The following is a 144,179-nucleotide window of genomic DNA, read 5'->3' as shown; positions in this document are numbered from 1 at the left end:
CAATCGGTTAAGCGTCCAACTTTAGCTCCGGTCACGATCTCACAGTTCATAAGTTTGAGCCCCACATAGGGCTCTGTGCTGACAGCTCAGGGCCTGGAGCCTGCTTCAGATTCTGTGTCTCCCTCTCTCTTTGCCCCTCCCCCACTCACACTCTGTCTCTCTCTCTCAAAAATAAATATACATTAAGAAAAAAAAATTTTTTTAAGTATCATGGCAAGATCACAAGCAAGCCCTGGAAACACAAGTCTTACCTCACTAAGCTTACAGAGAATGACTAGATGTTGGTCTTTCCTCAGTAGTATGTAGGGTAAGGAATGAGATGCTTAATAAGTCTGGCTTTGTAGGCTAGCCGTTGCTGCTGGAAGACAATTCTCACAGGCCTTTTGCATTTCTGTGAATTTTAAAACATTGATCACTTCTGTTCCAGACTATCTTTTTAAGGGTATTTGTACAAACAAAGAAACAAAGACACAATGTCTTGGAAGTGGAGATAGTATCTCTGTATCAAAAAGATCTGTTGGCTGTCCTGTGTAATACAAATAATATCTTCCTCTGGGGCCAAGATCAAACAGGTTTGCTAGCAGACCCTTTGCAATGGTTAATCTTTAAAAATTTTTTTTTTTCAACGTTTATTTATTTTTGGGACAGAGAGAGACAGAGCATGAACGGGCGAGGGGCAGAGAGAGAGGGAGACACAGAATCGGAAACAGGCTCCAGGCTCTGAGCCATCAGCCCAGAGCCCGACGCGGGGCTCGAACTCCCGGACCGCGAGATCGTGACCTGGCTGAAGTCGGACGCTTAACCGACTGCGCCACCCAGGCGCCCCTGCAATGGTTAATCTTACATGTCAAGTTGACTGGCCATGGGTCACTGGATTAAACATTGTTTCTGGGTGTGTCTGTGAGGATGTTTCTGGATGGATTCGCATTTAAATTGGCAGTCTCGGTAGGGTGCCCTCCTTGCTGTGGATGGGCATCATGCAATCCACTGAAAGGCTGAATAGAACATCCTGAGAATAAATACATTTGAAGTTCATTTTCAAATTAAAATGTATAGTGATACGGTTATCTTGATACTACAAGCTTTACAAGATAAAACAAGAACATCCTGCTTGGTTTTCAAGCCCAGCTCTGCCGTACTCAACTGGGTTACTTTTTGACCAATGACTCTTATCTCCAGGTTTTGGCTGCTTCTTCTTAAAAACAAGAGAGTTATGCAGTCAAGGTAATGGCAGCCATTTAAATACAAATATCCAAATACAGGGGCGCCTGGGTGGCGCAGTCGGTTAAGCGTCCGACTTCAGCCAGGTCACGATCTCGCGGTCTGTGAGTTTGAGCCCCGCATCAGGCTCTGGGCTGATGGCTCGGAGCCTGGAGCCTGTTTCCGATTCTGTGTCTCCCTCTCTCTCTGCCCCTCCCCCGTTCATGCTCTGTCTCTCTCTGTCCCAAAAATAAATAAACGTTGAAAAAAAAAATTAAAAAAAAAAAAAAAACAAAAACAAAAAAAAAAAAAAACAAATATCCAAATACATCCTTGGAAAAGTAATACAGAACAACATGAAGAACAACCATAACTTTGGAAAACCCACATCCTCTAAAAACCTAGAAGACAAAAAATGTCCATGTTCAAGTATCATGTTGTTAGAAAAATTAACACTAAATCCCACTGAACAATCAGGCTCTCACCAGATGCCTCCAAGGAGAGCAAGTATAGTACATTAAAAAGGGGTGGGGGGCTCCTGGGTGACTTACGGATCAGGTCTTGAGCTCATGGTTTGTGAGTGCGAGCTCCCCGTCAGGCTCTATGATGACAGCTCGGAGCCTACAGCCCGCTTCAGATTCTGTGTCTCCCTCTCTCTCTGCCCCTCCCCACTCACGTTCTGTCTATCTCTCTAAAATAAATAAACATAAAAAAAATTTTTTAAAAACAGTAGAAAAGAAGGGACCTATCAACAGGTCCAAGATTGATAAAATTATTTCCAGAAAGAGAATGTCCACAAAGTGTGAAAATCCTGAAACAAGGCTGGCAGACCAGAGCACGTACTACAGTGTGACTGTCTTGGAAGGACATCACTTCTAGAGACGCTTTGCACACATTTTTTTATGTTTATTTATTTTTGAAAGAAAGAGAGCATGAGCGAGCAGAGGAGGGGCAGAGAAGTGGGGACAGGATCTGAAGCGGGCTCTGTGCTCACAGCAGCGAGCCTGATGTGGGGCTCGAACCCATGGACCACAAGATCATGACCTGAGCCCAAGTCAGATGCTCAACCAACTGAGCCACCCAGGTGCCCCATTGAGAACTTCCTAGGTGCCGGGCCCCTGGTGTTGTTCCTCACAGTGGGCTCGAGGTGTTCCTGGTTTCGGACTGTGCCATATCCCTGGGAGCAAAATGGAAGAAGTAACACTCCTGGGAAGAAGCTGACCTTGGGATCCACAATATCTCAAGTTTCTCAATGAAATTTCTCAAGTTAAAATAAGAGGGGGTTTTGGCAAAATGCAAGTGGAACCTAGCCAAGTTCCTTTGGTCAAAGATAGAATCCAGGGTGTTTGCCAACTCGAAAGCATCTGGGCTTATCACAGCCTTTTCTTTCTCGAAAAGCCCTCAAGGTCACCTATAGGTGAGAACTTACATTGTCCAGCTAAGCTTGGTGGAAAATCCAGGGCCTCGGTAGCAGAGAGAACTTTCAGTTGTGGCCCATCCCAGGACAAGCAGGCAGGCTGGAGTCTTTCACCAGGGTGACCAATTAGTTGTGTCCTACAGACAGGTGTCGAGTGAAGGGCTGCCCGTTCCAAAGAGAGGATGGCTGCTTGGAAGATAATGACTCTGGAATCAGGACACATTGATTTTTCTCAAGAATGCTTGCTTATCAGGTACTTTTAAAAATATTTACTAAAGTAGAGGCACCTGGGAGGCTCAGTCAATTAAGCATCTGACTCTTGGTTTCAGCTCAGGTCATGATCTCGGGGTTCATGAGTTCGAGCCCCGAGTTGGGTTCTGCACTCATAGTATAGTGCAGAGCCTGCTTGGGATTCTCTCTCTCTCCCTCTCTCTCTGCCCTTCCCTGCTCGCATACTCTGTCTCTCTCTCTCAAAATAAATAAATAAATAAACTTAAAAAAAAAAAGAATACAAAAATCTTTACTAAGGTATAACCCACATATGAAAAATGGGCAAAATGTAAATGGAAGGCTCAGTGAACCACTACAAAGTGAAGACCCATATAATCAACCTATAGAATAACAAGATCATGGCCATCAGATCAGGAGCCCCATTGGCACCTGCCATCACTGCTGTCTTAACTTTAATGCTATAGTTTAATTTTGTGATTCTTGGATTTTACATGGATGGAATCACACACTATTTGTATGTAGCTACTTTGACATAAGTCACATGTTTGTTAAATTGGTCCATGCACACATCATACTACGTACAATGGCAGTTCATTTTCATTGCTATTTATTCTTTCACTGTCTAAAATTACCACAATTTGTTTTTAACAGCTTTATTCAGATATAATTCACATATTACAAAACTGACTTTTTTAAGGCATACTGTTCAGTTTTTTTTAGTACATTCACAGGGCTGCGTACTCATCACCACAATCTAATGTTAGAATAATTAATCTTTGGGGTGCCTCGGTGGCTCAGTCGGTTGAGCATCCAACTCTTGATTTCGGCTCAGGTCATGATCCCAAAATCATGGGATTGAGCTCCTCGTTGGGCTCTGTGCCAATTGTGGAGCCTGCTTAAGATTTTCTCTCTCTCCCTCTGCCTCTCTCCTCCACGTGCTCACTGTGTCTCTCTAAAATAAATAAAAAAAGAATAATTAATCTTGATCCAGTTATCATTAGCCGTCACTTCCTATTCTCTCCATGACGCCCCTACCCTGAGTATATACTTTTTGTCACCATGGATTCAGCTATCCTGGACATTTTGTGTATATGGGATGAGTCTCTTGTGACAAGTTTCTTTAACATAGCATAATGTTTTCAAAGTTCATCCATGTTGTAGAATGTATCAATACTTTTATTTCTTTTCTTTTTTTTCTTTTTCTTTTTTGTCAAATAACTCTAATGTGTGGCTGTACACATTTTGTTTTACTTTTTGTCTATCATGAATAATGCTGCTTTGAACATTTGTATACAAATGTTTGTGTGCCCCTGGACTGGAAGACAATATTTATAACATGTCAATTGTATGAAGGAGCTGATCTACAGATTCAGCATAATATCTATCAAAATGCTAGTTGACTTTTTACAGAAATCAGCAAGGTGATCCTAAAAGTAATGTTCAGATACAAGGGATCCAAATAGCAGAACAATTTTGAAAAGGAACAAGTTTGGAAGGATAGACATATAAAGGGAGTAGACTTGAGAGCCCAGAAATAATTTTAAAAATAACTAATTTTAGCCAGTATCGTGCATCTATAATTGTACATCAGTAGTGGTTTTAATGTCCACTTCCCTAATGACTAAATGTGGGGGATAAACTTAGGAATCCCCCGGGCCTACACCAATGGGTTAACAAGGCATAAAGAAACACAAAGTCATAAAATGCTCACACCTGAGTTTGGGTAACCAGATTGGCACTCCAAGAATAGGGAGGCACAAAGGTGCCAAGAATAGGGAGGTGCAAAGGCACCCCAAAATAGGGAGGGGGTGCTGAACTCCCCAAAATAGAGGCAAAGGCCTGAAATAGAATCGGCACAAAGGGGCCCAATACATAGGAATAACAAGATTAGATATTCAGGGTGAAAGCACCCCAAGTTTAGTACCATAGCAGAAAGCTGCTTTCATAGAAGAATAGGGCCAGATTAGGTAAATTGGTGAATTGGACTTTGGACCGCTGGGCTTGTAGGCAAAGCAGCCCGGAGTGGAGATGGCTAACAAAAGAAAAGGTGTCTTGTTAACTCTGAGGTTATTTCCCCTATCTGTCTCATCCCCTAGGCTAGCAAAGATCAACAGGCACGGCGCCTCCTGTCTGCTGTTAACAATCATCTACCCATCTGGCCGGCGCCTGGATTTTTTTTATATTGACCCAAACCCCAAACAGTGTATATCTTCAAAATCCCCTTCCCCCCCTCACATCCACAAGTTAATGTTCCTAGTTTGTCTCTTTGTACATGCCCATCACGTTTGCAAGCCTTCTGATCTGAATAAATACAGGGCAAGGCTCTTGTCTTTTTCCTCCAGACATTAGCCATCTCTCTGTTTTTAATCCTGTGTCCGCTCTCTTGCTAGGCAAAAGAGAACTTTAGACTTAGAGTCTACGACAACTAAAAAATTTACGTTTTAGATTTTCTTGGCCATTAAGCTATTTTCTTTGTAAAGTGCTAATTCAAGTCTGTTGCCCATTTTCTATTCTTTCTCTGGTTGAGTTTTAAACTTTCCTCACATATTCCGGATATGAATTTTTGGCCAGATACATTGCAAATATGTTTTCCCACTTTGTTGGTTTTATTTTCACTTGATTGATGGTGGTTTTTGAAGCACAGCTGATTCAAATCTTAGTAACGTCCAATTTACCAATTTTTGCCTTTATTGTTAGTGCTTTTGTGTCCTACTTAAGAAACATTTGCCTATTGCCAAATATTGAAGATTTTCACCTATGTTTCCTTCCAAAAACCTATAATACATTTTTAAAAGCTAGAAACCATTCTAAAATCTAGAAATGTTCCCCAAATCTGTTTTCTTCTGGAGTTATTTTATCTTTGACATTTAGATTAATTATCTGTAGAATTAATTTTGCAGAAATGGGGAAAAGATATTTTTCTATTTATGTTTCCAATTGAACCAGTATTATTTATTGAAAATAATTGTGCCAGTGATCAACTTACTGCCTCTCAGCTCCAATTACACATTTCAATGCCTTCTCTGCAGTAGGGCACAGAGCTTCTTAAGCAGTTCTCCGTTATGTGAGCTCCACGCTACCCTTTTTCAGTAGAAAGAACTGGAGGGACACTGAAAGGGGAGGGGCCTCTCCTGCTGGTTTCAGTGGCTGCAGTGTGAGTTTGAGGACATCCAGTGGTGTTTGCCTAAGCCATAAGCCCACTTTCTCGGCAACTTGGCAATACCAGCCCAGCCTGGTGCTCACATTTCCATGGCTCCCTTGGACACAGACACTGCACATTCCGACCTCTCACTTCCACCAGTGCCCCCTTCTGTACATTTATATGCTTGGCCTTCAGCTGTGGCTCACTTGCAATCTAGAGGTTGCGTCCTGCTTGCCCAGCAACTGTCGTCCAGCTCTGGTTGGGGAAAACCAGAGAATTCTGACATCCAGGGGCTCCAACCATGTCTTATCTGAAGAAATCTGAGCCTCGGTCTGAGAATGGAACCCTTCTCCCAAGTTTGTTCCTCCCTGAGTACTCTTGCTCACCCCAGCATCCTCTTATATCTTATGTTATCTGATGTATCATAGCTTAATCAGCTATAAAGAACTAAACTTCCCTTCTTTAAGTTACTGGGTTTCCGTGTCCTGATTGGACACAAACTGATACAATAACCATCATTTCCCCATTGTGCTTTGGGGCAGCTTCCTAGGCATGTGTGGGTCTGGGTCCCGACTCTATTTTGTTTCATGTATCTTCGTCTAACCTTGAGCCAATAACCACAATAATGTCATAACGGTTTCAATACTGAAGTCCCGGAATTTTTTGTTATATTTTTATTCTCATATATTTGCATTGTTATGTCATAGTAAATGGTTTAAATCTTTAAATTTTGATTTTCTATCTTTTGTTACTGGTATGTAAAATACAGTCTTCGACTAACAGTGGTTCAACTTAACATTTTTTTACATGTTCAGTAGAAACAGTAACTCAAATTTTGAATATTGATCTCCTCCTGAGCCAGTGATAATGTGGTACAATACTCTCCTTTGATGCTGAGCAGTGGCGGTGAGCCCCAGCTCCCAGCCAGCCATGCTGTCACGAGGGTAAACAATCCATATACTTACCACCACTCTGTCCCCATACAGCCATTGTATTTTCCACTTTCAGGGTGGTGTTCAATAAATTCCATGAGCTATTCAACACGTTATTATAAAATAGGCTTGTGCTAGGTGATTTTGCACAACTGTAGGCTACTGTAAGTGTTCTGAGCACATTCAAGATGAGCCAGGCTAACATATAATGTTCAGTAGGTTATGTGTATGAAGTACAGTTTCAACTTAATGATGCGTTTATTGGGATGTAGCCCCAACGCAATTTGAGGCAGGTCTGTACAATTGACTTCTGTAGGTTGACTTTACATTTAGAAAGCTTAGTAGATTCACTGACTGACTAATTCTAATAGTTTGTAAGTAGACCCTTTGAACGTTCTATGTATATAATAATGTCATTTGAGAATAATGATTATTTTATTTCTTCCCATTTCTTCTGCCTTTTCATTTTTCATTATAACTTATTCATTAGCTAGGACCTCCAGGACAATCCTGAATAGGAATAATGATAGAGGGCATTTTTTTTCACCCTGGATCTCAGAGAGAACATCTTCAACACTTCACCAATACATACTACAGATATAGTGTGTATCTTTTGGTGCACAAACCAATTTTCATCCCTTTTGGAGTAATACCATCTCTACTGAGAATGCATATAGTAACATCATCATATTATTTGTTTCTCATTTTTTCCTGTTAATGTGATAAGTTGCATTAATTCAATTTTGGGTGTCAAACCATGATTGCATTTCTGGAATAAGACCCAGTTAGTCAGGATGCATTATCTTCTTTATATATCATTGGATTCAATTTGCTACTATTTTAGTAAGGATTTTTCATCTACGTTCATCAAAGAGATGGGCTATAATTCTTTGTCAGAACACCCATGTCAGGGTTTGAGATCAAGATCATGCTGGTCTCATGAAAGTGCTACAATGTTTCCTCTTTTTCTGTTATCTGGAAGCATTTAGGTGCAATTGGTGTTATTTTTTAAATATTTAGGAAATGTCATCAAGAAAGCCATCTGGGCCTGGGATTTTCTTTGTAGGAAAGTTTACAATAACAAATTAGTTTGTGACGAGGATTTTAATTTTATTATTCTTTTCAAAGGACCCACTTGTGGCTTTGTTGATTTTTCTAATACCCATCCATTTGCTGCTTCATTAATACTTGGCTTGTCTTTTTTGTTTCTTTCCTTTCTCTCACTTAAGTTTGATTTCTTTGCTTACAGCTCTTTTGATGGCATCTAATAACACTGGGTTTATGTTTTTGTTTTTGCTCTTTTTTTTTTTTTTTTTTTTTTTTGCCTTTTGGCCTTTCATGTATATATATGCATGTGAAGTCAAAATTCCTCCTGGCACTGTTAACAGCTACTGCCCATATGTTTTGATCTCTTCTTTACCATTCATGCTAAAATATTTTCAAATTTTTGTTTGGAACTTTGGACACATGGACTATTTATAAGCAGAGTCTTTAATTTCCAGGCAGTTGAGAATTTTCTGACTCTCCCATGGCTCTGTTTTCTGGCTTACTACCCTGTGGACAAGAACATACTCTGTCCTGTTGAAAAGAAGTGTATTGAGGCTTTCTTTCTGGCCCACATATAGTCCATTTTAATATGTGCTCTATTGGCATTTGACAAACATGCGAATTCTGTCATGGTTTGGTAAAGAGTTCTTTGTGTATTAACTAGGTCGGGTTTGTGGATTGTCTTATTCAGATCTTTTATATCTCTATTAGTTTTTTTCTCTTTTTTAATGTTCTGATTCTGTTATTTAGAGAGGTGGGTTAGAGTCTTCCACTTGAGTGAATTTGTCCATTGTCGTTTTAGTTCTGTAAGTACCTGTTTTTTATTGCTTTTAGAGAGTTGTTTTCTTTCTTTCTTTTTTTTTTTTTACAGTCAAGTTGACCTTTAAACAACATGGGTTTGAATAGCACCAGTCCACTTATATGTGGATTTTTTTTATGACTACAGTACAGTATTGCAAATGTATTTCTTTTCCTTATGATTTTCTTAATAACATTTTCTTTTCTCTAGCTTACTTTATTGTAAGAATACAGGATATAGTACAGACGATGTGCAAAATAATGATAATCAGCTGTTTATGTTACCTGTAAGGCCTCTGGTCAACAGCAGGCTAATAGTAGCTAAGTTTTGGGGGAGTCAAAATTATATGTGGACTTCTAGCTAACGAGGGATCAGGGCTCCTAACCCCTGCATTGTTCAAGGGTCAAGTATAAATGATTTCCCTTGCTTTTAGTACAACTTTCTACATCTTTGTATTTAAAGTGTATCCCTGTAGGGGCACTTGGGTGACTTCGTTGGTTCAGGCATCTGACTCTTGATTTCAACTCAGGTCATGATCTCACATGTTCATGAGCTCACAGTTCATGAGCTCAAGCCCCACATTGGGCTCTGCCCTGACAGTGCAGAACCTGCTTGGGATTCTCTCTCTCCCTCTCTCTCTGCCCCTCCCCCCACTCGTGCGCGCGGGCGCGCGTGTGCGCGCGCGCACACACACACACTCTCTCTCTCTCTCTCTCAAAATAAATGAATAAACTTAAAAAAATAAAGTGTATCGCTGTAAATAACTTATAGCTGGTAAGAAAAAGTCTGCATTTGTGTCCCCCCATCTAGGCTCTCCTTTGAGATTTGGAGGATGATTTTCTCCACGACACTTGGCACTACAGGAATGTCCTTGCATTTTGTCCTGCTGTGTGGTTTCAGAAGTTGACACACATCTCAAGGGTCCATCTGGGCATCTGTCTGCAACTTGCAAGTCCAGCCCCAACTAAACAAAAAGTTGTTTGTTCTGAGTTCTTTGTCCCACAGAAACAGCCCTCTTCTGGCATCTCCCCATGGATTCTGGGACCCTCACTCACCCCAAATTGAGAAGTGTCCCCAGGGAAAGACTAATCTCAGCAAGCCAGTATCAACTCACTCTTCCCTTGAGGACATTCGGTTCTTACTTACTGTCCCCCAGGGCCTCTCTCCCTCCTGAGTCTTTTCTTGCCCAAGCACTGGTCCATTTCTCTGCTTTTCTAAAGTTTTTCCTTTACTCATTAGCTTCTTGCCTGCGTGCCTTCAGAATTCAGCAAATGTCTCCAGGAAACACCAGCCAGGGGCTTGAGGCCCTCAGCTTTATATTTCATCACTCCAGGGTGCTGCCCAAAGCCAGGTTGGCTTCTCTGGCCCTGGGCAGCAGAGGAGCAAATGCAACCAAATCCCCTGCAGGGAGAGGCAGGGGAGTATCCTAGCTGAGGTTCTGTCTTCCCCCCAACTTCCACTCTCTTCAGCCCTCATTGTTTTCCTAGCTTCCCAGTGCTTTTGCACACAGGATTTAAAAATGCGTTCACCCAGAGGATCCTAGGTGGCTTAGTCAGTTAAGCAACCACCTCTTGATTTCGGCTCAGGTTATGATCTCATGGTTCGTGGGTTCGAGCCCCACACCAGGCTCTTCATTGACAGTGTGGAGCCTGCTTGAGATTTTTTTCTCCCTCTTTCTCTGCCCCTCCCCTGCTCATGTTCTGTCTCTCTCTCTCAAAATAAATGAACTTAAAAAAATGTTTTAAAAATGTGTTCACCTTTTCTAGTTGGTTGTCAGCAGGAACATTAGCCGGCTGAGGCCTACTCCATCCTACCCAGAGGTGGAGGGAGAACTATATTGACTTTTTTTTTTTTACATGTAACGTTCATAAAATTTTAAAAACTTTATTCAGGTAACATTGACACATAATAAACTTCACATATTAAGTTGTGTACAATTTTATAAATAAATAAATATATGTACATGTATGTATATATCTGTGTACATATATATAAATGTATGTATCTGTGTTGTGTGTGTATATCATATATATATATATATATATATATATATATATATATATATTATAAAAATGGAATATCAGAGTTTGTGCTCTTTCTTGTCTGGCTTTTTTCGCTCCAGATTCATTCTTCCATGTTGTTATGTGTATCAACAGTTTATTCTTTTCTGTTGCTGAGTAGTATTTCATTAGTTATGGATAATCCAAGTTTATTGAACCATTCATTTGCTCGTTGACATTGGGTTGTGTCTAGTTTTTTTCTGTTACAAATAATGCCTCTATGAACATTCCTATAAAAATATTTATATAGACATATGCTTTTATTTCTTTGAGGTAAGTACCTAGGAGTAGAATGACTGGCCCATATGGTAGATGAGTCTTTAACTTTTTAGGAAATGCCAAATGACTCCTGAGTGACTCAGTCGGTTAAGCAGCCAACTTTGGCTCAGGTCATGATCTCACTGTCGTGAGTTTGAGCCCCGCGTCGGGCTCTGTGCTGACAGCTCAGAGCCTGGAGCCTGCTTTGGATTCTGTGTCTCCCTCTCTCTCTGCCTTTCCCCCACTCACACTCTCTCTCTCCTTCAAAAATAAATAAACATAAAAAAAAAAAAAGAAATTCCAAATGATTTCCCAAAGCAACTGTACCATTTTACAATCCTATCAGCAGATGAGATTTCCACTTGCTTCAAATCCTTGCCAACACTTACAATGGTCAGTCTTTTCATTTTGAGAAATTCTAACATGTGTGGTTTTAGTTTGCTGACTGATAATGTTGGGTATTTTTTAATGTGTTTATTTTCCATTCATCTGTCTTATTTGGTTGAGGATCTGCTCAAATCTTTTGCCCATTTAGAAATCTAGTTGTTTGTTTTCTTAATATTTAGGCTTGAGAGTTCTTTATGTATTCTGGATACAAGCCCTTTATTAAATATGTGATCTGAAATTATTTTTTTTCCCTCTCTGTCGCTTGTCTTTTTGTTTTCTTAGCTATGTCTTTTGAAAAGTAAGCATTCTTAATTGTAATGAAACCCAGCTGATCATTTCTTTTCTTTTATGGATCCAGCTTTTGGGGTTGTGCTGAAAAAATATTTGTCTCTTCCAAGGTCACAAAGATATTCTTCTATGAGTTCTTCTAGAAATTTGTGTTTTAGATTTTACGTTTAGATTTATGATCATTTTGAGTTAATGATCATTTTGAGTTAATAAAGAGATGTGGATCCAAGTTCTTGTTGTGTTTGTTTTTTGCATGTGCCTCACCAATTATCTCATCACCCTTTGTTGGACAGTAATTTTTTAAAGTTAAACCACTCCTGCTTTTCTAGAATAAACTTAACTTCGTATGGTGTATTTTAAAATAAGTCTTTAAATTTTTAAATTCTGTTTGTTCGTAATTTGTTTTGGATTTTTTAATTCATGTTCATGAGTGAGCTCGGCCTGCAATTTTCCTTTCTCACAATGTTTTTGTTAGATAATCAAGATTATTATAGTCTCGTAAAGGAAACTGGAAGTGATTCTTCTTTTCCTATTCTCTGTAAAAGTATATATATTGACTGGCATTATTATTTAAATATTTGGTAGAATTCACCAATGAAGCCATTGGAACTGCAGTGTTCTTTATGGGATGGTTGAATTTAATGTTTACGCAGTCGTAGGATTATTTCACAAAGGCCCCAATCCCGACCCTAATAGAGCATAATCCCTGATCGGTGCAATTCAGCTAGAAAATGAAAATAAAAATATCACTAGGAAATGTATATGTGTTTAGAAATTAAGAGATATACTTCTGAGTAACCTATGGGCCAAAATGGAGTCATAATGGAAATTTTAATATATTTTCAATTAAATGACAATGAAACAACTATGTATTAAAATTTCTGATTTGACTAAAGCCATCTGTAAAAGGATAATTTATAGCCTTTATAGTAAAACAGAAGAAAGGCTGAAAAACCTATAAATACTCATATCAAAAAGGTAGAAAATTTCAGGTGTGTGGGTGGCTCAGTTGGTTAAGCGTCCGACTCTTGATTTTGGCTCAGGTCATGATCTCACCAGGGTGAGAGGAAGCCCCACATCAGGCTCTGTTCTGGGTGTGGCATCTGCTTAAGATTCTCTCTCTCCCTCTCCCTCTGCCCCTTCCCTGGGCTTGTTCTGTCTCTGTCTCTGTCTCTCTCTCTCTGTCTCTCACTCTCAAAAAAAAAAAAAAAAAAAAAGGTCGAATGCCAATCTTCCACACATTCTTCTGGAATAGAAAGAGTGATAATGTCTAATTTGTTAAGGAAATTTATAAATTACGAATACTGGTCCTTTGACTGTAATGAGGATTATAGCACTGTGTAAATAAATGTCTTTGTTGCTTGCTCTTTGTGTGTGTGTGTATATTTGTACTAATTTTTATCTCTTCTTTTTCAGTTGCATCTTGTTAGGCAGAAGCATGACATTATCATTGTTGTATGGAATTCTAAATATGTGTAGAAGGTCCTGTGTGGGTGCTGAGTTGTCAGATGGAGAAGCTGTGTTAATTATTTACCTATTACCGCTCAGCTCTAAATGCCCCCTTTTAAACTCTGCTCCATCTTGCTGAGGCCGGTTCTCTCATAACTACACATCCCACACCCTTGCCAGTTGGCTTCTTGTTAGGTTTGCTTAGGAAGGCACTAACTGGAACTAGTTAATTAATTAGTTAACTGGGAATGTAGGAGGAAGTGAGAAGGATGCTCCTTCCTAATTTTAACTCCTTTCTTTTAATGTTTGTTTATTTGAGAGAGTGAGAGAGAGACAGAATGTGAACAGAAGAAAGTTAGAGATAGAAAGGGAAACAAGAATCCCAAGTAAGGATATCCCAAGTAGAGCTAGAAAGGGAGACAGAGAAAGCCCTCCATGGGGGGCTCCAACCCACAAACCAAGAGATAATTATCTGAGCTAAAATCAAGAGTCAGGTGACTAAGCCACCAAGGTGCCCCCCTATTTTCCAGCTTCTGTTGGCAGCAGCTGACAGCCTGGCCCTAGTGCTCAGAACCAGCTTCAACTGAGCCCCTCAGAAATGCCAGCAAGAGCCAAGTGCTGCCCCTTTGAGAAACAGAGTGCCAGCCCTCTGCCTCTTTCTTTCTTTTTTTAAAGTATTTATTTATTTATTTATTTAGAGAGAGGGAGTGGGGGAGGAGCAGAGAGACAGGGAGAGAAAACCCCAAGCAGGCTCTATAATGCCAGCACAGAGCCCAGTGTGGGGCTTGAACTCATGAACTGTGAGGTCATGACCTGAGCTGAGATCAAGAGTCAGATGCTCAACCAAATGAGCCACCCAGGTGCCGCAGCCCTCTGCCTCTTTCATCTGCCAGCCTAGGCTTCCTCTATGGAGGTCCCAGCACTGTGTCCCCTTCTCAGAGGTTCAAGAACCAGCCACAGGGCCTCCTCTCCTCAGTGGTACAAGCAGCAGCTGCCTGGACTTATCACCTACCCAGAGTGTGGGGGCCAGCAGTGCAGAGTCAATTCTCTGGGAATTTATGCATTAATCCCAGGGGGGACCTCTCCTCCAGGCACTTACACTCTGGAAAAGCCTTTGTATCCACTTCCTGCATTTACTATCTCTGGGTAACTTGGTGTCCCTTTGGCCTTTTTCAGTCTTCAGCCCCTTTAGAGCCAATTCCCTGCATTAAATCTCTTCTGTTTGAAATACCTTGAGTGATTTCAGTGCTTCTCTGACTGATACGCCTGTTTTCTTTAGCATGAGCAAGGTTGGGGTGTGTTTTGTGATAATGTGTGTCTTGGAATGACACATAGTAGGCCTCGATAAATATGTTTTAATCACATCAATGCAAAGAGTATCATTCTTAGAGATCAGTCAAAAGTGCAGATTTAAATCTAAGCTCTGCCATTTACAAGATGGGTGACTTCTGCCTGTATTTCAGAAACAAAGCTAGTACTATTTTTGTGTCATTTCAAAAGAGATCTCATTTAATCCTTACAACATACCTTAGGGGAAAGCATTATTCTTAGAACCAAGAAAATAGTGGTTCACACAGATGAAGAAGCTTCCCCAGGCTGCATATTTCATAAGCGGTGTGCTGTGACTCCAAAGTGGGGACACCAGACTCCAGAAACCATCCTCTGTTGTATGGAGTCAGCTTTACCTAGCTCCCCACGAACCCTTGTCTCCTCATCTGCACACTGATGACCTATAATTCATCATTTGGGTGAAATTATATGAAATATCACAGATGAAATTATATAAATAAAAAAGTGAATCCACTTTAAAAAAAATTTTTTTTTAATGTTTATTTTTTAGAGACAGAGCACAAGCAGGGTAGGGGCACAGAAAGAGAGAGACACAGAATCAGAAGCAGGCTCCAGGCTCTGAGCTGTCAGCAGAGACCCTGATGTGGGGATTGCACTCACAAGCCATGAGATCATGACCTGGGCTGAAGTTGGACGCTTAACTAACTGAGCCACCCAGGTGCCCCGTTTTTTTTTTCTTTTTAAAATAAATAATCTGTGGCTTCATAGTTTAACCTTAATAGTAAATCCCAAGCAAGCCCTACCCATGGGCCTGGCCTTCCCATACCTTTCCTTGGTGGCCACCATGCATATTCTGTTGAGTTATCCTAATGTACCATCTGACTTGTTGCCCTCTTCTCTCTAACCTGACCCCAGTGGGGCTGTCTTTGGATGCCTAAGGGGACAGATTCTTCTGCCTCTGCAGAGGATGACTTGGTTGGGTCCAGGTTAAGGGCTCCTACTCTAGAGTGTGTTGGATACAAAGCCCCAACAGCATCCAGACCCTTCAGTGGTATTTACAGCCTGCAGTGAGAAGCACTGAGTTCTGTCTTCTAAGATCAAATTCATATCCTAGGATCTCAATGTAAATGTTACAAAGCCCTTCCCTTACCCCTTCGCCTTCCTCTGAACAGCAGCATCCAAAAGCCTGGGGCAAAGAGACTTTGAGCCCCAAACCAGCAACCTCTGTTGGGGGCAAGGCGTGCATGCAGTCCATTCCACGTCTGTTCTGAGAGGTCTCTACCACGTCTGCTTCAACCCATGGGGCTGGTGCAGAAGCCCAAGGATGTGGCCCAGGGGCTCCTGTCTATCAACGGGTTTGTTCACTGATGTCATTGTTATAAAAAGGAAGGGTGCCCATGGAAGACCAGTTCTTTCATGTGGTAAGGCAGTGAGTTCCAGGGGATGTTTCCACCACTTACAGAGACCAATGGGAATAGCACGTGTGAGGTGATGTCCAGTGTGGAAGAATGGCTGGCCAAGGATCTCAAGCACTATTGTCCCAAATCCCAAACTGCTTGGGCACCCACAGCACCAGCCCAGGGACAGATGTCTTCCCAGAGCAGCCCTGGTCGAGGCTTCCTGATTTATTCCTTTCTCTTTGTGACCTACCCTCTCTCTTGAAAAGTCTGTGGATTTTGTCTCTACCCACTTTCACCCTTCTCCTTAACAGGAGCTTGAGGGCCACCTGGTGGAAGGTTTTATTTGCCCTAAGGACAAAGGACAGTGACAACAGGTTGTGAGGAGCCTGGGTGGCTCAGTCAGTTAAATGTCTGTCTCTTGATCTGGGCTCAAGTCATGATCTCATGATTTGTGAGATAGAGCCCCATGTTGGGCTCTGTGCTGACAGTGCAGAGCCTGCTTAGGATTTTCTCTCTCTCTTTCTCTGTCCCTCTCCAGGCTGGCACACACTCTTGCTCTCTCTCTCTCAAAATAAATGAATAAACATTAAAAAAAAAATCAACAGGTTGTGTGTGGGGAAGCAGCCAGATGGCAACTCACAGGTCTAGGCCGGTCTAGGCTTCACTGGGACATAGGACAGATTTACTTACCAATGACTTAACGTTCTCTGCACCAGCCTGTGTGAGACAGGCTGAGTTACTTGCTCACAGGTACTGGGACTGAATGGTGGCTGTTCGCAGGGACCCAGGGACATTAGCTGGTAAGCCTCTGGAGATATATGGCTATCACTGGTGGAGAGGTGGGGGTAAAAAGCCAAGAAAACTGCCAGAGTAAGAAAGCTGCTTGTAGTGTGGGGGTTTAGAGCCAAGTCTTGAGGGAAAGGTGTGGGGTTTCCTGTTCAGATTTCAAGTGGGAAAGTTTCAGCCTCTTTGTATGGATTCTGTGTTCTGCCAGGCCTCTGTCACTATCACAAAGGACCTGAGTCCTTTACCAAAAGGTGCCCAGATGGGACCTAGTATGACTTAGTCACAATGGGCAAGTCCCTTCTCCTAGGTGGACTTAGGTTTCTTCATTTAAAAACTGACCCATCCATGCGGTGCCTGGGTGGCTCAGTTGGTTGATTGGCTGACTTCAGCTCAGGTCATGATCTCACAGTTCTTGAGTTCAAGCCCCACATTGGGTTTGCTGCTGTCAGCTTAGAGCCTGCTTTGGATCCTCTGTCCCCCTTTGTCTCTGCACCTCCCCTGCTTGTGCTCTCTCACTCAAAAATAAATAAACATTTAAAAAATAAATAAAAATAAACATTGGCCCATCCAGGGATCCTCAGTAATGGCCTGTTGTTTTGTTTTTAACACCTGGGACAGAAAAGAAAGTTCAATAAAATCATCTTACTGATGGGACTAGTGGAAGATGGAAGACAAAGTGTTGCCTTCCCCAAGGTCAGCAGGCAGTGGGTGGAACCAGCTCCCCATAGACTCGGAATCCCCAGACCTCCTCAGGGATTTGGTTTCCCCCTTCTGCAATTCCAGAATGTATGCAGATTTCCAATAGAAAATGAAACCTTGTTACACAAAATATTCCTAAGTGGTTGCAGGGTGAGTAAAATGTAAGAAAAATACCCAAGTTGTACTATTTAAAATATATATTGGTTGACCCCAATTATCTCTTCATTTTCCAAAGGAGCACATCCACAATTAGGTAGACACCAAGGTTTCCATGTTAGAAATTTGAACCAGATTTCACTTCCCTTTCAAGACATTTAATATGGAAAAAGGAGGAACTAACCTTCTTCAGGGCCCTGCCAGAGCCAAATGTTATCTATAGCTCTTGGTCTGGGTCACCCTGAGCAGGAAGTCTCTCCCCAGTTTCCTGGTGTGAGCCAGAGCTCTACTAAGACTGGAAGCTAGGAAACTCTAGTTAATATCTGAAATTATAACCTCACACATAATATGTATAAAGTTAACCATTCAGAAGTCTAACATGACTGTAAAGCTTCCAGATTCACAGAAGGGAAACACATACCTACATGCACTGCAAAATAATCCCCACAGAAAAGATAAAAAGGAGGAGAAATTTAAAATCTGAAAATAAGAGAGAACTTAGACCAAATATAAGTGTTATACCAATAAATATGAATGGAATAAACTTAATTATTACAAGAGAAGACTTCTAGACAAGATGGAGTAAATGCACTTCTTCCTATTCTGCCCACTAAGTACAGTTACAAACCCTGGATACAAAACATCAAGCAAGCATGAGAAGACACTGAAAGGTGGAGAAAAGAAAGCAGACTGGCTAGGGACCTCAGGATCCAAGGAACAACAGTAGTGACTTCCTTGGGTTTTCCTTCTACCTAATAAATCCAGGACTGAGTGCTGGAGAAGCTAGCAAATCACAGGCACAGACAGCCCTCCAAAAGCCCCATTCTCTCTAGCCAAGAGACTAGAAAAGAGAGCTTAGCAAGACATTGAGCAATGACAATAACTTCTCTACCCTAACACTATGGGAAAAACTATGCTTTTCCCCTACTTCTATCAGCAAAGATCAGTGGAGAAGTCTAGATTTTCAGCAGCTGTAACAAGGCATACTGCCCCCCTCCCTACACTGGGCTGGTGTCAAAGAAGGCAGAGTGAAATAGGACTTTCACTACACTCTATCAATAATGAGAACTCACCCTGCTCTGCAGTGTCAGTGGAAGCCACATGGGGAAGCAATGAGGTGTCCCTACCAGCCAGGGTGGCATCAGTGTATCAGCCTAAGTCTGGTGGGGAGCCTGAGAAAATAGAGTGAACCAACAAACAAAAACATGCGGTGCCTGGGCATCTCGGTTAAGCAGCTGACTTTGGCTCAGGTCATGATCTCATGGTTCGTGAGTTTGAGCCCCATGTCAGGCTCGTTGCTTGTTGGCGCAGAGCCCACTTCAGAGTCTCTCTCTCTGCCCCTCCCCTGCTCACATTCTCTCTGAAAAATAATATAAACATTAAAAACAAACAAAATAACCCCAAACAAAACCATGAAGGTAGCCTCATGGACCTGTGTAAGTGTAACTGAAGAGCTAATATGTGTGTCATTGGACTCCCAGATGGGAAAGGAAAAAAAAGAGAGGGGCTGGAAAAGTCTTCAAATAAATAATGACTGAAAATTTTCTTCATTCAGTTAGACATAAGCCTATAGATTTAAGAAGCTGAGGAAACACAATATAGGATAAATCCAAAGAAATTCATATCAACATGTGTCATAATCAAACTTTTAAAAACTGAAGACAAAACTTACAGTGTCAAGAGACACATGACATCTATCAATAGGGGACAGACAATTCAAATAAGGACAGATTTCTCATCAGAGACCATAAAAACTGGAAGGAAACATTTTTCAAATGCTGAAAGAAACTAACTATAATTATATAGTTATTTATTCTATAATTCTATACCCAGCAAAAATATCCTTTAGGAATGAAGGGAAAATCAGAACCTCCTTAGCTAAAGGAAGCAAGAAATTATCAGCACCTACCCCAAAAAAGTGTCTAAAGAGAATATTCAAGACAGAAAGGCATGATAAAATAAGGAAACTTAGAATACCAGGAAGGAAGAGAACACAACAGAATGAGTAATAATATGGGTGAATATAACAGATCCCTTCAACTTTTCTTTTTTTTAACCAATTTTTTAAAAGTTTATTTATTTTGAGAAAGAGAGAGAAAGTGTGAGCAGGGGAGGGACAGAGAGAGAGGGAGGGAGAGAGACCTAAGGCATGTACATGAACATTATGTGCATCATGTGCATTTATTATTTTACCTTATTATTTATTTTATTTATTTGACAGAGAGACAGCATGAGTGGAGAAGGGGAAGAGAGAGAGGGAGACAGAATCCCAAGCAGGTTCTGCACTGCCAGCCCAGAGCCCTATGCAGGGTTGGAAGTCAGGAAACTGTGAGATCATGACCTGAGCTGAAACCAAGAGTTAGATGCTTAATCGACTGAGCCACCCAGGCACACCTATATCACGTTATTATTATCCCAAACTGCCAGTGCAGAGCCCAACGCAGGGCTTGATCTCATGAACCAAACCGTGAGATGATCATGACCTAAGCCAAAACCAAGAGTCAGATGCTTAATCGACTGAGCCACCCGAGCCCCTCATTTTCACAACTTTTTAAGAAACTTACACCTGCATAAAAGCATACAAACCATAAGTGTACAGTTTGATGATCTATCACAAACTCAACACACTCATGTAAGCCCTATCCAGGTCAAGATGCAGAAAGTCACTGGTACCTTAAAACCCACTCTGACCCAATCTGGGCACAGTATCTCTCTTCTCCCCAAACGTAATGAGCATCCTTTTTCTTTTTTTAAGTTTATTTATTTATTTTGAGAGAGACAGAGCATTAATGAGGGAGGGGCAGAGAGAGAGGGAAAGAGAGAATCCCAAGCAGGCTCTGCATTGCCAGCACAGAACCCAATGCAGGGCTTGAACTCACAAAACCGCAATATCATGATCTGAGCTGAAACCAAGAGTTGGATGCTTAACCAACAGAGCCACCCAGGCACCCTCTGACTTTTTCCATCATAGATTAGTTTTGTCTGTTTTTGAACTTTATGAAAAGATGGAAATGTAAATTATATATTCATTTTCCATTAGCTTCTTTTGAAAAAGATAGGAAGATGAAGCTACATTGTTGTAAATACCAGTTCACTTCCATTGCTATATTGTATCCCATAATATAAATACAATAAAACCTTGGATTGCCAGTAACTTGTTCTGCAAGTGTTCCACAAGACTACCAAACACATTTAATAAATTTTAACTTGATAAAACGAGCAATGTCTTGCAATATGAATAGTATGGATGCTGAATATCACTTGATCACGGTTGTGCCAATGGTTCTTCTCTCTCTCTTTCTCTTGGTCTCTCTCTGCGAGAATGTGGGTGATGGTCTCCTATGCTCAGATGCTTGGTCTCAGGCCAAGGTGTTTGGCAGAAATCAGTGATTTTTTTCAGAACATTGTAAGGTGCCCACAATGTTTTTTGTCACTGCGAAGCATATTTTTTGTCACTGAGAAGCACCTATAGACAGTCCTTTGCTTTTCCATCCAAAAGTGAGCTTAAGAATGCTTTGCTTCATTCTAGGTCAGGCTGCCTGCAGATATAGACCCTTTCCTCTACCACCTTATTACCAGTTATGTTAAATACAGTATATGACAAGAGTTTATTGATACTGTACTGTAGTCAACATCCGTGCAAGCATATACAATGGCCCCCAGGCAGAACAAGGTTGAGGGGCATCTGGGTGGCTCAGTCAGTTAAGTGTCCAACTTTGGCTTGGGTCATGGTCTCATGGTTCGTGGGTTTGAGCCCTGCGTTGGGCTCTGTGCTGACAGCTCAGAGCCTGGAGCCTGCCTCTGATTCTGTGTCTCCCTCTCTCTCCAACCTTCCCTTGCTCACACTCTGTCTCTCAAAAATAAATAAACACTGAAAAAAATTTTTTTAAAAAGAAAAAGGTTGAAAAGAAAGGCAGTGAGAATAAGGAGATGATTACAGTGGAAGTTAAGAAGTCATCAAGAAGTACGAATGAGGTATGCGACTGGCCAAAATTGCAAGATTTTATAAGAAGTCTACATCTGCATCTTGTTTGCAGAGGAGGAGGAGAAAAGGGGGGAGGAATCCCTCACTTCAAATGAGATTAGGGAGATGTGTAAAATGTGGGAGACAGTGCAAAGTTTTGTAGAAAAGCACCACCGAATAAGGCTGTAGCAGTGGGAGGGATGAATCTGTTTAGCGACAATGCAAAGTCACATTTCTGCGAAATCCTCAAAAGGCTGCAAAAGCAACTGTCATTGGATAGATTCCTTGTTAAAGTTGCACGTAAAGGAAAGACTCCACTGAGCCAATAGCAGTGATTCCATTAGTGACAGTGAAGGTCATAATAACCCTCCTCTCTCTTGTCTCCCTCACACCAGCTGTGAAGGTCTTCAAAAGTAAGTGCAGGTTAATTTGTTTTTCTTTATATTTTCTATTTTCTTTAATATTTTCTATTATATTACTGTATTGTAATAACTTGTTTATGAATATTTTTGGGTTGTAGAATGAAACATCTGAGTTTCCATTATTTTTTATGAGGAAATTCGCTTTGATATACAAGTGCTTTGGATTACAAGCATGTTTACAGAACAAATTATGCTCGTAAACCAAGGTTTTACTGTCTACCACAATTTACTTACCCATTCTACTATTAATGGGTATTTGGAAATGACTTGTTTAGGCTATCACGAACACTGCTGATAAGAACATGCATATGCATTCTTTTGAGGTTCATGTATGTGCTTTTTAGATACGCACCTAGTAATAAAGCTGCTGGATTGTAATATGCACATACATCCAATTTTAGGAAATGACAAACATTTTCAAAGTGGTTGTAATGATACTCCTGCGGCAGTGTGTAAGTTCTTATTGTTCCACGTGATCACTGCTTGGTACTAGCAGCCTTCCTAATGTTAATGAAATTGAGCGCCTTTTCATATATTTACTTAACTGTTATGGTATTCTGTAAAGCATCTGGTTAAGTGCCTTGTTGATTTTTTTTTTTAATTGGGTTGTCAGATTTTATTTGTAGGAGTTCTTTATATGTGTTGGATATGAGTCTTGTCAGTTTTAAGTATTGCAGATATTTTCTCCTGCTCTATGGCTTTCCCTTTCACTCTCTTCATGGTGTCGATTGAGAAATAGAATTTCTTTATTATTATTTACTCTGATTTGTTAATGTTTTCCTTTATGTGTAATGCTTTATTTTTTTAAGTTTTATTTCTATTGAGACAGATAGAAAGAGAGAAAGAGAGCGTGCAAGCAGGGGATGTGTGGAGAGAGGGAGAAAGGTCCCAAGCAGGCTCCACAGTGTCAGCAGAGAAGCCGACTAGGGGCTTGAACTCATGAACCGTGAGATCATGACCTGAGCCAAAGTCAGATGCTTAACTGACTGAGCCACCCAGGTGCACCCCATATTGCTTTTTGTTTTAAGAATCCTTTGCTTATCTTAAGGTCATGAAGATGAATGTCCTCTTATGTTTTCCTTTGGAAGCTTTTTCACATTTAGATCTACAAACACACCTGGAATTTATTTTGTATATGGTGTTAGGTAAGGATCAAGTTTAATTTTTATCAAGATACCCAACTGTACATATATGCATGAGTTTGTTCCTGGTCTTTATACAATTTTATTGTTCTATTTGTCTATCCTCATACCAATCTCACACTGCTTTACTATCTTTTTTGGTAGTATGTCCTGGTACTTAGTAAAATTAGTTCTCTTGCTTTATTATTTTAAAGATTGTCTTAGCCAGTCTTGTTTCTTCATATTTCTGTATAAATTTAAACACACACACACACACACACACACACACACTATGTGTGGGATGTTTTGCATTTCATTTGTAATATAAGTTTTTATTTACTTTTTTCAAGACTCACAATTTTTATTTCTTGAAATATTACATTAGGCAGGATGAAAAATACAATGTTGAATATATTCAGGATGATGGGCATCATTAATGGACATCCCTGTCTCAGTGCTCATCCCTTTGGGGAAAGCTTTCAGTATTTGGCCATTATAGCATCATATGATGCTGGCTTGATGCTTTTTGAAGGTGCTATTAAATCAGATTAAGGAAGTTCCTTCTTACTTTTCTGTGAAGTTTTTTTTTCAAATAAATAGTTGTTGAATTTTATCTAAAGCTTTTGAAGATATGGCTTTTTCCTTTACTCTTTTAAAATGGTAACATTGATTTTCAAATAATAAATCAACCACAACTTCCTGAAATAAACCCAACTTGTCTGTCATGCATTCTCTTCTTTACATATTGTTGAATTCAGTTTGTGTTGAGGAATTTTGTACTTATGCTCACAAATGATTTAGCTAATAGTTGTTGGGTTTTTGCCTCCTAATATTCTTTTCAGATTTTAGTATTGAGATTATGCAGGCCTTATGAGACAAGTATGGATGTGTTCCTTTGGTCTCTACAGAAGTTTGTATAATACCTGTGTTAATTACTCCTTAAATATTGGAAGAATCCACTGGATGAACCATCTGGGCCTAAAGATTTTGTGTGTGTAGGGGGTAGAGGAGTGGATTTCAAAATTTTGGATTGAATTTTGTTTCATTTAGAGGGCTATTTAAATATCTACTTCTTTTTGTGCCCATGTTAACAAGTTGCATTTTTCTAGGAACTTACACATTTTGTTCACACCTTCAAATTTACTGACATAAAGTTGCTCGTAACATTCTCTTATCTGTTGAATGTCTACTTGCTCTACAGTCACAGTGAAAATGTGGTCAGGAAAGTTCCTTTCGGATCAGTCCCCTTTCTTAGCACTTCAACATTGCCTTGCACCACAGGCCCCAGATGCCATGACCCAGGTTAGACCCCAGCCCACACTGGTCTGTCCGCACTGTCTGCAGCCAAGCGGGTCACCCCCGTCAGGCCTATTTCCTCTTGTCTGGAGTCTGATACGCCAAAGGCAGCAGCCTTAGTGTCCTAACTTGGTTCTACCCTTCTCCCTGTTCCCTCTGATTTCCGGCAGGGCATTTCTAGAGACAAATCTTTTTTTTTCCACTTGGTGAGAGCGATAGTGATCTCTCAGAAGCCAAGCAATGTGTGTGCTGAATCTACTCCGGATTCTGTCTTTGCTTTATTGTAAGTCTTCACCATTATGATAACATTGGTGGCACAGTGGACTGTGTTTTTATAAAGTCATCTGGCATAGTGTGAGCCCTTGGTTCTGGTAGGAAGAGAGGTGACCTTTAAAATGACCACAAAAGCCATAGAGGATGTTACAAAAATGCATATCTACCTTTCCAGAGGTAGTTCAGTGCTTCCGGTTGTATGAGAGAGAGCTGAAGTTGGCCTATCAAGTTTACCTTTCACATTTAAATAAGAAAAAAAAAAAAAAAGAACTGGAGGCTACAGCAGCCAATAAACATGTTTTTACCTTAAGTGAGAAGATAATTTGGTACAGAGACAAGACCAAAATAAATTAAGGAAAAAAACAGTCTGTTAACTGGAAACATAAAACATAGTGTCTCAATGGGATTTTTCTTCCACCAATAATAATAATATAATATAATAATAATAATTTAACAGCTATGTCCTAAAGGGAGTGGAGGCATTCTAGATTTATAATATAACATTGTACATATGATGCCTATGTCATTGTACTCATAAAAGCAAATAACAGGCAGAGAAAACTTGACATAGGGTTTTCTGTTGTTCTAATGACTCCTCAGGAAGAGATCTTGATGGGGAAAGAATTAGCAAGGGTTTTGAGTTTTGTCTTTGTTTATCCTGAAGATTTTAAAAACATCTTTTTATTAAAGAATAAAAACTGGGGACCCCTTGCTGGGCCGTGCCTTTCCACTCAGCAGCAGCAGCCTGCATCAGGGGGGCCTGTGTGGATGTCTTGCCAGCCCTCACAGCCCTAACTCCCACTTGGTTTTATAATAGGGGCCCCAAGCAAATGGGACAAAAGTGCACAATGTGGCCCCCAAAGTATGAGAGATTGGTGTGTTTGTGTGTGGAGGGGTATTTGTGTGTTCCGTTCAAGCTCTTCCTCTGCAAGGCTCAGCCTCTCCTCAGCCAGCTGAACCCTAAGTCTCAGGTCTGCCCTGCACTCTGGGCTCAGATGTGCCCCCTGAGGGGGCCGCCAGCAGGCTACTGACCCACCAGCCTGTATTGGTATCTGTATCTGTATTCCCTGAGTGGTCTGCAGCCCCAAGAGCTTCCATTGACTCTAACACTTGTCCTTGGACATTTCTCAGGGGGTATTTTGCAGCCTTTTGTTTTGTTCTGTCTTACTGTTGAGCAGTCTGATTGGGTTGCATAGCAGAGATGAAAGAGTGTGGCATCCTCTTTCTGTTTCTAAGATTTCACTTGGGTCAACAGCTCGCACGCATGTCATGCCCCAAAGGCTCAGGTTTTCCGGGAAATAATGGCTAGGTGAGCAGCCTGCCCTGGGTCTGACTCTCTGGGACAGGCCCCCAGAGGGATCCTACTGCTGTCTGGGCAGCTCTGCCAGCCTGAAGGAGGGGCTCAGGGCAGGGGCAGGGCCAGGGGCAGGAAAGCTTCCTTCTCAGGAAGCGAGTGAGAGGCCAGCAAAAGACAATAAGGAATTGGGGCCCAGGCTGCCTCCACTGGCCAGGGGACCTGGGGGTAGGGAATTTGGGGGAATTTGAGAATCATCCCTGGGTAGCTATTACCAAATATAATGGAAACAACCTTCTGGATATTTGCACTTCTGGGTATCTCCAGACACATTTAAAATAAAATTTTTAAGATTGTGCCTTTTGTTCAGGCCCATTCAGTGCCAAGTGTAGCCAGGTTTCTGTCTCCCAAACAGAGTTGGCATCATAGTGAAAACAGGGTCAGGTAACAGTCACATTGCAGTTGGCAGTTATACACTTTCCTTCTGTTGTTATCTCATTTGATCCTTACTCCAACTCCATGAGGTAGGCCAGGCAAATATTACTATTCCCACTGGACACCAAGGCTTGGAAGGTTTAAAAAAACCACCCACATCAGAAAGTGGCCAGTGAGCCCTGGAAGCCTGGTCACCTCCTTTGGTCCTTCTGCCACTGTTGTATTGCGTCCTCTACATCACTTTGGGAGGCAATGAGCTGTTCTCTGTGGCTGAACACACCTGAAAAAGTGGGTTCCCTTAGAACCTCTCAAGTAATCCTGAGAGTGAGCAAGGTGGCAAGGTGCAAAGTCCTACTGGCATGACGTGAGTGCATGGAAAACCACCAGTCTCACATATATGAATGAACACAACTGAACTGAAAAGGGCCTCTGGAGAAATCCTTGAAATCTTTGACCAGTCTGAGTCCTAACTGCAGTAAAATCCATAGGGATGCTATATTTAACATTTTAACACAAATTAACAACATTTTTTTAAATACATCTCAGGGGGAGAGGAAGGTAGTGGTTGAAAAGAGAAAAGGGCAGAATCTGGGGTCCCTGTGGCTCCTGTAGGCCACAGCTGTGGAGGGGGAAGCAACTCTGGCTTCCAGCAGCCCTTAGAGGACACTGTGACCCGGTAGCTGCATGGACTTCAACCTAACGGCCATGTTGACCGTTGAGAATGAGATGCCTGTTGGCCCCGAGGCCATTCTTCAAACAGTCTCTCTCTTTGCCTTTGGTGGCTTCTTCCTCCTCCTCCTCCTCCTCCTCTTCCTCGTCCTCTCCATACCCATCCTCATCATCACTCCGCACATCGTGGGTGTCCTAGAGAAAGAAAGGAATGGGATGTGAGTGACAACCTTCCAGAAAGAGGCTTGAGTGATTAAGAAAACCCAAATCCCAAACCCAGAAAGAAAATGCAAATTTCAAAAACCAAACATTCACCAAGGTAGAACATATCATGGGTCACACAATAAATCTCAACAAACTTAAAGAATTGAAATTATGCAAAGTATACTTCAGATTATAATGGAATTAATCTAGAAATCAATACAAAAAATAGGAAAATCTCAAACCAGTTGGAAATTAAACAACACACACTTGACAATGGATCAAAGAGTAAGTCACAATGGATATTAGAAAACATTTTTATTAAAATGAAACTACAGCATATCAAAATTTGTCAAAGGTAGCTAAATAGTGCTTATAAGGAAATTTATAGCATTAAATGTTTATATTAAAAAGAAGACAAGTCTCAAATAATGTGAGCTTCCACCTTAAGAAATTAGAAAAAAGAAGTGCAAAATAAGCCCAAAGCAAGCAAAAGGGAGGAAATAATAAAGAAATCAATGAAACCAAAAACAGAAAAAACAATAGAGAAAAAGCAGTAAGCCAAAAGCTGGTTCTTTGAAAAGATCCATAAAATTGATAAATCACTAGCAAAGGAAAAGAGAGAGAAGGCACAACTTGTCAGAAAATAAAAAGAGGATTCAACTATGGATACTACAAATATTATAAAAATAACAGAATACAATGAGCAATATTATGCATATATATTTGACAACTTGGATGAAATGGACTAATTTCTCAAAAACGACAAACTACCAAAATTCACCCAATATGGCATAGCTAACCTAAAAAAGTCCTATAACTATAGAATAAATTAAATTAGTTATAGATCTTCTGGAAACGAATATCATCAGGCCCAGAAGTTTTCACTGGAAAATTCTATGAAACATATAAAGAAGAAATAACACCAAAGTTCCACAATATCTTCCATTAAAAAGAAGAAGGAATACTTCCCAATTTATTTTGAGGCTAGAACTACCCACATACCAAGGCCAGAAAAAAGACAGCATGAGAAAAAACTACAGACCGATATCTCTAATGAATATACACATAAAAAACCTCAACACGATAGTCCAAATCAAAACCAGCAATGTATAAAAATAATAATACATCAAAATGAAGTGGGGTTAGTCCCAGTAATGCAAGGCTGTTTCAATATTTAGAAATCAATGAATGTAATTCAACCTATTAATAATCTAAAGAAGGAAAAAATATATAATTATATCAGTTGATGAAGAAAAATCATATGACAAAATTCTACATCCACTCATGATCAAAAAAAATTCAGCAAAGAAGAAATAGAAGCTAACATCATACTTAATGATGAATGACCGAACGCTTTCCTCCTAAGATTAGGAACAAAGCAAGAATATCTACTTTCACCACTCCTATACAACATTGTATTGGCAGTCCTAGTCAATGTAATAAGGTAAGAAAAAGAAACAGAAGTCAAACAGATTGGAAAGAAAGAAGTAAAAGCGTCACTATTTGAAGATGACATGATTATCTATGTAGAAAATCCCAGAGAATCTACTGAAAACTCCTAAAATTCATAAGTGAGTTTAGCACAAAGTTGCAGGACACAAGGTTAACACACAAAACCGCACACACACACACACACACACACACACACACAATCTTGATTTCTATATGTTTTTTAATGTTTATTTTATTGCTTGAGAGAGAGAGAGAGAGAGAGAGAGCATGAGCAGGGGAGAGGCAGAGAGGGAGGGAGACCCAGAATCCGAAGCAGGCTCCAGGCTCTATGCTGTCAGTACAGAGCCTGACGTGGGGCTCAAACTCACAACTGCGAGATCATAACCTGAGCCGAAGTTGGAAGCTTAACTGACTGAGCCACCAAGGTGCCCTGCATTTCTAAACAATAATGTAGTAGCCTGAAAAATGTCCTCAAAGATATTAAGTACTAATCCCTAAAAACCTGTGACTGTTACCCGATATGGTAAAGTTTTTGCAGATATGATTAAGTTAAGAATCTTGAGAAGACTGTCCTGGATAATCTAGGAATGCCCTAAGGCCATCCGAAGTGTATAAGAGAGGCAAAGGGAGATTCAACACAGAGAATAGGCAATGTTAAGATGGAGTTAGAGACTGGAGTAATGTGGTTGCAAGAAAGGAATACTGGCAGCCACCAGAAGTTGGAAAAGACCAAGAACAGATTCTCCTACAGCCTCTGGAGGGAACACAGCCCTGCCACACCTTGATTTCAGCTCAAAACTGATTATAGACTTCTGGCCTCCAGAACTGTGAAAGAATAAATTTGCTGTTTTAAGCCATCAAGTTTGCTGTTTTAAGCCATCAAGTTTTGTTACAGCAGCCACAGGAAACTAACATGACTAGCAATGTCTGACTAAAAACTGAAATTTAAATATCTGTAACATTACAAAAGTTTCCAAAAAATAAAATGCTTAGGTATAAATCTAACAAAACACATATAGGATCTGTATGTAAAATCTATAAAACTCTGATGAAAGAAATCAAAGATCTAAATAATTGGAGAGATATACTATGTTCATGGATTGGCAGATTAAACATAGTAAAAATGTTAATTACCCCCAAGTTGATCTACAGATTCCACACAATACCAATTAAAATCTCAGCAAGATTTCTTGTACATATAGACAAGCCGATTCTAAAATTTATATGGAAAAGCAAAGAAACTAGAAGAGCTAAAGCAATTCTGATAAAATTGGAGGACTCAAACTACCCAAATTTGAAACTTACTATAAAGTTATAGTAATCAAAGCTGGGTGGTATTAGCAAAGGGATAAGCACATAGATCAGTGGAACAGAATAGAGAATCTAAAAATAGGCACACATAAATATGGCCAATTGAGTTTTGACAAAGGTGCAAAAGGAATTCAATGGAGAAAGAATAGTGTTTCCAACAGTGTTGGAACAATTAGAAATCCATAGGCAAAAAACTAAACTTTAACCTAAGTGTCATATCTTACACAAAAGCCAACCCAAAATGGATCATAGATCTAAATGTAGAATGTAAGACTATAAAACTTTTAGAAGAAACCCGTGACCTTAGGTTGGGTGAGGGGTTCCAAGATGTGGAACAACAACAACAACAACAACAAACTCTATTGGAAAAAACCAATAATCTGGACTTCATCAAAATGAAGTCCACTATAAAAAACACTATTTAGAGAATAAAAAGACAAGGTGCAAACTAGGAAATAATATTTGCCAACCTCATAGCTGACTTGTATGTATAATAAAGAACTCTCAAAACTCAACAATAAGAAAAAAGCAAACCAACTGAAAAGTGGGCAAAATATGCAAAGAGAAGCATTTCCTTAAAGAGGATACAGGATGTCAAAAAGCATTTGAAAGGATGTTCAACATCATTAACTGTTAGCCAAATGCAAATTAAAACCAGGATGAGATACAACTATAAACCCATTAGAATACCTAAAATTAAAATTACTGACAATACCAAGTGCTGACAAGGACGCAGAGTGACTGGAAGGAACTCTTACACATTGCTGACGGAAATACAAAACGGTACAGGCACTTTGGAAAATAGTTTGACAGTTACTTATAAAGTTAAACAAACATTTACTATATATGGCAGCAATCCTATTTCCGAGTATCCACCCTGGAGAAATGAACATTATGTTCACATAAAAACAAATGTTTATAATATCTCTATTCATAACTGCGAAAATTGGAAGCAACTCAAATGTTCTTCAATCAGTAAATGGATAAATGGTGGTGCATCTGTACAATGCAATACTACTTACCAATGAAAAAGAAACAAGTGTTGACATTTACAAGAAATTGGGGGAATCTCAGAGGCATTATGCTAAGTGAAAATAAATTAGTTTTAAAAGGATACCTACCATATGATATACTAATGTTATTAACATTCTCTTCTTTTTAAAAAATGATACATTTTTCTTAAAGTTTATTTATTTTGAGAGAGAGAGAGCAAGGGAAGGGGAGAGAGAGAGAGAGAGAGAGAGAGAGAGAGAGAGAATCCTAAGCAGGCTCCTCACTGACAGTGCGAGTGCACACTGACACTGACACCGGGCTCGAACTCACTAACAGCGAGATCACATTTACATGCTCTTCTTGAAAAGACCACCTATCTGGATGGAGAAGGGATGCCAGGGGCACCATTACGGTGATGGCTACACAAATCTATACCTGTGTATAGATTCATCAAACTTTATACAGATGGGAAAAAGTCAATTTTCCCAATGGTGTTTAAAAATTAATCATATTTCTTTTCAGATAGCAAAAACTATGGTTTTCCCAATATGCATTTGCTAAGTAAAGTATTACTCATGTAGGCCTTTTGGTTGTCAAGATGCTCTTATTGTCGGGAATTAGGATGGGTTCTATTTTCTTTATGCAGGGACTCTTTCAAGGGCAGTTCTTAATGAAGGGGTATAGGCTCCCCCACCTCTCTCAGGTATTCTCAGAGAAATTCTGGGAGGAAGACTCTCAGAAGAATGACATTGCTACAGATCAGGCTTCATTCCAAAACAGAAAAGATGGTATGGATTATTAGAACAATACTGAGAACTCAGGCTCTGGGCAAGGCCAATGTTGGCCATGACCCCGCACCCCTCTAAACCAGTTCACAAACATCTCTATTAAACTTAGACTAGAAAAGAAAACAAACAAACAAACAAACAAACATGGGAGCATCTGGGTGGCTCAGTTGGTTGAGCATCCAACTTCAGCTCAGGTCGTGATCTCCTGGCTCATGAGTTCGAACCCTTCATCAGGCTCTCTGCTATCAGCACAGAGCCTACTTCAGATCCTCTATCCCCCTATTTCTCTGCCCCTTCCATGCCCCCGCCCCCCCCCCCCACCAAAGCGAATAGAAATTTAAAAAAAAGAAAAAAAACATGGAAGATGAAGGCTGGTTCCTGACACCCCATTTTTTGAGATGCCATCTATAGCCATATGAGTCACTTTCTCCTTTTGTGACCTCCATACTAAACCTGACCACCTCTGGGTATATGTAACCGAATACCTCCTCTGTGTACAATCTTCCTGCAAACACGGTTTTTGAAAAAACCCAACGTACCCATATTCTGCTGCCTTAATCACAGAAATGTCACGTCATGGGCTTTTCTCAGTATGATAGGTTCTTTTCCACAACAACACAGAAAGGGTCTTAAAGTAAAAAGGCTCACTGTAAACATGGAGGCATAAACTTGGTGTCTCATCTGTTATGCAATGGAGAAAGGCAACCTTTTTATGATATGCTGGGAGCAGGGATCAGAAGTGCTGTTCCCCTCTGCAGATGGGGTCCTTCAGGGAAGGATCATGCCTGGCTGATGATTGCTTTCATGGACCACGCCCCTTGAGTCTCCTTCTTCAAAAGATTTTTGTAGGGAACAAGGGGAAATTTGAGTCAGAATAAAGAAATAAATTTCTCTCCAGAAAAGCAGACTATTATCTACTGTCCCATTTCTCCAGGACTTAAGGAGCTGCTTCAGCTGAGATATGAACTGGTCCTAGAAGATGCTTCCCATTGCCCCAAGCCACATCTCCAGCCCTCTTACCTCTAGGAAGGGGTCCTGGATCAGTGGAGCCTTCTGGAAATTAATGGCGTCTAATGGTCACAAAGGTTGGGGAGCATCACTGATTTTCAGTAAGCAGTGGCTAGAGATACCATATATCCTACAATGTGCCTGACATCCTAGCATCCTGCCAGACCTCTGTGTAAGTGAAACTGTGTTTCTGTGTTTAATCATCCAAGCCTAGAACCTAATTCCATTTTACATTCAAGCATGGTAATTCTTGTGTGGTTTTAATATACTCTCAATTCTCCAGGAACATAACTATGTACACAATTCAAAGGAAGGCTATACTTTGTTTTGTTCAGGGCTTCATAATTTCAGAAAACCATGTCACAGATGACACAACACTACCGGGGGGAAGTTGAGTCCCAGCACAACATGCCTGCATCAGTCTGTGTTTACAGCTGCCCCATTCATGGTGAGTCTCCACATGAGCAAGCACGGCATCTGTTGACCCCAGGATCCTCTTGAGTGTAGTTTTGCACGTAGGTTACACATGAAATGAATGTTTTATCAGAAATGCCTCTTATTATATCTTTTTCTATTACAGTTGTGGCATTATATTAATTTTGAAATTATGATTATAGGTGAGTTATATTACCTGGGATTTTTTTTTTTAATTTTGAGAGAGAGAGAGAGAGAGAGAGAGAGAGAGAGATTGAGAATCTTAACCAGGCTCCACGCTCAGCATGGGGCCCAATGCGGGGCTCAATCCTATGACACTGGGACCATGACCTGAGCTGAAATCAAGAGTTGGACGCTCAACCGACTCAGCCACCCAGGCGCCCCCTTAACCTGGGAATTTAATTTCAGGCTAGCGAATGGGATACGGGTCCAGTAGGATTGAGAACCATGGCCCTAGATGATGCATCAAGCTCAGAAAGGATTTTTGGATAGTGAGAGTTTATCAGATGGATGTACAAGTGGTTGCATGTTATGCAAGCTTACATAATATAAATCGGAAATTATGGGTATTAAAGTATTGCTAAAAGTTCATGTTATATTCAATTTTATCTTGTATATGCCGTCTATAATAAAACCGTAACAGCAGTGGAAACCTCAAATGGATTTTTTTCCTCTGCTCTAAAAGTCCGCTGTGCTCCACCTATTCATCCCTCCCTCTTCCCCAACCCCTTGTGACTACTGACCTGTCTACTGCCTCACAGATTTGTCTTTTCCAGAATGTCATATAGTTGGAATCATAGAGTATGTAGTCTTTTAAGATTGGCCTCTTTCACTTAGTTATGTGCATTAAGGTTCCTCCATGTCTTTTCATGGCTCAATTGCTCATTTCTTTTTATTGCTAAGGAATATTCCACCATCGGAGGTACCACAGTTTATGTACACATCCACCTACTGAAGGACGTCTTGGTTGCTTCCGAGTTTTGTCAATTGTGGATAAGGCTGCTATAGACACTCATGCTCTAAATGTCTGTGTGCTGAGCACTGGACCAAGCAGCTAGTGTGAACAATAACATTCCCTCCTCCCAGTAACCCTAGGACATAGGAGCCAGTCTCTTTACTTTACAAGAGAGGAAACTGAGGCTCAGAGGGATTAAGTAACTTAGAAGGCCACACAGCTAAGAAAGGCAGATCGGATGAAAACCCTACTCTAAGCTTAGAAACTGTGAACCGCAGTGCTCTACAGACCCCTGCTGGAGTCTTGTGCACACACACTTGAGACAGGGCACCCAGGAGGCAGACACTCGGTTCTGTTTGAGGTCAGTTCTCTGCATAAGAAAGCTCCCTCTCCTTTCCTACTGAACAGAGCACCAGCGGTCTCCTTATACCTCCTCACCCTGTTCTGACTCTGCCCTTGGGACCAGCAGGACTGACTTCGAAGCATAAAATTGGAAATAATGAAAATCACCCCTAATTAATTATTTTTACTCTGTGGGACAAACACTGACATGTTTTGTTCTGTTCTGTTTCATTGCAAAAACGGCGGTTGAGACCTAGGAAACTGGATTACTGATCTGCCACCCACAGTTTGAAAAAAGCTGACTTCAGGTATGCCAGAAAAAAGAGGTTTTTCTAAATAGCCCAAATCAGAGAATATTAAAATACAAACCATAATGCATGTTCTGCAAAGCACCTTTTCACAACTACAAATCTTTCCCAGCAATTACAACACTTAACAGAAATCAAAAACAAATCAAGCTTGCTCTAGTGGAACAAGGAATTAAATACTTGCTAAAGGTCAAGCCACAGTGTTTTCTGGAACACTACCTGTCTGCTTTGACAGAGTGCCAAGACTGCTTACACAGCAGCATTGAGTCTGTCTCTTGGAATCAGCCCATTTCTTTTCCTGCATTGCCTTTCCCTACACTGTTCTCTGCACACTTTTAGTTGTCACTGGGCCAGTAGAACTTGTCTCATGCAAATGTTGGCCTGAAACCCTCTCACAAATTATTAAAGGCCCAAGAAAATGCATGCATAAAGAGGACCCAGAACCTTTTGAAGAGTGAACTGGACCTTGGATCAGCAGCCAAAGGGTCACAGCTACTTGGTTCAGTTCTCCCACTTGCCCAAGCGTATGGGCTCACATGCTCACCGTGATCTGCCCACCTGAGCTGCCCCTCAGTGAAGGTCTCAGCAGCTGCCATCACAGAGAGCACATTACTATCTGATCACTTTAGATAACATTCTTTTGAATTAGCAAAGATATCTATATGCAACTGAACTTTTCCCAGAAATGACCTGGGCCCTCTAGAACACGTTATTAACAATATTATTCATTCCACGATTGAAGTGGATGAGTATAATTTTTGCAAAGTCTTTTAAGAATCCCCTTCTCACCTGGCAACAACCTTTGGTTGCACAAAACGGTGGTGGAAAGAATGAGGGACAAGTTACGTATGTAGCGGAGACCGTGTTACTAGCTCTAACGGGGGCTCTGGAGCCCCCACATCACCAAAAGGCATCAATATTGGCAAATGTCATCTGCCTGGCACTCCAAGAGGGCAGAGAAGATGTGTGTTCAGAGGATGGCCTGAAATCACAGCCACTGTGAAGGGAGACTGGCAGTCAGTTTGGAAACATCCCATACACTAGAAGAAATAGAAACCTCTGAAATTGGGGGACGCCTGGGTGGCTCAGTCAGTTAAGCGTCCAACTTCAGCTCAGGTCATGATCTCGTGGTTTGTGGGTTTGAGCCCTGTGTCGGGCTCTGTGCTAGCAGCTCAGAGCCTGGAGCCTGCTTTGGATTCTGTGTCTCCGTCTCTCTCTGTTCCTCCCTCCACCCCCAAAGATGAATAAACATTAAAAAGAAAGAAAGAAAGAAAGAAAGAAAGAAAGAAAGAAAGAAAGAAAGCTCTGAAATTGGGATAAAAATGGCCTTCCTCAATTAAAGTCATGAAGTCAAAATACCCCTTTGAAGAGTGGGTGCCAGGAATGGGGGCACAGAGCTGAACTGACTTATGTCCAAAGACTCAAGCATCTGATCCCTAAAGTAATGAACACACTTTCAGCTTCTGCTAGTCTCCTTTTCTTTTGGGGAGCTCACACAAAACTGGCTGACTTTGTAATAGTACATGGTAATTACCTTTGGTTGGTGTCAAATCTCTTGGACACAGAATGCCAGGATCAAGATCACAGCCCCAGCTGCCTATAATTCTGAGTGCGAGTCAACGTAGTACCTAGCCCTTTATGTCCTGTGGAGTTTGGATCCACATCCCTGAAAACATACCCTGAGATTGGCTTGTCTGCGTATACAGAATGTTTCCTCTTGAATTTCAGAGCCAGACACAAAAGTTGCTTTTCAAACTGCCACAACTCACCAGTGTAAGCTAGAATATAACCCTTGAACAACACGGGGTTTAGGGGCACTGACCCCTGCACAGTTGAAAATCCACGTATAACTTTTGACTCACCAAAAATTTAACTGCTAGTAGTCTACTGTTAACTGGAAATGTTATCAATAACATGAATAGTTGACTAACACATATTTTGTGTGTTACATGTACTATATACTGTATACTTAAAATGAGCTAGAGAAAAGAAAACATTAAGACAATCATAAGGAACAGAACATACATTCACAGTACAGCACAGTTCAAACCCGTGTCGTACAAAGGTCAAGTGTGCATTCTATTCTCCACTGATGGCTTTTTTCATTTCACTTGGTGCTATCAATGTCTCTAATTTCCTTAAGAAATGAATTCATTTTGCTAAGGCTTATGGGGGCTTTGAAAAATGAGCTTCTAAGAGAAGAAATCAGTTTTTAGGGCTAGGTGGATTCTAGAGAGTGTCTTGTCAAACATGTTCATTTTCCAGGTTAAATAAGAGCTTCAAGACTCCATCGCACCCAGCTGAGTGACACAGCCCCGCAGCAGCTGCATGGTTCTTGATAACAGCCATAGATGTCTTTCATATTCTCTGTATTACCTAAAAATTAATTAACAATGTACCAGACTCGGTACATAATCATCCAATTGCGATGGATGTGGAAAATGATTTGGTTTCGTAAATGTAATTTGCTTTGGGGATTAGAACCATTAAAATTAGCACATTCTCTAAACTGCCATATTTTATGGCCTTTAGAAACAGCTTTAGATTCTATGGCCTGGAAATTCGACAACCCTAACAAGGCAAAGATACAAAGCGATTTTGGAAAAAAAAAAAAATCACTAGGATTTAGGTAAGCATCGTTTAAGAAATAATCATAGAAAGGTGGAGGATTAAGTATATAGTCATAGGAAATGTGTATTAAAATTGAAACGTTCAAATTTGTTTTAAATATTAGCATCCAACAAAGAATTTCTACACTCCATTAAGAAGGGGGGAAAAACACAATGTGACAGAAAAGTAGACAAAGGATCTGAGCAGGCAATTCACGGAAGAGGCAACATTTGTGACAAATAAACTATACAAAATGCTCAATATTAGTAATCAGGAAGATGAGAATTAAAATGAGATTAAAAAAAATCTCACATTCATCAAACCGGTAAATATTGAAAAGTCCGATAAAAGCGAGTGTTGGTGAGGATGTGGGGAACGAGAGACTCTCACGCACTCAGTTTGAAAGATAGTTTGACAGCATCCAGTAAAGGTGACGTGGGAATCCTCCCTACAGAGAAACTCTCATTATACATTCCCAAGGAGACAGATATAAGGATGTTTATGGTAGAATTGACCGTAAACAGGAGGCTAAACAGAGTGTGGAGTATCTGATTGGTGGAAAACTGTATAGGAGTTAAATGAATTGATCCACAGAGTAACATGTATCAATGTGAATGTCATGGATGAAGAAAACAAGATGCACAATTATATGTACTAGATGTAAAGTTTAAAAATAAGAAAGCAATACTCCATATTTTTGACTGTATTCAAGTCTAACAAGCATATGAAAGCATGGGTGGAAGGACACAGCTTCAGTGGTTCTGTTTGCAGGGGGAGAGAGGGGAATACAATCTTTCTTTCTAGTTTCTCTTAGGTGATTCCATCTAGCGTGCAGTAGGCCCTCAGTATCTGTTTGATGAGTGAGTGAATGAACGAATCTAACACCACAGCAGAAACCCCCACCTTGACTCCCAAATTTATACCCCAGTGTGGACCTCTCTCCCTGGCTTCAAACTCAAATGCTCATAGGTAGACAATCTCCTCTCAGCTGCCTAATGGGCTTATCAAATGCTGGTCAACTCATACACCACCTTTTCTCCGGTCTTCCCTATTTCAGCAAATGACACTTCCATTCATTCAGTTGTTCCAGACAAAAACCTCCAGATCATCCTCAGTCCTGCCCTGTATGGGAGACCTTGTTTCCCAGCCCATCACACTCAGTGGGGCTCTTTGGTACAGACCTCTTCCCTTGTCTTCAGCAATTTCCAAACTTCATCAAATCCCTGTGGCCAGGATCTAGATTCTGCGTTGGCTTGGCCCATGGGCTCAGCAAACTGTAGCACAGCAGTCAGCAGAGCTGTGCCACACAGGTTTGGATCCCCAGAGCCCCCTCCTGACCTAGAGCACTTTGCAGCAGACTCATGACAACCACTTCAGAGAGTTCTTGCGGGACAGGGCCGTTGCCTTGGCTCAGAGGAGCCATGCTGCCATTGTTGCTGAGATTTCTGAATAAGGAAAATTCACAAAGTATCTCACCACTGTCCTTCTCCAGTGGTAGACAAAATACAACTTGTTCTTAGGCAACCCCAATCCACCAGCTCACATTCAAAATGGAATACATAACATTATTATGGCCCATAGCAACTAGAGTATCGTGGGGCTGTTCTACACCAGAGTTTCCCAACTGGTGTGCCAGGAAAAGGTTAAAATATGCTGAGACATTGATTCCTTTAGATCTTGGAGCTGCTACCAGAGCCCCAGTCTCCTCATTCTTTGGACTGTAGCGATGATTTTCCCTAGCATGCTGTGCAAGTATCAGTCTCTCAGTGCCCTGAGGGAAGGAAGATTGGGAAGAGCTGTATGGGGCTGAAAGAAATGTTTCAATAAGTAGCAACCTTGGAAGACTTCCTCCTAAGTACAGTTGCTTGAACTAGAGATGGGAAACTGTGTAGCTCAAACTTGGATGCTGTGATTCCAGGGGAGGGAAAGGTATGTGCGAAGGGCAGGAGGTGAGAATTAGCTGCTTCCAGGACATGAACGGTTCTGCTGCTTAGACCCAACATTCGACAAGGTTAAGAAGAGAAGAAATGACAAGACAGAAATGGTCACTAAGTGAATGAAAAGGAACCAAGAATGACTGCTTGGCATGGTCAACCCTACCACTATTCCCTTCCCAACCCAAACTGTACATGACCATGAAGGAATGGAAAGTTGGTAGTGTTATAAATGTATTTTCACCCAGTTCCAACTGAAAAATAAGCTACAATCTTATTCTCTCCATTCATCAGAACTTTCCCAATGCAGTTGCCTGATTTCAAAAGGAAATGGCTGGCAACCATTTGGAATTATCATTTGAATAATTTTAAACCACCAATATTTACATCTGAAGAAATGCTACCCAGCTAATTACACGGAGCTTGGCTTCTCAAGAACTAGCGAGTTTGGCTGTTCCGGCATAACCTACCTTCCCTCTGTATAGAATGACAATGGTAGATGGGAAAGCAAGGAATACTTTGGGAACACCACCAACCACAAAGTGGAATCAGCCAAAAGAGAAAGAAGTTCATCCATCCATTCCAGGAACCTCAGCCTAGGCACTCTTGACATTGTGAGCCTGGCAATTCATGGTGTGCGGACTGTTCTACTCATTCAGGATGGTAGCAGTAAGTTTCTTTAGTTTCTTTCCACTAGATACAGCTGTGACAATCAGAAATGTCTCCAGAGATTGTCAAATGTCTCTGGAGGGCAAAATCCCCACTGAGAACAACTGGCTCAAAAACTATTTCTTGAGCCCCAGTGCACTGTGCAAGGCATCAAGGACATAATAGTCTTTGTTTTCAGATAACTTATAGTCTACTAGAAGAGCCAAATGCTAAGAGCTTAAACAAATAACAATAAATATAGAACTACACATTTATAAGTGTTACTATGAAGTAGAGAAAACCACCATGTGTAAATTAGGGATCTCACTTAGATGGGGTGACGTCAGGTAGCTGTGCCAGGGAAATGGAACTCGGAGGTAGTAACCTGAAGGGTAAGTGGGAGTGGTCAGGAAAGAGTGGGGTGAAGAATGTTTCAAGAAGAAATAGTATGTGCAAAGGGCCTGAGGTGGGGTAAAATCTTGTCACGTTTGAGGGATCAGAAAGGCCAATGCAGCTGAAGCATAGTGAGAAACTATGGAGCATGTCCTAAGATGAAGTCAGGGAGTGAGCATGGACCGGATTATCAATTTCAAAGGTCACAGTCAGGAGGTATATTTTACTTCTAAGTCCAACCAGAAGCCATTGTGCAGCACCGTCTGAAATAGCAACGACCAAAACAGACAAGGCGTCCATACTCAGAAAACTCCTGCTCTAATGGGGGGAGCTGGTTGCTATATAACAGCATTCCTGATTGCTGTGTGGAAGGGGCTGGAAGGACTTCGGAGACACCAGAGGTAGAGGCTATGCAGGCTGTGACTGTAGTCCAGGGGAGCAGTGGCACGGATTGGAGGGTTAGCACTGGAGATGCAGAAGGGGTGTTACTTAAGAAAGATCAGTGCCCAACGGCCCCCCGGTTTGGAAGGGACATTTAGGCTCATCTAATCTAGTTTCTGTTGACAGATACACACTCCTGCTCATACATCTCCAATAACTACAGTAATTGTCCAAAAGGAGTCTGTGTACTTCCTTCAAACATCGGTCAGTTTTTCAAACATTTAAAGACAGTTAAATCCTCTTCAAGCTAAATATTCCAATTTCCTCCCACAGCTCCTCATATGACACAACATCAGAACCCCTCCCCGTGTTGTGTTATCTTAGAGAATATACTCCCATCTGTAGCCATCAATCTGAGTTGTATTAATGTGTGTAACACAACCAGCACCACCCAAGTCATACACGACTTATCACTTTCATATCCACCAAAAAAAAAAAAAAAAAAGTGGGAGAGGGGGCGTACAATAAATGTAAATCAAACCCTGATATCTACACTTCTGGCTTTACTGTTTCGTGTAACTTTTTCTTATATTTTAAGATACTGGAATATAAGATCTTTATCAATTAATCATGATTTGCCTGTTAATGAAGGTAACATCTGGCCCTGGCCTGTCTTCCTAAAAACTGATTGCAAGGATTACCAAGCAAAATAAACATTGACAATGAGGAAAAAATATACTAATGCTAATGAGATAAAATGCTCATTTCAAGTAAATGAATGATCTCTGCCATAGCACTTCCGTATACCTCTGGGAAAGACATCTGCAGCTATGGTTTCAATAAAATTGTAGAGCTGTGTTTTTGAAATGCCTTAAGGAAACTCTGGGCTTGGGAGTCTGTGGTTCTACATTAATGTCAAAAGCCCAGGAGGTCATGAATGACTCATAATGTCCCACTGCTTTTTGAATGGCTCCACATCTAAATCCACAGTTGGCAATGAAACAAAGGACAATATAATAAGCATTTTATGCTGTTTTGAAAGCAAACTTTTCACTTCAACTGTATGAAAAGAAAAAGAGGTGCATTCAGTCAAAGAGTTCAATTTTCTGAACTACTACCCAAATACATTCCTTTTTGTTATATTAGTTCTTATGATCCAAAATGACAAGGTCACAGAAAAAAACAATTGGGTTTTTCTTTCTTTTTTTTTTTTCCTCAAAGAGGCTGCATTAAATTTAAATTGGATTCTATCAAACCTAGCTACGCAGGGACAGTTACTGTTAGTTACCTGGATCTGAATTTTCTAGACCAGGGCTTCTCAAACTTTAATAGGCATATAATCACCCAGAGTTCTTGATGAAGTACATGCTCTCATTCAGAAGTGGGACCTGAGATACTGCATTTCTGAGGTTTTTTTTTTTTTTTGTAAGTTTTCACTTATTTATTTTGAGGAAGGAGGAGCAGAGGAGAGAGGAAGAGAATCCCAAGCAGGCTCCACGATGCTGGCACAGAGCCTGATGCAGGGCTCGATCCCATGAACTGTGAAATGATGACCTGAGCCAAAATCCAGAGTCAGACGCTTAACCGAATGAGCCAGCCAGGTTCCCCTGGTGAAGCTGCATTTCTAACCAGCTCTAGGTGATGCCCAGGCAGAGTCACCACTGTGGTTAGCAGGCTGTTTCTGAGGCCACAGACTCTCCCTAGATTGCTGCCCTCTGTGAAAAGAGGTGCAGCGAGTCACCTAAGGATCTTTCTAGTTTGAAAATTCCATGATTTCAAATAAGTTTTATTTCTTTAGTATCTATATATCATGAGTCTTTAAAAAATTTTTTTTAAGTGTATTTGTTTACTTTGAGAGAGACAGAAACAGCGTGAGCAGAGGAGGGGCAGAGATAGAGGGAGGGAGAGAGAATCCCAAGCAGGCTCTGCACCGTTAGCTCAGAGCCTGACATGGGACTTGAACTCACAAAACCATGAGGTCATGACCTGAACCAAAACTGAGGGTTGGACTTAACTGACTGAGCTACCCAGGCACCCCCTAAGATGAGTCTTTTTAATCCAGAAAGGCAATAAAAAATTACCAATATGTCTCACTTCCTATAATGGATGGCTATTTACAAATAATTAGTCAATCATCTTATAAAATGAGTCAGGCCTTTAATTCTCCAGAGAAATGTACTACTTAAAGAATTCTGGGTTTCTACAAAGGAAATAATCTCCAAGTGTTTCAATAGTCTGAGTTTTCTTTTGTAAGAATGTTTTAGCATTGAACACCTATGTGACATGAAAGTCTGCTGCTCTTGTTAAAATTTGCAAGATGGGAGTATTTGTTGAGGTCATGTCCACAAACTCCACACATGTGGGGGAGAAATTCAGCTATCTTTGGTTTTTAGAAAGTAGACAATAAATGGAGAGTCGTCCATGGACATCTGTCCATCAGTGGAGAAGACACACAGATACACACATACATGGACTTCTCGACTTTCTAGTGGCTCTCAACCTGAGAGGCAGATCAGAATCACTTATATCAGGGGAAGAAGTCAGTCAAAAATTCCAATGTCCAGGGCCCCCTGGGTGGCTTAGTTGGTTAAGCGTCTGACTCTTGGTTTCAGCTCAGGTCATGATATCACAGTTTGTGAGTTCAAGCCCTGCTTCGGGCTCTGTGCCAACAGCATGGAGCCTGCTTGGTTCTCTGTCTCCCTCTCTCTCTCTGCCCTTCCCCACTTGCTCTTTATCTCTCTCAAAAAAATAAGTAAATAAACATTTAAAAACTTCCAATGTCTGGGCCTTGTCTCATAAATCCTGATTTAAATGGTCTGAGTTAGGACCTGGCCATGAGTGTCCTTCTTTAAAGGCTCCACAGGTCATTCTGGTCAGGTGTAGTCAACATAGCTAATGTGTAAAAAGTTCATCTGAAATAAAAAGTGGAAATCCTAGGAGATCTTCTTGTCAGTGAGAGCAGTATACCTCACTCTGTATTTTCCCTAAATATAATCACAATCCTCACCTGATGAAAATATATATCAGGAAAAATAATAAAGACTTTCTTCATGAGATGGCTTATGTAGAATACTCCTGAATTCTTATAACAGATGTCCTAGACAAAAGGTCCTCAGGAACATTTAAGCATCCATCACCAAATGACCTCTTTTCCATTCTGTTTTTTTTTTAATTTTTTTACATTTATTTATTTTTGATAGACAGAGAGCATAAGTGGGGGAGGGACAGAAGGAGAAGGAGACACAGAATCCGAAGCAAGCTCCAGGCTCTGAGCTATCAGCACAGAGCCCGATACGGGGCTCGAACTCACAAACTGCAAGATCATGACCTGAGCCAAAATCGAATACTTAACCGACTGAGCCACCTAGGGGCCCCTACTACTTTTCCATTCTTAAGCAAAACATTCAAATGATAAGCTTATTAAGCAAAGTGATGTTTAATAAGAAGGAATATAACTTCCATCACAAATCACCACCATCACCAGACAATCCCCAAATGGAGGAAATGTGACTTGGCCCATGTGAAAAAGACTTAGAGGTTTTAATCAATTTCAAGCTCACTATAAATTAACAATGTAATGTGATTATCAGCAACTCGAAGCAAAACTAGGCTTCATCGATGGAAGTAGAGTTTTCACAAAATGAGACATCAGACCTGCTTTTGTATTAGTCAGACCATGTGTAGAAACTGATGCTCATTTAAAGGAGAATCTGGATAAAATGAAATGAGAGAGGTAGGTGAAAAAGCTCAATAGCATACCTTGGGATGAGGTACAGTTTAAAGAATTGGAGATGTTTAAACATTTTTTTAAGTTTATTTATTTATTTAGAGGGAGAGAAAGAGAGAGAGTGGAGGAGATGCAGAGAGACAAGAGAGAGAGAGAATCCCAAGCAGGCTCCACACTGTCAGCACAGAGCCTGATGTAGGGCTTGATCTCACGAACCATGAGATCATGACCTGAACCAAAACTGAGTCAGACACTTAACTGACTGAGCCACCCAGTGCCCTAAAAGAATTGGAGATGTTCAATCCACAGAAGCAGAGCCACGCGGGTGATAGTAGGGCATATGGTTGATATCTAATGGCTACCATGCAGTTCTGTGCTGCTAAATGCAGCTTCCATACTGAAACATCATCAAGATTACATGTGAGAATGGAGGAAGAAGTCTATTATTAAAAACGTTTTAAGCACCTGTGTGCAAATGATTTACTTGAGGACTTCTGGGCTTGGAGAACAATCGTAGACTGATTCCACATTTCTCCCTCACTTTCCAAAAACAAATACAGCATCAAATGCCTTCAATTTTCCTGGGGAAGAGAGAACACTGTTTGGGTATCTATAAGAAGAAAAATATATATATACAAATTCGAATGAGCTCCCTCAGCCCTCTAACTTGTGCTGGGAACATGGAGAGGGGAAGGTTGGAAGGAATGAGCAGAATGGGTGTATTGACCTAGAAGAAGTGCAGACAAAATCACCTCCAGAAAGAGAAAGGGAAAGTATAAATGCACAGGCTGGGACCTGGTAGTTCATAGCCCTTATTAAAGAGAAGGAGCCCCAAAGTGTACCAGACAGGAAGTGTCACTCAGAGAAGCAGAGTTTGTTGGAGAGAATCAGGTATATAAAGAAGATGTGGTACTTGGAGATAGGCAATGAAGGGAAAAAACAAAAAATAAGGATGTCACAGAAGAGAAAGAAAAATAAGACAATAGGTTGGGGGTCACCCGGGTGGCTCAGTCAGTTAAGTGTCACAGTTTGGCCCAGGTCATGATCTCATGGTTTGTGAGTTTGAGCCTTGCATCACTTCAGATCCCCAGTTCCCCGCTCTCTATACCCCTCCCCAGCTTGTTCTTTCTCTCTCTCTCTCTCTCTCTCTCTCTCTCTCTCTCTCTCAAAAATAAATAAATACTAAATAATTAAAAAAATTTTTTTTTAAAAGACAGTAGGTTGGCTTTTATCCTCTATTGTTCACAAACTGAAAACTTCTTGAGTGGAAAAGGAAAGGTAGTGGGTACAGCCAGCATAGTATAATCAAGCATAACAGTATAATCGAGCATAACACCAGGGGCCCCATGAGAACAGATCACACATGAGAACATATCCCACCATCTGTCTCAGATGCAGGAGGAGAGAAGTACAATGGCTATTCTAGAATCTACAACATCCAATGTGGTAGCCATTTGCCACATGTGTCTTTTGAGCAATTGAGTTGTGGTCAGTCCAAATTGAGATGTGCTGTAAGTGTAAAATCCACACTGGATTGCAAAGACTTAACATGAAAAAAAAAGAATGAAAAAGGTCTCATTCCTAGTTTTTTGTATTGACTGCTGAATCACTGTATTAGCTGTAAATATGATTATAATCCTTCCCCGATTAAGATACACACCAGGCAAAATATACCACAGGCAAAATTGAAATGATAATATTTTGCTTATGTTGTGTTAAATATATTGCTAAAATTAATTTCACCTGTTTCTTATGGTTTTAAATGACACTACTAGAGAACTTAAAATTATATATGTGGCTCACATTATATTTTTATTGGACAGCATTGGCCTAGAGGGAAAGATCAGGAATAAAGAGGAGCTACCTAACAGTTATGCTCATTTGAAAATGAAACAGGCTATCTCAGGAAGTGTATAAACTATTGTTATTTAGAAAATAAAATACTGTGACAACTGCTTCTGGCCAGGATGGAAAAACAGGGAATAGATTATCCTAGCATGTTAAACAACTAGAAAGCTGGATAAAATATAAAAATAGTTTTTAGACACTGTTCAAGAAGTATCTCTGGACTGTGATTCCTGAGAAAAGGAAAATGGAGGAGGGGAGCCGTTCGCCTGTCCCAGCATACCATCTTACCATTTCTAAGCTGAAGCACAGTGAAGAAACCAAACAGAGCCCCATGGTGCTACTGAGTTGAGGAAACAGAAATTGGAGTTCACCACCAGGCAGGTATTTGTGGGACAGAATGCTGGAGAGAAGGAAGATATGCAGAGAGAGAGCTCCAGAGATCTTTAGTGGAATTCCCTTCAGTCTTTGACTCAGCACTGACCAATGTGTGTGTGTCAGGAAACTACCAAAGGCCAGGCAAAGAATCACCAGAGAAAAAGTTGAAAAACAACCCCTGGAGCTCATACTGGGGTGGCAGTTTGTTGTCTGCTCAGCAGCCAGAGTGAAAAGAACTCTTTTTAAATTTTTTAAAAAAATTCTTCTTTCCTTTAATGTTTATTTACTTTTGCGAGAGAGACAGAGACAGAGACAGAGCGCAAGTGGGAGAGGGGCAGAGAGAGGAAGACACACACACAGAATTGTAGACTCCAGGCTCTAAGCTGTCAGCACAGAGCCTGATGCAAGGCTTGAACCCATGAACCTCGAGCTCATGACCGAACCTAAGCCAGATGCCTAACTGACTGAGCCACCCACTTGCTCCTTAATGTTTTTTTTATTTTAAAATTTTATTTTTATTATTTTTTATATAGAGAGAGGGAGTGTGAATGGAGAAGAGTGTTAGAAACAATTCCAAGCTGGATCCACACTCAATGTAGAGCCTGATGAGGGGATTGATCCCATGACTCTGGGATCATGACCTGAGCCGAAATCAAGAGTCAGACGCTTAACTGACTGAGCCACCCAGGTGCCCCAAAAAGAACTCTTAGTATATGGACATCAAGGAGAACACTAAGAAGGACTTCACTGTTAATTAATAGCCATTGACCAATGGTTATTCTGGTTTCACACTAACAAAGCTTAAAAACAAGCCTTGAAAGCATCAAACTTATGATAACACCTTGACTGCATACAAAAACAAAATACACTAGTTGTACTACATACAAAAACACTATTTAAAGGCATACAACAAAATCCATCATCCAACAATGTAAAATTCAAAATGTCTCACATCTATATTAGTATATGTGCTGCTGAAGTGAGCACTGCCTGTCATCTAATGAAAAATTACCAGGCTTGCACAGAATTTGGAAAATATGGCACATAACCAAGACAAAATTCTATGAATAGAAACAGAACCAAGAATATCAGAGATGATGGAATTATCAAAGATGTTAAAATGGCTTTTATAAATATGCTCCATATATTCAAGAAAGTAGAGAAAAACACAAACATAGTAAGAAAAAGGGAGGATGCAAAAAAGACCAAAATATAATTTATAGAGATGAAAAATATGATATATGAAATTAAAAAACACACTAGATGGGAATAACTGTTGATCAGACACTACAAAAGAAAAACTGAAAGATTGTGAAGACATAGCAATAGTAATTAGTCAAAATGAAGCATAGAAGGGAAATAAAAAGACTGAAAATGAACAAAATATCATTGATTTCTGGGCCAATGAAATGGTCATGCAAGTGCCACAAGAACAGGACAACAGAAGGGATAACAGAAGAAATTCTGAAACATTTCTAGAAATCTAAGTTTGATGAGATCTGGAAACCCACAGGTTCAAGAAGCTCGACAAACTCCAAGCAGAATAAACATTAAAAAAAAAAATCTTATCAAGATACATCATGATCAAATTGCTGCAAACCAGTGCTAATGAGAACAATTTTAAAGCAGCCCTCCCCCCCCCCCGCAACAAAGAGCATATTTGTTTAGAGGAACAAAGATAAAACAGACATCTCATCAGAAAGCATGTGAGGCAGAAGATAATAAAGCAGCTTCTTTAAAGTAGTAAAAAGAAAAAGAAGAAGACGATAAAGAAAACCCTGGTATCTTAAATCCAGTAAAAATATGAAGAGAGCCAAAAATGGTAAGAATAAAGGGAAATATTAAAAAAGTTAAAATTTTATCATTTTATTTATTTTTTTTAACGTTTTTTTTATTTATTTTTGGGACAGAGAGAGACAGAGCATGAACGGGGGAGGGGCAGAGAGAGAGGGAGACACAGAATCGGAAACAGGCTCCAGGCTCCCAGCCATCAGCCCAGAGCCTGACGCGGGGCTCGAACTCACGGACCGCGAGATCGTGACCTGGCTGAAGTCGGACGCCTAACCGACTGCGCCACCCAGGCGCCCCAAAATTTTATCATTTTAGAAAATAATTAAATGTCCAAAACAAAAAAATAGCAACATAATATGGCATTTGTAGTAATGTGTAATTAATATTTATATGTAGATGTATATTTTCATATATAAACATATGACATTTATTATATATTATTAAAATGCATGACGACAACAGCACAAAGCACAGGAGTAAATAAATAATGCAATAAAATGAAGCCTTTGAAACTTCTATAAAAAATACCGTGTGCTGGGGGAAGAAAACATGATGCACCTCTACAGAAAGGGAAATGGACATATGTACCAATAGGTGGTGGTTCTCAAACAGGATGAGAACATCTGGCAACATCTGGAGACATTTCAAGTTGCCACAACTAGGGATGGGATTGCTACCAGCATCTGGCAGGGAGAGGCCAGGGGTGCTGCTAACCACCATACAGTCCCCAGGATGGCCCCCATGACAAAGAATCATCTGGTTCCAGGGGTCACCAGTGCTACTGTAGAGAAACCCTGAGACAGATGCAGACCTGCCAATTGCAGAGATGCTTCCAGAACACATATCACTCCTGGGGAGGAACGCAAGTGTGAGTGCCAGGACTGCCTGTAGAAAGTGGGAGCTGGGAGGGCCACCTTCTCCAGGGGTGACGGGGCACAAGTGGAGGAGACACGCAGAGCCACCAGACCTGCCACCTCCAGTGCCTGGCACCCGACACATTTCTAAAGGCTCTCAGAAAGGCCCGGCCTGACTCCAAGCCCCACAGGGCAGTGTCCAGGGGCTCAGCCTCCTGCAGCCTCCCCACCTTCCCTCTCCAGAAACCTGTGAGTGCCCCTTTCTCACCAGACACTTCAGCAAACTGTTTCAGTGCCTCCTGGATGGCCTCCTTGGTGACTGATCTTCCACAGCTCAGAAAGGACTTTTGCATGAGAGAAACAAGTGTCTTGCGAGTGGGGGGTGGGGGACAGGAAGTAACTGGAAATGACTGACTAGGAAACCATGGAATGTTTACTGCAATGGTTATAATCAAAGATTTCTCTGCCCCTTGAAGTTTAGAGAGCCATCTCATTCACATTGGCATTTTATCCTGTAAAGTAGGTTGGGCAGTTATCACCCGCAATGAGAAAACAGAAGGTAAAATAATAAATAAATGACTTTTCCAAGGCCTCACTTCTACGTGTTTGGAGCCCATGCTCTCGGATGCCTAGTCTGCCTATAGAGGTACACGCAGTCCTCTTCATGGGGACTCCTGTTAGGTTCGGGATGGGGCAGGAAGAAGTGGGAGGCCCTCAGAACCATGGTTCTAAACCCCCAGCCCTGGGGGGCTCCAGGAATGTCCTTCTCTGGTATTATCCTTGGTTGAAGAGAGTTGCCTTGTCCGGAGTTAAGCTCCCTCCCCACAGGGCAGCACACATTTAGCAATAGGTTAATGTCAGGGGACAGAGGTCCAGCCTCTTTGCCACAACTGGACATCTCTGGAGGGCCACCCAGCTCTAGGGTTTTCTCTAGGGTTGGCTGAGGCCTTTGCTGTAACAGCACCACCTCTGCTTAGTTCAGCTCCCTTCATCCCCTCACGGGTGTGGAGTCCCACAGCACCCCTGAAATCCCCCTCTATGTGCACATGTGTGCATGGTCTCACACACACACACACACACACACACACACACACACACACGCAACTGAGTCGGGGAAGCAAGAATGGTACAGAATGTAGGCAGTTTTTTTCCATCTCCTCTACACCTTCGCTGACCTTTGCCCTTACCTGTTACTCTCTTCTGGACAGCCAGGAGCCCAGGGTCATCCCAGAGCCTGGACCTTCCACACATTCTTCATATCATCTTGCGCCCAGAGAAGTGGGTAAAGGAGATTTCTGAGGGGATGTGCATGTAGATTTAGAGGCTCCTACCAAATCATGACATAAGTAGTCACCCATTATAGCTCCTATAGGATCAGCTCTGACTTTAGCCTGTGACCCCACCACGGCTAGGCCTTGGTGGAATGTTCTAGAGATTTGATTGGTGGTCCCAAATCCAACCATGTGAGTGAGAACAACCAACCCCATTCCCTTGAAAGACACGACCATCATCTCCGGAAATTCTAAAAATGTTACAGAAGTGTACATACAAGTCCAAGTCTCTTGGAACAACACTGAGGCTGAGGTCTGACTGAAATGAAAGTCTCAGAGCTGGCATGCAAAATGGGCTGTGGGACCACAGGAAGAGTGTGTGTGTCCAGTGATGCTCTCTTTAGGATTTCCAGAGTCCACCGTATGTGGCAAGCAGACACAATTTGCAGAAAATAGCCCCCACTGAGAGTCCAGGGTCCCATGGATGGCACACCTGTTATGCCCCAAACAGAACATAGATAAAGGCAGCATGATGCTAAGGCCCATGTGATACATCAAAATGAAAATGTTGTACAAATTAACTTATTTTACCCATTATCTATAAACTGAATGAATCTTCGGGAGTAAGGTTTCTTTTGTGTTACATAAAGCTCTCTTCTGAGACTTATGTGGTGGGGGAGGGATGGGGACCGCAGGGAGGGTGTGACCACAGAGATTTGTGGGATATTAACAGAAACAGTGCACGTCTCCCCCTACCCCTGTTTTTACCAGGCTCTCTGGCCCAAGAGCCCATTAATAGCACTTTCACATCCTGGTGTGAATGTGTAGATTTATTAACAAGCCATAAATTGTTCCTGTCTCCTTGTCTAGGCTGATGGAAACAGAAACTCAAGTTCCAGGGGTGCCTGGTGGTGCAGTCAGTTAAGCATCTGACTCTTGATCTCGGCTCAGGTCATGATCTCGGGGTTTGTGAGTTTGAGCCCTGCATCGGGCTCTGCGCTGACAGCATGGAGCCTGCTTGGGATTCTCTCTCCCCTTCTCTCTTCCCCTCCTCCACTTGTGCTTTCTCTCTCTCTCTCAAAATAAACACATAAACTAAAAATAAAAAAGGAGAAACTCAAGTCCCATATAAGATATCTCTGTGTGTACATGTGTTAGTGGGCATGTGCATGTGGCTACTTCTCTACTAATTAAATGGGGTATCTGTTCTTCTCAGGAATATATAAAATTCAATTCCATTTTCATGAAATGGTTTTTAAAATCAGGTATGAAAGCTGTCAGAGCATCTTTTATCTCTTCTTATTTAGATCTTCCCCCGTCCCTCACCTCCTTTTCAACTTCAGCAAGATATGATCAGTGGTTCAAGGAAACATCAGGGGCCATATTTGGGACAGGGAAAGAAAGGCAGGATTTGAGTGCCTACTGCCATCCTAGGTGCTCTGGCTATGCCCTGGCATCTGTTCCGAGGCCTCCTAGTCCAGGGCGAAGCAACAGGAATCCTGCTGGAGGCAGGGAGCTGGCAAGAGGCGGGTTTGCTCACAGGCCTCTCAGGATACATTTCCCTTCTGTGATTATCTTAGAGCCATGATGGTTGCCTGTTCTACTCTGATTTCTTTAAACAATTCCACACTTTCAAGTTTCTAAAAACTCAAATTTATGATTGTTTCAAGCCACAGAATCCCCTAATGGGGATAGCCCTAGAGAGATTTTCTAAAGAGCATTCTCTATGAAGAGCAGGAATTCATGGATTACTGGCAAGGAGACAATGACAAGTGAGCAAAGTCATGATAAGACTATGAAGTTTGTAGTAAAAGAATGTAGAGAAGAGCATGCTGTGTAACTTCAATTATATAAGGTTTAAGAAAGTTAAAACTAGTCTATGGGGACAGAAATAAGAACAGTGGTTTCTGGGGAGCCTGGGTGGCTCAGTCAGTTGAGTGTCAGACTCTTGATTTCAGCTCAGGTCATGATCCCAGAGTCCTGGGCTCGAACTCTGTGTCAGGCTCCAAGCTGAGCACAGAGTCTGCTTGGGATTCTCTCTCTCTCTCTCTCTCTCTCAAAGTAAACAGTGTCTGCCAATGTGGGAATTGGTGATGACCAGAAGTAGGCGCTAAGAACGTTATAGGGTCAAGGAAATGTTCTAAATCTTTCTTTTTTATTATTTTTTTGACGTTTATTTATTTTTGAAGGAGAGAAAGACAGAGCATGAGTGGGGGAGGAGCAGAGAGAGAGGGAGACACAGAATTCAAGGAGGCTCCAGGCTCTGAGCTGTCAGCCCAGAGCCTCGAACCAGGAGATCATGATCTGAACCAAACTTGGACGCTCAACCAACTGAGTCACCCAGGCGCCCCAAATGTTCTACATCCTAATAGAGTATTGGCCGCTTGGTCTATAATTTTACTAAAACTCACCAAACAATGAACAAAAAGATAATGAAATTTGTGAGGACTGAGTGTACATCCACTGAATGCACATGCAGGGAAATACATATAAACACACACATATTAAATACATATCACTCATGTTAGGAGGACGTACATTCACAAACACAGAGCTGCTGCAGAGGCAGGAGAGCACAGCACATGAGCAACATGGGCTGTGAAGTCTCAAGCTTTGCAGGCATGAACCCCACTCCCGTGTGACCTTGGGTAAGTCATGTAACTTCGTCACTCACCCCCCTCTCTTCCTCTAGGAAACACAGAGCACAGTTTGATGTGCAAGGGAGTGGTACACTGCAGTACAGTGGGAAGGACTTGAGGAGGGGGTCATGGTGTCCTGGTGGATGCGTAGTGGTCTCTCCCAGTTCTGCAAGTATATTTCACAGCTCGGCTGAATGGAGTGTGTGGAAGAAGATTCAAATTTGAAATTTCTTAAGCCAAGCAACTTTGCATGGTTACTTTTTACAAGTTTATAAACTCTACTGTTGCCTCTTCAATAGATTGTTGTGGGGTTTTTAAAATGTTTTTTAGTGTTTATTTATTTTTGAGAGAGAGAGAAAGAGAGGGAGCATGTGTGCGCGTGTGCATGCGAGCAGGGGAGGGGAAGATAGAGAAGGAGAGAGAGAATCCCGAGCAGGCTTCATGCTGCCAGTACAGAACCTGATGCAGGGCTTGAACTCGAGAACCATGAGATCATGGCCTGAGCCACCCAGGTGCCCCCAATAGATTGGTAAAAGCAGTTAATCTATATAAATACTTGGAACTATGGAAATGTAAACTGATAACATTTTTATAATACGCTATTTTAACCGCCAGCCTTTGTGATATTTTACCTCTTGTCCAGCAAAGGGCAGGTTTTACATCCACTGCTAACTACCACGAAAAGAGACCTAGAGGTTTCCTAGATGTTACAAATTTTGTATTTCTTCCCCAACATGCTGATATCGGAGTGTGTCAAAAAGGATCATCAGAATGTGAGTCCTGAAAGTCGTCTGGCAGAAGACAGCTTAGCAAGGGCTCATGGGAGCCCTTGGACTGATGCCTGACTCAGCTGCGGCATTATCTAAGCGGAAGGGAGGGAGGGCTTGACTGACAGCCAAATGCCAGGCTACCTGGAAGTCACAGGCTCTCCATGACTTGGCACAAAGAACCTGAGTTAATAGTAATAATGGTAATGACAATGGTAGCTGACATTATCATGTGCTTGCCATGTGCCAGATGCTGTTCTAAGGGCTTTATACTACAAGGCAGGTGTTAATATCACCACCTCCATTTTACAGGTGGAGAAACTCAGGCAATCGATGGAAGTAATATCCCTAAGATCACACAGCCAGCAAATGAGAAAGCAGAGATTTGAATCTACACAGAGCCTGCTTCACAAGGAAGTGATTTGAAACTAAAAAAGTAAATACAAAACATGTTCTTATGTTTTCAGAACGTTCAAGCACAAGTTAAAGGATTCGTGCTGGGTTTTATTCTATTATCTTGATGACTCAAGTTGTTTTATGGACTATTTTTTTACCCCCTACAAGTATTTTAAATTAATTTTCTGGTTATTTCAAAGCAACAATAATTAGAAAAGGCAGAGTATTACACATTAAGAGACCCACGTTCTAGTCTCAGCTTTGCCATAAACTTATTGTGTGACTTTGGTCGAGGCCTCAGTTTCCCCTATTTCTGAGAGGTTTCCTTTCTTTAACTAAAAGAGTTCACCGCGCATAAAGTGTCATCTCTGAACTGAAGAGACGCTGCCTGTCCGGAGCAGATGGCTGGGGCAGGTTGCCAGGGGGCCAGTTGCCCTGTCCTGGCTGTGACGGCTGCGTGCAATGCGCCTCCCTCTGCATTTTGGCTGTGCACCAGCCTAAGATGTCAGAGAGACATGCTTGAGTTGGCCAGCACCCAGTGTGATATTTAGAAAGAAGAAAATAAAACCAGAAGGATGATCAAATTCTCTGAAGTAATATTAAACGAAAGCATGCCACCCTCCTTCCAATTTCCTCTGAAAGCACTTCTCGTGTTTGCAAAGAGAATGACAAGACGGAAGTATCAGCCCGTCATACTTCCCAATGTGATGTGTGGGCTGGTAGTTCCTCACAACCCCCCCCCCCCCCCCCCCCGTTTTGAGGAACCACTTCGGTTCCTCTGTTGTTTTAAGGTCTTCAACAACAGGAGCAAACGGTAGAAGGTTTTCATTCGTCATACACGTGCAGTGACCCTACTATTTAGGGAAAATAAGGTATGGATATTTCCAAAATTGCTATTTTTAGGATGTGTAATCACTTTTGTCTTGCCAGCCTACCAGGCAAATCCGTGGAGGCCATAAAAAGGTTAATAAACAATTTTGTGACTTTCCACGCCCGTGTGGTTTGTTCCCTTGAATGACGTATTCGTTTGCATATTCAAAACTACTCATTAAGGGCCTAGAAGCTTAAAAAGACAAATTCCCAACCTCTGTTATAAGATTTGAAAGACGTTTTAAGAGGCCTGAGAACTTCTGCAATTCCCTTTTTTAAATATCCAAGAATTAGTCACCTTAGTAACAACTGAGGTGTACATTAAATGCTAACTACGTATTAAATAGAGTTGAAAACTGGCTTGTTAGTTGTTCCTCTAAGAATGTCAACTCCCACCTTTATCTGTCTCCTCCCCCTTTGCAATGCAACTGTGCCTTCAAATGGCATTCTTTAAAAGGCACTTTACGGCTTTGGAGGAATAAGCTGATTTCACAGCCAGTTTTGCCACTGCTATGGAAAACAGAGTGTGCATGCAAGCCAGCTGAAGTCATAAGAACTTCAGGGATTAGGGCTGCGGGGGCCTCCACTACTGCTGTCAAAATGCAATTGGAAACAGCTTTTCCAAAGTACAGCATGAGAAATCGGGAATTCCTGTCCACGGCTCCCCAACGCACTGGGTTTTTAATCAGGCCTGGTACAACACATTAGAGGTCAGAAATATGAAAAATTATGCTGAAACCAAACAAGAGTACCTTCTGGTCTCCAAGTTTTGTTCTGCTTGGATCCCTTCCAGGCCTGTAATTATTGTCACTCACCAGCCATTAAGGGAACCGTTTCTGCCTAGGGACGGGCGCTCCAGGAAGGCTTGACTCAGTGGTGGGACAGGATCAGTTCAGTGGCCTGCCTTCCTTCCAGCCCCTGGATGTGCAAATTGTCTAAATACTCAACTTCTTAACCTTATCTCAGTCCCTTTAACTTTATCAGTCGCTCAGAGGTAAAATAACTTTTGCAGAGGTCAGGAGAAAACTATTTAGAATATTAATAAACTAGAATCTTTGGATGAAAGTTGTTTGTTCGTTTGTTTGTTTGTTTGTTTTTTCCTGGGCATTCCTACTTAAGGGAAAGAGTCCACTCTCAAGAAAACAAGTTCAAGTCAGTAATTTATTTAAACAAACAAATACTACTTTCAAAATCTGGTTTGAGATTAATCCAGATGCAATTTCCTATACCTCTGTCTAGATCTAGAAGCTAAGAGATGGTAGAAAACCCAGAGGTCGATTATCACAATGTCCATTTCATTTGTCAACTCTTCAATAATCTTTGAGGCACATTTACTAAAATAGGAAAACAAATGAATTGAACGGTTGATCAAAATGTGAGCTTATCAGATAAATTGACAGGATACCAGTTACATTACAAGCCACTCCCTCTGATGATACAGTGTCATACTACACATGAATGGTGACACCAAAAATGGGCCCACTGTAACTTCCACCTTGAAAGATCCTTAATTAAAACTCCCTTAGAAGTATGATTTCCAGGGGCACTTGGGTGGCTGAATCTTAAGTGTCTGACTCTTGATTTTGGTTCAGGTCATGATCTCACGGTTTGTGAGATCAAGCCCCACATCTGGCTCTGCATAGACAGCACAGAGCCTGCTTGAGATTTTCTCTCTGCCCCTCTCCTGCTCTCTCTCCCTCAAAATAAATAAATAAATAAACATTTTTTTTTAAAAAGTATGATTTCCAGACAAAGAAAGAACTATGATTTTATTTTATTTATTTATTCTTTTACTTGCCTTAAAGGCTCAAGTCAAATTCTGTCTATTCGATAAAACTTTCCCTGGTTCCCCCCCTGGAGTCAACTAGTTTCTGTCTTCCACAATATAGGTGGTCACTAGTAGGTAAATATTCCCCCCACCCCAGATGCTGGGTTGTTTCCCCAAAGGCAGTAATCATATCTTACTCATTTTTGAAGCCTTCCCCACCCCTGTTCTAGGATTAAATCCCAGAACTGAATTCAAAACAAACAAACAAAAACTTCTATTGTCTAAAATGTATTATTAATTTGTTATTACTTAGAGAAGAAGCTGTTTTCAGAGAAAAAGCATAGCCAAATGAGAGACAATATTTCAGGTGTAGGAGAAAGCTCAGAGGGAGAGCTTTATGTGCAAATTGAGTGTTCAGTGAAGGTAACCATAAGGCTCTGAAATACTACTCAACTTTCACAATAAAGCTTACCCCAAACCAGACCAAATTTAGACTTATTAGGACATTCTTTAAAATGCAACAACCAAGGGGCACTTGGGTGGCTCAGTTGGTTGAGGGTTTGACTCTTGATTTCTGCTCGGGTCATAGTCCCAATGCCATGGGATTGAGCCCCGCATTGGGCTCTGCGAGGAGTGTGGAGCCTGCTTGGGATTCTTTCTCCCTCTCTCTCCCTCTGCCCCTCTCCCCTGTTCATGCTTGTGCTCTCTCAAATAAATAAAAATAAAAATAAATTAAGAAGCAGCAACAATCAATATTTGGATAAAAGTTTTATAAAAATTACTTGTCTTCTAATAAAAGCAATTTTTTAAAAGCACCTTAGAGACCTACTTAATGGAAAAGATAGTTACCTTTTAGATACATTTTAATCAATAATGATCAAATCAAGAAAATATAAAGAATTCTGGTTAACTATTAATTAACTAGAAAGTTCCACCACCTGGGCCTCACCTTCAATCTAGCAATGAAATCCACTCGTTAAGAACAGTAAGACTCAGACAGCCCTTACCTTCATGAATATACATCTTTTGAGCATCTTCAGGATGAAGTAACACCAGTAGAGGTGAAGGGCTTGCAGGACCATGAGCTGGAGGTTGAGGAAGATGTATGAAAAGAAAGGCTCAAGGTAGTGCAGAGGAAGGATCAGCGTGCAATATAAAATCCTAAAAAAAACAAACAGAGAAGAGTATTTCATTAAAAAGCACTTGTGAATTTTCAGTGAGAAAACAAATACTTTTTCTCCCAAGGCATACAACATTTAATTCATTTCTAACCACGTCCAGGAAATCCTCAAGGGAAAACAGTATACTAACATTACCTTTTATATCACTGGCGAGCCACACACACAAAAATACAGTCTGCCTCTTGGGAGAAAAGTTAAAGCAAATGGAATTTTTATTGTCACACTGCCTCCACTCCAAAGTTTCTGTACCTGGGTTTCCTCTTTGCAAACAGAAGAGCATAGGGAACACTACTAGGCTTCCCGGGATTTGTAGAACAAATAGGATAATGCATGTTTACATGGAGTTATAATTGCCTTATAACACAATCTCATTTATTTGACAGCAAAGGTGAATGGGGGATTTTATGAAAGTAAATTTTCCAATAAGAGAGGCTTTTAAAGAAGCAATGATTCTATTACTTCCACTTTCTGAAGTGAACTGCATACTTTATTGATTTCATGAACAGACTCCCGGACATCATTGGAACTGCCCTTGATGACCCAGAATGCACAGTGCCTTCAGATACAACTACAGTGTGAAGGGCTACCTGTTTCCTTCCCAAACTTCATACACTACCATGATCTTAGAGTTTCTGGATAGGTTGACTTGTAAGTATATTATTCTAATTATAAAAATAATCTAAGGGCATCTGGGTGGTTCAGTTAGTTAAACATCTGACTTCGGCTCAGGTCATGATCTCATGGTTCATGAGTTCAAGCCCTGCATCAGGCTCTCTGCTTTCAGCACAGAGCCAGCTTCAGATCCTCTGCTCCCCCCTTCTCAGCCCCTCCCCTACTTGTTCTCTCTCTCCCTCTCTCTTGCTCTCTTTCTCTCTCTCTCTCTCAAAACACATAAATTTTAAAAAATCTATTCATGAGGTATCTAGTTGGCTCAGCCAGTTAGGTATGCAACTCCTGATTTTGGCTCAGGTCATGAACTTGCAGTTCATGAGTTCAAGACCCAGGTCAGGCTCTGGACTGACAGCTCAGAGCCTGGAGCCTGCTTCGGATTCTGTGTCTCCCTCTCTCTCTGTTCCTCCTCCTGATTTTCCTCTGTCTCTCTCAAAAACAAACAAACAAACAAACAAACAAAAACAAATAAAAAAAAGTAATTAAATGAACTCTAAACTCTGTATAACAAGGATAATAGCCATTTATCCATTTTATGTATGCCAATCATTTTTAGACACTTAGGAATTATAGAAAAATATAAAGAGGTTAAGTAAAAGTCACCTAAAATCTCACAACTCACAGGTAACCCAGTACATTTTGGTAAACGCAACTGAAGTCATTGCTCCTAAAAATACATTCTTTAAGTCTTTAAGTCTTTTTTCCCCTTCCTCATCATCACATAATTTTATATAACAGAAACACACTTTGCATGTGATTTTTAAAAATTTTTTTTAATGTTTATTTATTTTTGAGACAGAGACAAAGCATGAACGGGGGAGGGTCAGAGAGAGAGGGAGACACAGAATCAGAAGCAGGCTCCAGGCTCTGAGCTGTCAGCACAGAGCCCGACGCAGGGCTCAAACCCACAAACCGCGAGATCATGACCTGAGCCAAAGTAGGACGCGTAACCGACTGAGCCACCCAGGCGCCCCTGCATGTGATTTTGTATCCTGCTTTTATGACTAAATAATATGATACAGGGAGATTTCCGTGTCAATGACTCTATCTATATATCAGGGATCAGCAAACATTTTTGTAAAAGGACGGATAATAAATAATTTAGGCCTCTGGGCCATTTGGTTACGGTTACAACTACTCAACTCTGCCACTGTAGTGTGAAAGCAGCCGTAGAGATACATCAACTAGTGGGTGTGGCTGTGGGCCAATAAAACTTTATTAACAAAAATAGTCAGTGGGCTGGATTTGGCCTGTGAGCCAGAGTTTCCCAACCCCTACTATATGCCATCCTCTAAACAGCTGCACAGAAATCTATTTACAGATATCATAACTTATCTAGTCCCTTATTGATAGCTATTTGTTTCCAAAGTTTCATTACATTATAGAGAATACTGTAAGAATTACTTGTAAAGATATTTTGATAGAACCGTTTGATTATTAGAATGGCTAAAATCCTTAATCAGAAAGTATACTCATTTTACATTTTAGAATATGTTACAGGACTGCTTTCAGCAAGACCATACCAGTTTATAGTCTTGCATTCAATGTATGAGGGCACCTGCTTCCTTAGATCTTGAGCAACATTGTACTCTGTCAGCCTCTACCTAAAAGAACATCACATTGTTTATAGTTACATTTGTATTTCTTGTGAAATGAATATACGTGTGTGTGTGTATATATATTTATATTTTACTTGGTTACTTTGATTTATACATTGGTGAACTGCTTCTTCATGGTATCTGTCCATTTTTCTATTGGGGTGTTTACTTTTTCTGTTGACTTATAAATGTTCTTTACATATCAAGCACAACATTATTTTTATAATCATATTAAATATCATCACATAGTCTCATTCTTTCATCCTTGTTTATTTTGGGGGGGGGGCGGGGGGGCAAATCAGCTTCTAAAATATTTTTGTAACCAAATTTATCAATTTTTGCCTTTATAGGTAGCCTCCGTGTTACACTTTAAAAGGCCTTTCTCACCTCCATCATTATAAACTATATTTTCCCGTATTTTTTTTTAATGTTTATTTTTGAGACAGAGACAGAGCATGAGTGGGGGAGGGACAGAGAGAGAGGGAGACACAGAATCCGAAGCAGGCTCCAGGCTCTAAGCTGTTAGCACAGAGCGCAACGTGGGGCTTGAACTCACAGACTGGGAGCTCATGACCTGAGCTGAAGTTGGACACTTAACTGACTGAGCCACCCAGGCACCCCTCCTATATGTTCTTAACATAACCAGCTCTACCACTTAAAATCCTGGTTCTATGTAACCTTGATCCACTTCTCTGTGCATTTTCTCAATTGTAAAATGGAAGCAATGATTATCTACTTTATTCATTCAATAAATATTTATTGAACACCTACCAAAGTGCTACTTGGCACTTCATAGGAGCCAGGAATGTTGCAATGAATAAAACAGACCCAAATCCCTGAAGTGCTAAGGCTCACATTCTGGGGCCTGCATTCACAGGGATTTCAGGAAAGAATGTACAGAAAGCCTCTTTGTCATTCTGATTTGCTGGATCTTTGGGGAATTGTGTGCCTTTTTCTGTACTCTCTCAGCCTAGAATGTCCTCACCTGTTCCCTTTTGTTTTTTTAATATTTTAAAAATGTTTTATTTATTTTTGAGACAGAGAGAGACAGAGAGAGAGAGAGAGAGAGAGACAGAGAGAGAGAGAGTAAGCAGGGGAGGAGCAGAGAGAGAGGGAGACACAGAATCTGAAACAGGCTCCAGGCTCCAAGCTGTCAGCACAGAGCTTGACGCGGGGTTCGAATGGTGACCTGAGCCGAATCATGACCTGAGCCGAAGTCAGATTCTTAACTGACTGAACCACCCAGGCGCCCCGCCCTTCCCATCTTCAGCTAAAACTCTTTTCACCCATCAAAGCAAGCACGGGAGCCTCTGTAACAAGTCTCGGTGCTGTTCTGATCACCTCTGAATGTATAGTATTTCTCTAGGCTCCCCCACTACCTCCTCCTTTAGAGCGTTTGGCCTGATTCATTCAACCTGCCTTGTACTAATAGATGCTTGTACGTCTTCATCTCTGTGCCCTCCCTTCACCTGTTCCAGGGGCTTGCTCCTTATTAGGTCCCCGATAGGGATTTGTCAGTATCAAAAACAGTAAAGGAAACTACTCAAAAGCACCCACTTTACAGATTCTACCAGGGAATGTGAATAATGCAGTTACTCATTGTGATCCATGCAAAGGAAAGAAAAAGGGTTCTGACTCACCTGCGATTTCCCTATTTCTCTATTCTTAAAGGGAAGACACAGAAAAGAGGGTTCTGGTTGGAAGGAACCACATGTACAGGGCCCTCGGGTGGGAGGCATCATGGAAAAGTCAAGGGCTAAAACAAGACCGGTGCAGCTTAAGGGAGAGGACCGTTAGAGGGGGGCGGTGTGAGATGCCAGTGGAGAGTTGAATGGAGCCATCTCATGTTGGCCTTGCATGTCATGGCATCAGGAAGCTTTGCTGGATGTAGGAAGGGGAGTGATATGCTAGGACTAAACTCAGCAGAGCAGGATTCCCGGGCTGAGGCCATTCCAGGGCTGTTTTCTTGCCTCATAACCTGAGCACATGTCACTGAGCTTCCTGGTCCTGGGACAGGGTGGAAGTCACCCCCTACCCCTGTGACAGGGAGGCTCCAGGGGGACACAGGGCCAGCTTTGCAAACTGTGGAGTCCTAGAAATGGAGGAGACTACCATTAAAATGCAAATGCCTTCTGAGAGAGCTGCAGAGAGGAGAGAGACAAGGCGTGGGCTCTGGAGCCTGGTAGATTAGGATCATGTCTCTCCTGCTGTCTTCAGCGAGTTACAGAACTGCTCTGGGCATGGTTTCTTCTGTCAGATCAAAACAACACCACTCCCCTCGTCAGACTGTCAGACTGTCGTGAGGGTTAGAGGAGTTGACAAATGGGAAGAGCTTAGCATACAGGAAGCACTCGAAAAATGGTAGCTGGGACTATTACTGTCACTACTGTTGTGAGGATGACTGCTTTTCCACCCACCCGTTCCCACTACAGGTGGCTTATGGGGTGGGAGGGGAGTGCAGCTCCCTAGGCTGGAGTTTCTGCTTAGGGAGAGGAGGGGGGAGCCACTCAGGAGAGGGAGAGGAGCTCCAGAAGAGTGGGGACCCTGTGCTGCCAGAACATTCTCTGCGGGAGGACAGAGGGGACAGAAGTGGAGAGGAGCTCCAAAGGGGGTGGCCACTGTGGCCCCAGGGACAGCAGGTTTGGGGGCTGTGGTTACATTTTCAGGACCTCCTTCTGTTGGTCTCAGTGTGCTCACTAAGGATGGTCCAGTCTCTCAATCCCAATTTCTTCTCCTCCTTTGCTAAAAGAAGAATGGGAGGAAGGGGAAAATAAACACTTTGTCCTCCTCAGTTTTGTCCCAAACGCATGTGTGTCATGTGTGCTGGCACATGAATGAGCACGCCAACACCTGTTTCCCTTCCGGGCTACATGGAATTTCTCACTTCACAGGGGATGCCCCGAGACCGCTGCGCTCCTGGATTCCTGGAGCCACTTTGTTCCGTCCACCGCCTTTAATCTGTCCAAACGGTGGCAGGAGTACCACGCCCCGGGATTGCAAACCTTGGCTTTTCCCTGCTTTGGTTCTGTTTCCCATCTCCACTCTACGGCTTGAGAAGATCACATTGCTGGCATAAATAGTAGCTGGTTTTGCTGGGCTACATAAGGCAGCCACCACAAGTTGTATTTTCCTAATGCACAGAAAGGTCTTCTGCTAATCACGGGGGTGAGCCCTAAGCCTTTTCAGGATAACAAATACTGGTTCTACTGGTGAGTAATTGCCTACCTTATATTTCAGGGATGTCTTGTATTTCAAAGTGACTGCGCAGTTGAAGAAAACTTAATAAATACTTAGGGAAGGCAAATTATGCCTGCTTTTAGCTGTCCAGTTTAGTCACTTAATTTGAAACATATCTGTTCTCAGTTTCAACCGTCCTGTTTCTTGTCTTGGTTCTTTCATAACTAGCTGTGTGAGCCCAGAAATATCTTAACCCCTCACCTGGAAAATAAATCGGGGGTCTAAATGCTTCAATGATGTTGATGACACGAGGCACGGGAAGGGTGAGGAACTGTCCCTGGGGGAATGACAACTGAAGGCAAAATGTGATCCTGGGCCAGATCCAGGAGGAGGGAACAAAGCAATAAAGGCATTATTGGATCAATGGACAAAACTGAAACACTGATGGTAGATTGCTACATTTCCTGAAATCGACAACTATTCCTGTGATTCTGTAAAAGGATCTCCCTGTTCCTAGGAAATCCGCACTGAAGAATGAAAGAATAAAGGGACATGATGCTTGCAACTTTCAAATGATTTAGAAAAAATATATATGTACACACGTGCTTGTGTGTGTGCGTGTGTGTGTGTGTGTGTGTGTGTGTGTGTGCGCTTAGAGTGATGGGACAGTGGGGAGAGAGAAGGGAGGAGAAAGCAAACAGGACACTATACTAACTAGTAAATCTGGGCGAATACAGTGAAGCTCTTTGTAACATACTTGAAATTATCCTGTAAGCCTGCAATTATTTCCAAATATATAAATGACCAAATTCTGTAAAAGGTCCCTTTTCTAAAATACCATGATTTGAAGAAGGGTGAGTGCTGTAGTTGTCCTTTATGAACTTATGAACAGCAGAAGTGCCAAGCATGTGGGGTGCGAGGGAAGGAGCTCCAGTGAGGGCACCCTGTCGAATGAGACACTGAACAAACACAGGCGGTGAAATTCACGGTCTCCCTCATAAAGTATGTAACTGGAAAGTCTAGTTCCAAGATACTCATCTGCAGCAGAGGCTCAAGGGAGTGGCCCCAGCTTCAGCAGAGCCATTCTTGCGTTGCACACGTCCCTCCTTTCCTCTGGTGGCTATGTGAAGGGCACTGTACCATCCCATGAGGGCATGGCGCCATGGCACAATTGGACCCATGCTCTGCCCTTATCATTCAGAACAGAGGCTCCAGAGGTACCCAGGGGCACATGGGTAGCTTAAACGGTTAAGTGCCAGACTTGGGCTCAGGTCATGATCTCACAGTCAGTGAGTTCGAGCCCCGCGTGGGGCTCTGTGCTGACAGCTCAGAGCCTGGAGCCTGCTTGGGATTCTGTGCCTCCCTCTCTCTCTGCCCCTCTCCTGCTGGCGCTCTGTCTCTCTCTCTCTCAAAAATAAATTAACATTAAAAAAAAAAAAAAAGAACAGAGGCTCCAGGCCTTATGACAATGGGAAAGGTCCACTGTGTCCTTATTCTTGTTTCCCTCCGATGAGTGTCTGCTAAATGCACTGCTCTATGCTTTCAGCTTTGTCTTGTCTTTTTTAAAACTGTCCTCTTTCTGATAGCCATTCTGAGTATTTATATCGTCACATCATTCACAGAATTCCCTTTCACATGAGGCTTCCCAGAGTACCATTTTTCTATGCCAGTGAGAGCCAGATCACCAAAAGCTGCAGGCTGAAGCCCAGTGAGCCAGTGATGGGGAATATAAAGTTACCACAGCATGTGGACCCTTAGAGGTCAGGAAGTTACTTATTTGAATATTACTCACTGTTGGAATTTTTTTTTTTTGAACATCCAGTAGACAGATCACATAATATAATGGTCTTCACATATATAGATGAGGTAGTTGATACAAAGATCTCTTCTACCACCATCATGACCTCCTGCACAGTAGGAACTGTGTCTTGTTCGTCCACGTATTCCTCACAACATCTAGCTGTGATGAGTTCCAGAAATGGAGAAGTGCAGTGAGCCAGCACCACCACCTGTAAACTTCAGCTGAGACAGAGAGCTCCTTTCCTTCAGCTGGAACAGCCTGGACTAAATTGTTATCTGTTCTTGTTGTTTATGGAGGAAATTTTCGAGAGTCAGGGGAGTTGTTTACCTGAACTTAGGAAGGGCTTTCTAGCCTAATGATTCCCTGGAAGTGTTCGGATACTGTTCCAATACATAGGTACATCCAATAATTCAACAGTTTAGAAGTCATTATTTTAAAACAACAGTTGGCAATAAAGTGTAAAAAACATAAGCCTGAGATTTAAATGGCTTTGAATAAAAATGCAAACAAATGAGGTAAGTAGGCAGTTAGATTAAAGTAATTTGACCAAGGCCAGTTGGAATTCCTGCCTAATGTTGAGAGGAACAGTATTTTAAAAAAGAATGTAATTACTTCTTGCTGACACTGATTGAGTGAGAACTGGCTAAGTAAGATTCCGGAAAAAAGGAGGAGAGAAGAGAAGGCACAGTTGTACTAATACAAAGAGAAAGCGATCAGACAACAGCAAATTTACTTGAGGCTGGGGAAAATGTAGGGAAAGTGAAAGAAAGGGAAAGACGTGTGTAATGGACAAGCTCTAGTTCTTTCTCTCAAAGTTTCTGGATACATTTCAGAGGGGTCAGCTTTCTCCCCACTCAGCCCTTCATCTTACCACAAAAGGTGCAACAAAAACAGTTGGGAGGAACAGAGCAACTGATGGCCAGCTGCCTCCCACAGCACCTCAAAAATGTCTGAATCTGGAAATAGGTCGATCATCTGCACATTGTTTGGTCCGTAGTAAATTCCACCCCCCCCAAAACTGAACTAATAAAATATCCTTGAAAAATGAATCTACAGTTACACATTTTAGACAGATGCTTGGAGTCAGGCTAACAACAAGGAACTGACTTTTCCTCTTTGGCACCGCAAGATGATTGTGTAACACGTTCAAGCTGATGGGAACACTATTTAAGCTAGAGTAACACACTGCAACTGATTCTTTCAAAAACCATCAAGAACCAATCACCCAAACTTCCAATAGCTTGGTGAAGTTTTCCTCAACCTTCCAATGAGGACCAGTCAACGTCAGCGCAGAAAAATTTTTACCAGCAAAACGATTTTTACAGTCAAGTCTGTTAATACTGGTTTATTTGCAATCCAACTCCCTGAAGACAGCAAACCGTGGTATTGGCTGCCCTCTGCAGTGGGCTGGTGAAGTCAGCGAAGTATCAAGATCAAGAAAATGCCAAATACATGCAACTAATTCTCCTTGAAATGCAGAAATGCTGGCAAGGGAATGACTTAAATCTACGATTTTTAAAGACGAGGGTATGTGGGAAAGTTAACACACCACCTCCACAATCCCTCAACCCCAGCATGATGTTTGGTTGTTTTCTGGGCAAGAGTAAGCTTGCTTGTTGATTTAAGACATCATGGGAATGTCTGAGGTTAATGTCCTTCATTGCTAAATCAAAAGCCAACCACAGCAGCAACACTTAGAAGCTTCTCAGAGTTCCCTGCACCGAGAATTTCCACGGTGTATGCTTTTTAAAATATGTCCACAAATTCTTTGAAACTACTCCTGTGGATAAATGGAGTCTAATTTTCCTTCCCTCAAATATGAGCTGGGCTTAGTCACCTGGATCCAATGAAGAACAAGAGGTCGGACGTGGCATGATGGTACTTCTGCAGGTGGGTTATAAAAGGAGACACAGCATCTGCCTAGCTCTCTTATGAGCTGCTCACCATTGAAATCCGGCTGCCATGCTATGGGGAGGTCAGGCCAATGGAGGGTACGCCAGCTGACAGGCCTACCCGAGGTCCCAACTAGCCATCAGCATCAACCAATTGATCCTATGCGTGTTATCTCAACCATGTGGAGTGTGGAAGTCTTTAAGAAGAGTCCAATTCTGGCCACATCTGACTGTAACCACATGAAGAGACTCTAAATGAAAACCACCTAGCTGAGGTTGGTCAACTCCCAAACCCGTAAGTCATAATAATAATAATCAATAAGTGTTGTTTTTTTAAAAGAGAAGTCTGCAAACTGAGGCCTGGTGGTAAAATCTGGCCTGCAACCTGTTTTTCTACAGCCTGTGAGATCATCTGGGTTTGGTACATTTTTAAAGGGGTGTAAAAGAAACAAAACAAAGCAAAGAATAATATGTGACAGAGACCATATGTAGCCCTTAAATCCTAAAATAGTTATTCTACGGCCCTTTACCAAAAAAGCTCCTTAAACACTGTCTTAAGCCACTAAGTGTACAGATGGTTTATTATGTAGCAACAGATAACTGGAACGCATGGTGTCTTTGGAACATAATAAGAGGAATCCATGGACAAATGCTGGATTTATAGCATCATAAAATTCACACTGAAAAGCCGTAAGTCAACAGTTACCTGAAAGTCAATACTTACCCTATCAATAATTGCTATCATACAATATTATAATTTCATAAACACACTTGCTCAACCAAAGCAAAAGTGAGGATAATGTGATTCTTCAACCAAGGAGAGTATTTCAAATAGGATCTCACATTTGATTCTAGGTGAAACTTCTAGACGAATCATCTAGATGATTCTAGATGAAACTTCAAATTCTTGGAGAATTATTAATAACTTCAGCAAACATAGCTGGCATTTGCTGAGTCCTTACTATGTTTCAGATGTCATCCTGAACTATTTTATATGTATTATTTTATTTAAGCCTTGTGACAACACTTACAGTTTACATATGAGAAAACTGAGGCACAAGGAAATATCTAATATGTCCAAGATTACACAGGTAGTAAGTGTGGGGCCAGAATTTGAATCCACGCCCAACTTGCATCCATGAACTTAACTACCACACTCTGCTGCTCCTCTCCAGAAAATGTCTAAGTAAGATATTGGTCTATGTTTAAAGCTGTAGCTGGCTTCCATAGGGAGGGCAGCATCCCTTGACCTCTCTGACCAGACTTCCCTGGGGTCTAGTCAAGGATGCTGTCCACCCACTAGGAACCAGGCCTGGAAGTGGGTCTCCATCCCCCTCCCTTGCAACCCAGGATCTTCAATGACACTAACTTTTCTGCTGAGAGGATCTGAAACTCCTAGTCCAGCCCAAACTATGGCTGGTTATAAGTTCTTTCTTCCAAACCATCAAAGACTTCCTCACATTTGTCCTCTGGTTCCTGTCAATCAACACGTGGAAAATTATGCTTGTCAAAGGGATGACTGTCAGGGGAGACACTATATAAGTTCTTCAATCCTTGCCCTTGACTAAATAAAATCAACAGACTGATCGAGAGCTGATCAATATTGAAAAGATATCCAGAACTTTGTTAGGGCCAGTGATCATGGAGAATGAAATCAGTATCACTTTCTTCATCTGTGAAGTAGGACTGGTAATACCTATCTTTATGATTTGTTGTATAGACTAGAGCCAAATTATACAAAGGGCCTAATCCAGTGTCTGGCATTCAATTAATGGTGACCACAATTACTGTTATTTTTAACATAGAACATGCCTCTCTTTCAAAGAGCTGCTGATTGGCCAATGATATTTCACTGAATAACTGGAAAAGCTGTTAATCACAAAGATCCATATTCACAAAACAAGACATAGAGTCAGAGCTGCTGTTACCCATTGGGTTACACATTTCCCACCTCCCTTTGTAATAAGCCTTTTCCACGCTGGAAGGTGTTGTTTTAATTATTTATAAAAATGGTCCCTTCACATTAGTGTTTCCAACTGAACTTGGCACAAACAACTGGACATCAGTGTAAGGAGGAGAGGGCAACACTCTGACTTTGACAACATGCCAAGGCCACCTCAGCACAGTGACCAAAGTCATGGTACAGCACCTGTCTACTCACCAGAAGGGAAAGACAACGAGGCGGCTGATGAAAAATATGGCGGAGAAGATGAAAAACAGCGCGTTACAAGTTTGCTTCCATCCAGCATAAGAAAACATCTTCGCAGACTGAAAACAAAAGAAAGCAATTGCGTTCAGATAAAGTGATTTCGTATAAAATTCTTCAATTAAATATTCATAAACGAAATGATACGATGATACCATTAAAGGGTTGGGTCCTGGATCCAAACTTGAACATGTGGAAAACTAGAGGGTCAGGAACATGCTTGAAGAAGGCAAAGGCACCTTCTGAGTAAGAGTGATCATGGATATTGGGGCTATTTTTTCTTGCAAAGAAAGAGCTAAGAAAATGACCTACCAGCTCTCTTGAGGAACCTGAAAGATCAATAGGCACCATCTTTAGGAGGGTCTAAACAGGGGCAAAAGTTGTACCACGTCTGGGTTCAGACAGAACTTGCCCAAGAAGACAAACACTAAAACCAACTACTCAAGGAAGCTGTGGACTAGGCACCCTCTGGAAAATATAAAAAATGAGCCCCATTCCACTACTTCATGCTGCCTCTTCCCAACTGGCCTTGCTCGTTGAACCTCAAGTTAGATCATGGCTTGTGAATCAGAAATGATTCATGATCACTAACAACATGAAGCTGTTCTCATAGTTTATTCACGAAGGGACCTCTGAGTTTGACATTTCATTTTTCTTCTGTTCTTTTTTTTTTTTTTTTCACCTAAGAACCCCAGAACATTTTCAAACAGTAATGAGCTAAATTTCACAATATACCCTAAGGGGTAGATATGACTTCTCATATTACAGCTGAGGACAGAAAACAAAGCATTAAGTGATTTGCCCAAATCACCCAGGGAGTTCTGTCGTGTCAGTGATAAGGTGGGGGAGGGTGGACAGGGACAGCCCAGTGCTTATTCCCAGTCCCAACAGCTAACTCCCTTTTAACAACACAGTGAAGCTGTTTTACAGTGGACGTACACCAAAGGCTAGAGGGCTTAGAAGCAACAGAGTAGCATAAAATTCTTAAGTCATGGCCAATATGGTTTTAGTTTACAGGCAGGGTTACCGAGATATGATCAGAGAAGGAGGTAATTATAACAGAGATGGCTACATTCAGACAGCGATACATGGGAAAACTGGAATAATCCTTCTTTTGCTAAGCCATTTGCTGCCCTGAATAATCTAGACCCTTAGAATGGGATTTACATGTCTAACTGCAATTGCATAGAAGAAACAAAATTCTGTGCACATCTGATATTATAACAGTAGCCAGTTGCTTCAAAATAGCTTCAAATGACTTCTGGTTACATCTAGAAAAGGGTTTAGCAAACTACAGTCCAGCCTATGGGCTAAAGCTTGTCACTCCTTAAGGATGGGTTTCACTTTTTAAAGGGGTATGAGAAAATAAAAAACAAAAAGAATATATGGCAAGAGATCCTATGTTGCCCACAAAGCGAGATTTACTATCTGGCTCTTCACCAAAAAGTTTGGTGAACGCTGCTCTAGAAAAACAAGATCCTATCAAATTTAATTTCTTCCATACCAACCTATATTCAGGCGATCCTGAACATGAAACGGGTTGGCATCATTTTCCTCAGCTGTATTATAAGCGAAGGTATTTAAAGGACACAGGAAGTGGCTCTGGGAAATGTGACCCTAAGTACAGCAGGAGAGCTGGCCGGGAAGAGGACCCTCGGATCACTGCCTCGGGGCAAACGGGAACCAATACGTAACAGAAACATGTAGAGAAAACAATCCTAATTTTGTTTTGTTTCTCATATTTTGTGTTGTTTGGGATTAAGAAGACTCTTGCTTTAATGTCCCCTGCTCCAAAACATTCCTTCCTTAGAAAAGAAATGTCATTTAAATAAACATCAGCTCTCATTCCTTAAAGCTGGAGGACCATCCGTGTGGGGGAGTGCAAGCATCCAATGGGTGTTCAGCTTTGGCTTAAGGAAATATATGGTATCATCCAATATTAAGAATCCATAATGCCACAAATCCAAGGTTTCCTTTTCAAAGATTAGAGTTCATTCCTTCCTCAGAGAAATCAGTGTACTTTCTGAGCTAGTATCTGCGTGCGACTTTCGCAAGTGGGATCCCATGAGTTAACCTCTCTCAAGTACCCTGGAGAAGGATGGAAACTAAAAACTAAAAGATTTCCTTTCTTGAAGCCTGGAGACATCCTCAGACTTCGGGTGTTTTCACGACAGAGAGCCCTGCTAAATCACTCACAGACAATTCTTCCTGGGACGAGACACAAAAACCCGGGACGTGGTATTGTTATTACTTTTTTTAATGGCAAAAGTTTACCTCCAGCCAAATGTCAGCCACGTCATGCACGATCATCACGAGGGTCCCGCTGCGGATATAATTAGCACACCAAGAGAAGCTCATCAAACTAATAGCAGCCAGGTGGTGGATGACATGAGCTAGAAAATCCTATATAATGAGAGGAAAATAGCGGCTATTAAGCAAATGCAGTTATTTCCTAATCACTGGAAGAGCTAACAACAACAACAACAACAACAACAATAATATTTTTAAAAAAACCCAGTAACTTACATCTGAATGTTTTGAAATTTGTAAAATGCTTTCACTTTAATTCTTAAACACAATGCTTGCAAGGGAACTAGCACATATTATCTGCATCACTGAAGTCACTGAACTCTGAGACAGCATTGAATACTTGTCATCTAAATCCTAAACATCTCCTAACATCTTTCCACTGCCTCACACTGGATATACATACACATCCCATCCCATATACATACTTACATGAGTATATTCCTGTGTATATTTACATCTATCACTTATTCCCTGTCTAATTCCAACAAGGGAAAAAGACAGATACACAATATAGTGAAACTGTACAACCATTAAAATAAGAGTTGCTGCATATGAAACAAGTAACAAATGAAAGTGTAACAAATATATTCGCAAATCTAGGCTAAAGAAAGCTATTGCAGTTGAACATAAAACCTTAAAAGGTTTTCTGCAAACAAAATATACAAATGGCCAACAAGTACACAAAAAAGACACTCAACCCATGGGCTGTCAAGAAAATGCAAATCAAAACCACTTCATCCCCACTAGGATGGCTATAATAAAAATGATGAAGAAAAATAACAAGTGTTGGCAAGGAGGAAGAAAAACTGGCATGCTTATATATTGCTGGTAGGACGTAAAATGCTACGGCTACCTTGCCGTTGCTCAAAAGGTTAAATATAAAATTATCATATAGCCCAGCAATTCCACTCTTAGGTATATACCCAAGAGAAATAAAAAATATCTCCATGCAAAAACTGGCCTATGAATGTTCACAGCAGCATTATTTCTGGCAGCCAAAAAAAGAAAACATCCCGAATAGCCATCAAGTGATAAATAGATGAATAAAATGTAGTATATCCATACAGTGGACTATTATTTAGCAAATAAAAGGAATGAAGTATGGATACATGCTTCAACATGAATGAACCTTGAAAACATTATGTTAAGTGAAAACCAGACACAAAAAACGATTTGTTATATGATTCAATTTACACGAAATATATAGAAGAGGAAAATCCACAAAGACAGAAAGTAGATTAGTGGTTGCCTAGGGCTGAGGAAGTTAGGAGGAATGGGGAGTGACTGCAAAAAGGTACAGGATTTCTTGTTGGGGGTGACAAAAAGGATATATTCAAAACCACTGAACTATGTACTTTAGATGAATGGATTGTAGTATGCAGACACCTCAATAAAGATGTTTTAAAAAAACTTAAAGATTTCAGTTTCCTTGTAGCCAAAGTAAAAGAGTAAATATGATACTACTAATAACAGCCTAACTTATTGAGCACTTACTGTATACCAAGAAGTGCTTTGTATGGGTGAATCTGCTTAATTCTCATAATAACCAGAGACAGGAACTATTTTTAGCTCTATTTTACAGATGAGGAAATGAAGATCAGGCGGTTTAGCCAGTTAGCTTGAGATGTTAGTGAGTGGTGAAGTCACGGATTCAAACCCAGGCGTTCCAATTCCAGAGCCTGTGTTTTACCCCCCTCCCGATAGTTGTAGGTCTCGTATGTCTCTGAAGACATGTATTTACAAATATATGACATATATTTACATTTAATTTTTGAAAAGGTACCCAATGCACTTGTATGTAATAAAGAGAAACCAACTACTGAAAAATCAAAAGTGGGAGAAAGACAGGATCGTTATAGGATCAACCCACCTTAGTATATCTATGAAGACCTTCTAAAAAGTGATTATTTTCAATTCTCTCTCTTGAGAAAATGGCTCAAACAATTTCATTTTGATGTATTCTTAGCCCAAACTAAAGTTAATGACAGTTAATCCACAGCTATTATTAAGTGTGTGGGAAGGAGATTGTTTCCATCAGATTTTTTCATAATATGTTCTTAGACTTACATTCCAGAAGTTTTCTGTTAGATCTCCAGTTAACTGCAGTTGATTGAACCCCTTAATGTGGACAGTGGACACTATCACACCCCCAAACATCATTTATTCAAGCCAATTGGTCTTATCTCCTTAAAACTGAGTTCAACTTAACTTTATTTATCACACAAATTTGGTTACAAACTGACTTTTAAATAGAGTATACCATATGAAGTATATGCCAAGAGTATCATTTGATATGTGTTGCTAACATAGATGATGAAATCTTGTGATTGCATTGAGATTCTAATATGGTTTTCTTTACCAGCAAATGGTTCCTAAACAGTTCCTAAAACGCCTCACTTTGTTATGTGGGAGGATACATTTAGCATGCCTGTAACTCAATTTCCCTGCATATAAAGCAAAACTAATCATGCCTGAAGCAAAGTTTCCTTGTAAAGATCTTGGATGAATTAAGGGCAGCATGTTTTTAAAACCTTTTGAGTACATCAAAGAATTACATAAGGTGGGTTGTAATCAACTAAAGGATGTGGCCGCAGAATTAAAACTACTAGGACCTAAAGAACATCAAATTCCCAAACCAAAAGAAAAAAACATCACATAACGGAGAGTTCTCTTCTCACTGAACAAAAGGCAGGGGGGGGGGGGGTCCACATTAAAGTTTCTCTAATGTTTCACTACAAAAACCCGCCAAGGCACCAAAGTATGAGCAAGATTTGCATTAATCTATGTGATATATAAAATGCAAAAAGGCTATGAACTGAAACTACACACATGGAAGAATACAATTTAAAGACTAAGATTTGGGGGGGAGGGTAAAAATTTTTGAAGAAGTACAATAAGTAGTTTTGTAAATAAGATACTTACCTTCCTCTTGACATCAGAGCCAAAGCTAAATATCAGAGACCAATAAAAACTCATCTCCAAAATGTAGTACCAGTACTGAGAAGGCAGCAAGGGCTGAGGAAAATGAGAAATGAGAAAAATTCACTGCTTTAGCATCATCAATAACTCATCATAAGGCATTAAACTATTGTTTATACCTATTTAATTCCACAAAATTACAATGCTTTAAGATTTCAATTTCTGAAAAGGAATCAAAGATAATATTTCAAGGCATTTTATTTCCAAAAGGGTAAATAAAAATTCAAAAATCAAGTTAAATGTTTTATTTAAAAGTTTATAAAACTATGGAGTGCCTGGGTGGCTCGGTCGGTTAAGCACTCGACTCTTGACTTTGGCTTAGGTCATCATCTCACGAACCATGAGATCAAGCCCTCTGTGCTGACAGCTCAGAGCCTACTTGGGATTCTCTCTCTCCCTCTCTCTCTGCCCCTCCCCCACTGACATGTGCACATGCATGCTCTCTCTCTCACTCTCTCAAAATAAATAAACACTTAAAAAAAAAAGTTAATAAAACTACCACAGGTTTGATTGCATTATTTTAGTTGATTAAAAGTTAAATTAGGAAAAAAAATTCAAAAATCTTTACTTAAGAATATTGGCCAGTCTGTTCTGCTATTCCCATAATTTACCTTGTTTTATGTTTCTTGAATACTATTCAAAATTTGATGTCCTAACCTCTTTCCTGGTGACAGTTAAGTAATCAGAATTGGCCTATTCTAAAGAAGGGCAGTAATAAAATATACACAATTATTTAAATACTCCAAAAATGTCTTCTGAAAAAAAATTTCTACATCTAGAATTTTACTTAATAATGTTATAGTGTGTGTATGTGTGTGGGGTGCCTATTTTAGGTAAGTTGATATATTACTTGGTGTAATGGATTGTTACATTAATGCCTCCAGTGAATTTCACCTTCTGATATCCATGCACTGGTATAGTCTATGTGACCATGAACTTGATCTTGGGCTTTGGTCAAGGATCATAAGCAAATATGATGCAAGCAGAGAGTCTATAATCACCAGGTAAGAAACCTGAGCTATCCTGCTGATAAGAACAAAGTAGAGGATCAAGGTGCCCACTGCCAAAAATATGAACCAGGGACATGAACCATCCCCTAATCAACCCACCAACCAACTGAAAAATGCATGCACGAATTCATTTAACACAACATGGAACAGAAAGAACTGCTCAGTTGAGCCCAGCTCAAATTGTTAACCCAAATCACGAGCAAATAAATGGTTGTTGTTTTAAGACACTGTATTGAGGATGGTTTGTTAGGTACCAATAGATAACTAACATACCTAAGAAGTTCAGAGTAAGTTGGAAGCAGAAGAATAAGACTGGAGTTTGGCCTACATAATGCCTGAGTATCTTATGGTCTAACCTTTGATTCTTTAATACTGAAGCTAACATATTAAAAGGAATAATTTTCTGGTCAACTAATCATCCTCAGTAAGGCCATAAAAGAATGAGACAGCTGCTGCTTTCTTCTATGTCAGACAAGCACCTATGAGACTAATTCTCCTAGTGAGAATAACTAAAAAAAAATCCGGGTAAAATGCATAAAAATATCTGTGAGAAGGCATCAAAGAGCAAACAAGGCATCCAGAACCTGTGAAGCTAAGAGTTCAAAGAGAAAAATGCATTAAAAGTGAATCCTTTATTTCAAATGCATCCTTAATTCAAGAAGTACTACAGACCCTAAAGAGGATAAATTCAAAGAAAACTACACCTGTGTATAGCATTAGTGAGTATTTGTCAATTTATAAGCAGTATGGACCCAGAGACTAAGAAGTAGAAGAAGTTAAATGGACTTTTGGCAATCTCATACTGCTAGGATGCAAATTGGTACTCAGGGCCAGCCAAGCAAGAAGAGTCCTGGCAAACGCTGTAGTCTTTTATTAAAACCACTAGGAAAATATCCTAGGAATATGGGTAAGTTGTAAATACATCTGCCCTCAAAAAGACTGGAATCAACCTTGAATCAACTCAATCACATATAAGATGAAGGTGATCTGTCTCTATTCTAACTAATTGAAGTGAAAGTAAATCTTCTCAAGAGGAAGATAATATTATCCTGAGCATCTATACTTTTTCATATACAATATCTATCATTCACTAGAAAGTTATCAAGCACAAGGAGATAAGAATAAGAAAATAGAACAGACCCATAGGTGATGAAGACATTGGATTCATCAGACCAGGACTTTAAAATAACTTTGAAAACTTGGTTAATAGGTGGAAAATTTCAGTAAAGAACTGGAATCCATTTAAAAAAAGAATTAAATGAAAATTTGAGAACTGGAAAACAGAGTAACTATAATTTATAAGATATATTTAACAGCAGTTTAGACACTGCTAGAAAAGACACTAGCAAACTAGAGGACACGAAATACAATATATCCAGATCTGTGAAGGATCTGAGATTTTACCCTACTTGCAGGATAGCTTGCCACAGTTTCATGGATAATGATTGAAGATATGAAACTCTGGGGTCAGAGATAAAGAATAGTTCATTATTCACAACAATAGTAGTTGCCAGAGTATCAATATTTGGGCCAGTTCTCCCATCTTAATTCATGTAGGGCTGGAAAAAAAAAAGGGTCAGATGACATCTGCACATGTAATGGGTTGTATTACAAGAGAGGAACACTGAGCTAGGAAACCTGAATCTTTCATAATAGATGGTAACATGCCTACCCTTTGCTCCAGAAGGAGACATTTCTATTTTCCCAGGTTGTCTGTTATATAAACATCCTTGAGAAGATAGCACAGAACAAAAGGCAGGCAGTGCTTCATTTGACATGCAAAAATGCAAGAAATCTGTGGAGGATTAACTCCCAAGAGACTAAAGCTCAGAGAAGCAAGAGGATAGAAAACACTGGAAAAAGCAAAAGAGACATATGGGACTTAGTGTAAAGGTCTAGCATGTTAGTACACCTGTAACTGGAATTCCAGAAAGAGAAAAGAAAGAGAAAGGAACTAAAGTAATGGCTAAGAGTTTTCCTTTCTTTTTAAAAAATGTTTTGTTTATTTTTGAGAGAGAGAGAGAGAGAGCAAGCAGGGGAGGGGCAAAAAGAGGGAAACAAAGGATCTGAAACAGGCTCCATGCTGACAGCAGAGGGCCCAATATGGGGCTCGAACTCACAAACTGTGAGATCATGAACTGAGCTGCAGTCAGATGCTTAACTGACGGAGCCACCCAGGTGCCCCAATGGCTGAGAATTTTCTAAAACTGACTGAAGATATCACACCACAGATTCAAGAAGTACTATGGACATTAAAGAGGATACATTCAAAGAAAACCACATTTATGCGTATCATAATAAAATGTGAAAGACAAAGACAAGATATAGAACTCAGAGAAAAAAGACATTTTGTTCAAAGAGGCAAAAATAAAAACTGACAGCTGAATTCTTAAAGAAAATTATGGGATCCAGAAGGCAATGGAATGCCATTTTCAAAGTGCTAAAGGAAAATCACTGCTAACCTAGAATTCTATACCCAGGAAAAATATCCTCTAAAAAATGAAGGCCAAGTGATAACATCTCAGAAAAGCAAACCAGAGGGACTTCTTCAGCCAGAAGGATAATCATCCCAGATGGAAGCATGGAAAAGCAAGATACAAGGCATAGCATTGGGAGGGAGATTTAACTGATTTACAAAACAATAACAGCAATGACTTGTCAGGTTTTAAATATTTGAAGGAGGAAATAGGAGGGGGATATATACAAAGTATTCTAATGACTGTTCAGTGGCTGGAAAGAGGTAAGAGCACTAAGTTTTATTAGACTCCATCCAATAATTTAAAAATGCACATGGTGATCTCTAGGATAAATACTAAAAGAATAAAAGCTAACTGAAAAGCTAATATAAAGAAAAAAGTGGAATAATAATTTTTTTTTCAAAAACTTGACTGGCCCATAAAAAAGTAAGAAGAGAGTACAATAAAAGGAAATGCACTAGGTGGTACAATTAGAAAATAAATAGTAAGATACTAGATTTAAACTCAAATATGTAATTGCATTAACCATAAACAGACTAAAGGAAAAACACACGTGACGGGTAAATAAGGAATAAGGAGGAGTAAGCTTCAGTAGAGAAAGAGCCAAAGAATTGCACAGACATGGACAGAGAGTAGGAAGGGGGCTCGGACCTAACTCATGGGACAATTTAAGGGGCCCAAAGCTGACATAAGGCAGGGAGCGTATCACAGGGGACTTACCTGCCTGGGATAGCCATTCCACACTTCCCACAGGTCATAAACCCAAGGTTTCTGAAAAAGACAAAAAAAGGAACCAAGGGAGAGAAAATAAGTCTTTGGAGTCAAAGGCAGATTTCAGCAGAAAACATAAGCTCTTCCTGATGTCACTGATGGGGGGCACACATGCACAGTAAACTGTTGCTCCTGCTGAACCTCTCTCTCTTTGTACATCTTCCCATACAACATATCTGTGATGCTCATGACTTCCAGTGAATCTGGGACCACACACCTTGCTGTCTCATGCAGGGAATTATTCAAACAAGCGAAACCTCTAATGATATTACTTCCGAACCAGACTGCTGTTTCTGCAGCAATAAAAATATCTTGAAAGAAATCTTTAAAAGCTGGTTATCTTTTTTTTTTCTGTGAACTATCTATCACTTAATGAGGTAATCATTTAATAACTATTTAAGCAGACAATGCAAAGGTAATATGGGAAGGGAAGATTTCTGATGAGTGAGTACCGAGTCTTGATAGAACAAGTGGGATTCGATATGGCAGGGATGGGATTTGGCAGGTAGATAGGGGTGGGAAGGGCAAGAAGTTTCTGGAAAAGGGGATGAAATGTGCTAAAATCCAAAAGTGAGGATATACCAGTGTGTTCAGTGGATTGTTAGTAGTTCAGGGGTAGCTGGCACATGGGTTGTGTGAGTGGAAATAGAGAGAGATTAGGTTTAAGACTTATGTTTGCAAAAAAAAAAAAAAAATAGTATTTGCAAATTCAAAGCTTAACAAAGGCTCTGAAAGACAGCCTGAGGGTTTCTGACTTCTCTAGACATTAGGATGACTTTAAAGGCATAAAAGCTGGTTATTTTACTGAGAATATTATTTCCCAAGGAATTCACAGGCAAGAATTTTTAAAATTAAAGACAAATTCCAGTCAAAGAATATCAAAGAGACAACTTACATCATAAAGAAATACAATTCCAGCAACAGTCATTATTAAGTAAAATGTAAATCGCCAGCTGCCAAAAGAAAGAAAAATCTTGTGAAGGTGATTGACATCTGAGGAGAAACGCACTTTGTATGACAGTTTGGAAAGAATGCACGGACAAATCTAATGTGACATCCTGACTCTGCCACTTGTTAAATGGCTGAAACTGTAGGTTAGCCTTAATTTCTTCACCTATAAAATGGGAATGACAAAAATTACCTCAAACTGCAGAAAGAATTGAAGCTAATTTGTGAAAAGTAAGCATCTGGTATGAAGTAAGCAACAACAGGTGACTACTATTATTACCGTTAGTATCATACCTGACATACAATAAACCCAGTTCCTGACACACAATAGACAGTGGGTTGACATTAGTATTAATCTAATCGTTTATTTGCACCCCATGTAATCCCCAGTGAAAAGGTTTCCATGTGGCCAGATTTTCGTCTTGTCTCTGAAAAGCAGATTTTGAAAGAAAATCTTTTCCTCATGTATGAACAGAGACTTAAAAAGACATATCAATCAACTGTACTGTGTGGGTTTTATTAAGATCCCAATTCAAACAAACAGACTGTAAAGAAAATTATGAGTCAATCAAGGGAATCTGAACACTGATTAAATATTTACTGTTATTAGAGTTTTTCTGAGGTATGATACTGGTGTTGCAATTTTGTTTAAAAAAACAGAGTATCTCTTGGAGATACATACTGAAATATTTATAGTGAAGTCATATAATGTCTGATATTTGTGTCAAAAGTAATCCTCAAGGGGCACCTGGGTGGCTTAGTTGGTTAAGCATCTGAGGTTCGGCTCAGGTCATGATCTCAAGGTCCATGAGCTGGAGCCCCACATCAGGCTCTGTGCTGACAGCTCAGATCCTGGAGCTGTTTCAGATTCTATGTCTCCCTCTTTCTGCCCCTACCCGGCTCACACTCTGTCTCTCTCTCTCTCTCTCAAAAATAAATAAACATTAAATTTTTTTTTTAAAAAGTAATCTTCAGTCATAATTGGTTGAAGGTGGTCAAAAGGAACAAACTTTCAGTATGGGATAAACAAATACTGGGGATGTGATGTACAACATGATGATGATAGTTGATGCTGCTGTCTGGTGTACTGACAAGATGCTAAGACAGTAGTCATGTGACCTCATCACAAGGAAAAAAACTTTTTTTTCTTTTTTGTACCTGGATGAGATGACAGACATTAACTAAACTTACTGTGGTAATCATCTCATAATACACGAAAGTCAAACCATCATACCGTGTGCTTTAAACTTACACAGTGATGTATGTCAACTATATCTCAGTAAAACTGAAAGAAAAAAAATTTATCCACAAAAAACAATCTGTGCCAGGAGAAAAAAGTAGGTCAGGGACACAGATGACACAGGATTGCCTTCAGTTGGTAATAATTAAAGTCCGTGATGGGTACATAGCACATATATTTCATTATATACCAACATCTACTGACCTCTTGACTCTGTGCCAAGCGCTGTGCTAAGCACATGTGTGTTATCACATTTCTATCTTCACATTTGTGGACTAGGAACTGTAATTAGCTCCTCATTATGGATAAAGGGCAGATAAGGTGGCTACCACTAAAGGACAAAAGAGGTTGGGAGAGATCAGATAACTCTCCGAGGCTGTGCAGTGACCATCAGAGGCAAGCACAAAACCCAAGTATCAACATTTTCCTGGACTGGTCTTGTCAGGTTGCATTACACCATCCCAGGGGTTTCAAGGTGTGTGCGAGGGATTCCTGGCATCAAAATATTTTCATAACACCACCACCGTGTTATTGCCATTTTCCCTCATCCCCTCACAAGCATACAGTGATTTCCAGAGGCTACCTGACGTGGGGCGCCATCTTTGCTCTAAGAGCGGATACACTGTGTGCTTGTGTACTCTCATATTTTATAAATGTCTCAGCTTTCATTTCCAATATCGGTAGGCATAACACACACAAGCTAATGCTCTTTGTGGTCTTTGACACTTTCAAACCAAAAAGTTTGAGAGCGGCTGCCCTTCACTAATTATAAGACAAATGACAAGGCCAATGTTGTTTCACTGGTTTCAGATGAAATCGTTGGTAAAACTTCCCTTTCTCCCAGAAAAGACGCAGACAAATATAATTGCAAGGAAAAACGATCTCTTGGTTGGGGGGGTGGGGAGGAAATCCAGAAACTGATTGGTCAGGCTCAGACAGTCAGTACAGCCAGGGGGACTGGACAGAGTAAATTCGGGCAATGGCAACAGAAGCTGACAAGGGCAGTGACAGGGCTCAGGAATGGGCAAGGCCCAGTGGAGCAGGCAGGGACCAGCCCCAGGGTCAGCTAAGGCAAGATGGCAGCCCACCCAGCCAGAGGAATGCTCCAGATATTGAGTACTGGGAATTACCTGGTATTTTCATAATAAACTTCCCACCGCTAGATGGAAATGCTTATTTTAAAAAGTGGTCAGGTAATATGGAATTTGCTTTAAAAATAAAGGATGCAGTGTGGATTAAAATCCTGAATTCTGGGGGCGCCTGGGTGGCGCAGTCGGTTAAGCGTCCGACTTCAGCCAGGTCACGATCTCGCGGTGCGTGAGTTCGAGCCCCGCGTCAGGCTCTGGGCTGATGGCTCAGAGCCTGGAGCCTGTTTCCGATTCTGTGTCTCCCTCTCTCTCTGCCCCTCCCCCATTCATGCTCTGTCTCTCTCTGTCCCAAAAATAAATAAACGTTTAAAAAAAAAAAAAATCCTGAATTCTGAGGAACAGGACTTAGGGGTCATTATTTTAAAAAGTAACCAAGTACAATAGCCAAGATATGGAAGCAACCTAGTGCCCATCAACAGATGACTGGACAAAGAAGATGTGATATATATGGACACAATGGAATGTGTCCATGGGCACATGGAATGTATACACACACACACACACACACACACACACACACACACACACATACACAGCGGAACATGTATGAAAATGAAATCTTGTCATTTGTGACAATGTGGATGGACCTAGAAGGTATTATACTAAGTGAAATAAGTCATACAGAGAAAGACAAATACCATATGATTTCACTTAGATGTAGGATCAAAAAAAAAAAAAAAAAAAACCCCACAGCAAATAAACAAATAAAACAAAACAGAAACAGACTCACAGATACAGACAACAATCTGGTGTCTGCCAGAGGGGAGGGTATAGGGGAATGGGTGAAATAAAGGAAGGAGATTAAAAGGTACAAACTACCAGTTATTAAGTGTGTAAAACTCGGGGATGCAATGTGCAGCATAGGGAATGTAGTTAATAATACTATAACAACTTTATATGGTGGCAGATGGTTGCTAGATTTATTGTTGTGATCACTTTGGAATGTATATAAATGTCAAATCGCCATGTTGTACAGCTGAAACTAATCTAATATTATATGTCAACTATACCTCAATAAAAAAAAAAAGAAAGTAACCAAGGAAACAATACAGTAAACTTAAGGTGTTCATCCTGATATTATAGAGGAGTTTCTGCCTGTTGGAGAATAATTTGTAAAAGCTTGGTGTTGGGAAATAAATTTCCTGAGATTTCCAAAATGCCTGGGGCTAAGTATCTCTTCCTATGATTCCCATAGCACATCCCATAGCTGGTGCAATAAAGTGTAATTAAATAGCTTGGCATTTTGCTTTCGTCTATTTATTTAGTCTATAATAGCAGTGTTCTGACTTAGAGGAAATTTGTGACATTTCTAAAGAAGAAGGTAAAGCTTAAATTTTATTTGTTGGCCCTCTCCTACTTCCTGAACACATTGTAGAATTTCCTGCTTTGTGTCTTTGCCTTACTTGAAACATGCTACTCTCCAATCCTGATTTCTTTTCTCATGGAAATCCCAACTCATTCCTCTTGGTCTGACCTCCCTTTCTCTAACATATCCAGGCTTACTGACACCATCTCCTCTGAATGCCCACAATGCATCTAAACATGACCGTGAACTACAGGTATACAGGCTCATGCACCATCGGGGTGGAATCACTGGATGGATGTTGTGGTTTCCTAAGCGATAGTCTTGTCTCCCTGATTAGCTGTGTAAGGTGAGTGACCAGGCCTTCCACTTTTATTTCCCTCCTAAAATCTAGAACTCCACCCAATGTGGGAGAGTGCCGCATACAGAGAAGACAGTCAACATAACCCTCTCCTTTGCTTGACTGATGAATAGTTGACAATTTGAAATTCCCTTCCATGGCCTGAATTATTAGGCTGACTTTCAGCAGGCTAACTGACAGCCAGATTCCCAAGTGTTAGGCCTTGTTGACCCAACCAGTTAGCTGATATGGTGGGTTTCTCCTTGCTAAGAGGTGAGCATTATGTGTCAAGGCAGTACCATGGAGCAGAAAGAGTACCACAAAAGGAGTCAGAAGATATGAGTGCAGTAGCCCGGCCAACAGCTAGGTTATCTCAAGCAAGTTCCTTTAAGAAGATGGACCTGTACAAAAAAAAAATTAAAAAAAAAAAAAAAAAAAAGGGGCACCTGGGTGGCGCAGTCGGTTGGGTGTCCGACTTCAGCCAGGTCACGATCTTGCGGTCCGTGAGTTCGAGCCCCGCGTCAGGCTCTGGGCTGATGGCTCAGAGCCTGGAGCCTGTTTCCGATTCTGTGTCTCCCTCTCTCTCTGCCCCTCCCCCGTTCATGCTCTGTCTCTCTCTGTCCCAAAAATAAATAAACGTTGAAAAAAAAAATTAAAAAAAAAATAATAAATAAAAAAAAAAAAGAAGATGGACCTGTAGTTTCTCATTTCTTTTTTTTTTCCTCTCCATTTTTATTGAGATTTCATTGACATAAGGCACTGTGTAAGTTGAAAAAATTTTCATTTCTTACACAGAGCTAGCTCCACCTTTCCTGATTGTTTCACACCATTTGTGGGAGGCTGAAACATTATTTATAAACTGTAAGTCAGCACTGTTGGGGAGCTGGGTGGCTCAGTCAGTTAAGCCTCCAACTTCGACTCTGGTCATGATCTCACAGTTCATGAGTTCAAGCCCCAAGTGGGGCTCTGTCCTGAAAGCTCAGAGCCTGGAGACTGCTTCAGATTCTGTGTTTCCCTCTCTCTCTCCCCATCCCTTGCTCACGTTCTCTGTCTCTCTGTCTCAAAAATAAATAAACATTAAAAAAAATTTTAAGCTGTAAGGCGCTGTAATGTATAAGAAATTACCACAGACTTTCAGGGGCGCATGATCCAGCTCAGGAGTAGACAATTAATTCCTGCCTGGGGACTTTATTTAAGACAAGAATCATTTACTAGAAAAAAATTAATGAATGACAGTAGGCAAACAGGAAGATGTAATATGTAATATGAGACTTTTTAGTGTTTTGCACTAATGGTTTAAAGAGATTCTGTCGGGGCGCCTGGGTGGCGCAGTCGGTTAAGCGTCCGACTTCAGCCAGGTCACGATCTCGCGGTCCGTGAGTTCGAGCCCCTCGTCAGGCTCTGGGCTGATGGCTCAGAGCCTGGAGCCTGTTTCCAATTCTGTGTCTCCCTCTCTCTCTGCCCCTCCCCCGTTCATGCTCTGTCTCTCTCTGTCCCAAAAAAATAAATAAACGTTGAAAAAAAAAAAAAAAGAGATTCTGTCATGCCAAGTTGACATCAGTGGCAACAATATTAATCTCTCAAGAGCTAAAAATCAAAGAGCTAGTTAGAAGACAAACCAGGAGGGGTGCCTGGGTGGCTCAGTCGGTTAAGTGTCTGACTTCAGCTCAGATCATGATCTCACTGTTTGTGAGTTCAAGCCCCACGTTGGGCTCTATGCTGACAGCTCAGAGCCTGGAACCTGCTTTGGATTCTGTGTCTCCCCCTCTCTCTGCCCCTCCCCTGTTCATTCTCTCTCTCTCTCTCTCTCTCTCTCTCTCTCTCTCTCTCTCTCTCAAAAATAAATAAACACTTAAGAAAAGAGAAAAGAAAACAAACCAGGACATTCACATTGAACTTCAATTGGAAGCCAGTGATGAGAAATTACTGTTTTGAGACACCCTGAAGACGTAGGCTGTACTCCTACACACGATCAGCACCACAGCCAGATCATATCAGTCAGGAATATCCAGGTAAACTGAAGGAAGCCATTAAAGCTTAGCCTCAGACTCTATTTATTTGACACTCTTACATCAGCTCGCTATTCACTTCACCATTAAAATAAAAAAATATATCTGGTGAAAATCACCGGCAATGAGAGAACTTTAAGAAAGAGGAAGAAGGAGGGATGCTATTAGTGTATACAATGTGGAATCAAACACAGCCCAATAAATGGGCATTTGTCTGGATGCAAAGCAGAGGAAAAGGGGGTGCCTAGGTGGCTCAGTCAGTTGAGCATCTCTCTCTCTTTTTTTTAAAGTTTATTTATTTATTTTGAGAGAGACAGAGACCGAGTGAGTAGGGGAGGAAGAGAGAATCCGAAGCAGGCTCTGCACCACCAGACCAGAGCCTGACGTGGGACTCAAACTCATGAGCCATGAGATCATGACCTGAGCTGAAAACAAGAGTTGGATGCTTAACCGACTGAACCACCCAGGTGCCCAAGCATCTGACTCTTGATATCGGCTCAGGTCATGATCCCAGGGTCGTGGGATCAGGCCCCTACATCGGGCTTTGCACTGGTCATGGGGCCTGCTTGAAACTCTCTCTCTCTCTCTCTCTCTCTCTCTCTCTCTCTCTCTCTCTTCCCTGCCCCTCTCCCCCACTCATGCACTCTCTCTCTCTCAAGAAAAAGAAAAAAGGAAAACAAAAGAGGAGGAAAAGAGTAAGAGTGATGACCTAGTCTTCCTTTTTCACACAGGTATCAATTTCTGCCACCAAGGGAGTAACCCAAAGTACAACAAAATTCTACAGGAGGGGGAAAAAAAACCCACAGAGCCCAAATGAAACCAAAAACAAGTGCAATGCGGCCTCACTGCCTGCAGAGCATATTCAAAGTAGCCAGCTCTGAAAAATCTTACTTGGTACCCTAGCCTACCCTGACTCCCCTGCTAAAACCAACTGGGAAACCCAGAGGAATTGGCCATCCAGTCCACAGGCAAGGGGTGGAGGGGCTGGGGGGGGTGGGGAGGAGCCAAGCGAGACAGAGGAACAGACACCGTCTCATTTTCTGCTCTTATAATGTGATACAGTAATTGGAAACAGGTGATAAAGTCTTGTGAAGTAAGGCCAACCTCTACCCTAGAAAAAATAAACACCAGTTAAGACATTTGTATTATTTTTCTGGACTTCAAGGTGAATACATAATATGTCCTATTCATTTCAGAGAGCTCATAGCATGCCCCATTTCATGGAGAAGGAAACTGAAGCAGAGAAGGTCAATGGGTGACTAGCCTAAAACACCCAACTGGTCGGTGACAGAGCTGGGTTCGAACCCTTCTTCTGCTCCAACTTCAATGTTCTTTCTGAAATGACCATCCTGCTCCATGTAAAATCACGACATTTCAAAAGCTTGAACTGTCCTACTTACCAAGCTTCTTGGAATCTTTTCATCCTGCAAGGCCTCTCTTGATTCCGCCGACTCCTAAACCATCTTTCCACCTGGCGCTCTGTCAAGTTACACTTCTTCGCCAGTCCATAAATATCAGCCTGAAAGGCGATAAAATGAATGAACAAGTGATAAAGAGCAGTCATATTGGCCAGCAGTCAAGAGACAGTGCAACTGGGTTACAAGAGCTTGTGCACTGGAGAGGAGAGAGACTGTGTGTTAGATCTTGGGCCAGTGAATTTGCCTCTTTTGCTTATGGAATCACGCACACATATACACAGGAAAAAAAAAAAAAAGGCTGTTAGTATCCCAGCACTCTGAGTTACTAAAAACGATCAATTCTCTGTAAGTTGGCAGCAACCCATACATTCAAGCTGCATATGTGAGCTCACTCAATCAGCTAAGTTTTATCGAGGGCTTCCCAGGTACCAGGTAGAGAAGCATAGCTTAGATTTGATCAGATCCAACTGCCTCATCTTTCCTATGAGAAGCTGGAACACCAAGGGTGTTAGTAAGTTTTCCAAGACCTAAAGTTAATAGGAAAGCAAGGACAAGAACTTAGGCTAATGCACTTTCTGTTTTTTCACAAGATCTTTCTGATGGCTCCAAAAGATAATACAGGAAAGACACAAACAGGTGTTGGCCATCACTTTCACATTTAATCAGATGTAGAGCCTATTTCAAATGAATCCAAAATAATACCAATCATAAAAAAAAGTAAAGATTGCAGAATATAATAGTGATGATGGCTTCTCTTCTGGGAGGCAGAAATTATTATTTAAATCTGGAAATAATATGGATGATCGATTAGCCCAAAGGTCATAAACTCGAAGTTCTCCTTGGGCCAGACAAGAAACAAATATGATTGAGTGGACCAGGTCTGTTTCGTGGTGGGATTGGAAGTTGTATTCTTTTCACACAGGCAGGTTTTATACATTAAACCCACAGTTCTTTCAGCCAGCATGGAGAAATTAGCTCTGTAATTTTCTGAAACACCTGCTCTCTTGATCTTTCATTTTCCAACACCAGTACAAGAAATATTTCAATTTTCTCGTCACTAGAAAAAAATAAAATTTCATACTGGCCCTCAGCTTCAGTGTGGAGGAAACAAGCAGGAGCCACAGATGTGGTGGACAGAAAAGCACGTGCCCTCCCCCAAGAGTGCAGCCGTGAACAAGCTCTGGCTGATGGTTCCCAGAGTCCAAGTGTACACACAGAGCTTTTATGTGAAATCACCAGGGATTTTAATGTTGATGACTAATACCCCAAAGTAAATTTCTTTTTTAATTTTATTTATTTATTTTGAGAGAGAGAGAGAGAGAGAGAGAGAGAGCAGGTGTGCAAGCAGGGAAGGGCCACAACAAGAGGGAGAGAGAGAGAATCCCAAGCAGACTGCACTGTCAGTGCAGAGTCCGACGCGGGGCTTGAATTCACGAACCGTGAGATCATGACCTGAGCCCAAACCAAGAGTCAGATGCTTAACTGACTGAGCCACCAGGTGCTTATCAAAATAAATTTAAAACCAATTTTGGGGGCGTCTGGGTGGCTCAGTTGGTTAAGCATCTGACTTCAGCTCAGGTCATGATCTCGCAGTTCATGGGTTTGAGCCCCGCGTCTGTGCTGACAGCTCAGAGCCTGGAGCCTGCTTTGGATTCTGTGTCTCCCCCTCTCTCTGTCCCTCCCCCACTTGGTTTGGGCTCTCTGTCTCTCAAAAAATGAATAAACATTAAAAAAAAACCAAAAAACAAACAAAAAAACCCAACAAAAAAACCAATTGTGGATCAACATTGCAAGGGCCGAACAAAGCCTCCCCAGTGGCAGGACACCCAATAGTCTGTGTTCAGTCATACAGTTTCTGCTATGTTGTTGTGCATAATTCACATAATTGTTCAGTCGCACAAGGTAACAGTAGATAAAATTCAAAACGAAGCTCTCACGCTAAAGACTCGCAAAAGACTAATTGGAGCTTCTATGTCCCTACTAAATTGCTACCTGTTATTTAATCTGCAAGAAGGAAAACAAGACAAAACAAAAACAGGATATAGCCCATATTATACTCTGGTAAACTGCCCTATCTAATACCTATTCTTTTTATAGGCCAAGGGTTCACCTGCTGTTGTTTTTGTTGTTGTTTTGCTTTTGTGCTCTTGAGGAGACTGAGTTGGCAAAACCATTGATTGGTGTCTACTTCTTGCAGGCCTTGTGCCAGTCATTGGAGGTCCAAATGAGTAACCCTGATGTGGGCCTCCCTTTCACAGGGTACAGTCTGTCTGGTGAGGAAGTAAGAAAATAAAAGAATTCTAATCAAATCCCAAGAGTGCTAAGACAGGGGAAGATTAGGATACCATGGGACCTAACTCTGTGTAAGCAGTTCCTGGAAGTCACACATACGCTGGACCCTGAAAAATGCCCTGAGAAGGAGAGGATAAAGAAGGGAAGTGTCCCGGCAGAGGGTCCAGCATGTGAGGTCGTCTGGAGATGAGAGTGTGGATGCACAGGGAATGCCTGAGGAACAGAAAGAAGTCTGGCTGGGTAGAAACATAGGAAGAGGAAAGGAGGGAAAATGTGGCTAGGCTCACATCAAGGAGGGCTTTGTTGGGGATCTATCTTGGGGGTGACCGACATTTGCACTGTTAAGTCCCCCTCTTGTGGTGTGAACTGAATGGAGGTGCAGGAACACATCTGGAGATGGACATCTTTGGCCTTTTTGTCCAATCCCTCTGATCTCACAGCGAGGACCTTGTGCTGGACAACTCTGGAAGTCTAGATTCCCTAACCCACGAGCCCCAGAGCCCCACGCATATCAAACTCCCTCACAGGAAGCAAGAACACAGTATTTCCATAACAAAATATGACAGGGAACTGAAAGCAGAGGACCCAGTTCTGCTACTTCATCGCTGGGTAGCCCAGAGCACTTCCTCTGACCCCCTGTGGAAATGGGGTGCTAACAGCATAAGTGCTTGCTTCCTGCATCACCTCACGGGGATGGTTACAGGATCTGGGGGCTCCTGAGGGAAAACGTGTTGTGCAAACTATCCTGTGCTACATCAGTGCCAGAGATTATGGCTGAACCCAGAAAGGACACCACGGGCTGAAAATCATTTAAGAAAAAACATTCCTTTATTTCTGAAATACTTTGCAAGCAAGAATTGATTTCTCGAAACAGAGGACATGCTTCAAATGCTGTTGGTTGGTCCCCAGTAGGACATATACTGCTATGCTGCAGCACTATATCCTATTTGCTTGTAGACTGAAAGAGTTCTGGGTCTAGTTTGACTGTTACAAAAGTTTTATATATTCAGTCATTCGAAAATATTTAGTGGGCCTCTATTCACAAGTGCCAGGCACCATTCTAGATGTTGGACATTCGTCAGTGAGCAAAAGAAAGTCCCTGCTCTCATACTGGAATCTTCTCAAATCTGGGAACAACTCAATTTTATTATCCCATCATTTCTACAGATATCTGCTTAATAAATTGCATCTAGAAATAGCACTCGAACATGATTTGAAGAAATTTATTTTCTGTTTTAGAGCACAGATGAATCTGGTTGAACATCAGTCTTGACAATACTGGCTTCATACACTCTAATATTATTGGGATAGAATCCTCTTGCAAACAAAAGTCTCTAGAAGTATTTTCTTATTGATATATAAAACAATACCTACAACGCACAGAAAATTGTGCAAGATGTTATGTTAGTACTTCTTCAACTGTCACATGGCTCTTTTCTCTCCACAGCAGGGAGACTTGATAAAGATAAAATTTTCTACATAATTTTAAATTTCCTAAAAGCTGACCTGAAGGTTTTGCTATAACAAATATAGCAAGTGATGGGTAGCATAGCACAGTTCTTTATGTGTTATATAAGGTATTACCCAAGTTCGTTGTCCTCAAACAGAAAGAGAGAAAAATAATAGGGACTCTCTGAAAGAGTCTCAATTTCTCATAAACACATTTCAAGAAATGTGAAATGATGTGTGGGCACTATCATCACCAGTAGTAACAACAGTACTGAATTAAACAACAGCAGTCATTTACAGCAGGTGGAAACAAAGAACACGTGGAAATGGCTTGTCAGACTGTCCTCATTTTAGAAAAAACAAAGAATTCCAGGACAGAAGCTGAGGGCAGAATAAGTTACAGACAGTGCTGGCTAGCTGTGAACTATTCTGGACATGATGCCTCATGTTATGTGCTCAGACTTCCACATGCCTTGTTTGGGCAGGGAGCCCACCAGACCAACAATAGAAACAGTTATCATGAAACAACTGAATTCAGCAAATAAAGTCCAGCACCCTTAAAAATCTACCTATCCTAGGGGCTCCTGGGTGGCTCACTCGGTTAATTGACTGACTCTTGACTTCAGCTCAGGTCATGATCTCACGGTCCGTGGGTTCGAGCCCTGCATCAGGCTCTGTACTGCAGAGCTGGCTTGGGATTCTCTCTCTGCCCCTCACCTGTTCTCTCTCTCTCTCTCTCTCTCTCTCTCAAAATAAATAAACTGTAAAAAAATCTATCTATCCTAAACTGTGTTAGCATACACTCTTGACTTCCAAAATTACCGGTGATTGCTGTCTGTAGTCATCATAGAGGGTGTGCCACTTTTGAAACAGTTTGTATTCCATCTCTCATTTTAACTATGGTGGGAAAATGAAACTAGACTTGCCTAGACATTATCTTTTTTACAGCCATTACATCAAACCCTTTTTTTTTAAATGTTATGCACACAAGCAGTGCACTACAATATTTCATTAAGTGCATCTTGTATTGTGAATAGAATTCTGACTTTCCTAAAAATTCTATCTCTGGGGCATCGTAGGAGCACAGCACATTTCTGAATGTGTTGAGGCCTTGGATAAAATAAAGTGCCCCTTCTCACAAAAGCCATCCCAGTTAAGACTTTAAAAATGTGTGCAATGTATATCAATGGTGCCACAATCATCAGAAGTCTCAGATAGGAGCTACTCTGCCTTAACAACGGTCTTTTTGTGATTAGTATACTTTTGTATAAGTATATTTTGTACTTTGTGTATATATTAGTATACTTGGCATATCTACCCTCCAAAATTTAATTTTGATCTTTATACCTAAATTATGGCATTGATTGTTAAACATTGTAGTTGAACACAATAGTTCAGCTACGAACATTGGTTATTTTATAATATTTACTTGTCATTTTATATTATGTTTGGAATGCATTCCAAACATATAACATATGCCCTCAATAGAGGGAAAAAAAATCCAAATGAATCAAATCATTTAATGGTTAACTGGAACAGATATCTTGTACAGATGAGGTAAACCACTGGTGACTGAAACATTAAGAAAGGAGTTGTTGTTTTTTTTTTTTTTTTTAATCCCCAAACAAAGACTTTGTACTTACTTGAGATGGTTGCCTTGTGGAACATTTGAAAAAATTCTCTAAGATGGTATTTGGTATAATCTTCTTTCTAACTTCCTCTTTAATGCCAAATGCTTTTGCTAGAGGCATGGCGATAAACCTACAAAATATGAAAGAAAGTAAGTCCAAAATCTGAGAATGAACCCACAATGACACCAGAAAACTCAAGCTGTAACTTTAGGTTCCAAATGAAGGGTCAGTCATTGGGTCATGTTGTTCTTGGGCTATCTACAACCAACCTCTGGCTGACAAAAAAGTTCAAGGAGAGCAAATTTTGAGACCCTCTTATACAAGCAATAACTTAAAAAAATAAGTTGCATGCTGTTCTCAAATCTACTTTATGTAAACCCAAATATATTTATATATAAGATCCAGGAATTAGGATAAGCCATTTCACTTAGAGTTTCATTTTAAGACTCCTAGGGATTAAAATGAATAATTTTATTATATTTTTAAGTTTATTTATTTATTTTGAGAGACAGAGAGAGCACGAGCAGGGGAAGGGCAGAGAAAGAGGGAGAGGGAGATTCCCAAGCAGTCTCTGCGCCATCAGCTCTGAGTCCAATGTGAGGCTTGAACTCATGAACCATGAGATCATGGCCCGAGCTGAAACCAAGAGTCAAATGCTTAGCCAACTGAGCCACCCAGCTGCAGTTCTGGAAAGTTTTATTTGGTGATATTCTCTTAAAGAATTACTGTGTTCTTATCTGAAGTTCCAACTTATGAGAAAAATAGCCTGATTCTTGGGTAAATATCTCAGAGTGGAATTGATAGGACAAGTATACACTTAACTTTATAAGAAACTGGCAAACTGTTTTCCAAGATGGCTGTACCACACTGCATTCCTGCCAGTAAAGTGCCAGAGTTCCAGTTACTCCATATCCCTGCCAACACTTGGTATTGCCAGTCTTTTCAATCTCAACAATTCTACTGGGTGTGTACTGGTTTTCACTGACTTTCCAATCTAATCCTTATTATTTCCTAACTTCTGCTTGCTATAAGCTTAGTTTGCTCTTTTTTTTCTAGCATCTTCTTTTTTTTTTTAATGTTTATTTTATTTATTTTGAGAGACAGACAGAGAGAGAGAGAGAGAGAGAGAGAGCGCGTGAGTGTGAGCAGGGGAGGGGCAAAGATAGAGGGAGAGAAAGAATCCCAAAAACAGCAAGGACACTGATGTGAGGCTCAATCTCATGATCTTTGAGGCCATGACTTGAGTCACCCAGGGGTCCCTTTTCTAGTTTATTAAGGTAGAAGGTCAGATTACTGATTTGAGATCTTCCTTCTTTTTTAATATAGGTGTTCACAGCTATAAATTTCCTTCTGCTCACTGTTTTTTGCTGCATCTCATAAGTTTTGATATTATGTTCTCTTTGTCATTCATCTCAAAGTATTTTCTAATTTACCATGATTCCTCCTTTAACTCATTGGTTATTTAGAAGTATGCTGTTCAATTGCCACATATTTGCTCATTTCCCAATTTCTTTCTGCTACTGACTTCTAATTTCATTTCATTGTGATTGGAAAACATACTTGGTATGATTTCCATTTTTTTACATTATTGAGACTTGTTTTATGGCCTAACATATGGTTTATCCTAGAGAATGCTCCTTGTGCACATGAGAAGAATGTGTCTTCCATTGTTATTGGGTGCTATGTTCTACAGATGTCTGTAGTGTTGATCAAGTTGGTTTATAGTGCTGATCAAGTCTTCTATTTCCTTTTTAATCTCTCCCCTAATTCTATGCATTATTAAAAGTGAGATATAGGAGCACCTGAGTGGCTTAGCCGGCTAAGGGTTGGACTTCCAGTCAGGTCATAATCTCACAGTTTGTGGGTTCAAGTCCCATACTGGGCTCTCTGCTATCAGCATAGAACCTGCTTTAGATCCTCTGTCCCCCTCTCTTTTTGCCCCTCCCCCACTTTGCGCTGTCTCTAAATAAATAAATAAATAAATACTTTAAAAAGTGAGATATAGACATTCACAGCTATTTGTTGTCTATTCCTCCCTTCAATTCTGTCAGTTTTTGCTTCATATATTTCACAACTTTGTTGTTAGGTGCATATATGTTTATAATTATTATATCATCTTGATATATTACCCTTTTACATTATAAAATGTCCTTGTCTCCAGTAACAATTTAAAAATCTATGAAAGTCTAAATTGTCTGATATTAGTACAGCCACTCCAGGTCTCTTTTGGTTACTGTTTGCTTACTTTTTCCATACTTTTACTTTCAACCTATTTATGTCCTTGAACCTCAAGTGTGTTTCTTCTAGAAAGCATATAGTTGGATCATGTATTTCTATCCATCTCTCCTATCTATGCCTTTTAGTTGGAGTATTTAATTACATTAAATACTTAAGTATTTACATTAATGCAAATTATATTTAATTACTGATAAAACAGGATTTAGGTCTGTTATTTTGTTATTTGTTTTCTATATATCTTATGTCTGTTATTTCTCTATTCTTCCATAAGCTATCTCCTTTTGTGTTAGATATTTAAGTGTATCTTTTTAATTCTCTCTTCCTTAAAATATTCTTCTTTTAAAATATTTTTCCTAGTGGTTAACCTAGGGATTACAATTGTCATTTTCATTTATAACATCATAGTTCAGATTAATACCAAAATAATTTCAGCAATATACAAAAGCTTCATTACCTCCCCTCTCTGTGCTGTTATTATCATATAAATCATACTTTTATAAATTATATACTAATCAACACAGATTCATGATTTCAGTTTTATGCAGCTGTCTTTTAAATCAGATAGGAGGAAAATGTGTTATAAATTAAAACTGCGTGTATACTTTCTTTTTATTTCTTTTTTTTTTAAGTTTATTTATTTATTTTGAGGGCAGGGAGGGGCAGAGGGACAGGAGAGAGAGAATCCCAAGCAGGCTCCACACTGTCAGCGCAGAGCCCAATGAGGAGTTCAAACTCATGGAACAGTGAGATCATGACCTGAAATGAAATCAAGAGTTGCACACTTAACCAACTAGGCCGCTAAGGCGCCCCCTTTTCATTTCTTAGGTAGGTGACTTTACTGGAAGTGCTTTTTATTTATTCCTGTGGATTCAAGTTACTGTCTTCTGTCCTCTAATTTCAGTCTGAAGGATTTCCTTTAATATATCTTGTAGGATGACTCTGGAAGCAACAAATTCTTCCAGTTTTTGTTCATCAGAGAATGTCTTAATTTTTCTTCCATCTTGAAAGATAGCTTGTTCAGTTGACAGTATCTTTTTTTTTTCATTTCAGCACTTTTTATATGTCTTCCAACTGCCTTTGGCTTCTATGGTTGCTGATAAGACATCGACTCTTAATCTTATTGAAGATCTCTTGTATATGATAGATGCTCCTCTCGAGCTTTCAAGATTCATTGTCTTTGTCTTTTGACTGTGATGTATCTAGCTGCTGATCTCTTTAAATTTACCCTACCTGGAATTTGTTTAGCCTCTTGGATGTGTATATTAATGTTTGTCATCAAATTTGGGGAAATTTTGGGCCATATTTCCTCAAATATTTTCTATCCTATTCATTTTCTCCCCTTCTTCTGGAACTTCCATTATGCATATGTCGTTATGCTTCCTGGTATCCCACATTTCTCCAAGGTTCTTCATTTTCTTTCATTCTTTTATTTCCTTTCTCTTACTCAGACTGATGACTCTTCTACCTGCTCAAATACGCAGTTGGACTCCTCTAGTGAGTTTTTCATGAGTTATTGTACCTTTCAACTCCAAAATTTCTTATTTCTTTTATAATTTCTAACTATAATCTTTTTATTGATATTCTTGATTTGGTGGGACATTGTTCTCATTCCTTCCTTTAGTTCTCAAGCATGGTTTTCTCTAGTTCTTTGAACATATTTAAAATAGCTGATTTAGAGTTTTTGTTTAGTAAGTCCAACATCTAGGCTTTGTAGGGGACACTTTCTACTGATTACTATTTTTTTCCTGTGCATGAACCATTCTTCCTTGTTTCTTTACATGCCTTATAAGTTTTGCTGACAATCAGACATGTTAAATAATATGATGTGTCAATTCTAGAAACAAAATTGTCCCTCTCCTCGGAGTTTGTTTGTTTTGCTGTTTGTTATCATTGTCCATTTGTTTACTTAGTTCCTCTTTTGAACTGATCTGTGAAGTCTGTATTCTTCGTCATGTTTGGGCAGTGGAGTCTCTATTGGATTAGTTTAGGTATCATTTCATGATTGGACATAGATTTCCTTAAATGCCTGGAACCAATAATTCTCTCAGTCTTTGCCAAGGAGCTCTGCATACATTTTGGGACACACCTTCAGCACTCAGCTAGGCAGTTGCCAACTTTGCCTTAGCCTTCACTTTCTCTTTGCACAGAGCCTCAAGATCATCCAGAGGTGAGAGCTAAGGGCCTTCTCAGATCTTTCCTGGGCACGTGGATAGCCCTGGGCATACTCAAAGCTCTACAACTTCAAGTGGCCTTCTGATTTCCAAGAATATGTCCGATCTTTTCAAAGCCCTCTATGGACATCTCATTTTCCATTTTATTTTATTTTATTTTATTTTATTTTATTTTATTTTATTTCATTTTATTTTATTTTATTTTATTTTTTATTTTATTTTTGACGGGGGGGGAGGGGAGAAGCAGAGGGAGAGGGAGAGGGAAAGAGACAGAATCTTAAGTACCTCCACAGTCAGTGGGAACCCCATTGTGGGGTTCAATCTCATAACTGGGATGTCCTGACCTGAGCTGAAATCAAGAGTTGGATGTTTAACCAACTGAGCCACCCAGGAACCTTTCCAGTTTTCCTTTTTAAGTATTTTGCTTAATCTATTGTTTGTCCCAATTGTTATCTACTACCTCAGGCAGTTTCAAAGTTAAACTATTGCCTCTACTTGTTTCAGACAAGCACCCTCAAGGAGACTTTTCTGAGTCAGATCCAGTACAACAGCCTTATAAGTACTGTATTCTAGGCAACCACAAGACAGGTCAGGTAAGGATAATTCTCTGGTAATGATGCTTTGAAGGATCTCTAACTCTCTTCTGCTCCCTTCAATGGCTGCCAAGGTGATGGTTTCCACTGAAATTACAGGTTGTTGGTTTTTCAAGGCTATCACAGAGGTGGAAAGGAAGGATAGAAATAGGGAAGTTAATATGCCACAAAGCTTGCTATTCCTTCCAAGAGTCAGTTGTTTTTCTTAAATAACAATCCCTGGATTGTTAATTATGAATTCTGAAAAGTTTGTTTTGACAATTTTTGCTAGTTTTCTGATTGCCTTTAGGGAAGATAGAATTTTTAGAGGAACGTTGACATTTTTGTTAATTTCCAGGGTGTAGTGGTTTTAATTTGCATTTGCTAATGACTAAGGATATTGGACACCTTTTCATGTGTTTACTTGCCATTTGTATATCCTTGGTGAATTATCTATTCAAGCCTTCTGCCATTTTAAAAATCAAGTAATTTTTTTGTTTATTATTATTTAATTATAAGAGTTCTTTATATATTCTGAATTTTAGTCCCTCATTAGATACATGTTTTGCATATATTTTCTCCCAGGCTGTGGCTTGTCTTTTCATTCTATTTACATTTTTAAAAATAACCACAAAGGCGGGGTCCTTGGGTGGCTTAGTCGGTTGAGCATCCAACTTCGGCTCAGGGTTCATGAGTTTGAGCCCCACTTTGGGCTCTGTGCTGACAGCTCAGAGCCTGGAGCCTGCTTCAGATTCTGTCTCTCTGTCTGTCTCTCTCTCTCTGCCCCTCCCCCACTCACACTCTGCTTCTCAAAAATAAATAAACATTAAAAAAATAATAACCATTAAGGCATTTTTGCATATCAAATAATTCACCTTTTCCAAATATACTATTCAGTGTTTTTTTAAGTAAATTTACCAAGTTTAGAATCATCACCACAAATCAGCTTTAGAAGATTTTCATTGTCCCGATCTAATCCCTTATGCATATTTACTGTTAATCTTGTTCCCTCTCACCCCTGCCCCAGGAAATCACTAATCTATTTTCTGCCTTTACAACTTTGTCTTTTTTGGATATTTAATGTAATGGAATCATAAAATAATATGTGATTGCTTATATCTGGCTCCTTTCACTGAACTTAATGTTTTTGAGGTCCATTTGTATTTGGGGATATATTTGGAGTTTATTCCTTTTTATTAATGAATAAAAATCCATTGTATGTATGTATAGACATACATTAACAATGTCTTTTGAAGAGCAAATACTTTAGCAGTTTACCAAGGGAAACAAGAACATGTGTCCTTATAAATTCTTGTACTCAAATATTCATAGCACCTTTATTTGTAATAGCTAAAAACTATAAACAATCCAAATTTCCAACAATTAGTTGAAGGATAAATGAATTGTGGTGTATCAGTGTTGAAAGACTACCCAGCAATGACAAGGAATCACTGATACATACAACAACATGAAAACAATCTCCAGTGCATTATGTTCAATGAAAGAAGCCAGACACAAAAGACTATGATCTACATGATTACATTTCTAGTAATAGAAAAGGCAAATTATGCTGATAGAAAGCATATCAGTGATTGCCAGGGGTTAGTAGGAAGGGAAAAGATAAACCAGACAGGGTACAGGGAAGTCTCTAAGCTGATGGAAATCTTCCATGTCATAATTGTGGTGATGGTTACACGACTGTATAGTGGTTAAAAGGCATCAAGTTTTGGATGAACTCTATTATATGTAAATCATACCCCAATAAAGCTGATCTTAAAAAATAACGATATGTCCCTATTCTTTCTTCAGTTCTAACAAAGGCTCTATCTTCTGCCAGGTCAGTCTATTTTAGTACTTACTTAGAGGTTTCTGTGTTTAATTAAACGCCAGAAATTTTTGGTTATGAATGATCATTTAGCTCTTCAATTCACTTTTTTATGACCGTGGGAGTTGAATAAAATTTTTTCTAAAACAATTTGATAAAATATATAAGCCAATCCAACTTCCAAATGGACTGAATTCTCCTGGAAATGGCCCATACATTTCAGAGACATAGAAAAACAAACTAAGTATGCGCCACATGTACATAGAGCAATGTGGATAGATCATAAAACACGAGGCTGCATTTTTACAAAGAAGAAAGAAAATGAGGTCTCATCACAATACCGTTTATGTCAACCAACGATAACATGCACTTTATGTTTATGCACATGTTTTGCCGGGTCATACAAACAAAAAGCCATCAAATCCATTAGAACCCAGAGGGCAGGAATGGGACTAGGAAACAAGGATGAAAGGTAATTAATGAAAAGAGTTAATTCAAATCAGTCAGTCAAGAGGTCTTACACAGACCAAAGAGAGAATGCTATGATTTGAGAACTATGATTAATTAATTTTCCCTTCACATAAAATGTCCAAATCAAACAAAAACTAAGATGTCCTTGAAACTAACAAAGTCTCCAAATACATATTTGACAAGGTTTTGGATAAATAATGGAATTTGTTCATTTGTCCAACCTACGAGTTGAAACGTTTTATTGGGAGGGAAACATTCATTGTTTTTACTAATAGAATAACACAAATATACAATGTTTTAATATGGTAATGTTCTCAGTCAGAGTCACTCAATGCTCTTTCAAATGTTAGAAATGAAGAAATTAGGAACAATTTTAAAAGCAAAGCAGAATTGAGCCAAAAAAAGCTTTATGCAGTAAAGGAATACAACCAACCTCAAAGCCGAATAAAGTGTAACATTCCACTCTAGAGGGTCATGTGGAAGATTAGTATATGGATAAATATATACAATGGGTGAATATACATATCCATAGCATACTTGCTGATCTGAGGAACCCACCTGTATTAAAATTATTAATTTAACCAAAAAAAGAGAAATATGGTCTCGTTTTTTTTTAAGATGCCCAGGTTTCAAGGACAGGAATAACATTTTTGAAGAAACACAGGAAGTATATAGTTTTCTATTTTAGCATTATCTTTCCTTTTCAAATAAATCTGGAAAATCAATCACTTCATCTGATGTAAGTATAAATAATTATGAAGAGGTACTTAATTTAAAACTCTGCTTTGAAAAAGGAGAAAAGAATGGAGTATAAAAATATTTGATAAACTGAAAAGAGAAGGGAGACAGGTCTTAACTGTAGAAATACCTTAGAGATTAACTTGCCTGAACTTTCATTTTATGGATATGGAATATAAAAAAAAAATGTCCAAGAGGAAGAAAAAAGAATGCGAACTTCTGCTCCCATGTAAACGGTTCAATGTTAGGTTAATTGCCAAGGAATGAGTCTCTCAGGTTTGCTACTATTGCAGAACTGAGCCTTCAGATGGCCCCATGCAGACACCCAGACCGCCCCCTCTTCATCTGGCACTTCATCAGTAGCCTGGGAGCCAAAAGCCTAGCAATTTGAGATCCCCCTCCCCTTTTTTCAATATTCTTTTATAGAATAAAAGGAAGGCAGCCCTAGGCAGATATTAAGCATGTGAAGTCTAAATACTGTTCCTTAACAACAGGGCACCTGGGTGACTCAGTAAGCGTCCAACTTCGGCTCAGGTCATGATCTCGCAGTTTGTGAGTTGGAGCCCCATGTAGGGCTCTGTGCTGCCAGCTCAGAGCCTGGAGCCTGCTTTGGATTCTGTGTCTCCCTCTCTCTCTGCCCCTCCCCTGCTTTCTCTCTCTCTCTCTCAAAAATAAATAAACATAAAAAAAATTAAATACTTCTCCTAAACAGAAACAATAACCCACTGGCATAATTATGGTCAATTCCCAGTTGCTAACGAAGGATTCAAAGACTCTTTGAACAGAGTTTAAGCCGGGGTTTATTTTATTTATTAAAAAAATTTTTTTTAATGTTTATTTATTTTTGAGAGAGAGAGAGAGAGAGGGTGCGAGTGGAGGAGGTGCAGAGAGAGAGAGGGAGACACAGAACTCAAGTCAGGCTCCAGGCTCTGAGCTGTCAGCACAGAGCCTGAGGTGGGGCTTGAACTCACAGACTAACGGACTGTAAGCTCATGACCTGAGCCAGAGTTGGCCGCTCAACCGACCGAGCCACCCAGGCACCCCAAGCCGGGGTTTATATGAGAGAACAAAATATCTGGAGCAATGTAAGTCTCAGATAACATTTGAGTCTAATGTACATACTTTGAGACTATTTCAATTTAGGACAGTTAATAACAATCCTTCTTCAACTCTTGGAAATGGCTACAGATGGGTCATTCCACCTTTCCTTCTTTGAAGAATGAGGACATATTAGCCCATCATGAGCTTATGTTGCTCAGTAGAAATGGTAGAAATGGGGAGTGTATTCAAGGCACAATTAAATGAAAGAAAAAAGATTACCTTTTGACTTTACCACCTCCGTCCTTGCCTTGACCCTTCTGGGACCACAATTTACTTTGAGACAATGTGTTTATTCCACAAGTATTTAAATTTGAGTGCCTCAGATCCCCTTTAAATCACTTTTCAGACACATAAAGGAATGCATAGAAGAGTCTGGAAAAACTGGTTAGAAAGTGCTGTGCTGGACTCCCCACTACCAACCCCAGTCAGCAACAACAACATGCACATACATATATGCCACAAGCTAAAACTTAGAAGGAAAAGGAGTCCAAAATACAAAGCAAATGTCAGTCCCTTTCAAATGATCTACTTCTTTGTTCTTTATCAATTCTCTCTCTCTGTTCTTGCTATTCTAGGAAGGGACATCACTTTCTGATCTTAAATGGCTCCTGGCTAGCACTAAGGGATAAAAATGAACCAGCCAAATCACAGCTACTGGTCACTTCATGGAATGAGTACGTGTAATATAAACACAGTCTAGGACCAAAGAAGAAAGGTTTCGTGTGATAAATATATCGTGGGAGATGCTGAAACAGTATCAAATTTACATGAGTTTTTAAGATAGTTCAGAAAATTTCACATTTGCTATCTTATGTTTTCTGTATTTTCAAGAGATACTAACTAACTCTTGTCTGCCATCAGGAGTATTGTACTGTGAAAGTCCAAGAAGTACTGGTATAATGGGAAAAGAAAAACCCAACAGCCCTGAACTTGGTGTCATAACATGTCAGTTCATGTCCCAAATCTACCCCTTGAATACTAACTGTGCGATCTTGGCCAGGTTACTCACTTCTTATTTTCTTGACTGAGATCACATCAGTTGTGATTTCATATACTTGTTAAACTGTAAGTTTCTATTCAAATGCAAGGTGTAAGCAATATTTTATTTATGACATATGTGGTTTAATCTAATGCAAATGATATGGTAAACCTTGAAAAAGATATAAATGCATGCTTCAAAAGACATAATCTCACTTCCAAGTTAGATTTTCCTTACTTCTATTGCATTCAAACAGAGATGTGAGGCTAGTGGACCAACACATCATTTTCTGTAGTGAATGGAAAAAGCTAAGGGTGAATTATTGGGAGTTAAAGCTACATGAGGAGATTGGAAAAATGACATAGACTATACTTAATCCCTTGAGAAGAAGCAAGAATGGTCCTAGGAATTACAAGAGGATTGGATTCCTTCCTGATTATTGTTGGAGCAGCTTAGGCTAAGACAGAGCAAGTTGGTCCTCCACAGCTGTGCTGCTTTGGCAACCAAAAGAGTTTTCTAGTTCTAGTCCTGATCAAAATGTAAAAAATGGAGCTGTCCACCGAGAAGTGGGAAATCAGCAGTGCAAATCAGGAGAAGACCTGGATGCCAAATTCAAAGATCACCACATGCTATGCAAGACAAGCAAGGAGTTCAGGTTAGTAGAAAGTAATTTGCTAAATCGGACGTGCAGCAGCAAATCCTACTTTATTTATGCATTCTTTGACAAATCCAAACATGTGAGTAAAAAGTGGAATTAATGGTCAAAAAGGAAGAACATTTGCAAATGTTTCCAGCTAAAGTTTAAGTGGTATCCAGGGGCTTCCTCTTCCTCTCGATAGCAATAGCACATTGTTGGCCCAAGTAAAGTTGTTATTTGCACAAAAACCTTTTGGAGAGTCTATGTAGCAGAGTTGGTCAAACTAACTCTTGAGATAAGGACCCTGCAAATGGTTATAAACATATGATCTGAATTACAGTTAGTCTTGGACTAAATGATCTTTATCAAGTTTTGTCTTAAGTTTTTCCAACTTTGACATTCAAATATTCTTTTTGCTCCAAAAAAGTTAATGTGCTAATAACAGTTTTTGAAATAGAGACAGCCATGGAGATTATAGATGAACATTTATCTCCTGTTATCATAACACAAGCACAGTTTTAATAAAAAGGTTGGAAGCAGTATCTATTTAAATTAAATTAAAGAAAAAGAAAAGTTTGCTTTTTCTGAGAAAGCAAATTGATATTTTTTCTTTGATTTCCTTATACTTTGGAATGAAGGACTGCTTATTAAAACTTTCAGTAAACCTTTAAAATTATGCTATAAAGCAAATATTAAGTTTGGTCTTTAATGAGCCATTTTTGCTATTTTATAGGCATTCTAAAATGACACAGACTCTTCTAGCACTGACTTTCTGGGAATGTTTATCCTTTGTCAGACAGCATGCGACATGGAAGATGAAGTGGGTCCCCACGTTGTCACTGGCACTAATAAGTCCTATGATCCTTAACATCTCTTGACCTCAATTTTCTTCACTGTGAAACTAACACACTTGAGGAGATTGTGCTCCTAATTTTCATTTGTTCGGCTTCTAGATAATGTTTGGTGTATATACTATTTGATGAACTCCCCCAGAAATCTGTAGCCCATTAATGGCCACCTCTGAACAACAGATTATTTAACGTTCTTACAAAGATTCCAGTATTCCAGAGTTGGGGCAAAGAAGAGGAATGGGAAGGAAAGACACACAAATACTACTTACTTTTCAAAGAAATGTCTGATAACCAGCAAGACGAAAGCATACGGAATTGTCATGTACAAATGAGAGGGTTTTACAAAGACAAGTCCATCATGATCTTCAAGATCTGACCACTTTATTGTTGGAGGAAGCCAGAATCGTTCCAACCAAAACCATTCTTTAAACGTCTGAAACATTCTAGAGAGATGGAAAAAGAATATGTTAGGCTTATAAAGCAAATACTTAAAATTAAAATAACATCGAACACCATTACTCAAAATACCTATGCCAGAGAGTTTTGAAGACAAGGCAAAATGGAATCCTATTATTCAATGGGTTTCATGATTGTTCATTGCATTAAACAAGAATTACTCTGCCGATACTCTCAGAACACTTTTGGCTGTGGCATGGCAAACTGAAGTTTAACATACCACTGTTCATACTTTTGGCACAACATACATTGATATCATGGGTATGTTTCTTCCTCTTCTATGACTCTATGGTATGAAAAATTATTTAACAGTAATCTATCTCTACAACTTCAACACGCCCAAGGTCAACCTCATGAAAGCTCCAAGTATGTATAAATCTACATTAGTACCCTGAGAACTTCTTTGGGAAATAAAGAACAAGTATATTTAATTTCATAGTACAATAAGGAGCTCAAATCTGTTCATGCCAACAAATATTTATTGAGATTCTATTATTCGTCAACCACTGTGCTAGGCACTGAAAATATAAAGATTGAAAAGATAGCATTCTTGCCTTGAGGACCTTACAGTCTTGTGGGCAAGGCAGGCCTGAATATATAGATGACTTTGACATATCTTTTTTAGGTACAATAAAAAAGGCACAGGGTGTTGTTGGAACGAGATGATGGGCACTGAGCCCAGCCAGGAAGTGTCAGAGAAAGATCCCTGGAACAGATGATCCTTGAGATGTCCTGAACAATAATGGAGATAAACCAGGGAAAGGCAGGAAATGGGAGTGGGAAATAGAAGTTTTAAGGAGGGAAAAATGCTATGATCAAATAACCAGAAACAAAGAATAAAACAGAATTAGATGTCCTAATCTCATTGTTTTAGCTATGAACAATTTTTAGTCTTGACATATTGACCTTGAGGATGTTTTGATTTCGTCTTTTAATAGTTAATCAGAGAAAGGAATCAAAATGTCCGCAGATTGATCACAAGGTGGTCAAAGTAACTCTATCGAAACATCTTGATTTGTAAATATTGCAGTTCCCGTTGAACACGACCAGCAGTTTGGTACTACTACAGTGTAAGAATCCAAGGTGTGGGATGGTTACACACAGGTGCCCCCACAGTCTAAGTTCATTGCCTTGGCACGCTTCTTAATAGTGCCCCCTTACTTTCAGAAGTGCTCTAGTTTGGCCAATAAATCATATGGTCACTCTCATCAAAAGGCTGGTGAGTCAAGTAGGACTTTGTCATGGAGGGTGTGAGACCCATGCTAAGTAGCTTGGACTTTAGCTAATGACATCCACTGAACAGTATTATGCAAAGGAGTAAAATGGTCAGATATTTTTCAAAGGCCACTTGGCAGCCAGGTCCTCTGTGAGCCCAAATGGTGTCTTTCTGCAGATAGGAGGATGGCGTCGCCTCTGGGCAGACACAGCCCTTCTATCCAGTGGGCTGAGGGCTGGATGTTAAGGCCCCGTGAGCCCCCAGGCCAGGCATATATGTGGCTACTTGGTTGGCAGTGGTATGGAGTCCGTTTCAGGAGACAGGAAGACTGGAGAGCAATTAGGAGTTTCAAGCGCTGGATACAGTCAGAAATGGGAAGGCTTGCACTGCAGTGCTGGAATCAGGCACTGAGTATGCTGATAGTAACATCTTACATGAGACTACGCATGAGATCCCGATGAGGTAGAGAACAAAGAATTAAGAGAGAAGTGAGGTTGAAGGGGGAAATAGACAACCCCAAGAAGCAGAGGTCAAAGAACAAGTATGATGGGAGGGACTAAGGACCCCAGAGGGCAGGAAGTCTCAATCAGAGGCGAGGATCAGAGGGTGGAGTCCTGACGTTACACATTTCCAACTTCAGGTGAGGAAGAATTCCAGAGTGTGGACCCCGATATCCTTCTGAAAAATCCACACCCCAAGCAACAGCTGAAGCCTGCTGAGATAATTCCGTGCTTCATTTCGTCTCTCATCCAATGTTAAGAGATGTGTTTATCCGAAGTAGCACTAACTCGGTCACACCCACAGCTGCATGGCTTGTGTGCAGAAAGAGAAGCGCTGCCTTCTTTCTCATGTGTTAATCATTTCACTCTGATTTCTACTCTGGGGGAGGATGAGTCCTATGAATATAGCTGCAGTTGTGCAAATATGGAATGAAGATAATCAAGAAAGACTAGTTGATATTTCCTCCCTATCAGGCTGTGGGGCTACAGAAAGGAAAGGGGTGATCCTGGACTCAGGGAGCTTACGACTGAGTCAGGACTCATGTGGCTCTGGACTCGGAGTCAGTGAGAACAGGGGAGAGGGTAGTGAGGAAGGGGAAGTCACACACTTTGGGAAGGGAACTGGCGATTCAAGCTCGGTTGCCTGGGCCATCTGACATAACTGGCCAAAAGAAGGCATGAAGAGAGGTAATCTGTTTTGAATGCATGGTCAGATACAGCTCAGTAAAAGAACAGGCCTAAGCCTTGAGTCCAACTCCAGCTGAAATTCAAACTTCCTACAGATCTCAGAAACCAACTCTGGCCATGGGAGGCTCTGTGTAATGGGCAAATCTTGGGCCAGGCCTTAACCTTCACCACATCAGAATGAGCTACACCTGCAAGGGCAGAGAGATTTTTTTTTTTTTTTCCCCTAAAACTTTGCCTCAGTATGTTCATAACTTTGTTGGCTGTAAATTTAATAGTCTAAGGGTGCCTGGGTGGCTCAGTCGGTTAAGCTTCCAACTTTGGCGCAGGTCATGATCTCACAGTTTGTGGGTTCGAGTCTCGGGTGGGGTTCTGTGCTGATAGCTCGGAACCTGGAGCCTGCTTCGGATTCTGTGTCTCCCTCTCTCTCTGCCCCTCCCCCACTTGCACTCTGTCTCTGTCTCTCAAAAAAATAAATCAATGTTAAAAAAAATTTTTTAATTTAATAATCTAGGGTTCAGGGAACAAACAGCAATGGTGATTGAGTTATTTTTTCTTTTGCTATTGTTATAGTAATTGTTATACAAAATAGTTCGCTCACTCCTAGAATGCAACTCCAGGCAGCACAGATTATTTTGTCCAGAGTGAAACACAATTAAATAAATAGTTTACAACAGCTATTTAGGAGTTGCCACTCTAAATTATGCCCTTGTGCCTCATATGCAAGCAATGAACCAAGATGTTGAAAGCCATAGTAATGCTAATATCCCACAGCTTAAAACATTTAAAGGGAAATAGAAACAATACAAAAGTTGAGGGTGGCCCCCTGGAAAATGTGGCTCAGACTGCGAAAAAAATAAATCTAATTATTTATTCATTCTTTTTTATGTGCTGCCACCAAACATCAATTATTGCTGCTTCAAACAGTCAAGGATCCCTTCTTCACACCATTCACAAAGTTTAACTCAACATGAAGCACAAACCTTATAGGCCTTTATGGACCCTTATAGGGCTAAAATTAAAACACTCTTAGAAGACTACATAGGTCTACGCAGTCCTGTGGGTTAGGCAAAGCCTCCTTACATATCACACCAAAAGCACAAATGCCAAAATTTTTATAATTGATAAATTGGACTTCATCAAAATGAAAACCTTTTGTGCGTCAAGGAACACCATCAGGAAGTGAAGAAGACAACCCACAGGATGGGAGAAAATACCTGAAAATCATGTCTGATCAGGGATTTGTATTTAGACTATATAAAGAACTCTTGCAACTCAATAATAAAAGGACACATAATCCAACTTAAAAATGGGCAAAGAATGTGAACCTGAATATCTCACCAAAGAAGATACACAAATGGCCACTAAGCTCATAAAAAAAACTCTCAACTTCATTAGCCATGAAGGAAATGCAAATCAAAACCACCTCAGAGGTACTGTTCACACCCAGTAGGATGGTTATCATCATAAAGATAACAGGTGTTGGCAAGGATGTGGAGGGCATGGCTGGTGGGAAGTAAAATGGTACAGATGCTGTGGAAGACAGTCTGGCAGTTCCTTGAAACGTTCACCGTGGAGTTACCGTATGACCCAGCAATTCTACATGTAGGCATTCAAGAGGGTATGTAGGAGAATTGGAAGGATTCATGCTACAACATGGATGGCTCTTGAAAATGTGCTAAGGAGCCAGACACAAAAGGCCACATATTGTATGATTCCATTTATGTGAAATGTCCGGAAGAGGTAAATCCATAGGGACAGAATGTAGGTTACTAGTTCCTTAGGGTGTATGAAGGGAGTGTGGGGCGAAACGGGGAGTGATTGATAACGGGTACAGAGTTTCTTTTTGGGTTGATGAAAATGTTCAAAGATTGAATGTGGTGTTGGCTGCACAACCGTGAAGATACTAAAAAATGTTGAATTGCAGACTTTAGATGGGTGAATTGTGTGGTATATGAATTATATCACAAAAAAAGAAAAAAGAAACAGGAAAGAAGCTTCCTCCACAGGGTGCCTGGATGGCTCAGTCAGTTAAACGTCCGACTCTTCATTTAGGCTCAGGTCATGATCTTGTGGTTCATGAGTTCAGGCTCTGCATCAGGCTCCTTACTGACAGTGTGGAGCCTGCTTGGGATTCTCTCTCTCTCCCTCTCTCTCTGCCCCTCCCCTGCTCTCTAAATAAATAAATAAATAAAAATAAATAAATAAACAAACTTTTAAAAAATTAAAAAAAGAAGCCTCCTCTGCTTCAACACTTTTAACCCAGAGCTCATCCTGCTAAAGCTTCCCATTATTTCATTTATGGGGCTTATGTTTTACCTCCCAAATTCACCTGTGTCAAGCTTGTGTCCACGAACCAAGGAAAGTAATTAAATGAAGGAAAGACTATATCCAGATTCAGATTTCAGCATGATTTAAAGTTCATGACTTTCTGGGGGAAAGAAATAGCATGCTTTAAAAAGCAAAACAGGCTAACCGCCCTGAAGGAGAAGCGGCTGTCCTAGATGATCGCCCTCCCCCCCCACCCCCGGGTGTAAGGGTGTTCGGTAGACATCCACAAGCCCACATTTCAGCTCTAGCAGTGGGCTTTAAAAATTCAGGCGATGCCTCCAGCCAGCCTCTCTACCATCCTGTTACTTCTCTCAGGATGAGATCAGAGGCTAAACACAGAGAAATGAGCTGAAGAAAACCGGGGCCAGCAGTCTCCAATCCTCTGGGCCACTTGGGTCGACTAGCAAGAAACAGGTCACGGTCCCTCAGCCTCCCGCTAGCTGTTCCTACGGCCACAAGCCTGTGCCAGTACCTCTGGCCTCCTTTATAGCCACCTCTCCCTGACCCTAGTGTATCGGACATGCCATTTTGGAGGTAGCCCAGCATCTGGCTCTCAGAGCAGCAGGGGAAATCACCACCAAATTGGGGGGGGGGGAGCACTGCCTTTCCCACTGAGAGAGCCAACATGGACCGTTCTCCATCTGCTGACAGTTGGCTGGGATGGCCTAGGCTTGGCCAGTTGGATGCTTTTCTCGGGGCTTTGAGTCTGGAGCAGACAGCGATATCCAGCGGCAGCCGATGGCATCCTGCCTAGGCCGCTGCTGTTGAAAAGATCGTTGTCATCTCTTAGCTTTTTGGCCTTCCTGATCCCATCCCCCCACCCCACCCCCCCACTCCCGGTTTCTTGGTTTCCACTGTCATCCAAGTCTGGTCCACCGGCCTTCCTTCAGGGCTGTGGGCTGCTTCCAATGAAGCCCTGTGTTTAAGATGGTTAAGAGAGAGGTGGATTTTGTTGCCTCTAACCAAGAGGGCTTACACGGAGAAGCAGGAATCTAGGGGCAGGCAGCCTGTAGCATTTGTCAGTTCCTCCCTCTGATCTCATCTTGCAGACAACGAGCACTTGTTTATCCCCTTTCTTCTCTCCCTCTTCCATTTTGGCTCCTGCACTGCCTAAGTTTCAAATCACAGTGGCATTATTAATAGTCACTGTGTAAGGTATTTTTTGGTTCAGTGTAAAAGAGGCTGCTGGCCTCTCTGACACAGCCTTAAAAAGATGCATGGTAGATGACAAGATATATTACCTGTGCAGCCAGTGAAGCGATATCTTTATGCTGTGTTAATGAAGTATAGCAATATTTCAATAATAGCCAGGTGGAAAGAGAATTAGAAAACACTGACATGGGGGAATACTTGCATTTTTTTATTTTAGAGAGAGAGAGAGCTCACATTCGAGGAGGGGAGAGGGGCAGAGGGGGAGAGAGAGAGAGAGAGAGAGAGAGAGAGAGAGAGAGAGAGAGGATCTTAAGCAGGCTCCATGCTCAGCAGGGAGCCTGATGTGGCACGACATTGGGATCATAACCTGGGATCGTGACCTGAGCTGAAATCAAGAGTCCAGATGCTCAACTGGCTGAATCACCTAGGCATCCCAGGAAAAGCCTGCATTTTTAAAAGCCTACACAGGTTACTGCTGTAAGCACAATCCTGAGCATTGGCAACAATGAATCTGTCATTCAAGGCCTCTATGCCGGTGGCATCTGGGACAGTCTGGGAAGCCCACTGACTCCCATGGCAAATCCGCAGCCCACCTCTCCATTCCTTTAGCTCAGCTCTAGGCCTTTCTGGCAACTGAAATATTGTCAGCTCTGTTGACAACTCTTCCGTCTCTGCTTGGTACGCTCTTTAAGCAAATGTATTTTACTCATTGGCCACTCCCGGTGCCTTTCTTTTTTTTTTCTCATCTGCTACTCAAAAGTCCCCCTTTCCCATCCCTCGTCCATTCTCTGAGTACTGCAACTCCTATTTATATAAAAATATCTGAAGGAACCATAGTATTTACATTAAAAATATCTGAAGCTCTTTTTTAAAGTAAGAAATATTTGCAAGAAAAATACCAGCATTTATTTCCTTTTACTTTGAGGAAGTATCAGTATTGGAGGAAGCATCACAGTCCAGCTGTGTTTTCCCACCTGCCAATACTGTGGAAGTTTCAAACCCTATTTGCGGCTGCAGCTGCCAGTAGTTTGCAGGAAGACAATCTAACTAATGTGGGTTTTTATGACTCATGATTTTCTGACCTCATGGATACAGAACCCCAACAGGGTGAAAGAAGCCTGCTGAGCCACTTTCTCAAATGAACACCATTAAATTTGACCTTAGGACTGAAGAAATAAAACCATCTGGACCACAAGTTCATCACTATTTGAAGCAACATTTTTGCAAAGTACTAAAAAAAATGTGGCGCTTGAACCCTTGCTGAGGTGAGAACTCCAAGTTAGGCTGAAGTTTTGGGCAAATTATCAAATTCTGGTAATTATCCATGCAATCCCTACTGCTAATTATCTATGCAGTACCGACTGTAAGTAACCCCATCACCTTAGGAGATAACGCTACAGAACATATCTCTTGGAGAGAGGAGAGTGACGAGAGAGGGAGTCTACAGAACAGAACACAGCTCTCAGAGGCCAGTGACAAGAAATGGGAAACTAGGCAGACAACTCTAATTGAAGTTACGGTGTATTTCTGAGCAATAAAGTGATGGAAAGACCCATTTGAATCGATGTTCACTAGCTCAGAGTATTATTAGTGTTGGAGGATGTGAGAGTTGGTGAGAGCTTTGGAGACTGGGTGACTGGCCAGATTACAGTGGGACTAGGGTCCTCTGCTAACAAGAAAGGCAACTCCAGAGGAGCAAAGAGTGTGCCTGGATTGTTCACTATTGTACACCCGAGGCTTGCCACACAGTACACACTAAGTAAGGACTTGTTGAATGGATGGACAGAAGGTTTGCCGAGGTTGGCATAGACTTTTGAGCAATCAAGGAGTGACGCTAGAGCCAAAAGTGATATGTAATTTAATTATCTAAAAACCATCTCATTTTTATTAGTTGCAAAACAATTTTTAAAATTTGGTGCAAGGGATCAGGTAAATATGTTTATCTACATTTCATCTGTTTGTGTTTTCTTTGGAATGAATTCTACTAACTCAGCCAAAAAAACTGGTTAAGCCTTCAAGATAAACACATAGGAAAACATTAGCAGCTACTTGCTTCCTGTCAATGGCGTAAGGACTGAGCCAACTGTAAATTCCAGCTCTAAAAGCATTTTAAGGGGCGCCTGGGTGGCTCAGTTATAAGCCTCTGACACTTGATTTCAGCTCAGGGCATGATCTCAAAGTTCGTGAGATCAAGTCCCGTGTCAGGCTCTGCACTGACAGCACTGAACCTGCTTGGGAGTCTCTCCCTGCCCCTCCCCTCTCGTGCGTGCTCTGGTGCGCTTTCTCTCAAAATAAATACAAACTTAAAAATAAATAAATTGTGCCATTTCAAATGGATAAGACAATGCAAGTGATAGACTAACTTACCTCTGAGGAATATTTATTGTGATTAAATTAGTGCACTAAAAGCCTATAAATGTTTGGGCTTACAGTGAGAAAACTGAAGAGAAAAATGAATGAATGAATGAATGAATAAATCAATAAATAAACAAAACCTATACTCTGTGTAGAGAAGTAACTGACTTACAATAAGATAAGTAACTCTCTCATGTTAAATTTTACCATTATATCAATTTAAAGCCTTGAAGAAATTCAAGACAGACCTATAGCTTAAAAAAAAGAAAAATACAGAGCATTTGCAAACACAACCAGGATATCACCTCAAAGATGTCATTGAGGGGTATCAGGATGTCCTGAGTATTCAATGATTCTTCCTTTTGGTTACAGTCCCCATATACCCCTGGCCCCAGGTTTTCCCTGGGCATGTGGCTGTCCTGCCATGTGAGACACTGCCCAACCTCCCCTGTGGCTAGATTTGGCCATGCGTGACTGTGTCCACGTCAATGACACAGCAGTGGAATTCACTTGAGTAATCTCCCTAAATTCCAAGCTGTGTGTCTCTGTTTCTCTCTTTCTTCCATCCTAATAACTAGAAATAGGGATGACAGGATAGAAGCAATCTTTGAGGTCAATTAGCCCATTATCCTGGCCTACCACATGTCTGGACAGTTACATACAAGAGAAAGAAACTCTTGTTGTCAAGAAGCCATTGAATTTTGGGTCCTTTTTGTTTTAACAGCTCAGACCGTAACTCTCATATATATAGAAAAATATGAAGGAGAAGGAAATAAGAACTACATTGCCATATTGTGTTATATTTTTTCCAGGTAGATTATAAAATCTGGAGACATCTGCTCAACAACAACAAAAATATCACATAGAGAACAAAAAGGAAGCCTATATAGACTGGGAGAAAATATTTGCAATATTTGCAATAGGAAAACATTGTATCTAGAATATATAAAGAGCTCAGTAATTTAAATTCAATAAGTTAAAAACTCTGGGGGACTTTTTAAAATAATAAGTCAATTGGGGACCTGTATTTCCATTAGTATTTTGCCTACTGGGGAGCATGCTCAGGATTTGCTCTGCCTGTAGGGCTTCTTGTATGGAGCCTGTGCCAATTATCAATTCATTGCCTCTCAACTGCAAATCCACCTTTTTTTTTTTTTGCCTCTTCTGTGAACGGGTCTGCTTCCTTTCCTATTTTCCCTTTGCCAGCTGGCCCTGGAGCTCTATCAATAGAGGATGGTGGAGGGATGTTGCAGGATGAAAGGGTTTTGCTTCCTAACTCTGGTGAAAGTCAGTGAAAAGGCTCCAGTGAAAGGCTCCAGGAGCCCTGAGCAGCCAGCAGATTCTCCCTGGGGAGTTTTGTACTTGGGGAGTGCTGCCAGTGAGACACTTTCCAGTGACTAGGTCTCCCCCGCATTCTGGAGGGCAGATTCCTGGCAAGTTCTAGGGGGCTGCTTTCCAGCCTATTCTGCTGGTAATTCCTCTGTGTCCTCCCCAACAGGTGTGCCTCTGGTGGAGGGGGAGGGGGCGGTGCAGATAGGGTGGCATTTCCTTGCATGCTCTAGCTCAGCCCCAGGGGTCATGAGGGTTTCCTACAGCAGTGATCCCTGCATTCTATACAGTTCTTCCTACTGGCCAATCCTTTATTTTCTCCAATCTTGATTGGGCCCAGACTGCCTTGGTGGAAAAGTCCAATTTTTAATCTAATATGCCTAATCTAATATGAATTAACAGAAGCTAAAGTTATTCTGAACAAAAAAAAATCAAAAAATGAAAAAAGCCTCTGAAGTTCCAAAGCAGAAGGGAGAACCCTCTCATTTTTCCCTTCTAATACTGTGTGTAGAGTTTGGTTACAGATTAAATGATGCCTGGAGATTTCAGAAAGATGTGCTTCTCCTCCTCTGCTCCTTTCTCCATTCCAAGGCTTAGGTTAATGTCCCCATGAGCAGCCATCACTTTCCACTAGGGCAATAAGTTCTCCCTGTTTAGTAAACATAATTGGGATATTTTCCCAGCAAAACTAATAAACTCCTAAAATGCCAACTAGGCACTTGGCATCTGTATGGGGTCAAGCTCTCTTTGAAGCCAGGGCTATCCCCTAGTGCCATTCTCTTCAGGCCATGTTTCTCTTGGCTCTGTAATAAAATTTCACAATACGCCTTGATCTGGGTTCCTAGCTTAAATAGCCCGCTTCCTAACTTAAATATTGAGCCAATGAAGTTTAATTCCTAGAAAATCACAAGTTACTGTTTGCTGTTGTGTGCAGAAAAACCCAACGTGGGGACGGCTCTGCCGGAGGCTTAGGGTCCCAGCGGCCCCCCCTTTGTTTGGAGGCAGCTCCTCATGGCCCGCCCTCACCTCTGCATGGTCTCCTGGGAATGACCCTGGGCCACTAGATCCCTGTCTGCTTTTCCAGGCTGACTTGTGCCTCCCATGTTCCTCACTTTGTGATCCCTCAAGTCAGGTCTGCTTTCAGACTCTTGAGAACAAAACACAAAGTTCTTACCTGCCTCCCAGTATGTGTATTGACTATTCCTCTGCCAGGACTCCTTTTTCCCCATCTTCACCCAACTCTCTCCTCCTAATACTTCAAGCCCCAACTTAAGCCTCCCTAAGAGTTCCAGCAAGGATTTCCATGACCCCTGCCCCCACCACACATTGCTCCAAATCTAAACCAAATATTGCCATCGCCCCCTGTTCTTTTCCTTCACAGCCTGTATTAAATTTGTAATTACATGTTTGTATGTTGATTGGATTCTGGCTCCCACCTTAGACTTCAAGATGCACAAGAATAGGCGGGACACCTGTTTTGCTCACAACAGCATCCCTAACTTGGCATACAGTAAGTGTACAAACAGTAAGTGCTCAATAGATATTAAGGGAGTCAGTATACAGCACAGCAGTCAAGCACATGGATTTTGGAGCCAGACTGCCTGGATTTAAGACCTGGTTCTGACAGTTGACTAACTATGTGCCCCCAGACAGCTAACTTAATGTCAATGTCAATCTCTCCATCTACAAAACAGTGGTAGTAATGTACTCTGTGAGTAAATGTTTGTAAATCACTTTGTTACATGCCTGTTAATAAATAATAAATAAATAATAATAAATTGGAGTCAAGCTGTTCAATATCATTTGCCCTTCTGAAGAGGAGCTAAAATGAACTTTCTTCTTTAAATTCTTTAACTGACACCTCTTAAATTATTTAAAAATAATACACAGTGCTGTGATATAGTTAAAACTACTACATTAAAAAAAAAAAAACATAAATGATACCACCCTTTAGAGTAATAAGTTTAGAAGTCACCAAAATGTTCAAGCCTACCTAGGAATATATGTGAAACCGGACAAAAAATATGTTTAGGCTATAGTTAATAAATACTACTTCAGTCTCAGTGTTCATAATAATGATTTTTAAAAATCTGAAAGGTTTAAGTATATTTTGAAATGTTAGCTCTATGCAATAACATTCAGCTAAGACTAACAATTGTGATGTTTACCAACATGAGAAGTGTTTAGACTTGTAAAAAAACCCCAAAATTCAAAATTATATCTATACTATAATGATATGATGGTATATCATCTCATTTTTATACTACTTTATACATATACATCTCAGTGTGTGTGTGTGTGTGTGTGTGTGTGTGTGTGTGTGTATGTGTGTGTAAAGGCAAACTAGAAGGAATGAAAAAATGGTAAAATTCTTGGTGTTGAAAATTTTAAATTATTGTTACTGTTGACAATTTGTTACTGTTGATCCAATATTAGGAAAATTTATAACCGGTTTCTGCTTAATGACTCAAATCAACAAAGGTAAATTTTGTTCTAAAAACCATACACTCATCCAGTCCAGCCCTGTACATATGAAGAAACGGAGTCCCAGGGAAATACAGGTGCACTGTCCAAGCAAACCCAGGAAAGCCAGCTTTTTCCCAATACACACACAGTTTCCCATTACTAAAAGGTGTTATTAAGGTGACTTGTTTCACATTAACATTTTAAGACAATCATTTTTTCATGTAAATGTTTCACTTACAAAAGCTACTGGCTGATTTGAAGTAAGGCAAGTTTGTTACCTACCCAAAACTTCTCATAGCCTTCTTAAAGATGCAAAAGCTAACTATGAGAATATCTTTTGTACTCTAACAATTTCAGAGAAAATAGAGTGTGCTTCCATAGCCAGTAGAAAGATCTATCTATATAAACTGACTTGAGATGCCAAAGGTAATGAAGATAAGAGAGAAAATGCAGTTTACGGAGACAGGATTCACCAAAATGTAATTCTTCCAGATGCCTCTTCAACTTTATCACATTTCTGCTTTAACTCTGTTCCAGTCATTAATTGACAGACATTGCCAAAGTCCAGCTCAGGGCCAAAAACGAGGCCCTGATCAAGGATGTTTACTGAGACCAGTCACATGGCTCGGAACTTGCAGAAAAGCAGGTATGACTGAAATCAGAAGGATGTGAAGCAAAGTTACGGAATAGATAAATCTTAGAAGCATGTAAATCCTAGGGTTCAAAGAAAACGGGCAGAGAGATGATTGGGAGGGAATCTATGAGAAAGTTACATAGGATGGATTTTTCATAATTCTGCCTTCAAAGGTAGAATTCCTCCCCACCTCCACCCCCCATTCTTTTAAAGTTAACTTTCGAAGTCTAAAAGGTAAATGAATAGCTGGGTAACTAGGCAATGCTGTTGCAATGTAAAGAAATTTTAACCCAGTTAGCATCACATCACCATTTCCTTTCCAACTGCTATTAAATATTTTGCTCCTCTCTACTGAGTCCTTTCTTGCAAGCTCTCTTCCCTGGCCTGGTCAGTTACCCATCTTGCTCCACAAATTACCCTGTTATTAGTCACAGGCACAAGTGAGTGATGTAGGCAAGAAGGGGGCTGGGAAGCTCGCTGACGGTGACTCACAGAAGAGCCTGAGGAGACACCCTGGTCCTGTCTCAGTTCTCCCATTTGAGAGACCAGAGGATTGGCCTCTTGTCTGCAGAGCCCTCCTGGGTGGCGCGGAAGGGTGCTGTTGCAGGAGCCTCCCCGCCATGTAGTCAGAAGAGTCAGCAAGACCATCCCACAAACTGCAGGCCCGTAACTGATGAATATAATCAAAAATTAAAAAAGAAGAAAAAAAAAAAAAGAATGTAGTGCTTCACACACCAGCTCAAGTAGCTCGTTGTCTTTCAACCAGTCGCAAAACTTGAGGAAGAACTATGGCTTTAGTGTCAGAAAGCCCAAGGTTCGAGTGCCAGCCCTGCCTCCTAAAACTAAGTGAACTTGGGCAACTCAGTCCCTCTGAATCTTTGTTTGCTCCATGTGCTCCATGGTGCCAGTCCTGCCTTCCACAGAGACCTATTGCAGATTAAGAGTGATTCGTTATGTAGAAATACCTGAACACGGCAGAATGCTGGACCCATGTTACAGAGTCATGGTATCTTATGATCTTAACCCTTACCAGGTCTGGCCAAGAATCCGACGTCAGGCTGGTTTAGACAGTAGGATTAAATGCTAAGTTTAAGAAGATTCCCCAAGGGAGAGTAAGGAGACACCCCTGCCCCTTCACAACTACGTTCTCCCCATAACCTGCACATTGCTCACTGCTGGGAAACGATAACCAGTTCCATTTCTTTCTTTCAGTAAGGGAAGCCTACATGATGGACACAAACTTTGCCAAACAGAAAACTTGGAGACAGTCCTGCAGAGGCAATACTACACAGTGTCATCTAGTTCAGACCTTCCCGATGATCAGACTCCCCTAGGGTGATACCCAGACCCCAGCCCCCCCAACCACGACACACCGTGGTAGAATTTCTGGGACAGGACATGGGGCAACCCTAGGCCTATTGGCTTACCAAGGAATAGGGGTTTGGGACTCTGAATGCTCATCGTCATCCTTTCCTGATACCTGAGCTAGGAGAGTGCATGACTTCCTCTAAGCCTTGAATTCCTCATCTGCAAAATAGGCACAATATTTTTTACTTCTCTACAGTCTAAGTCGGCATTAAATAAGGTCATGTGTCTAAATCATTTTGTGTAACTTGGGTCGTCCAGGAAGTGCTCAATAAGCTGTAGGTGTTAGTACTGTCACTATTTACATTTCCTCATCAATGGCGCCATGGTCTTCCAGGTGGCCCAATAGTCAGCCATCATTCACTGGTTTCCTGCAATACCCTCATCAGTGTTAAGGCTGCCTAGACCAAGTGTTGGCAAGGCGGCAGCTTTTCTGAGGGATGAGTGTCACTTGACACGGTAACTCAGTTCCTCAGTGACAGAGGGATTTCTTACCTCACTAGAACCTGTCTTGGGCAGTGTCACCAAAGGAGTCATTTTATGAAAGAGAGTAAAACCTAAAGGAGGGTGTGGGGCCCCATCTTGATCAAGAAAGAATCTGGAACATTCCTCTCACAGATGAGGAGGATGCCAAATTACTTTTAGGGAAGGACATGGGGTTACTAAGGCACACTGATGAAGCAAGCCCAGATTTTAATGGTTTTAAAACATATGCTTACGTAATACTTAAAGGCAGGGTTTCCTGTCACACAGCCTGCTGCCCCCGCAGAATGAAGCAGTCTTTGGAAAAGAACAAGATGACAAAGATTCTCGAAATCTTCAGAGGAGGGTGAGGTGTGGTGGGTGTGGAAGCTTACAGTATAGGGCCCAGAGGTAGTGAAGGAGTGCAGGAAAAAAATCCCAACTGCATGTTCGCAAGGGCCTTCTTCTTTGAGTCCGAAATCACAACAAATTTAGGACAATAAGGGGCACGTGGCTGGCTCAGTCAAACGTTCAGCTCCTGATTTTGGCTCAGGACACGATCTCAGGGTTTGTGAGTTTGAGCCCGCGGTCGGGCTCTGCACTGTATCAGCACAGCGCAATTTAAGTACAGAGTGGGAGAGACAGAGACACAGAGACAATAGAGATCAAGAGAGACAGAGACAGAGACTTAGGGAGGGCATGTGCAAAGTCTAGAACATAGGGAAAATATTTCATTTATTCATTTTACAGCTTTTGATTAATGATTAAATCCATGGCTTCAAATTTAGAGCAATTTTGCCTGCAAAAGTGGCTGGAGGGAAAAACATCCTGCATATATTGTATGAAAATATAACATTATTTAAAAATAAAAATTTCCCTAGGTTTCCAGACTTTTTTTTGAACTTTTTAAAATTTATTTTTATTTTTTAGAGAGAGACTGAGAGTGTGAGTGGGGGAGAGGGGCAGAGGGAAAGAGAGACAGAATCCCAAGCAGGTTCCATGCCCAGCTCAAAGCCCAACACGGGGCTCGATCCCATGACCCAGGGGGTAATGACCCGAGCCAAAATCAAGAGCCGACATCAAGACCTCGGGTAATGACCCGAGCCTACTGAGCCACCAGACTTTTCAAACATACATTCTTTCCAAAAGGGTATCCTTAACTTTCTCCCCAAAACATAATTTTCATTTCAGTCTCTGATTTCTGTCTATTAATGCAAATCTATGCTACAAACAAGAGAAAACACTGTGCTAACATATACAGAGTTCCCTATGTCAAGGCCACATCTTGCATGCAGTCAATTCCCTTTTCCCTGGGGGACATACGTCGGTCATGTGCCAATGTGATTTTCCAGCTACTCCTCTATTGATCCTAATTTGAGGTCTACGGCTTCCTAAGCCTTCCTTTTTAAAGGCCTTTTTCTTTAAGCTAAGACTTTTTTCTCCAAGAAATATAGTTGGCTGAAGTGCTACTGGGGATGACTAATCCGAATTTTGTGAAGCAGGGCAACGTGTGAACCTAGGGGAAGAGACGGTGGTGGAACTGGAGTAGAGAAGACCCACAGGGCAGGCGGCTAGCTTCACGTGCTGGACGGGGGGATTCAGAGTTCCTCTGTGTCACTCATGTTAGTGAAGTTTAAATATGGATGTCTTAAGGCCGATGTGAAAGACAGCAATGCTCTGAAAGATGGTGAATGAAAGGATTGCATGATATTCAACAGCAAAGATCCCAAGTGCAAGAAGTGTATGAAATATAAGTGAAAGAGACACCACTCTAGGGGCATCTGGGCGGCTCAGTCGGTTAAGAGTCTGACTTTGGCTCAGGTCATGATCTCATGGTTCACAAGTTCCAGCCCTGAATTGGGCTCTCTGCTGTCAGCATAGAACTTGCTTCAGATCCTCTGTGCCCCCACCCCCACTCTGCCCCTCCCCTGCTTGTCCTGTCTCTCAAAAATATATAAATATTAAAGAGAGAGAGAGACACTAAACTTGTGTGGAGTCTCTTAAAATATACCAAGAGATCCCTATTGGAGCCTCAGGGAAGTCCTTTCATTCAAGGGTGGGGAGAACACTAGATGCTTCTCTTCCCTGCCAAGTGAAGCTGTTTCTCAGTAAATTTTTCTTCCTGCTAGTTTATGAGGTTGGGAATGTTACTCAGCTGTCAGTCACCTTATGAAATCTAAGCAATTTCAACCTTTGCCATGCTGTCAGGTGGCTGTTTACAGGGCGTGATGGTAGAGAGGAGTCACATTTACATAGTCCATGGCAATTCTGAAATCGCTCAGCCTTTGTCACTCTGTCATGCATCAATTAGTGATATCGTTAAGCACCAACTGTGTAAAAAGGGCCCTAAGCTTTATGCCCAGGAGCAGTCCCACCCTTACACCCTGGCCTTATTTTAAAAGACGCCACTCTGGCATTCCTCTGGCCACACTTGTCTCCCACTGGGCGAAGAGTCCATAGGCCCAAGGCTACATGCCCCCACACACACCATAGCCCCTTTCTAGACTTGCTAGGGCTGCCTAGGACCCTAGAATTCCATGCCTAAACAACCTCTAAGTCCACTTCCAAGGCCTCCATGGACACTTCTCCAGGTGTATCCTTCAAAAAAGTGACAGCACAACAAACCCTTAGGCCTAGGGATGGCCAAAAGGAGACTGTTGGGGAGGAGACGAGGAACTCACACTTGGGCACCTACACTGGGGCATCTGCACACATATGCCCTGGGCTTCTAGCCCACAGGACAATTTTGGGGCTGGGAAGGGGGATACGGCCAGGCTGAGGGCCACCTAATTCCACGCGCACTCCTGCCCTGGGCCCTTCCTGGGCCCTTGTTTTTTTCCAAAAAAAACAAAACGAAACAAAACAAAAAAACAAAAAACAAAACCAGAATATGGACCTACAGTATTTCATAGAGAAGAACACGGCACTTGCCTTGCCCAGACACCTCTCCTCCCCAGAACACATAAAACAATATCACATAATAATAAAGCTTTGGGTCACAGCTGTAGTTTTCCAAGATCACAGCTAAGAAAACACAGTAGAGATAAAATAAAACAAAATGTAAAATAAATTAAACAGTAAATGTACAAATAAAGTGAACAGTAATTACCTTGAGTATAAATGAGAGATTTCTGCGGAGGAATTCACGTACTATATATGTATGTACGTGTGTATATATATATATGTATATATATATAAAAGTTTCGCCTTCGCTTTCACAGCATCCCTGCAGAAGCAGAAAAGGGAAACATAATTAACAGTCTATACAATTATACACATAAGTTTCCTTCTAACTCCAAAACTTTAAGTCAGGGTTACAAACCGGTGGCAGATCTTGATATAGGCTGAATTGGACCTCCCAATCAGTTTGGGACCTACATAGTGCTTTAAAACAATTTGAGCCAACATTTCAAATTTAGGAATTTTCACATAAAAATCCAGATCTATAGTTTCATTTGAAAAGACCAGAAGATCTGGAAATAATCATAGGACCTGCAGGCCTTAAGGGAGGCACAAGATTAATCACCAGGCCCTGCTAATCACTGCTAATTTGTTACCTGCTTTGCTTTCTAAGCCATTTAACTTTGTGATTCCTTATGTCTCTAAGATTTATCAATGTGAACTATGTCTTCAAAGTCAGTGCAAGTTAAGTAAAGATAATATGAGCCTAGCACAGCCTCATTTAATGATTATAGTTTGTATCAGCGCATGGTGTTTGAAGGAGCCAGTGTGACCCATTAACGCACTGGCTCTCAACTCTGGCTCTCTATGGGAATTACCTGGAAAATATTTTTAAGCCAAGCTCTCCCCTTAGACCACATAAATCAGGATCTCTGAAGGTGCCATCCTGTCATCAGTATTGTTGTTATTGTTGCTTAACAAACATGTATTAAAGCACAGTGTAGGATAGTAAAGTTACAAATCACTAAAGTAAACACACCTGTGTTAGAACCAATAGCCAGACCAAGAAACAGGGTATTACCAGCATCCTAGCCCCTGCATTTGTGTCCCTTCCCAGTCACTACCCCACTTTCTCCAACTATCCTAGACTAACTTCTAACAGTAAGGATTAATGTTGCCTAGTGGAACTTATATGAACAGAATCCCACTGAATGCATTCGTTTGCATGTAGAGTCTTTCCCTCAACATGTATGACTAAGATACATCAAGGTTAATGCAGGTAACAGTGGTTGACTCATTTTCACTGGTGTTTAGTATTCCATGGTATAACTATATCACAATCTATTTTTTTATTCTCCTGTTGAAGGAAATGTGGGTTGTTTTGAATTGGGGGCTGTAACAAATAATGCTACTATTTGTTAACATTCTCCAACATACCTTTGGTAAACATACATATGCATTTCTGTAAGGCATATAGTTACATAGTTTTCTAAAGCTGTTGTGCCAATATATACTCCCACATGTGTGTATGAGAGTTCTAGCTGCTTCACATTCTCACCAACACCTCTGCGGTCTTTCAAATTTTAGCCTCTCTGGTGGGTGTGTAGTGGTACGTCCCTGTGGTTTTAATTTGCATCCCTCTAATGGTTAATCAGGGGAAGTACCTTGTTTCATATTTTTGAGCATGTTTCATGTTTCTTGGCCATCTTGATATGCTCTTTTGTGAAGTACCTGTTCAAATCTCTTGCCCAGGGGTGCCTGGGTGATTCAGTTAGTTAAACATCTGACTCTTGATTTTGGCTCAGGTCATAATCTCACGGTTCGTGAGTTTGAACCCCGTGTTGGGCTCTGTGCTGATGGCATGGAGCCTGTTTGGGATTCTCTCTCTCTCTCTCTCTCTCTCTCTCTCTCTCTCTCTCTCTCTCAAAAATAGACATTAGGGGCGCCTGGGTGGCTCAGTCGGTTAAGCGGCCAACTTCAGCTCAGGTCATGGTCTCGCAGTCTGTGAGTTCGAGCCCCGTGTTGGGCTCTGTGCTGACAGCTCAGAGCCTGGAGCCTGCTTCAGATTCTGTGTCTCCCTCTCTCTGACCCCCCCCGTTCATGCTCTGTCTCTCTCTGTCTCAAAAATAAATAAACGTTAAAAAAAAATAAAAAAATAATAAACATTAAAAAAAATGTCTTGCCCTATTTTCTATTGTGTTGGTCTACCTTTTTTAATGGACCTGTTTACTGATTCTGGACATGACTCTTCATTGTTTATATGTATGGCAAATGTCTCCTTCCCCTCTGCAGCTTGTCTCTTACTCTTTTAATAGTAAGCTTTGATGGAAAGAAGCTATTCGCTTTAGGATAGTCCAATATATAGATCTTTTTCACTATGCTAGTACTTTTTTTGTCTTGTTTTAAAAAAAAAAAATCACTGCCTGCCCCCAGGTCATGAATATATTCTATTTCGTCATCAAGAATGATGTTGTCCAGTGGAAAAATAGTTGGAGCCAAATATGTAACTGAAAGTTTTCTCCTAGTCACGTTTAAGGAAGTAAGAAAAAAAGTGAAACTAATTGTAATAATGTATTTTATTTAACACGATATATCTCAAATACTATCATCTCAACATACAACCAGTATAAAAATTATTAATGAGACATTATGAATTTTTTCTCTCTGGTAAGTTTTTGAAATCTGGTGTGCGTTTTGCACTTATAACCTGTCTCTACTGGACCAGTCATATTTCAGGGACACAATTGCAACAAGTTGCTAGTGGCTATCATATCAGAACAATGCAGATTTAGAAATTATAGTTTTACCTGCCACACCTAAATTAACATTCAGATGTGCATAAATTTCGAGGTTAGAATCAGGATTCTAGGTTTTTCCCCCCATCTGTATATTCAAATGCCTATCCCTTCTGTATAGTATCAACATGATCATAAATCAAGAGTCCAAATAGATGGAGGCTTATGTCTAGAATCTCTAGTTCATTTCATTGGTCTACCGTGCCTTTGGCTTTAGTTTCTTTTTTTTTTTTTTTTTTAAGTTCCCTAGTTGATTCTTATATTCAGCCAGTATTGAGAACCACTACTAGTAGGTCACAAAATTTGTTAGTAGCTATGACCAGAAATTTTATGGAGTGGAATGGGATGGAATAGAAGAGAAAACATCAATACGTACCCAGTATTGTTCTGTGAAACTTTCATTTCGGTCAGTGTGTGTGTGTGTGTGTGTGTGTGTGTGTGTGTGTGTGTGTATTTAAATTGAGATCTAAAAAGTATTTCTTACCATCAGTGATGTCCCCTCCCCCCCACCAAAAAGGTCTGAAATCTACTACAGTAGTGCAATCTGTGAACCAATTACTTGGGAAAATTCAGCTTGGATGTTATCTTATAGTTGTCATCTAGAAATGCTCTGAAACTTTATTCTTATACCATTGGTTATAGACCAAAGCAGATCTCCATTTGAAACAAGTCAGGGAAAGCCACTTACAGCTAATAGGACAGGAGGAGCTCATTATAAAACCCTGCAACTTTGACCCAAAGCAGAATATGATAATGAATTCATGATGTGAACATTACAAATGAAAATTGCTAATCTGCATAATTTGAGATTTGTTCAGCATCAGCAGATTTTATGGTTTTCAAGTTTTAATGGGATGTCAAACAAGAAAACAAAATTTGAGGGGAAGAAATTGAAGCCAATTTAGCTATTAAATGATGTTAAATAACCTTCGTTATTGAAGAAAATGCTCTCAGAATTTTTGCTTGAATTTTGAAAGGATTATTTTAATGTTCGGCTTATGTCAAGATCAATCTAATCAACAACTATTTATTGACTATCCACTAAAATATGTCTGGCAAAGGAATCAAAATAAGAGGAAAAGACTTTGTTCTTGCATACAAGTACTCTGTAGAGAACAAATGGATTGTGGCATACGATTTTCCCCAAGTACTTCATTTTAGAACATGGATATAGTAAATAAAAATGATTTCAAGCCCCTTAATGTAACATTTTGTCTCTCCAAATGTAATATTTTGTCTCTTCAAATGCATGCCTTATCTCTGAATTTCACAGTTTTCCCATTAAAAGATAAAGGAGGGATATACTTGGTGGTTATTTCATAAGAGATACAAATGTTGAATTATTATGTCATATACCTGAAACTCACACCATGTTCTATATCAGTTATACCTCAAAAAAAATTAAAAAGCTGGAGACCTGTTTTCATTTTTCCCTTCTCCAGTCCTAGTGACTGACCACATGTCACATGTTTCAGAAGGCCCAGCTACAAAGATGGAAGAAGAACCATCTATGACAGAAAGAGAAATAAACCTTGGTTACACACACACACACAATATATGTATCCTTTGGTTTTATTTTTATATATTATGCACCTGCACATAAATGTATGTGTGCAAGAGAGAGACTGTGGTGTGTGTGTGTGTGCCAATCTTTAAAAAAAATTTTTTTTGTAATGTTTATTTATTTTTGACAGAGAGAGGCAGAGCATGAGCAGAGAGCAGAGCATGAGCAGAGAGAGAGGGAAACACAGAATCTGGAGCAGGCTCCAGGCCCCGAGCTGTCAGCACAGAGCCCAATGTGGGGCTCGAACTCACAGACCGCGAGATCATGACCTGAGCCGAAGTCGGACGCTTAACCAACTGAGCCACCCAGGTACCCCATGTGTGCCAGTCTTAAAGAGATTTGGAGATTTTCATTAAATATCTCCATTTTTTTTGCTATTTCCTGAAGATAGAATTTGGAGATCAAAAAAAGGAAGATTTCCATTGAACTGAAACCTCTATAAACCAAATACCAGCTATGTGATAGGCCTTGGGTCTGTTGAGTTTAGTCTCCTTAAGAATGCAGCATGAACTGTCTCCACAGACTTTCCAATGACCAGATGGGGGGAAAAACAAAAACAAACAAACAAACAAAACAAAAAGAAGAAGAAAAGAAGAAGAAGAAGAAGAAGAAGAAGAAGAAGAAGAAGGAGGAGGAGGAGGAGGAGGAGGAGGAGGAGGGGAAATGGTTATTAAAATGAACCAAATCCCTTTGACTTTACATTTCTTTATATTTGCGAGGAATGTAGACACTCACAGCTTGAGAAATTTTAAATTCTCATAATTAGGAAAGGTGAAGTTTGTGTCAAGGTCACAAGTTAAATCCCCTTCTCACTACAGCCACCATCTATTTGTTAGTGGGCTTTCTCAGACTTTAAGGTATGATAATAATGAAATTTGAAAATGACTGTCTTTAAAAGACAGTGATTGCTAATGTCTATTTATAACCAAACATCTGTCTTCCATCAACAGAAAGCCCTGTGAAGAATTTTGGCTGTTACAGTGTTGTACAAGGTCGAAGATTCTTAATATCTCCACTCACTTGCCATTTTAGGGTTTTATGCCTAAGCCCTAATTTAGGTTTTTAGCGTGATTTCTGTTTTCATCTAAAAAACCCACTGCAAGATGCAATCTTAAGGGCTGTCACAAAGATTTCTTCAATCATTCTGAGTCCACCAAATAAACAAAACAACAAACTTGGGCTGTGTAGGACCAATAAAGTTGGTGTATTGGGTGTGCAGGTGTTTCTAAGAGAAGGGAGACCTGCATTTGATTCCAAAGGGAGCCCCCCTGTTCCTCTCTTCTATCTCTCTGTAGGGAGAGATTGTCAAAGCACCATTCTTGATGCCAACTAGCCCATTTGGTGAACGTGACTATAGGCTTTTATCCAGTAAATAAATCAAATACTCTTCTTCAAATCCACTTTTTTGAAGGTATATTATCTCCAGTTCATTCTTTGGACTCCATCCCTAAATTCACATTGGGGATGCCTCAGAAAGCCCAAGGCTATTGTACAGATGGCCTAGAGCCCAAGGTAAATGAATGGTTGCCATGCTACACTCTGTGTTTTATGAGACCTTGGACCCTCCTCCCATGCACAGCCTGTGGGCAATGTCTTGGGGGCCTAAGAAAACTCAAACGAACTCTGTGTGTGTGTGTGTGCGTGTGTGTGAAGGAGTGTGTAAAAACATATCTTTCCTTTAACTCTGCAAAGATTAGCACAACAAACTGATACTTGCAAAAGAGTTATCTGATGCTCTTGCTTTTTGCCTGATTTTACTACGCTTTCGGGGGCTCTTTGCATAGGATGTTTACCACTCTGCCTCATAGGCTGTGTCAAAGCCAGATCAGCTCCACCACAGAAGATCTCAATAATCACCATCTGGTTTTCAAGGAAAGTCAGTGACACTATGATAGAATAAACAACACTGGTCAGTTCCATGAGGGCACAGTCTTGTCTGCTCACTGCTGATACCCCTGAGCCCAGAACAGGATCCAGCACACTGAAAACATTAGCAAATAACTGGAGAAATGAATACTATTTATCAAAAGCCTATCATTTGTCAGTCATGCGGAAGGCACTTTGCATACCTTGTCTTTCTATCCTTTATAACAAATAACCCTGCGGGATGGATATTATAATAATTAGCTTATAAATAAAGAAACTGAGGTTTGAAGAATTTCACTGGCTTGCCTAGGTCACATAAATAGTAAGCAGAAAGCAGGGATTCAAATCTAGATCTGTCTGCCTTTCTAGCCCATGTTCTGTTCACCACACCATGCCTTCACCCCAACAGAAGCAAATTATAGACTGACTTTTGGTCTTTTGCTATCAGATACCAGGTTGGCATATTTACATATTATCAAGGCTTCAGAAACCCCTCTATAGGACAAGGTTTCTGAAGGGCTGACAGAACAGGATAGGAACAGAGAAGGCTCCAATCATGTATTTCTGTGTGCAACAAACTTTGGGCTTTCTCACTTCTCTGCTATGCTACTATACCTCTCACTAAGCTGAAATGTCCTCATCGGAAAACTTCAGAACATGAGTTCTGTCTCACTGAATTAAATGGGCAATGCATTTATGCACAGCAAGGACTCAATAAATGTAGATTATTACTAACCCAGAATTATGTAGGTTATTACTGACCCAGAATTGTCTCCAAACTATGTCAATTAATTTGATTGCTTTTGGAAAAGGCAGAAGGGAATCTTTTAAAGGGAAGATTATGCAATTATTATCTATTTTCCCCCTTTAAAAAATTTGCCCCTTTGTTCAGCAAGTTCTACTGATGAAATTTTTAAGTGGCAACCCCTTTTTTAAAAGCTTATACGGGAAAAGGCAGGAAAAGGTGCTGTTTAAAGTCAGAAACCTCACTCGTGATTGAGAAAGTACTTGGATATTGAGGATTAACACATAAATGAATATTCATCATCTGGTGAGTCCCATAGGTTTCTTTCCCTTGCTCTGCATAAGGCTTTTCAGGAAACAACACTGTTTCAAAGAATATCCTCACTAAACGTGTACATGAGTTAGAAAAAAGGAAAATTTTATTATGTTCCTCTAGCCAAGGCTGACAGTTTTATAACTAATCGGCTAATGCCCTCTGGACACACACAGCATGGAGAGGGTCTCATCCAAGATAGAGCGGGTTTAGAGAAGTTGGCCGCTGTGAGGTGAGCAAGTCCTGCCTTGTTCCAAACTTAAGACATGCCGAAATGGTCTGAGATGGCCTTGGCCATGCCACCTGGAGGTCTGTGGTCACCCTTTCCATTTCTCCTTCCGAATACACCAAGCTGTACTGACTGAGGGCTCAGCCTCATGTGAGTCCACTCCCTGATTCCACTCCACTTCCTACCCCTACAATGAATCCATTTACACTTGCCAGAGAGCAAGTGATACAGGTCACGAGGAGAAGTCTGGACTCAACATTTGCTCTCCACTACTGAATATTTTTGAAGTAAAAGTCATCAAGCAATGGGATTCAAATGATCAGGCCAAAAATGAGCATTTTGATCATCTCTCTCTCTCTTACACACACACACACTCACACACACACACACACACACACACACACACACACACACACAGTCAAGGCCAACGTGGTTTGAAAGCTCTCAAACGGCCACAACAACAGCAAAATGGTGCCTACCTTTTCTGAAATCTCAGCCCACAAAAGATGCCCCTTGCCTGTTAGGAGCAGTCAGAGGCAGATTTCCAGTGTTCCAGTCGGCTTCGTTCTCATCAGAGAGCAACACACCTCATCTCTGTGTAAGCTCTGAAATTCTTTCAGAGACCCACCCTCTAAAGTTGCAAGTCAAGATTTCCGACTGAGGGCGATCAGTGACGTGAGGCAAAGCTACTGGATGGCACCTTGAATTTCTTCCTGACGGGAGGATGCTTCCTGTTTCACCACTTGGGAGAGGAGAGGACTGGAACTCAGTCAGACACGGGATGACAAATGCACGATTGCCTCATCGTTGTTGGTTTTGGTGCTCACCGTCATTGGCCAACTACTAAACAAGGTGGTCTTACTGTTTGCGTTAAAAGGAAGGGGTTTATGTGGCGGAGAGAAACCTGAAACACTGTTGACAACTCTACTCTACTTGCCGAGCGCGTCTGACAGCAGCTATAGCACTTTCTAGAAGCCTGGGAATATTGGCGGAGCTTTGGACTAAATCCCTACCACAACCACCAACAGCATGCCACCCATCCGCAGAAAGGCAACTACTTCTCTGCCTGTTTCCTAGCAAGGGGGGGGGGGGGGGGTGGCGGCGAGGAATATCACTTTTTTGAACCACGTCACAAAAAATAAAAGTCTGACCGCCCTTTCCTTTCAGAATAGTCAGAGGTAATGCACTTTGTTTATATTCGTGTCAGCCTCAGAGAACAGCCGTCACAGACAACGAAAGACGAACCTGTTAGTAGCAGGACACAAACGTTGTCTGTCTGCTTGAGGCGCTCCAATTTCAAAGGCAAGTATGCCTACATTTACAGTGTTTATTTGAGATATTAGACCTTTTGGGGCCGTTTTCACTTTCTCTTGCCTGAAGATGAAACAACTCTGGGCGTGGATTATTTAAAGGTGCTTTGACGAGCAAGGAAGCTTCACAAGTTGGTACTTGCACCCCCTCGTAGCCAAACCTCACCTCCCGGGCGGTTCCGGCCGGGCCGCCTACTCTGAGGGCCTGGTTCAAGGCCCTTCCCATCGGCTGACTTCAGCTGCTGAGAGACACCTTTCTTCTCCTGTCTGCTAATCAATGACAGCAAATTAAAAATTAACTAGAGGCAGAGAAGAGGGGAGGCCAGTTTCAGACTCCACAGTTTCTCAAGTTTCACTAATGAAATTCCATTCACAGATGGAGGATTGGTGAAGGCCCTTTCACGGGACCCTCGTTCACTGAATTCTTCCTACCCTGTTTTTCTCTCCAGACTTTCATTTTTTTAATTGTTTTTAAGTTTATTTATTTTTGAGAGAGAGAAAGAGATAGTGCATACACACAATGGGGAAGGGACAAAGAGAGAGGGAGACACAGATTCCAAAGCAGGTTCCACGCTCCGAGATGTCAGCACAGAGCCCAACATGGGGCTCAAACTCACGAACTGAGAGATCACGACCTGGGCCAAAGTCTGATGCTCAACTGACTGAGCTACCCAGGCGCCCCTCTTCCCAGACTTTCTTTGGGCTATGACAGGGTTCAGAAATCTTAAAGCTCATCTGGCAGGAGGGCTGAGCTCCCAGCAGAGTGGTCACTAAGTGAGGCATGTTGTGTGGTTCAGATTCTGGTCATGTCTTACCAGGCGACTCCGTAGAATTGCCTGGTCTTCCTGACCCCAGGCTACTATCCCTTTCTAGTCCATCATTCTCCAACTGCCACCCAGCTTACCTTCCTAATTGTTTTTCTTTATCATGTCTCTCTTCCCCACTGATAAAGCTCTACCAGCTACCTTTTCCCTGTAAGCTTTCTTAGCATGGATGACGGCCTGGTTCCTGGTTGCAAGCGGCAGAGCTCAGTACCTCTTCAATAACCAGAAGAATCCCATCATCATATGCTGTACTGAGTCACTGTCAGGGTGTAGTCCCTTCTTCCTTCAGGGACAAAGGTAAAACTTAACCTGTTGCACAATCTATGCGACGGGGTACCTCCAGAGGGATAGAAGTGGGGAATTCTGATGGTTTGTGGGTTGTGACATGGGGGGAGCTGTGTGCGTGCACATCAGCCCAGTGTGTCTTTGCACAACTCCTCTGAGGAAGACAAATAAATACAAATATCGTTCTTTCAAAGACTCCGAAGGTGATGCCTTTCCTTTTCCCTTTCCCCCTTGTGCCTCATGATGAATGTATCAATTCACTGCTAACAGAAGAGAGAGAACCCCAGGAAGCATGTAACCCCAGGAATCAGGTAACATGCGTGTGTGGGTGTCTCTTCCCTGGGTAACACTTAACTGTCTCGTTTTATGAGAAAAGTTTAGAAGCCAGTTAAGACATTAAATCTGTTGTACATTTTAAGTCCTCATAAATAGATGCTGTTTATTAAATCTTAATGATTTGCTTTTTGAAAGTCAACATCACACCTCTGCCAATTAAACGTGGGCAGTTAAGCCTGATATTAGTGGACAAAGTTTCACGGGGAGCCGCCAGGGGCTGCATTGCAAAATGGATGGGTTTTAACATGCAGAGCAAACTTGTTACTGTTACTGAAGTGAGTGAGTGTGTAAAACACCTACTGGGAATATTTCAAAGAGTAAAACAGGAGAGGGAGATAAGGTAAGAGCAGTGAGGACCCTAGGCAAACCTAGTCAGGAGTCCGGAGGGCCACTTAGGAACTCACAAGAGAAACACAGCATAAGCAGGACGCTGGAAAATGGACTCTGGGCCACAGCAGGAAAGCACAGAACTAGAAATTGTGTCCAAAGTTCTGCTAGCCAGGAGCAGAGGGTGCCCAGGGTATAGACACAGAGGAAAGGGATGGGGAGCAATTTCTGATATTTAAATTGCATGTTACATTGCAAACCAATTCTGAGCCTAATTTTCTAGAGAAGGAAATGTAAGTTTGATAGAAGTGACCTGCTTTTACCTCAAAGGAGAGAAACCCTTCCAAGAAACTTAATGAGTACAGTTTGGGCTACATTGATCTTAACCTAACCAGTCCAATTTTCTGGGCTTTTAGGTACAAAAACACTGTTTCCTTATAATGTTTCATCTTATCATTTTCACAGACTTTCCAAATGCAAAGGTTTTTCTGATAGATATGTTAAGTCAAAATGCTACCAAACTGCGTATTCTTTAAATAGGTACATGGAAAACCTCCTATGGGACAAGGTGATGTCTTCACAAATGCCTAGAACAATACGTACACCGACTCAATTTGAACACTACATCTTCTTGGTGTAAAAAGCTCCCTGGATGATTTGCCTAAATCCCCACAATGGACGATAGATTACAGACCCACCTCAGAAACATTATAGGTTTGGTTTCCAGACCACTGCAATAAAGTGAACATCTCAATAAAGCTGGTCGAGGAATTTTTTTGCCTTCCCAGTGCATGTAAAAGTTATCTTTATACTCTACTGTAGTATATTAAATGTACAATAGCATTATATCTAAAGAATGTATATATCTTAATTCAAAAATACTTTCTTGCTAAAAATACAGTATCATCTGAGCTTTCAACCAGTCCTAATCTTTTTGCTGGTGGAGGGTCTCGCCTCGATGTTGATGGCTGCTGGCTGATCAGGGTGGTGGCTGCTAAAGGGCAGGGCAGCAGGGGCAATTTCTTAAAATGAGATGACAGTGAAGTTTGTTGCATCGATAGACTCTCCCTTTCATGAACATTTCTCTGTGGCTTGCAATGCTGTTTGATAGCATTTTACTCACAGTAGAACTTCTTTCAAAATTGGAGTCAATCCTGTCATTGTTTGACCAACTAAGTTTTGTAATATTCTAAATCCTTTGTTGTCATTTCAAAAATCTTCACAACATCTTCACCAGGAGTAGATTCCATCTCAAGAAACCACTTTCTTTGCTTATCCTTAAGAGGCAGCTTTTCATCCAGTTACGTTTGATCATGAGATGGCAGGGGCACCTGGGTGGCTCAGTCAGTGAAGTATCCGTTACCCCCACTCACCAGGTTCCACAATCCCCCTGGCCCAGTGTTAAAGAGCATCATTTGTGTGTTCACTGAGTTTTGGCTCAGGGTATGATTTCACAGTTCATGGGTTCAAGCCCTGTGTCGAGCTCTGTGGTGACAGTGCAGAGGCTGCTTGGGATTCTTGCTCTCCCTCCCTTCCTTCTCTGAGGTCTTGAACCCTTGAAGTCACCCATGAGGTTTGGAGTCAACTTGTTCCAAACTCGTGTTCATGTTGATATGTTGACCTCTTCCCATGAATCACAATGTTTTTGAGGGCATGTGTAATGATGAATCCTTTCTGGAAGGTTTGCAGTTGACTTTGCCCAGGTCCAGCAGAGGAAGCACTATCTATGGCAGCTGTAGCCTTATGAAATGTATTTCTTAAACAATAAGATTTGCAACTTGAAATGACTCCTTGATCCATTGATTGCAGAATGGATATTGGGTTAGCAGGCATGAAAACAACATTAATCCTACTGTACATCTCCATCAGAGCTCTTGGGTAGCCAGGTGCATTGTCAATAAGCAGTCATATTTTGAAAAGAATCTTTTTACTAAGCCATAAGTGTCAACAGTAGGCTTAAAAATAGTCAGTAAATCATGTTGTAAAAAGATGTGCTGTCACCCAGGCTTTGTCGTTCCCTTTACTGAGGGCAGGACGAGTAGATTCAGCTTAATTCTTAAGTGTCCTAGGATTTTCAAAATGGAAGTGGGCACTGACTTCAAGTTAAAGTCACTAGCTGCATTAGCCCCTAACAAGAGTTGGACTGTTTTTTGAAGCTTTGATGCCAGGCACTGACTTCTCTCTAGCTGTGAAAATCTTGGATGGCATCTTCTTCCAAGAGCAGGCTGGTTCATCTACACTGAAAATCTATTGTTTAGTGTACTCACCTTCATTGTCTCAACTAGATCTTCTAGAGAACTTGATGCAGCTTCTACATCAGCACTTGACTTGATGCTCACTTTGTACTTTGATGTTATGGAGATGGGTTCCTTCCTTAAACATCATGAACCAACTTCTTCCAGCATCAAACGTTCTGTCTGTAGCTTCCTCCTCTCTCTGAGCCTTCACAGAATTGAAGAGAGTGAGGGCCTGGCTCTGGATTAGGCTGTGGCTTCAGGGAATGTATGGCTGGTTTGATCTTCTATCCAGACAAAGTTTTACTTTCTCTGTATCAGCAATAAGGCTGTTTCACTTTCTTATCATTCATATGTTCACTGGAGTAGCACTTTTCATTTCTTTCAAGAACTTTCCCTTTGCGTTCACAGCTTGGCTAGCTGGCTCCAGAGGCCTAGCTTTCAGCCCATGTTGGCTTTTGACACACCTTCCTCACTAAGCTTAATCATTTCTAGGTTTTGATTTAAAGTGAGAGACCCATGGCTCTTCCTGGTACTTGAGCACTTAGAAGGCATTGTTGGGTTATTAATTGGCCTAGTTTCAATATTGTTATATTTTAGGGAACAGGAAGCCCTGAGGAGAGGGAGAGAAATGGGGGAACATCTGGTTGGGGGAGCAGTCAGAACACACACATTTATTGGTCAAGTTCGCTGTCTTATGATTACAAGAGTAATATCAAAGATCACAGATCACTATGACAAATATAATTACAATGAAAAAGTTTGAACTGTTGCGAGAATTACCAAAATGTGACAGAGACACCAAGTGAGCAAATGCTGTTGGGAAATGGTGCCTGCCGATAGACTTGTTACACGCAAGGTTGCCACAAAGTTCCAGTTTGTAAAAAATGCATGACCTGTGAACCACAACAAAGTAAAGCACAATAATACAGGTATGTCTGCATAGAATCTGAACTGAGTCTCTATTACCCCCACTCACCAGGTTCCACACTCCCCCTGGCCCAGTGTTAAAAGATTTCCTGGCAGATAATTTGAGAGAAAGTGAGAAAACAAAAGAGAGATCATCAGAACTGATGGTTCTCATATATTCATACTTGAGTGCCACCCCCTAAGCTCCTTCCCCTCTCTTGCTTTAGGTCTCTTCATATCACACTCATCATCATATAACACATGTGACCTCTTATTGACTTGTTTGTGACCCATCTCCCCCATCAGAATATTAGCTCCATGAGTGCTGGGATTTTTGTCTAACTTGCTCATGGCTGAGTCCTCTGGGGACAGAACAGTTCTTGGCACTCAATGCTGAGTGGGTACACTTAATTTGGTTATTTATGGTTGAGTCTCTTCCTATCTACCACAATAAACAGTTGCTTTTTTCAAAGGTAGTTCATTGGGCTTTCTCAAAACTTACAGGTGGGTACTGGGTGTCATGAAGATGGCCAGTTCTAGTCTGAGTTTGTTGGGAGAGAGGGAGATTTTTCCCCTCAAAGACTTAGGTCTGTTACACTCTGAGTACTTAAAGCAAAGGGTTTTTAGAATCCATCTGGCTCATACTCTGGGAAGGCCATGGAGCTGTCTGCCACCAGATCATACATTGTCGTGTGAGCTGCCTGCCTCTCAGTCCACAGCCCTCACTGAGAGATGGCCAGAAGGTCTTTGCATATGGCCCTGGCCACAAGTGTGGCTGTGGGTGACCAGGCAGCCCTCATCTCAACTTGCCTCTTCCAGAAAGTTCTTGTTGCTACACCCGTTTCCACTTTGTGCTAACTATGTGATCTTATGCTTATTAGCTGTGTGACTCCAGGCAAATCACCTAACCTCTCAGTCCGTTGGATTTCTCACATGAAAAATGAGGAAAATAACAGCAACGCCTCAGAGTTGTAAAAACAGTAAATGAGGTAATGTCCATAGAAGAGCACCTGGCATATAGTAAGACCTCTGTTGACGTTAGCTATGATGATAATTATAATTGCTGTTACTAATTTATTTCATCTATAAGCTTTATTCCTATGTTACTTTATAATAGACTTTATTTCATGCACATAGACATAGATTCTCCAATTAAATCTTGAGTAAGACTCCAAGTAGCACCCATTACCATTCTCTGAACACACACATTTATTCATTAACTCATTGATCAAGTATTTCATTGGGTTCATACCATGTGCCAGGCACATCATATCTTTTGTGGGAGCTAAGGATCTCAAGAATAAAAATATAGCATGATTGCCCAAACTGATACAGACACACACTCATATGGACGAGCATAAGTGTTCACAAACCTATTGTACAGAGTACAATAGGCTCTGCATCGGACAAATTGGGACCACAGAGGAGATGAACTCTCAAACATTTACTATTTCATATCCTACATGCATGCAAGCATAAGCTGCGGATTTTAGATGAGGAGTTAAGACTGTATAATATGGCATTAGGAAGCAGACAGAAGGGTAAATAAAATTTTCATCCCCCAAACAACCAATCCCCTGACTGTCTAGGTCTGTGAAGGTACAGCTTGGTAGCTTCAACAGCTGTTCTCCTTTATCCAGCACCGTGTTGGGTATCAAAGTAAATAGTCCATGTGCTTTGAATAGACTTATATGAGTTGTGTCAACAATAGGTAGGAAGCAACAGGAGATAAGAGGGAGATGAGTGTCTCAATAAACACATGGGCTGTCAATACCATGTTATGTGTGATAATGGGAAACAAAATGCCCCTGATCCATCCAGCCATCACTTATTCAACACATATACTATACGAGGTGCTTGACATACAAAGATGGAGACAATGTCCCTGACCTCAAGGAGACTACCATCTATCTTTGCCCCCTTACTCTATTCTCCCTCCTACCCCATACCCTACATGCTACCTGCCAACAAGGAACCAGGAGAAGATCTGCTTGGCTAGCCTTAGACACCCCAAAATGGGCACATTTCTTCAGCTTGTGAATTCTTGGGTATGATTTTTTTTTCAAGCCAGACTAAGTTTCATGAAGTCAGCCAACTAAGACTTATTCGCATGAACAAGACACTCACCCATCTGCCTGCTTGTGAACAAAAGACTGATTATTCCATGGGGCACCAGAAATGCAGTCCAGGCTTGAGGTTAAGAGTGCTGACCACCTGTGGGATAGTGGCTATCAGACCACCTCAGTCACTCTCTGGTCATTTCCAGATTCCTTATGATGGAGTTCTAAACCAAGTACATTTCCCTTCATCAGCTGCTTTCTTGCCACCAAAGCACCCACAGTGACCAGAACATCCCAGCACAACCAAGAATGGTACTGAGATCCCAATCCTTGGGGGCTGTTTCCCTTTTCCTTTCTGGTTCCTGAAGTAGAGCCATCCTCCTGCATGTTGCTACCAAGTAATCTCAAAACACAGCCTTTATCAACTTACTTCTTTCCTCCAGAATCTAGGGCATCTTTATGCTGGTTACATTCGATCTAAATTTCTATGACAGCTGATTTCCTAAACTCCCCTCAAAAATGGGATCCCCACCTAGGCTATCCCCTTGTCATCCCCACTGTACTCCAGTACCTTGAGTCCCTGGGCTGAGCCCGTAGCTATGCTCACTCTGACCTTCGCTTGCATCCCACCTGTGATCAATCCCTCCTCATCCAAGACCTCCATTTCCATTTCCTCTGGGAAATTCTGCCTCTCTAATCAACCTGAATCACCCTTTCTCTTACTTGAGCCTTTACACTTATCTGAATCACACCATGAGCCCCGTTTTATATGCAGCCCCATTCTTACCAGCATAGAACAAAATCCTTCCATCATACAACTGGATGAGTGTGTGTGTGTGTGTATGCACGCATACACATGCAGGTATGTGCCTTGTCTCCACTAGGCTGTAAACACCCTATGAGCCCAGATAGCCTGGAAACACTACCAGGTTCATAGGAGACCCTCAATAAATATTAGTCGAGGATCTGATAACACTCCTTCCCCCTATGTTTTAAGCTATAGGTACCTTCTGCTGCCGCTCTTCCTCCTTCCACAGTATTTTCATTCCTTCAACAATTATTTATTGAGCCTGGAAACAGGAAAATCACAATGAACAAGGCAGCTATGGCCCCTGCTCTCTAGCTACTCAGTCTCAAGCTCTGCCTAAGGTTGGAAAGGCAACCACATTCCCTGAATGTCAGCACCCATTTCTTCTCCCTCTTTGGGAGACTATCCACAGGTCAGCGGTGCTACCCAGCCAATGCTGGGGTCTAACAGTTTGGAAGACACTAAAAGGATATGAGCACAATACTATATATACCAAGTTGATTACAAAGGGTCCTTCACTGCCTTCTACTGAGACCTCACATCAGGAAAAAGAACTGCTTTTGACCTCTTTTACATTAGACTGGTTTTGAATTAGAAATTCAGATGTCACATAACTTGTTTCACTACTGGGTGCTGCCACAAAGTGTTCAATGAGATAGGATGATTTCTATTCACTTACACAGCAGATGTTTTGTATCTTTCCTGAAAAAAACACCAAATGTTGGTTCTTCTTTCTTTCTTTATTTTAAATGTTTATTTACTTATTTTGAAAGAGAGAGAGGGGGGCAGAGAGAGAGAGAGAGAGAGAGAGAGAGAGAATCCCAAGCAGGCTCCATGCTATCAGCACAGAGTCCGATGTGGAGCTCGATCTCACAAACTGTGAGATCGTGACCTGAGCCAAAATCAAGAGTCAGATGTTTAACTGACTGAGTCACCCAGGTGCCCCTAGTTCCTCTTTAAAAAAACCAGGTATAAAAATTAAGTTTCACTAAAAACTAATAATATGCATCACCGAATGTTTCCATGAATAATTTATAATGTTCATTCATTCATACATCTATGGAATTGTACGTACTACATCATACTATATACTATATATACTACATCATAGCAGTTATGACAACTATAAGTGTGGTTATAATAACAATAGTTTGCTTGATCATATTAAACTGTGCAAGGCGCATTTGCAAAAGAGAATACTAGCCATTTATAAGTAAATATCTAGGGGCACTTGGGTGGCTCAGTCAGTTAACTGTTTGACTTCGGCTCAGGTCATGATCTTCTGGTTTGTGGGTTCAAGCTCCGCGTCAGGCTCTGTGCTGACAGCTTGGAGCCTGGAGCCTGCTTCGGATTCTTGGTCTCCCTATCTCTCTGCTCCTCCCCTGTTCATGCTCTGTCTCTCTCTCTCTCTCAAAAATAAATAAACATTAAAAAATTACAAGTAAATGTCTGGCCTAAACTTTTTTAAAAGCCGGACTAAGTTTCATGTAGTCAGCCAACTAAGACTTATTTTTCCATGAACAAGACTGTCACCCATCTGCCTGCTTATGAACAAAAGACTGGTTATTCCACGAGGCACTAGAAACAAAGCCCAGACTTGAGGTTAAGAATGTTGACCACCTATGGGATAGTGGCTATTGGACCACCTTGGTCACTCTTTGGTCATTTCCAGACTCCCTGTGGTGGAGTTCTAAAGCAAATACATTTCCCCCTATCAGTTGCTTTTGTGGATAAATTGTATACAGGGAAATTATCCCCAACAACTCTGGTTCAAACTTTTCATTATTTAAATCCTTAAAATCAAAATCAACTGACCAAGCATTCAACAGATAAATGTAAATACAAAATATGAAAATAATTATTATAATGAGCACCAAGGGCTTCAGATTTTAGTTAAAATTTTTTTAACATTTATATATTTATTTTTGAGAGACAGAGAGGGAGTGGGAGAGGAGCAGAGAAAGAGGGAGACAAAGAATCTGAAGCGGGTTCCAGGCTCTGAGTTGTCAGCACAGAGCCTGACACAGGGCTCAAACTCATGAACCGTGAGATCATGGCCTGAGCTGAAGTCGGACGCTCAACCAACTGAGCCACCCAGGTGCCCCAGATTTTAGTTAAATTTTTAAGAAATCTTTTTTCAAAGCTGAGGAGAAGACCACCTGACTGTCAACAGCAAAACTTTGGCCTCAGATATGCTCTGCATCAAGGTCCTGTTTTCCAAGACAGTAACATAATAACCAGAACAGATGAGAAAACTCTTGGATTGTTAATACAGGTCATCACTGAGTTTCAGCAGGGACAATGTAAAGCAAAGATCCTCACATAGTCACACAATAGGAACAGAGGTATGTGTAAATCATGGATAATTTCACAGTAACAATGATGGCTTGTGGCTCCCATAATTGCTAACCACCAGTGACTGATCTCACATAGTGAAGGAATTCTCCCATTCCATTCCTTACATATCAGGAATGATCTATACTGAAGGTGATGGACCGGATACCCAGATACATGCCATGCTAATACATGTAAAGTAAATGTAAAACACACAGAGCTAATGAGGACAGAAATACCATTTGATTCTTCCAGAGTTCCAAGCATGTAAATAATTGTAATTAAGATAGGTTATTACTACTCTAAGCATACTTTCTGTATAGGTAACATATTTATCCTGGTCTAAACTAGTAACTTAATTTTTAAATGTAACCCACAATACCTTTGTACATACCTTTTACATCATGACCTAACACAAATATACCTACAAACATACATAACTGAAACCAAAGTTTCACAAAACAATACTTATCCATACTATCTATTATCTATTCTAGTCTAATACTGACTCTTTAAAAAATGCTGGTCTGGACCTACTATACTGGTTTACTGACCCATTATGGGGTGATAGAGCACAATTTATAGGGTCCAAAACTACCTAATTGGATTGCTTTACCCTTTCTATAATTCTACATACTACTTAGATTTTTTCCCCCTTCATTTCAGTTAATTTAAAGACATTTTCTGATGAGATAAAAGACAAATTTGGATAAGCTTCAAGTTTCATAATTTTGGTCTCCAAGCTATGACTACTAGGAAGAGAAACCTACAACTGAGTCTGAGCACATGCTGAACACTTGATAAATTTTCCTGAATTTTAGAGTAAATAAACGTGTATTTTCAGTATTTTTTGAAAGTAGGGATAATAACTTTTACCTGACAAAAACCAAGCCCACTCAAAGAGGCTTCCCGGCCAGAGGCACAAAGGCCATAGGCTTGTGGGATCAAGTCTAGGCTCTCAAGTCCATTTCTGGACAGTGTCCGCAGCTCCCTGCTGAGCCCCCTACCACAGAAAAGAGCAGTAACCTGGGCCAGATCTCTATTCACCTGGGTGGGGTTAATATCCAGAAAAGATGGAGCCAACCCAGCGATTCACAAAAACCCACGAAGGCAAAGGCACTCCAGCCTGGGATGGGCCTAACTGACTTTGCAAGGCCCAGTACCAGTGGGCTGCAGCAAGATGGGGAGGCGACTCTGCCCAGGACACAGCCTGGGCCTGCGCGGGGACAGGGCCAGGGCCTGCGTGGGGATATGGACCGGGGACAAGGCCTGGGCGGAGACAGGGACCAAGGGAACGACCTCAGACCTGAGAAGGGACAGGGACAGGGCCCCGGCCTGCGTGGCGACAGGGACCCAGGGCATGTCCTCGGCCTGCGTGGGACAGGGGCCTGGCTCAGCCTGCGCAGCATCGGCTCTGGCGGGGAGATCAGCCTGCCCCGCGTACACCCCCACCCCCAGAGCCCCAGGAGCCACATCGTTCCCCAGCACCTTTCTCCTCTGCTCGGAGCTGGGACTCCAGTGCGCAGAGCCAGGGCCAGGGGTCAGCACAGCGGTGCATCCTGGGACGAGGGCCCCTCGAGGCTGGAGGGGGCGCCATGGAGGGGTGGCGGGTGGCGCGCGGGAGGCGGGGTGGGGGTGGGGAGGCCCAACAGGCCATCAGAATACTGCAAAGGGAATGACAGCAGCTTCCTGTGTGGGCGCCAGGTTCACGGCAGGTACTGTACCTGGGCTGCACTTCTGTTAATGGGCACACTGACCTTGTAACACAGACTTGTACCACAGGCCGAGTGACTTGCCCGAGCTGTCCTGCTGGTACATAGCTCAGCTGGGGTTCTAATCTGGGTTTCTAATAATTCCAAACCCGGTGCCCTTGTTACTCCATTACACAACCTCTCCAGAGGTTAAGTAGCAACTGGTCTACAAACTGTCCACAACTTCCGGGTGCAGGGCGAGGAAGCTCAAAACAGTTCTGGAATAATTCTGTAAGCCCAGGTAGGTGGTGATCTCTCATTACAAGGTTGAATTAACAGAGATAGATCAATACATAGCATAGAGATAAAATGAAGCAATGAAAAATCTCCAGCAAAAGAGAGGGAACATTATTTCTTTGAATATTTGACTAAAATATGAACCTGTGAAAATCATTTATACAGGAGACAGTATTGTGTAGTGGTTAGGAAAAAAGGCTTTGGAGCCAGGCAGCCCTGGGTTCAAATTCTGACTCTAAAATTTACTAACTTTGGGATATGTGACCTTGGGCTTTTAAATGTTTTTTCATAGCCTTTTAAAATGCTACTTTCCTCATGAGTAAAATGAGGGTAATAATTCCTCCTTGCAGGGGGTCCTAAGGGTCATATGAAAAAAAGTCTATGAAGTATTTAGTATGATACCTGGTAAAAATTAAGTGCTCAGAAAATGATAGCTGTTTTGCTATTTAAGTACACAAAAACGTTTAGGAAATGTATGTTCTTAATAATCAGTAACTCAATTATTACTTTTTTTGTTTGTTTGTTTTGTTAGGTCTTACTACATTTTCCATGAGATAAAAATAAAAAGGCATCAAGGAGAGCTCGGGATGAGATAAAATGGCAAGCAAGGAGTTGGGATACAGGCACCATATGAATAGAGATGGAGGAAAGATTTCAAGGAAGTGGAAAAGTAATCATAGATTTAAACCTGCTTTGGAAGTGATAATGAGTTGAACTGACATTGGAGAAAATCAGATCAGGTACAAAGATGTAAAAAGTTCAGACGTTCTCTCAGAATGCACTGGAGAACAAAGATCAAGGTGATAAGGGAGGAAGATAAGCATGGAGGTAAGAAAGCAGAAACTCAATCTACAAATGACAACATAAAGAATATCTAGGATGTTATA

General features: G+C 41.0%; 1 protein-coding gene across 1 annotated transcript; it reads right to left on the bottom strand.

Annotated features, from left to right (window-relative positions):
• Positions 1-24,895: 24,895 nt before the first annotated feature.
• Positions 24,896-130,616, bottom strand: CERS3 (ceramide synthase 3). Its single transcript, XM_025919586.2, has 12 exons — positions 130,357-130,616; positions 122,575-122,691; positions 104,785-104,958; positions 92,945-93,062; positions 87,543-87,661; positions 80,050-80,107; positions 79,104-79,154; positions 74,840-74,932; positions 71,882-72,010; positions 69,563-69,669; positions 58,091-58,244; positions 24,896-27,210 (listed from the first exon to the last, which is right to left on the bottom strand). The coding sequence occupies exons 3-12, from the start codon at positions 104,955-104,957 to the stop codon at positions 27,043-27,045; spliced, it is 1,170 nt and encodes a 389-aa protein (XP_025775371.1). The 5' UTR covers position 104,958; positions 122,575-122,691; positions 130,357-130,616; the 3' UTR covers positions 24,896-27,042.
• Between the last annotated feature and the right edge of the window lie 13,563 nt (positions 130,617-144,179).

This window comes from Puma concolor, chromosome B3 (genome assembly GCF_028749965.1).
Source record: "Puma concolor isolate L17-30 chromosome B3, mPumCon1.1.hap2, whole genome shotgun sequence".
Lineage (NCBI taxonomy): Eukaryota > Metazoa > Chordata > Mammalia > Carnivora > Felidae > Puma > Puma concolor.
This window is presented reverse-complemented; position numbering and strand designations above follow the sequence as displayed.

Bases quoted from the DNA above. Each gene is read 5' to 3' on its own strand.
- CERS3 (XM_025919586.2), bottom strand. From the start codon at position 104,957: ATGTTTCAGACGTTTAAAGAATGGTTTTGGTTGGAACGATTCTGGCTT. The intron at 93,063-104,784 runs GTAAGTAGTATT...CATATTTTGTAG, and splicing joins ATCAGACATTTCTTTGAAAA to GTTTATCGCCATGCCTCTAG. The intron at 79,155-80,049 runs GTAAGTTGTCTC...TGTCTTTTTCAG, and splicing joins GAATTGTATTTCTTTATGAT to AAACCTTGGGTTTATGACCT.